Source organism: Chiloscyllium plagiosum, unplaced genomic scaffold (assembly GCF_037043375.1).
Source record: "Chiloscyllium plagiosum isolate Xiang-an unplaced genomic scaffold, Cpla_swu_hap1 HiC_scaffold_17, whole genome shotgun sequence".
NCBI classification, from domain to species: Eukaryota; Metazoa; Chordata; class Chondrichthyes; order Orectolobiformes; family Hemiscylliidae; genus Chiloscyllium; species Chiloscyllium plagiosum.
The window spans coordinates 36,555,714-36,699,892 of NW_028270155.1; the positions used below are offsets into that span (position 1 = coordinate 36,555,714).

Sequence of the window (144,179 nt, forward strand, 5' to 3'; positions counted from 1 at the left end):
TTTTCCATGTATCTTGTGTCAAAGTCGACCCTACTATATCGCAATATAAACCTCTTACAAAGGAAACTACATGTTCCCATTAACTCATTAAACAAAATCGTATTCATACATTCATGCCGATAACTCTACTCATCACTCTTTGTTTACTATATTGCGTCTCTATTCAGTCATTCATAACTCTACTTAGTCCACTTGGTTTACTACAGCATGTTTTGATTCATTCAGACCGGTACTAAGTCTATTGGCACTGCGTTCGCTATACATCCAAAAGTGCATTTTCATTAATGTCTCGCGTAGTTGCAGCAACAGTTTTCCCTACATTTATACTGTCTTCCTTTATCAACAAATGCAAAAAAACCATTTGTCTTTCTCGTTACCTGCCATACCTACAAACTAGTTTTCTGTGAATCATGCACGAATACCTAGATCCCTCTGCACAGAAGTACTCTGCAGTTCATTCATTTAGATAATGAGTTGCCTTTCTACTCTTCCAACCAAAATGGATAACCTCTCAGTTATCCATGTTAAACTTCATCTGCCAAAACTTAGCCCATTCATCTGAACTATCCATATCCATTTGTCAATTTCTTCATTGCAGCTTACTTTCCTACCTAGTTTCGTGTCATCTGATTCAGACAGATATAGGTAAGTTGAATGAGTGAGCAAGAATCTGGTGGATTGAATATGATGTGGAAAAATCTGAAATAGTTCACTCTGGCAGGAAGGATTAACAAAGGTATTAATTAAATGGAATGCAACTGCAGAATTCCAAGATGCAGATGGCTGAAAGTGGCAACACAAGTAAACAAGATGGTAAAGATGGCATACGGCATGCCTGCCTTCATCAGCTGAGGTACTGAGTATAAAAGTTGGTAAATCACGTTGCAGATGTATAAAACTTTTAGTTAGGTCACATTTGGAGTTTGTGTACAGTTATGGCCCCCACACTATGGGAAGGAAATGAAGGCTTTGGAGAGAGTGCGAAAGATATTGACTGGTGCAGGGTTGGGGGGGGGGGGGATGGTTGGCATAGGTTTAAGGTGAGAGGGGTAAAGTTTAAAGGAGTTGTGCAAGGCAGCTTTTTGAAAGGTGGCAGATGCCTGGAACCCACCGCTTGGGGTGGGGGATGGGGTGTATGATAGTAGCATTTAAGAGACATTTAGACAGACACATGAATGGGCAGGGAATAGAAGGAAACAGACCATGTGCAGGCAGTTAGGTTAGTTTGGATTGGCATTGTGGTTGGCACAGATATGGTGGGTTGAAGGGCCTGTTTCTGAGCTGTACTGTTCTGTGTTCTTCAATTTTTAAACAGTGTCTAGATTTAGTCTTTATATAATAAACCAGTAACAACAGAAGTGTTATTATGGACAAACTCATGGAGAAATGGATAGGGATTGGATTTTGGATACTGCAAAGTTTCTAACAATAGAAACTTGCTCATGAGGGGTGAAAGTATGAACATTATGTCATGAATAGTGCAGCTGAAACTTCTTTCACCAATGTACTCAAAAGAATCATGTCATAGAATCATAGAGACATAGAATTGTACAGCATGGAAACAGACCCTTCTGTCCAACTCTAGTCCCATTTGCCAGCACTTTTGGCCCATATCCCTCTAAACCCTTCCTATTCATGTACCTATCCAGATACCTTTTAAATGTTGTAATTGTATTAGCCTCCACCACTTCCTCGGGCAGCTCATTCCTTACACGCACGACTCTGTTTGAAAAGGTCCCCCCCATAGGCCCTTTTATATCTTTCCCATCTCATTCTTAAACCTATGCCATCTAGTTTTGTACTCCCCACTTTAGGGAAAAGAACTTGGCTATTCACCCTATCTATGCCTCTCATGATTTTATAAACCTCTATAAGGTCACCCCTCAGCCTCGACAGTCCAGGGAAAATAGCCCCAGCCTACTCAGCATCTCCCTAAAACTCGAACAGTCCAACCCTGGCAACATGTTCCTAAATCTTTTCTGAACTCTTTCAAGTTTAACAACATTCTTCTTATAGCAATGAGATCTGAACTGAACACAATATTCCAAAAGCGGCCTATCTAATGTTCTGTACAGACACAACATAACCTCCCAACTCCTATACTCAATGCACCGACCAATAAAGGCAAGCATACCAACTGCCTTTTTCACTCCCCTGTCTACCTGCAACTCCACTTTCAAGGAACTATAAACCTGCACCATTCAGCAACACTCCCCAGGACCTTACCATTAAGTGTATAACTCCTCCCCTGATTTGCCTCACCAAAATGCAACACCTCACATTTATTTAAATTAAACCTATTCTCTCCCTAATCACTTTTTGCCCTTAATGTATTTGTACATTCTCTTTGGATTCTCCTCAACCCTATTTGCTAAAGCTGTCTCATATCTTTTTACCCTTCTGATTTCCCTCTTGACATATACTCCTATTGCCCTTATACTCTGAGGGATTCATTCTATCCCAGCTGTCTATACCTGCCATATGCCACCTCATTTTTCTTGATCAGAGACCCAATTTCTCGATTCATCCAGCAATTCCTACAACCACCAACTTTGTTCTTCACACTAATAGGAACATACTGCCTCTGAATTCTTGTTATCTCATTTTTTGAAAGCCTCCCACTTTCCAACTTTCCCCTTATCTGCAAATAACCTCTCCCAATCAACTTGTGAAAGTTCTTGCCTATACCATCAAAACTGGCCTTACTCCAATTTAGAACTTTAACTTTTAGATCAGGTTGATCCTTTTCCATAATGATTTCAATACTAACAAAATTCTGATCAGTGGCTGCAAAGTGCCCTCCCACTGACATTTCAGTCATTTGCCCTGCTTTATTTCTCAAAAGAAGGTCAAGCTTTGCTCCTTCTCTGATAGGTTCATCTACATACCGAATAAGAAAATGTGCTGATTGATGAAATGTTGCATAAAATTTTAATTAACCAAACTGTAAGTTAACAACTGCCCTGGCATAGATGGCTCAAGCAAAATATAAATGTAATGATTGGATATTCAAATTAATTTGTTCCTTGACCAAAGATCAGTCCTTGGTTCACCGTTTGTTGTTTTATCTTCTTGGCATTTTTTTTGTCAGCAGTGGGTTGCCACTGCTTTCCACTCTCAGGAACAGGGTAAGGAAGTAGGTCCCAATTCTACCTCAGCTAGAAGGGGAATCAGACTGTTGCTGTTGGCATCATCTTGAGCCATATGCTAGCCAAAGAGCTCACTGAGCTAACCAGTACCTCATTTTAGCTCAAAAATTATTCAATGATTAAAATCGTGAATTGCTGTATGAAAGTTGTCCTGCTCCAGAAGGTACTACAACTTTTTCTGCACATGTGAATTTTTTTACACACATAAGAATAGGCCTTTGTTCAGTTGAGAAGTTGGAAATCAAAATGTTAAATCTGAAAAGACTAGCAGTTTCAGATAGACGTAGCTTCAGTTAAATTAAATGTAAGCAGAACAGACAATGAGCAGGTGCACTCTCTAGACTGGATGAGGAACTAAACAAGCACAAAGAATGAGTGATCCAAACAAGGACACAGCCTAGACTTCATAATAGCATTGGTGTACACAAGCAGTGCCTGATGTACATATTGTGAGAAATAAGTAGCATAGAGTTATAGAGATGTATGGCACGAAAACCAACCCTTCGGTCCAACTTGTCCATGCCGACCAGATAGTGGGCGGCACGGTGGCACAGTGGTTAGCACTGCTGCCTCACAGGGCCAGAGACCCAGGTTCAATTCCTGCCTCAGGCGACTTACTGTGTGGAGTTTGCACGTTCTCCCCGTGTCTGCGTGGGTTTCCTCCGGGTGCTCCGGTTTCCTCCCACCATCCAAAAAGATGTGCAGGGTCAGGTGAATTGGCCATACTAAATTGCCTGTAGTGTTAGGTAAGGGTAAATGTAGGGGTATGGGTGGGTTTCGCTTCGGCCGGTCGGTGTGGACTTGTTGGGCCGAAGGGCCTGTTTCCACACTGTAATCTAATCTAATCTAATCATATCTTAAATTAATCTAGTCCCATTTGCCAGCACTTAGCCCATATCGCTCTATACTCTTCCTATTCATATACCCATCTAGATGTCTTTTAAATACTATAATTGTACCAGCTTCCACCATTTCTTCTGGCAGCTCATTCCATACACAGACAATCTTCTGCGTGAATAAATTGCACCTTAGGTCCCTCTTAAACCTTTCCCTTCTCACCCTAAACCTATGCCCTCTAGTTCTGGACTCCCCCACCCCAGGGAAAACACCTTGTCTATTTACCCTCTCCATGATCCTCATGATTTTATAAACCACTATAAGCTTACCCCTCAGTCTCCGACACTCTAGGGAAAACAGCCCCTAATTAGCCCGTCCCTCTAGCTCAATCCCTCCAACCCTGACAACATCTGGTTAACATACTGTTGTAAATTGGCCAGATTAGAAATTGAGTATGTGATTTAAGGAGTTCAAAAGATGAGAATTTCTGGGTTTTGCCATAGTTCAGTCTTGGAATAGTGAAGACTGGTTCTCCTTGTATATGCAGGAATAAAATATTATAATCTGTACCAGAGTCTCCAGGTGGTTTTGTAAAGTTAAACCACAGCAAAAAAATTTATGTGAGCATGCAGATGTTGTAAAATGCCATTTGCGGTAGAATTTAATACATGAGATTTGTTATATCAAAAGAAAGGTCCTTTTTAATTTAATAGGTTGTGACAGTTAGGTAATACGTATTACTGTTACGGTTCAATTCTCATGCTGGTACAAACAAACAAACCATCTTATACAGCAAATATTTGTGTGTTTTGCAATGAACAACCTGAGGGACAGAATAAAATAAATCGAAGACTGAATCAGTTCTGATGTGAATTAAGTGAAAGAGCTGTCATATCCACAAGTCAAGAGTGTGGTGCTGGAAAGCACAGCAGGTCAGGCAGCATCCGAGGAACAGGAGAATCGACGTTTCAGGCCGAAGTCCTTCATTAGGAAAGCTATCCACAAGTCAGCTTGGCCAGTGTGCCAAAAATGTCAGTTGTCTGGTGTACTTTGTCATTCTGAACCAATACATCACATTTGTTTAAAAACCGTTCTTTTTCTTTATCCTGGTTTTATTCCTACTTGTGAAGAAGTATTGCTAAATTGACAAACTGGAGGAACACCATATTCTTGCAGGTGCTTTATGAAAATTGATCAAACCACCAGTGATTGAAAAATTATTCTCCAAGCCAACAATCAGAAACACCCTGTCTATTACCCAATTCAGATATGGTTTGTCAAAACATGAACATTACGCTAACAGTTTTCACTTGCTCCTATCTCTTGATTGTAATTGGACGACAGTACATCATAGATCAAGATCCTCTGACCTTCAACCGAGACACGTGACCGAACTCACCTTCAACCTGGGACACGTGATTCAGAACCACGTGAGCCTGAGTGCGCCGGACCCGTCATGACGTCATCAGTCATTGCCACGAGTAAATCCGCGTCACTCCTTCACTGTTTCAACCACGTCCGCGGTTTACACAACAAATAAACCCCCTGCATGGGGCCAACTCAGTACATAGGCCGTCAAAATGAAACGGGATTTGTCCTGAGTTGTTAACTTACACCATTGCGTTTCTCCTCCTCAAGCTATTAAAAGTACACGTATGGTTCATGTTTCGGCAAGAGTCCTTTTTTGTTCTCCTGAAGAAAAAGGTCAGTGTGATGTTCCGCGCCGGGTGGAAGGTGCTGAGGCTGGAGTCACCGCCATTTTGAAGTGACCAGGTTTCCCCCCCCTCCCCTCCACTCTTTGCGTGTGGAGAGCTCCGATCGGCTGGTAGGTGGCTGGAAATCATTCGAGCTTTTGTCCGTGTCTGAAATCTCCTGTCTTTGTTCCAGTATTGGGATTTAGGCTATTCCCATGTACTTCCCTTTCCCCCGTTGTATTTCGCTCTGTCCCCTCCCCGCTGTGGAAGTTATTTTCTCACCGGGAGACCGGGGCCGGTGTGTGCTACCCTGATGCTTGCTGTCCTTGCCGCCTACCTCCACTCTTTCCCTCTGACCCCCCCCCCCCCCCCCCCTTTCCCCAGCTGTTGTGGTCTCATTTAGTCTTTCTTTGTGTCTCAGTTGGCGTTAGCCAGCTGTTTCGCCAGAGCAGTGTTCGTTCTTTACTAATAACGTGATAGTAGTTTTACATAGACATGCTCTTCACTGATTCCTCTCTGGGTCATTGCGATTTTTTTTTTCTGATTGTGTCACTAAGGAATGGGAGCAGAATTGTTTAGGAACTTGTTGAGAATTAGCCTAGTAATAATTTCTAATAATATTGAGTTATTCATCCGATAATTTAATTAATCTTTTATTTTGTAACTTTTCCACACTTTTTTGTTATCTCTGACGTTTCACTCAGGGCAGGGTTGTTTCATAAATCAGATTGCCATAACTGGTGTTGGAGGAAGTTGCTCTGAGGTGATTGCATTATTGCAATTGGAATATCGAGATTGAAATGAATACGGTGTTAACAATCGCCTTGAATGTTAGTGTATTGAATACTTATAGGTCTTTGCAGTTTGCTCAACAATGATTTTCATAGTGATGCTTGTGGTAAAGCTGCTGACTGGTTGTGATAATATTGGCTTTCCAAAAAGTAAACGTACTGATATTCTGAGACCAGGAAATAGCTTAAAATCAGAACTATTTATCGTTAAGTGTTTTGAAATAAAACCATTCTCAGGCAATGTATAATATGAGGAGAAAGTGAGGTCTGCAGATGCTGGAGATCAGAGCTGGAAATGTGTTGCTGGAAAAGCGCAGCAGGTCAGGCAGCATCCAGGGAACAGGAGAATCGACGTTTCGGGCATAAGCCCTTCTTCAGGAATGTGGCCTAGTAACATTTTATGCTAATATTGTGCAGCTTAACATTAAACTATTCTCCTTAGTTTGACAGATTTTGCATTTTCCATTCCAGTTATTTTAGCCGAATGTGTGTGTATATGCAGGTCCAGAATTTGCACAAATGTTAAAAATAGCAACATGTGCATTTATAAACTGTCAAATGCTGATTTTATGTACAAGTATACTCAATTAGTTCATTCATTTGGGATTGGGTCATGTTTGTGGAGCTCAACTGATTTCTTTCACTCCAAAAACATGTTTTGATTTTTTTTTAAAAAAGTGAAATGTGATTGTGTTACAGGTACAGTTTTAAAGCATTGGATTATCTGATTTAAATATTAGTTGTATAAGCATGTAGTTTAATGTTTGTATTGAGCAGACTTCCGTAGAACTCGATCAGTTTTCAGAAAAAGGCAGTGTGATGTTGGTAAGGCAATTGATCATTTATGATCTGGCTTTATAAAGGGTGATTCTGAAAAATGCATCCAGAATTGTGGAATAACCCAGAAATTGTCATTACTGTATATAGGGACTTAACAAACATGGTTAAAATTATGAGGAGAAAGTGAGGTCTGCAGATGCTGGAGATCAGAAATGGAAATGTGTTGCTGGAAAAGCGCAGCAGGTCAGGCAGCATCTAGGGAACAGGAGAATCGACGTTTCGGGCATTAGCCCTTAGTCACCTTGTCTTATATTTGATCAAGAATCATATTCTTACGTTTTGAGAAAACTTTGGACAATGATTCTCTTTATACCTTTAAAGAAGCTGTAAGTCATTTTAAAACATTATTTTCACTGCAATAGCTTTAGTCATATTTTAATTGATTTCCTAAAGAAAAACTTGAACAATGCACATACTTCTGTACCATATGTATGTACAGAAGTGTGTTTTTTAAACTTATGAGCTTTGACAGTAAACATTGGTTGAGGACAGCAACAACTAATGTTTATATAGTGCCTTTAACACAGTAAAATATCCCACGTGCATTGCAGGTGTATAATCAGACAAAATTTGACACCAAACCTTAAAAAGAGATGGTCTGGCAGATTGCTCAAAAAATAGGTGGAGTGTTGGAAGGAAACCAAAATTTAGGGTCTATACATGATGGAGTAGTGGAAATTGGGAATGCTCGAGACCAATAGCCAAAAACTGTTCAGAGAACTAAAAAATGTTCTGAAGGGTCATTTCAGACTCAAAATGTTAACTGTTTCTCTTACCAATGCTGCCAGATTTGCTCAGTTTCTCCAGTGTTCTGTGTTTACTTTAGATTTTCATAAAAGGCAAAATATTGCACATTCTGGAAGTGAAAAATTTACTTGGCTGATTTATAGGACTGGTGAACTATAGTTTTGGGATTGTTGAGGGCATGGAGAGATTTCAGCACAAGTGCTAATTTTAAATTTGAGGCACTTATTGACCAGGAATGACTTTTTATTCATTCCCTTTGTAATCCCTTTTAGAGTAAATATAAATGGACAATATAGACAATAGGTGCAGGAGTAGGCCATTCTGCCCTTCGAGCCTGCACCACCATTCAATATGATCATGGCTGATCATCCTTAATCAGCGTCCTGTTCCTGCCTTATCTCCATAACCCTTGATTCCACAATCCTTGAGAGCTCTATCCAACTCTTTCTTAAATGAATCCAGAGAGTGGGCCTCCACTGCCCTATGGGGCAGAGCATTCCACACAGCCACCACTCTCTGGGTGAAGAAGTTTCTCCTCATCTGTCCTAAATGGTCTACCTCTTATTTTTAAGCTGTGTCCTCTGGTTCGGCACTCGCCCATCAGCGGAAACATGTTTCCTGCCTCCAGAGTGTCCAATCCTTTAATAATCTTACATGTCTCAATCAGATCCCCTCTCAGTCTTCTAAACTCAAGGGTATACAAGCCCAGTCGCTCCAGTCTTTCACCCGCCATTCCAGGAATTGATCTCGTGAACCTACGCTGCACTCCCTCAATAGCCAGAATGTCTTTCCTCAAATTTGGAGACCAGAACTGCACATAGTACTCCTGGTGTGGTCTCACCAGGGCCCTGTACAGCTGCAGAAGCACCTCTTTGCTTCTATACACAATCCCTCTTGTTATGAAGGTCAGCATGCTATTGGCCTTCTTCACTACCTGCTGTACCTGCATGCTTACCTTCATTTGACTGGTGTGCAAGAACACCCAGATCTCTCTGTACTGCCCCTTTACCTAAATTGATTCCATTTAGATAGTAATCTGCCTTCCTGTTTTTGCCACCAAAGTGGATAACCATACATTTATCCACATTAAACTGCATCTGCCATGCATCTGACCACTCACCTAACTTGTCCAGGTCACCCTGTAATCTCCTAACATCCTCATCACATTTCACCCTGCCACCCAGCTTTGTATCATCAGCAAATTTGCTAATGTTATTGCTAATACCATCTTCTATATCATTAACATATATTGTAAAAAGTTGCGGTCCCAGTACTGATCCCTGCGGTACCCCACTGGTCACTGCCTGCCATTCTGAAATGGAGCCATTTATCACTACTTTGTTTCCTGTCAGCCAACCAATTTTCAATTCAAGTTAGTACTCTGCCCCCAATACCATGCGCCCTAATTTTGCTCACTAGCCTCCTATGTGGGACTTTATCAAAAGCTTTCTGAAAGTCTAGGTACACTACATCTACTGGATCTCCCTCGTCCATCTTCAGAGTTACATCCTCAGAAAATTCCAAAAGATTAGTCAAGCATGATTTCCCCTTCATAAACTCTGACCTATCCTGTTACTACTATCCAGATGTGTCGTAATTTCATCCTTTATAATAGACTCCAGCATCTTTCCCACCACTGAGGTCAGACTAACTGGTCTATAATTTCCTGTTTTTTCTCTCTCTCTCACCTTTCTTAAAAAGTGGTACAACATTAGTCATCCTCCAATCCGCAGGAACTGATCCCGAATCCATCGAACTCTGGAAAATAATCACCAATGCATCCACGATTTCTAGAGCCACCTCCTTCAGTACCCTGGGATGTAGACCATAGGCCCCGGGGACTTATCAACCTTCAGACCTAACAGTCTCTCCAACACCAATTCCTGGCAAATATAAATTCCCTTCAGTTCAGGTCCTTCAGCCACTGTTACCTCAGGGAGATTGCTTGTGTTTTCCCCAGTGAACACCGATCTGAAGTACCAATTCAATTCTTCTGCCATTTCTTTATTCCCCATAATATATTCCCCTGTTTCTGTCTTCAATGGACACAAGATTTGTCAGGTACTTTAAGGCCAAACTTCAGAAGTTGTTTTTAATATAAATCCTGACTCCGGATTTAAGTTGTTGCAATAGCATTTCTTTATAAATTACTGTAGTTGATAACAAACTTAGAAATATCTTGACAAAAACGCAATCATGGTTCTAAAGTCATCTTCAAAGCTGGCTTAGTATATCGTGCTTCAAAATAATTTATCATAAAATACTGTTTTGAAAAATGTTTACCTGCTTTAGATTTGAATAAATTAAAGACTAATTGCTTTCAGCATCACTTTGAAGTCTGTTCTGTGGATTGACTGTCTGAAATATTGTCTATTGTATACCTCTAGCACTTGGGTGGTTGATTTGAGCTGTAAATTTCATTTACATATTGCTTATATTAACTCATTCTTTAACTACCAACATTAAATGATTGATACAAGTATAGAGAGTGGACAACAATATGTGGGAATATACAAATATCACTACTATAATTAGACAATTGCATCCAAGATTAAAATTATTTTCTAAGATTAAAATTATTTATTGCTAATTCGTTATTACCTTACTCAAGATGGTGGTCAGCTGGAATGGGAGAACTGCTGTTAGGATAGCAACTCCAAGATTTTAACCCACTGACCATGAAGGAATAACATTGAAGTCCAAGGTAAGGATGGTATGTGGCTTGGAGAGGAACTTGCAGGTAGTGATGTTCCAATATGATTGCTGCCCATGTCCTCCTAAACGGTGGGGGTAACAGGTTTGGAAGGTGCTACAAGAGGGCTCTTGGTCAGTTACTGAAGTGAATCTTATGAATGATTCACATTACTGCCACTGAGCTTTGGGATAAAGGGAGTGAATGTTGAAAGACGTGGATGGGGTGCCGGTCAAGAGAGTTGCTTTGCTGTCGATGGCAACAAGCTCCTTGAGTGTTAGTGGGGAGTATTCCATCAGACTCTTCACTTGCATGTTGCAGGTGGTGGGCTGATTTTGGGGAGTCAGATTGCTACAGGATTCTTAGCCTGTAACCCGTTGTAGCTACTGAATTTGTATGGCTGTTCTGTTTCTGCTTAATGGAAACCACCATGATGATGTTAGTGAGGATTTGCTGAATTAATGTCATAGTCATACAGGTGTACAGTACAGAAACAGACCCATCGGTCCAACTCGTCCATGCCGACCAGATATGTTGTTGAATGTCAAGGTCAGTGGTTAAGTTTTGCCCTTGTCGGAGATGGTTGGTGTCTGGCATTTGTATATCATGAATGTTGCTTGGAACCTGTTAGCCCAAGCCTGGATATTGTATGGGTTTCGCTGCAATTTTAAATATGGATTGCTTCAGTGAAAACCCACAAAAGGTGTTGAATATTGTGGCATATCCCCACTTTTCACTTTTTTTAAAGTTATGGAGCGAAGTTCATTAATAAAGATAATTGGGTCTAGGGCACAACCCTAAGAAACCCCTGCATGGATTTCATGGAGGTGAGATGATTGGCCTCCAAAGCCATGAGCTTTTGTTTTATAGTGATTTTTGAAGGAAAACTGAATTATCATGGGAAGATTTTGTGGGCACTAACGTTAAATTTTCCATCTTAACCCCAGATCATGATAGTAACCAGTCCTGATTATGCCACTTTCAGCTGTAAATCTTTGTTTCTACCTTCATTAAATTTTGTAGAAGCACTGTCATTATCACTTCATCTTCCAAAGTTTTTCAGGTCTAACTTCTTGATGTATTTGATCTAGCTGTCATCCTCACCCACTAATTTTCTGCACTACTTGCTCATTGTCCATCTCCATAGAAAGCAAACAAAGCTATTGTTTATGGAACTATAATGTGGATGGAACTTGCTGTTGTAATTGTGCAGGATATCAAGGGTTTTTAAACAGGATAAATGTGTTGCATGAATAATTTGTCTTGATCATAAAATTTAGATGTCATCAAATTGTGTACATGTGCAAATTTAAAATTTGTGTTAAAATTTTAAAACGGAAGCAAAAGACAGGCTTTGGAACTGTTTTAGTTTGAAAGATCTTTGCTTTCCCTAAAAGAGGGCAAATACTTGAGGAATTTCTAAGCATTTCTATACTAGATACTGGTTTGCTCAAAAGAGCGCAAACAAGGCTGTTCATTAATTACAAATATCTCTGTTAAAGTGAAAATACGTTTTTAATCTTCCAAAGTCATTTCAATTATCTTTTTGTCGCTCTTATTGCATCCATTGTTGAGTCCCGATCAATGTGAGATGCCTGCGCAGAAGATGAGGTACCTCCAGCCTGCATTGATTTGGGAGCATTGCAAAAGGCCTGAAACATGGTATGGGAACATGGTGATATGTTGAATTGGTAGGCAATTGGAAGCTGAGGTCATCTTTATGGACTGAACATAGTGATCACTCAGCAGAACACCTGTGCTTCATCTCCCCAGTACAGAAGAGTCTACAGTATTCAGTGTTCACAATGAAGACTAGACTGAATGAAGTGCAGGTAAATTGCTGCTTCACCTCAAAGATGTCTGGGACCGTGGATGCTGAGAAGGGAGGCAAGAGGGTGTGGGGTGGTGTTAGGAATGGAAGAAAAGTATCCAAGAGGGAGTGGTCCCTGTGGAATGCTGACATACAAATGGAGGGGAATGTTTGATGGCATCTGCTGGAGATGGCAAAAAATGATGGCTTTATGATTCGTTGGATGCGAGGTTGGTAGATGGAAAGTAAAGTCAAGGGGGAATGCCATCATTATTGTGGGAGGGGGGAGAAAGGATGAGGGTAAGACTGCAAGATATTGGTCAAACATGGCTGCAGGCTATCAACCATGGTAGCAGGGAGTCTTCAATTGAGAAGAAAGACATTGTCTGAGGACATTCTGTGGAAGGTTACATCTGTTCAGGGTGCCACCGAGAAACTCGGAAAATGTGACACTGTTTGCCTCTGGCTGCTGCGGTGTTATAGCAAAGCTCAATGCAAGCTGGAGGGACAACACCTCATCTTCCACTTGAGTACATTTTATAGCTCTTAGGACTCAGCATGGAGTTTACCAATTTCAGAACCTGACCACCCTCCCATGTTTGTTACTCCAGATTCAGTCCTGAAATGGGTTGCATTCAGCACAGCTAACCTGTTTTTAATTACAGGTAGTCCCCATTATCGCCTGTCTAACTTCTCTTCTTCCCAGGCTTACTATCAACAATACCTCTATCTCACGTGTGCTGAGTCACTGGTCTTGAAACGTTAAAGTTGTTTCCTGTCCACAGATGCTGTCAGACTGTGATTCTTCAACAGTTTCTGTTTTTGTCTGTTTACCATAGTTGTTTTGAGACTGGTTGCATTTAATTATCCAGATGCTGGAAGGCAATTCAGCAATGTTCGTGCTGTTAGTGGGCAACACGGTGGCACAGTGGTTAGCACTGCTGTCTCACAGCGCCAGAGACCCGGGTTCAATTCTCACCTCAGGCGACTGCTGTGTGGAGTTTGCACATTCTCCCTGTGTCTGCGTGGGTTTCCTATGGGTGCTCCGGTTTCCTCCCACTGTCCAAAAATGTGCAGGTTAGGTGAATTGGCCATGCTAAATTGCCCATAGTGTTAGGTGCAGGGGTAAATGTAGCAGAATGGGTCTGGGTGGGTGCGCTTCAGCGGGTCGGTGTGGACTTGTTGGGCCGAAGGGCCTGTTTCCAAACTGTAAGTAATCTAATCTAATCTAAACATTTGAGGGGAGTTGGGGGATTCTTGGGAAATGGTCATTGTCTGGCATGAATTATATGTGCTATCTGTGAATACAAGCTTGAGTGTCTAAGTTCTGACAAGGTTTTGTTGCATTAGGGTATGATCTGCTTACTACTGAACTATGGATAACTTTGAAAACTGCATTAACAAATATCTCAATTTCTGACCTTGTGATTTAATGAAGGTCATTAATACGACTCAAGCTTTGTGTGCATAGGGCACTAATTTGAGGACCTCCTTCCTCAAAGGCCTGGACTGGATCTAAAGCCATGTAAACATCATGTCTGTGCTGGCTCTTTGCCACTCACCCCACCTTTATCCTTGTAACTGCAGTTTTTAAATCTAGGTGTATACAATTCTGTTTTCAAAGCTTTGAATCTGCCTTAACTACACCAGCACTGCAGTTTAGATCCTGATCATTGATTACATCAACCTTTTCCTGCTGTTACCATTACTTTTAAGTCTGACACCTTTAAATCCATGCTATCTAGTTCTCAGACTTTGTTCAGACCTTTTAGATTTTGAACATAAAGGATAAACAAAACCTTGTTTCTACTTATAATTGAAAATCCCAATCCTTGGAACCATTCTTCTAAAAAAGAAGTTTCTGCACTCAGTCTAGTATCTTCAGATTGTACTGAAAGTGTGGTGTCTAGGTTAGATACTACATTTGACCTTAGATTTAAGCATGCGCTGGTTAAGGCCAACTGTTTTATGAAGGATCATCACCCAGCTACTTTTAGACATTTCTTTTGGACATGCCTTTAGACACATAATTTCTGCAATCCATCTGCTACCCCTTTCAGATTTGAATTTGTGATTTTTCTATTGCCTTCCCTCATTGTCCCCACTTAATGTGTCTCTGCCCATTAAATTTAATCTGTATATCTGCTGATTACACTAGTTGTGTCCTCTTGAGGTTTATAACTACCCTTCTCCCTCTGTTTACAATACTTTAAGTTTACTGTCATTTGCAACCTTTTTAAATCAAACAACCAAGCTTAATTCATTAATATAGATGAAGGACAGAGGTAGCGTCTTTCCTTTAGTCCAAAAAGCAGCTGTTATCCCTTGCTCTTTTTCTTTTATCTTGCTATTCAAGCTTGTCTTGTGGCCCTTCATCAAATACCTCTTGGGTTTCCTATATTCAACACATTAACTGCAATTCTTTTGTGAATCATCTATTACCTCATTAAATAATACCTTAAGCAAGTTTTTAACAAAACAAATGTTTTCCTTTAAATCCATGCTACTGGCATTGATAACCCGTCAACTTCAGATAGAGATGATACCCTTGTACCTTTAGTCAGTTTCAGGATAAAATAGCAAGGAAAGAAAAATCTGAGCCTAGGTCAGCAACCTATCTAAATAAAGGGCAACGCCTGAGTCCATTGAGATCTTGCTATAGTTCACTCGGCCAAGACATGAGCTGTAGGCCTGAGGGTGGTGTCAGTTGCAAAACTGTGTTCCACCTCAAAGCTTCCTTGTGTGGACAGGAGTGAGACAAATTCCATTTTAGCTGCAACATGAAAAGACCAATAGCAGTGGGAAAGCGGCAAAAACAGCAGGTGTAAGATGGCACTTTTCTAGTGTCTAGTTCTAGTCCATGCAGGTAGCTCAGGATATTAATAATTTTAATGACCTAAAGACAATGTCACCCGGTCAACACAGAGTGAACAAGTTCTTTTGAAGAACTTTTGAAGCAGAAGTCTGTTGCTTGCTTCTTGGTAGGAGAGAGACATAGAGAAAGTGGCCTGAACAAATGCTTATCTTCCCACCCACCTGGTCTGCAGTGGTTAATGCAGTTATGGGTGGCACAGTGGTTAGCACTGCTGCCTCACAGTGCCAGAGACCCAGGTTCAATTCCCACCTCAGGCGACTGCGTGTGTGCGCGTGCGTGCGCGTAGTTTGCATATTCTTCCCGTGTCTGCGGGGGTTTCCTCCCACAGTCCAAAAATGTGCAGGTTAGGTGAATTGGCCATGTTAAATTGCCTGTAGTGTTAGGGGTAAATGTAGGGGAATGGGTCTGGGTGGGTTGCGCTTCGGCAGGTCGGTGTGGACTTGTTGGGCCGAAGGGCCTGTTTCCACGCTGTATGTAATCTAATCAAACTGACAAAAAAGTAACTCTGCTTCAGAAGGTGAGAAAAGAGACATTCTGAAGCTTGCTTATTGTAATGTGAAAAAACTAGTTGATTTTGGCAGTCCAACTCCCCTAGCAGTGCCCTGACCTTGTGGCCCATGAGTTAGTCAGACCCAACATTGATCTGTTAGCCTTGAGTGATGTTTACTTCTTGGACAAAGGCAGTCTGATAACTCAACACTGGCTACAATGTTTACTTATCAATTAGACCTACAGGTGAATAGTGTCTTGAACGATTGCCACCAAACTTTCAAGCTACTGATTGGCCATCCTGAATGCATGATTAAGGCTAACCCTGCTGATGTGGGTACACTTTAAATCGATCTCAATTCATTCAAAATTACTATCCCAAAAGCGCAATTGTCATATTTGGTGATTTTCAACACCAGAATCGTCTATAGCTGTCTGGCATTGAAGGGAGCACTCAGAAAACTTGGAAACTGAATCAAAAACAAAGGTCTATGCTTGGAGCTCTGTTTGCAGAATAGCTGGCCGTAATCAACACATCACAACAATATCGTTTCTTCAAGATGACTAGGATACATCCCTGCCTCTAAACACTGGCACCCAAGACTCTTTTGTTGCACCACTGTGACAAATGATTGTCTGCGTACTCCATTTCAAGCCTAGGTGCAAGCTGCGCGCCAGCTCAACCAAGAAATGAAGTCCAGAAAAAGACTAAGTACACAGTTGTTATACTGGATGCTTTCATTGAGATCATCAGATTCCGCAGTGTCCTCAAGGGTCTAAGACCATACGACACTCGGCCCATCAAGTTTGCTTCGCCAATCAGTAAAATTATAGCTGATCTGATTATCCTCAACTCCCTTTCCTGCCTTTTTCTCCATAACCATTGATTCTCTTACTGAAATCTGTCTATCTCAACCTTAATTATAAATGCACAGGCGCAACAGCCCTCAGGGAAAAAAAATCTTCCTTATTGCTGTTAAATGGATGACTTGTACTCTGACATTATGCTCTCTTTTGCTAGACTTTCGCACAAAGGGCAGCAACCTCTTTGCAGGTACCCGTGATGCCTCTTAAGAACGTGTTATGCTTCAGTGATCTGCCCAGTTGTTCCCTAAATGCCAATGTGTATAAGCTCAATCTACTTTTCTCAGAGAAAATTGCCCCACACAGCCACATAGTGAACCTTCTCTGGACTGCCTTCAATGCCACTCTCCCCTTCCTTGGATAAGGGGACCAATAGTATTGTAGCTGTGGTGTGTCTGGTGCCATGTATAGTTTTAGCAAGACTAGCAGGACCTCCTCCTAGTGGTTGACGTCCAGCAAACACTATATCATTGAGGCCACATTCTACAAATCCAGTTGCGTTTGGCTGTTTACATTGTCTGGATGGACTGCCACTTTTTCTTGTCTGTGTGTGCAGATCTGACCAGTAGTAAATGGAGCAGAAGTGGCCTATGCAAACCTTTTGAGGGACTACGATTTAAAGTCCTTTGACTACACTAGTGGAAAGCCATAGATAATGACGCCTGAAGAGGCTAAATCAAGAGTACTGTAAAGATTATTGACTGAGTGAAGGTTTAGCATAGTAGAGAAGAGAAAAAACCCACTTGTATTCATTGTGGGAAAATTTATTGGTCACCAGACCTGACCAGCCACCAGTGGACTTGCAACCACTAAGTATGGGAGAAAGTAAGGACTGCAGATTCTGGAGATCGGTTGAAAGGTATGGCTCTGGAAAAGCACAACAGGTCTAGCAGCATCTTTGGGCATAAGGCTTTCATCAGGAATATTGGAAGGGGGCTGAGAGATAAATAGGAGGAGGGTGTGGGGGTGATAGTGATAGATGGGAAAGATGATGGGCAGTTCGAGGGTGGTGCCCAGTTGGAGGGTTGGATCTGGGATGGGGTGTGGGGTGCGGAGGGGAGATGAGGAAACGAGTGAAATTTGTTGATGCCATGTGGTTGGAGGGTTCCCAGGCAGAAGATGAGGCGTTCTTCTTCCAGGCATTGGGTAGCTAGGATTTGGTGGTGAGGCAGCCCAGGACTTGCATTTCTTTGGCAGAGTGGGAGGGGGAGTTAAGTGCATATTCAAACACCTCCTCTACAGTCTCCGTTGTTCTTGACGTGGTCTCCTCTACATTGGGGAGACAGGACCCCAACTTGCAGAACATTTCAGCAAACATCGTTGGAACACACTCACCAACAACCCGCCCTGTGGCTGACCACTTCAACTCCCCCTCCCATTCCACCAAGGACGTGCAAGTCCTGGGCTGCCTCCACCGCCAAATCCTAGCCACCTGATGCCTAGTGAGGTTCGTTTTCTTGAGATTCTTATACACTTGATGTGACTGTAATATGCCAACTTCTGTGAATAGCCAAAATTTATCAAGCAAGCACAAGCTTTGGAGGAACCTTTAACACTGTTCACAGTGCTCGCAAAGCCATGTCAAGAGAGTGCTGAACATAAGGACCAGTTCTTCCTTTTTACAAAATTTTACATCTGTCAAGGATGCCCATAAGACCCCCCCCGCCAGCCACTCGCCTATAATCATATGCCGCTTTAGATAATACAGTGACTTGACCATTTGTAGGAACAGTGTAATTTAGAGTATTCATTAATGGCAAGATCTGGTGTAAATTTGTTTTTTAACTGGAGGGTGTACTCAGAATTCTAAGTGCAATGTTCTTAGTGATTCTGAATAGCAGATGATAATGTAAACTTGCTCTGAATAGTAGGAGATGGCAATATAAATCTTTTTTTACCCACAAGACAGAGAAACCCTACCCCCAGGTCATCCAATTTCTTGCAGGTCAGCAGAACAAATTCACCCTTCAAAATCTCAGAAAAAAATCTCCTGTTTTACTTGGGGACCCTCCAACCACACGATATCAACGTCGATTTTCGCCAGTTTTCTCATATTCCACTCCACCTCATGCCAGATCCAACGCTCCAACGCTCCAACTCGGCACTCTCCTACTGTCGCCCCGTTCCCCCTTCAGTCGAAGCAAAATGCTCACAGTGTAGTTTTACCTCCTTCATCGTTATTCTGGGCCCTGGAGGGAGAGAGAACAATTACCCATGTGCGTGGGAACGTGAGTTCTCTGTCTTCTCTCTTGAACGGCGGTTTCTTAATGAATTATGTAGTCATTTTATAGGGAGGAACATCCAGATAAGGCAACATACGTATTGATTGAATGACCATTACAATCAGCAAGTATCAATAGTAAAGATTAAGCCATCTGCTGTTGCACAATGAATAACTAGCTTCACATAATAAATACTTTTCACCTTGCTAAACTAACCTCTCAAACTGAATGCTACCTCATCTTGTTTAAATGGCTGTACACAATGAATGTTTTTCCACCTTGTTAACCCATTACCCTTGCCTCCAGCACTCCATTGTTAATGGCAAGTTCTTATCTGATCTAAATCATGCTCAGCTGAACCTCTTGTTTCACAAAATTCAAAACTTAGATTTCCCTCCCTGCTCATACCCATACACATTCTCACTATCTGTCCATCTTCCTTCCCACCTATCTGCTCTGAGCTATCTACATATCGTCGTCCCCCCTGCCCACCACCTATTTATCTCTCGGCCCCCTCTTTTCCCCCCTCCTTTACCCCAGGCAATCATGAAAATGAGGTGTCAACCAAGGGAAGCTTCAAAGTATTGCAGCAAGTGATAGAGCTAAGCAATCCTACAATCAGCAGATCACATCTAAGCTCTGTAGTCTGATGATATGGAATGGTGCACAATAAACCAGCTCACAGGAGGAGGCTCCACAAATCTCCCCATTCTTAATGATGAGCAAACCCAACACGGTGCAAAAAATTAGTCTGAATAATTTGCAACAGTTTCCAGCCAGAACTGCTAAGTGGATGATTCAACATGGCCTATTCCAGAGGGTCCCAGCATCACTGCCAGTCTTCAGCCAATTCGATTCGCTCCATGTGACATTAAGAAATGGTTGGAGGCACTGCGTACTGAAAAACTCTGGGATCTGATAGTATTTCAGCATTAGAACAGAAGACTGGTGCTCCAGATCGTACCACACTCTAGCCAAGCTATTTCAATAGTCAAAAACCTGGATCAGTACTTGGGGCTACGATGTTGTGGCCATAACGGAGATGTGGGTTTCACGGGGGCAGGAATGGTTGCTTGAGGTTCCAGGGTTTAGAACATTTAAAAAGAACAGGGAGGGTGGAAAAAGAAGAGTGGGTGTGGCATTGCTAATCAGAGTGCATCACAGCTACAGAAACGGAAGACGTTTTGGTGACAGTGACAACTGCCTCACATTTACCATCCCCGCAGAGGGAAAGGAGCAGTTACCAAGGGAAAATATTTAATTGGGGTAAAGGAAATTATGACTCTATCAGACAGGAGTTGGGAAGTACAGATTGGGAGCAATTCTACAGCAAAGGCACAGCAGACATGTGGAGACTATTTAAGGAGCAGTTATTGCGAATTTGTTCCTCCTGAGGCATGTTAGAAGGAGTAAGATTAAGGAACCTTGGATGACGAGAACAGAGGAGCTTGTTGAAAAGGAAGAACGCAGCTAACGTAAGATGGAGGAAGCAAGGATCTCGCACAGCTTTAGAGGATTACAGGCTTGCTAGAAAGGAGCTCAGAAATGGACTGAGGAGAGCCAGGAGGGGGCACGAGAAAGGCTTGGTAAGAAGGATTAGGGAGAACCCAAAGGCATTTTACGTGAGGAATATGAGAATGATCAGGGAGAAGGTAGGGCCACTCGGGGATAGTGTAGGGAACCCTGTGTGTGGATTCTGAGCAGATAGGGGAAGCCGTAAATGGGTTTTTTCCTTTGGTTTTCACCCAAGGAAAAGGACCTTATGAATGAGAACTTCGAGGAGCCTGGATGCAGGCTTGACCAGATCAAATTTGATGAAGTGGAGGTGCTCGAAATCTTGGAAAACATTAAGATTGATAAGTACCCAGGGCCAGACCAGATTTATCCTAGGCTGGTCTGGGAAGCAAGAAAGGAGGTTGCTACGCCGATCTTTGCTTCCTCACTCTCCATGGGAGTCTTGCTGGAAGGTTAGAAGGAGGCAAATGTTGCTCCCTTTTTTCAAAAAGCGTAATCAGGAAATCCCTGGCAATTACAGACCAGTCAGTCTTACGTCTGTGGTCAGCAAATCTTTGGAAAGAATTGAGGGATAGGATTTATGACTTTTTGGCAAAGCGTAGCATGATTAAAGGCAGTCAGCATGGCTTTGTGAGGGGCAGGTCATGCCTCACAAATCTGATTGAGTTCTTTGAGGAGGTGTCAAGACAAGTCGGCGGTCGAGCAGTAGATGAGGTGTATATCAACTACATCAACAGATTCCTAAGGGAAAGACAACGGAACAAGGACATGCTGCAACCCAAAGGACTAGCCACACTACCCATACATCAAGAACATTTCCGAACTGACAGCCAGACTACCGCGACCACTAGGACTCATAACATCACACAAACCAACAGCCACTCTCAGACAACAACTCACCAGAACGAAGGATCCCATACCCAGCATGAGCAAAACCAATGTAGTGTACAAAATCCCATGCAAGGACTGCACAAAACACTATATAGGACAAACAGGAAGACAGCTAACGATCCGCGTCCATGAACACCAACTAGCCACTAAACGACATGATCAGCTATCCTTAGTAGCCACACACTCCGATGACAAGCAACATGAGTTCGACTGGGACAACACTACTATTATAGGACAAGCCAAACAGAGAACAGCCAGGGAATTCCTAGCGGCATGGCACTCATCCACAAATTCAATCAATAAGCACATCGACCTGGACCCAATATACTGACCACTGCAACGGACAGCTGGAACTGACAACCGGAAGAGGCAGAGACAAACCACTATAAATGCTGGAGGAAACATCACAGAAGTGCTTCACAGGAGGCTCCCAAGCACTGAAAACGTAACCTAGACAGGGAACAAAACGTCTGCAACACAAATTCTCAGCTCGGCAAACAGGACCACAACATTCACCTGTATCATTCGGATGCAGTGTTTCACAGGAGCAACATTTTAAAGCAAAAATAGAAATTGCACATTTAGAACTGATGGGCCACTGGACCCAAAACATTAACTCTGCTTTGGAGCTGTGAGGCAGCAGTGCTAACCACTGTGCCACCCTGCCGCCCAGAGACCCGGGTTCAATTCCCGCCTCAGGCGACTGACTGTGTGGAGTTTGCACATTCTCCCCGTGTCTGCGTGGGTTTCCTTCGGGTGCTCCGGTTTACTCCTACAGTCCAAAGATGTGCAGGTCAGGTGAATTGGCCATGCTAAATTGCCTGTAGTGTTAGGTAAGGGGTAAATGTAGGGGTATGGGTGGGTTGCGCTTCGGTGGATCGGTGTGGACTTGTTGGGCTGAAGGGCCTGTTTCCATACTGTAAGTAATCTAATCTAATCTTTCTGTCCACAGATGCCACCAGACCTGCTAAGTTTCTCCAGCATTTTGTTTCAGATTTCCAGTATCTGCAGCTCTGTCTTTTAACTAATGCTATATTTGTATTGTTTTGCATTAATTACTTAAGCTACTGGGATCAAACAAATGAAAAGGTGCTATTTCTTGATTTGTCCTCAATTTATAAAATTCTCCATCTTTGAAGCTCCTCTGTTATATTGAGCTACCTTGGCATTGCAACAATATTTGTCTTTAAGCTGAACAAAGTGTGTGGCATATGGGTATACTGCACTGTTAGAAATAATATAATCTATTCATCTGTCTGGAATTGAGTTTTTTAAAAAAGCCACGAAGGCGATCAGGGTCTTCTTTGCTGAGGCTGTTTTTGATTTTTTTTCTTATCTCTAGAGGATGCCAGCCCCTATCAGACTGAGGGAGCTAATCCGGACTATCCGGACAGCCAGGACTCAAGCTGAGGAGCGAGAGATGATACAGAAGGAATGTGCTTCAATTCGATCTTCATTCAGGGAAGAAGATAATACTTACCGCTGTCGAAACGTGGCAAAACTACTGTACATGCACATGTTAGGATATCCTGCACACTTCGGTCAGGTAAACTGCAAATATTATCTTTTCCTTTTATTTTGTGAAACCTTTAGAAGAAAACGTCACTATGCTTTAAATTAGTTCTCAAGTAGATGAGCAGCCCAGACCAAAGATGCTTCACATTCAATATCCGGCATATATTAACTAATTTTGACTGGGGAACTTTGGGGCTGTTATAATTATTTATATTCCCGTGTGTTTGTGGAAGCAAAAATACCCATAATTCTTATTTGCTGCTTAACAGATTGGTGGAGTGGGCCGATTATATAGCAAATTAAATTCAGTGCAGGAGTGAGTTGATGCATTTGGGAAGAAGAGGAAACAATCCAACCTAACTAGTACTACTTGAAAGGGGGTTCCAGAGCAGCAAAACCCGATGGTGTTTATGCACAAGTGTATGAATGGTCAGTGGGCACTTACTAAGACGGTTAATAAAGATTTGATAGAAATCTTGAAAATTTATCAAGGGTAGACAGGTGAAGTGAAGCTGCTTCCACTGGCAGGATGGTTGATAATTAAAGATTTAAGTTGATTTTGCAAAAATAAACTAAAAGTAATGGTGCTGTACTAGTTTATGAAAACTGCCTTCAGATGTGAATATAAGTTACAGACCGAATGTTTTAACACATTGAAAATGTACATTATTTGTGCAAAGAGGAATATTGGCATTTAGGTTTTGCAGTAAGCAGTAATATATCCTGAAATTGGTGCGATGTGAGCTTTATGTATGAGGCATTGCCCCTTAAATTTATTCTTTTTGAATTATTTGTAATTTTTTTTTAGCTGAGTGGATTTAACACTTCAATAGATTTTTGACACTATCCAAGTACTCTAGAAGTGATTGAAACTCATCATTGTAGTATTCATGATTTAACCTTTGTTATTTTAAACCTCTTTGTTTTTGAAATGATTTATTGATTTTCCAGGCAGCCCCTCATGCAAGTTAGAAATAGCAATACCTGTGTAAATTTAACTGGTGCAGATTTACCTGCATGGTATTATATATCAGCCCGCAGAATTGACTTCCAAGTAAAACCAAACGTAAATCTAATCAGGAGGGCATCAACTCCCCTTCCTAAGATTTCTCTCAAGTGGTCTATTTTACCTTAACAAAAGAATGAATGTAACACATAAATTTGGATTGTGAGGTCACAGTCATAAAGGTAGCAAAGAAAAATGTGCTTTTCAGGCAGTGCGTTCCAGATTCCCATCAACCTCTGGGTCAAAAATCATTTTTTTGCAACCTTTTAAACCTCCTGCCCCTTCTTTTGAATCTATGCCCTCTGGCCATTGATAGTTACACCCCAGTGGAAAAATCTCCTCTTGTCTTTCCTAACTATTCCACCCCCTGTATACATCTCAATCATGTCCACTCTGCCTCGTCTATCCGATCCCTCTTAAATTCTCCGGCTCGGGCAACGTTCTGATAAATCTTCTCTGCATCTCCTCTCGTGCAATCGCATCCGTAGCGAACATATTATACAGTTTCAGCATAACCTCCCTGCTCTTAAACTCTGTGCCTTGGCTAATAAAGGCAAGTATCCCATACTTCTCCTTAACCACTTTATCTACCTGTCTCACTCCCTTAAGATTTGATGATCCCTCTAATCCTTAGTGTTCCCCAGGTTCCTACTGTTATCTCTTTTTGTTTTGTCCTGAAGAAGTTCATTGCCTCTGACTTATCTAGATTGAATTTTATTTGCCATCGATCAGCTCACCCAACTAGCCCATATGCATCCTTCTGTAATGTAAGGCTTTTCTCCTCGCTATTTACCACATTTAGCTCCCCTACATTCAAGTCTATCATTATGCATACCATAAACAGCAAGGTCTGCAGCACTTGCACAGGCTTCTAGTCACACAAACACTTCCTCCATCATCACTACTTTCCTGCTACTCAGCCAATTAGCCAAATGTTCTTGGCTCCCATGAGCTGTTATCTTCAATATCAGTCTCCCATGTGAGACCTTGTAAAATTCTTAGTAAAGTCCAAACAGACTCTGTCAAATGCATTGTCCTCATCTACTTACTTGGTCACCTCCTGAAAAATTCAATCAAATTTGCCAGACATGACCTCCCCTTAAAATCATGTTGACTTTATTGATTAATCTGTGTCCCTCCAAATGCAGATTAATTATGTCACTCAAAATTAATTCCAGTAGAGTTCCCATCTCTGACATTAGACTGGCCTGTTAACAAACTACTTTGAGCTTGAATTTGCTTTGCTCCTCCTTAGTCTTTAATGTCAAAATTGTCTTTGTAAAATATTTTGTCTTTCTTCGCTGCAGTTGGAGTGCCTAAAGTTGATTGCCTCTCAGAAATTTACAGACAAACGGATTGGTTATCTTGGTGCTATGTTGTTGCTTGATGAAAGGCAAGATGTACACTTGCTCATGACAAACTGTATTAAAAAGTAAGTACTATTCTGAAATAGTAAATTAATTTAATATTGTGGTTAGCAGCCAGTTGTATATATTTTATTTCAATAAATGGTTGAACACTGAAGTTCTGAATGCAGCTTTAAAAGCAAATTGAAACTTAGTGTTATTGAGAATGTGTATGAACAGATAGAGAAAGAGTTAAGTTGAGGGTTGCGGGACAAAGGCTCAGCTAACATGACTTTGACCAGATATGAACTTGCAGTAAATAATGAGGTGCTGGAGGTGAAGAACATCCAAAGTGTAATGCCAGTTAACGAGGTGAAGAACATCTATTGTATAATGCCAGGTGGCTTAATCTTTACTGTTGATACTGTTGTAACGGTCACCCAATCAATATAGATGTTGCCTTATTTGGATGCTGCTCCCTGTCTGCGTGGGTTTCCTCCAGGTGCTCCGGTTTCCTCCTACAGTCCAAAGATGTGCAGGTCAGGTGAATTGGCCATGCTAAATTGCCCGTAGTGTTAGGTAAGGGGTAAATGTAGGGGTATGGGTGGGTTGCGCTTCGGCGGGTCGGTGTGGACTTGTTGGGCCGAAGGGCCTGTTTCCGCACTGTAATGTAATCTAATCTAATTTCAACAAATATGTAGCATTATAGCAATATTCTCATCGGATCCCAGTTCTACATCGGAGTTTAGCCTTCTCCACCCTTTCACTAGGTCAAAACTTAGTTTTGTGTGAAATGATACTATATCCTTAAACCAAACAATAACTTTCCTTTGAAAACTGCCACCCTGCCTGCTATGGATTTCCATTTGAGTTTCTCTCCCTATGGCACCAGATCCTGTGAGCACCTCTTTACTTTAACAATGTATTTCAACTCTTGTATTCATGACAACATGAAGACGAGATAAATGGGTCAGCGGAATGCATGGACACATGGTAGACAATTCTATGCAGAGAAATGTGAAGTGATAGGGGAAGGTTATAGCCTAGTGGTATTATCACTAGACTTAATTGGGAAACTCAGCTTATATTTTGGGGATTAAGGTTCAAATCTCATCATGACGGATGGTGGAATTTAAATTTTAATGAGTTTTGAGAATATTTAAGGTTGAGTTTCTGGATTAGGTTTGCTCACTGAGCTAGGAGGTTCATTTCCAGATGCTTTGTCATCCTACTAGGTAACATCTTCAGTGGGCCTTAGGGGAAGCAGTGTACATGATTCCTGTTTTCTATTTATGTACACTGCTTCGCTGGAGGCCCACTGAAAATGTTACATAGGAGGGTGAGGAAACATCTGGATTTGAATTTAATTTTAAAAATATAGAACTAAAGAATATACTGATAACCATGAAACCATTGTTGATTGATGGAAAATCCATCTGGTTCAGTAATATTATTCACTGAAGAAAATCTAACATCTGGCTTATGTGGGACTCTTAACTACTCTCTGGGCACTTTAGGAATGGGTAGTGAATGCCTAGTCAGTTGTACCCACATTGTGTGAATGAATTAAAAACATTTTTATTCGTAAGGACAAGGAGAAATGTAAAGAATACAATTCGAAACAGTGGGATAGGTGTGGTGCAATGGTAGTCCCCTATTCTCGTTCACGAGACCTGGGTTTGCTCTACTTGCTCTAGAGGTGTGTAATAACGTCTCTGAACAGTTGGTTAGAAAACATGTGCATTTCTAAAGGAGTCGCAGAGACCTAGGAGTGTCTTTGCACAAATCATTGAAAGGTTTAGAAAGCAATTCAGTAAGTCATAGATCCCGTACTTTATAAAGAGACAGGAAGAAAAAATGCAAGGAAGGTTTTTCACCTTTTTATAAAAAGTTTTGACCAAACTCAAGTATTAAGTCCAATTTTGCGCATCACACTATAGGAGTGTATAACACATTTGAGAGGGTGCAAAAGTAGTTCGTGATGTTCCAGGAATGAGGAGCTTCAGTTACATGGATTGTAAAAGCTGAGGTTTATCTGAGAGTGTGGGAGGTTAAGACTGAAAAAAATCCTCAGATTCAGGAGAGGTTTACATGGAGTAGTTAGGAGAAACTGTTCCTGTTAATAAAAGTTGAAGAGGGTGGTGCTGAAAAAACAGCAACTGAGGAGTAGGTGAATCAATGTTTTGGGCCTTCATCGGCCCTTCCTGATGAGGGGCTAATGTCCGAAACGTCAATTCTCTTGCTCGGCTGCTGCCTGTCTGGCTGTGCTTTTCCAGCACCATACTCTGATTTCCAGCTTCTACAATCCTCACTTTCCCCCTGTTAACAAGCGTCAAGAACCAGATTGTACCAACGTAAGATTTTAGCAAAAGAACCAAAAGTGACACAAGGTTAAAAGCAAATTACTACGGATGCTGGAATCTGAAACCAAAAGAGAAAATGCTGGAAAATCTCAGCAGATCTGGCAACATCTGTAAGGAGAGAAAAGAGCTGACGTCTAGAGTCTAACTGACCCTTTGTCAATGCTTTGACAAAGAGTCAGTTAGACTCACCGTGACACACGGTTAAGCTTTTCACCCACAAGTGATTTAGATCTGGAATCCATTACATGTATGTATGGCAGAGACTTGTGACTTCAAAGCAGATTTTGATATATATCTTGTGAAATTTGCAAGGCAACAAGAGGTGAAGTGGAACGATTTGCTCTTGCGGCGGGTATGCACAGACGTGCTGGGATAATTGTCTTGTCTTGTCGCGTGTTTACCTAACCAACTTATTGGCCTCTGATTACTGGGTTTGCATCCTCTTTTTTTTTTGAAAGCAGTGGTGTAACCATTACACTTCTCCAGTCCTTGGACACTTCCATAATGACTAAGCAGGACTGATAGATTGTACCCAACAAATATCAAAATATGTATTTTGTTCTTTAGCTTTTCCAGCAATTTTCTTTCAAGGGCTCTTCATTTCTCATTTTTATTGTTAGATAATGCAGTCATGTAGTAGGATTACCTTCTGCCTTTGTGTTGACATATGGGACCTGAGCAGAATTAAAGGAATTCATCAATATCCTCAATTAATACTGCTCCATTAAACTTAACACTTTCCTAGTGTATCATAGTTTTAATTGTCTTGGCGCCACAGTTAAAACTGGTGTGAGATAGCAAGCATAAGTTAGTGGCAAATACTCTTTGAAAAGAGTAAATGGTACACTTATAGAGGAAAAAAAAACAAACATGCTTCACATAGACAAGTGATTGCATATTTATTTCTAAAGTACTGCAAGTAATTCACGAGTGAGCTATTTTTGAGATCTGATAGTTAAGTGCACTACTGAATGAGATAAAATTGTGATAAATGGACAATGTTCATTTCAATAGCATCCTCTCTTCCCTTGTTTAAAAGGTTCAAAATTACCCTCTCCACCCTGACCACCCCTGCCCCAACCTCCTGGGATGTCTTGGCACCCCCACTCGATAGCCGTGGTCTTATCCCATACCCATGATACCTTCACTCTCAGCCACTCCCCACCCACCTGTGCCCCTCAGCTGCTTGCTGTTCTTTCAGCTGTAGGCTGGATTGATTGATTTTGATGCCTTGATTTAATGTATCATCCAAAGGGCAGCATCTTCAATGCAGCACTTCCTTCAGATTGTGCTCAACTTTCTAGAGTTTACTTGAATTCACAATCTGGTACTCAAGTGAGAGGTTATCCTATACCTGAAGGCTTTCTGTGCCTTACTATGTGTATAGGCAGTTGCATGTTTAAAAAAAAAAGTTCTTTCAGCAAATACTATATGAGCTTATAGCAACATGATCTAGTGCAGATCATTTTTTAAGCATCTTGGTGGTTTCGTATTCTGTGCTGGGGCATCATGAGAGGAATGAGCATGTAACCACAATTCCCCCTCAATGTCTCCATCGCACTACAATAGAATTGCGGTGACATGGGTGTAGTTTTATGACCCAAGAGACTGTTGTGAACTCTGCTTCTTCGTGATAGGATTTTAGCTTATAGTAATGAAGGAAAAGGGAAGAGACGGTTGAAGCTAAACTGAAAGTAAGCCAGGTTTTAATTCTAGTTTCAAAGTATGGCACTGGAAAAGCTCAGCAGGTCAGGAAGCATCCAAGGAGCAGGAGAGTCAACATTTTGGATATAAGCCTTTTATCAGGAATGTCATTTTAGTTTTAATTTTAATTGATATTGACAGAAATGTTTTTCATCAAATGTCTTTCCATTTTAACTTGTGTTTTTGATTTTGCCAAAAATGTTAAACTCCAATTATAGCTGAGAATATATTTTGACAATAAGCAATTGTTGGGAAGTCCTGTTGAGGTTGAACAGAACGTTAGTGGGGCCTTCTCTGGAATGTTGTGACCGGTCCTGGTCGCACATTTGTAGCAAGGGTATTATCAAGCTGGAGAGAGTTCAGAAGAGATTTACCAGGATGTTGCTAGGTATGGAAGGTTTGAGTTATACAGAAAAGTTGGGACTTTTTTCACTGGAGCATAGGAGGTTGAGAGGCGACCTGATAGAAGTTTATCAAATAATGAGAGTATAGATAGAGTTAATGGTAGTTGGCTTCCCTGGGGGTGGGGGGGGAGGTTTTCAAGACTGGGGTCACATCCTGAAAGTGAGAAGAGAGAAATTTTTAAAAAGACACGAGCCAATTTTTTTTTATATAAAGAGGGTGGTTTGCATGTGGAATGAATTTCCTGAGAGTGGTGGATGTGGGTACAATTCTGGGTAGATGCATGATAGCAAGGGTATGGAGGGATGTGGGCTACAAGCAGGAAGTTGAGACTAATTTAGTTTGGGATTATGTTTCGGCATGAACTGTTTGGACTTAAGAGTCTGTTTCCATTCTGAATAGCTCTATGTCCATTATTGTAAAACTGCATCATGTCTCAAAAATCCATGTCTTTTTCAAACTACTTGCAGTGACCTGAACCACAATACTCAGTATGTGCAGGGCTTGGCACTCTGCACTCTTGGCTGTATGGGATCATCAGAAATGTGTAGAGATCTTGCAGGTGAAGTGGAAAAGCTACTGAAGACGTCAAACTCTTACTTGAGGAAGAAGGTAAACAAATTTTATATTAGTTTTACTGATGCCTTTTCAAATACATGTGCTATTGTATCAGTTGCAGATTTGAATTGTTGCAGGTAGGCAGACTAAAATTGAAGTCAGGCCCAGAACAACAAGGATTAAAGTGGCAATTGTTTTCCAGGAGAATGCAACTATGATTCCCCTTTTGGAATTGTCTTTCAATTTAACCTGACGCATACTGCTGACCTTTCGAATGAAAGTTCTTCATTTAAATGTAAATCAATTTTTTTGCCTCGATTTAAATGTATGTATTTATCACCCCTTTTTAAGAGAATTTACACCACCAGTCTTCTAATTAATCATCTGTTTAGAAAAAAAAACCTGATAAAAACAGGTTTGTAGGTTCAGGATAAACTGTTTCAATTATCTCTCTCAAACTGCAGAGGCAACTGGAAAGTAACAGAATAAATTGACAAGGAAAGAGTCGTGAATTCTATATTGAGAAAATTATTGAATGCAGTGGAAACTCGATTATCCGAATGAGATGGACGGGCATTATTTCGTTTGGATAATCGATTATTTGGAAAATCGATTTAAATGCCTTTATTCTGGGGCTCGGAGTTTTAAAGTCTGCTCCCCGTTCAGGAGACTAGTAGCAGCAGCATACATTTGCGCAACAACCTGCCCCGAACTCTGTCCAGTTCCGCCGCCAGCACCCCAAACCTGTCCAACCCAGCACAAAGTGCGCGAGTCCCCTTCCCAACACAGCCCCCCCCCACCCCCCCAAAAAAATTTGGTAAGTCTATAAATGGCGCACAGACACACACAATCACGGACACAACTTCATTCTGCAACTTTTTGACCGGTTCCAAGTTTTCCCTGTACAGGATAAAGTGATGTAATATCCATGAAGTAGATGGAATCATTTAAGTGAATACTGTAAAGGAGATCATGGAAGCTTAGCAGGATGTTGTCAAACTGGATAACTAATTAGATTGGCTCAAATGTACTCCAGTTTCTTAGTTGCAAATAGCTAGTGGTGCTCTAGACTTTTTAGCTTAACTGAGTATCAATCCTTTCGCTACCAGGCAAGAATGGTTTGAAATTGAGAGAAGGTACTAATAAAGGGTGGTGTAGTTAATTTTTTTGAGACCAAGGGTATTGATAAATTTAAAATTGGGAGATGGGAAAACGAATAGAATTCCAAGTCTGTCGGTGAGATTTTATGTTTAAATTTTTAAAAAGTTCATTATGCTCTGAAAGTATTTAGTGGTGTGCAAGACTCTAGGGATTTGGGATTACAGATTCCCTGAATCTTAAAGGCAGCACTTTGGTTAATATGGTTACCAACATACAATCAGGTGGAATTGTAGCTTTTGTGATGAATTATTGAATATAAAAATTGAGGTAATTATGAACCTTAAGGCCTTAGACTGTTGTGTAGTATTGGACTCAAAGCTTTAGAATGGATATTTCGACTTTAAAAAGTGTACAATGCTTCATTAAGAGGTTACATGGAATAAAGGAATGCAGATGTCAAAAAACTTGATTTGTATGCCTTTGCTATGTTATGGATTAATTTTATGTATTCTCGTGATTTTAACTGTTTAGTTTGAATGAGGAATGCCTGATTTAAAGATTTGTGGTTTTGATTTTTTTTTGAATGATCATATTTCACATTCAACTTTCCCACTGTTTGTCCTTTTGATCTTTCCCTGGCCAAGGCTACTGGACCTCTTGTTTGCTTGCTTTTAATAAATCTGCTTCCACCTTTTCATTAAACCTGACTTGTGACCAGATTTTTGTTCTTGACTGCATAGGAGATAAAAATGGTTAAAAGATGATCATCCGATGGTGCTTATGTGGCAGTTTTTAGTGGTGTTCTAGAGCCAGATCAATAATTTCTCTAGACTGCGCAGTCACCTGCTTCCTTTGTCAGTGAGCAGTAGTCAAGATGTCCAGCATATAAACAGACTCTTCGGTCCAACCCGTTCATGCTGACCAGATATCCTAACTTGATCTAGTCCCGTTTGTCAGCACTTAGTCCATATCCCTCTACGCCCTTCCTATTCATATACCTATCCAGATGCCTTTTAAATGCTGCAATTGTATGAGCCTCCACCACTTCCTCTGGCAGCTCATTCCATACACCTGTCACCCTCTACATGAAAACGTTGCCCCTTAGGTCCCTTTTTATATCTTTCCCCTCTCATTCTAAACCTATGCCCTCTAGTTCTGGACTCCCCCAGCCCAGGGAAAAGACCTTGTCTATTTATCCTATCCATGCACCTCATAATTTTGTAAACCCCAATAGGTCACCTCTCAGCCTCCAACGCTCCAGGGAAAACAGCCCCAGCCTATTCAGCCTCTCCCTATAGCTCAAATCCTCAATCCTAGCAACATTCTTGTAAAACTTTCCTGAACCCTTTCAAGTTTTACTGCATTCTTCCGATAGGAAAGAAACCAGAATTGCATACAATAGTCCAAAAGTGACCGAACCAATGCCCTGTACAGCCACAACATGACTTCCCAACTCCTATATTCCATGCTCTGACCAATAAAGGAAAGCATACCAAATGCCTAATGTGCTTTCCTACGTTAGTTGTCAGTAAAGCAGAAAACTCAGTTGCACGGTATTGTTGTAGAGAAACTAAGTAAAATTTCAAAGCACCATTAAAATATTTAGCATAGACAATGCTAACATCAATCGATTGCTCTATCTTGAGTGAAATAATGACACTAAAGAAAAACCCTTCAAGTTTTGGAAGGCACTTTCCAATAACTAAATCATTATCTAAAATTCTGTTTTATGTAATTCTATACATACATTTCAACAAAGTTATGGACTTGTTCAAATTTATGTTTAAAATGGTTACAACATTTCTTTTGCATTATTGACTTTGATCTCAATGGAAATTGTCTGAGTTTACGTATATCGTTTTTCAGGCAGCATTGTGTGCAGTTCACGTAATCAGAAAAGTGCCTGAGCTGATGGAAATGTTCCTACCAGCGACTAAAAACCTGCTGAATGAGAAAAATCATGGTAATGTTCCCATTATAACTCTGACCTCGTTGCCTTTCTGTAATACAAGTTGATTTAATAGTATTTTCTCGTATTAATAAATAGAACAATTTGATGTCATTTAGTAACTTTGTATTATTTTCTAATGAGTTGAATTTGTAGTTTAGCATTATCCAGTTTGGTGAGTACCATGTCAACCAGCTTGCAAATGACCTGTAATTCAGGGTATTAACCTTCGTTACAAAGCTATAGAACTGTTTGTATCTATAAACCAACAGCCACTATCCTTATCTTCTGGAACCAGTTAGATAATGTTTTTCTTTTTAATAAAATTAGATCTTTAAAGAGGTGAATGATTGTCTTTCGGAATAGGCAGGTAGTGAGGAAAGTCTCTTTTGTGTAGAACAGCAGCAGCTAGGCCTGTGGCAACACAACTGGCTCTACTATAGAGCAGGGTCAAGCAAAGTCCAAGCAAGTGATAATGATAGGAGACTTGCTTATTAGGGGCACAGGCAGGCATCGCTGTGGCAGTGTTCAAAACTCTGGAATGTTATGTTGCTACCCTTATGCCAGGGTCAAGGATGTCTGAGCGATTGCATGAAATTCTTAAGGGAGTGGGTGATCAGCCAGAGGTGGTTGTGCACATGGGTACCAATGACATAGGTAGAGAGAGGGATGAGATCTTGCAGAGAGTACAGGGTGTTAGGAAAGAGGCTGAAAAGCAGGGTCTCGAGGGTAGTAATTTCTGGATTGCTCCTAGTGCTATGTACGAGTGAGGCAAGGAACAGAGAAAGCTCAGATGAATGCATGGCTAAGGAGCTGCTGCAGGTGGCAGTGTTTCAGGTTCTTGAAACATTGAGACCTCTTCAGGGGTAGTGGTGACCTGTAAGGAGGGACTGGTTACATCTAAACTGGAGGAAAACCCATATCCTAACAGGAAGATTTGCTAGTGCTAATCATGTATGTTTAAACTAGGGAGGCAGAGGGTTGGGCACCAGAGCAGTGGGTCGCTAGTGGAGGCATTGAAAGGAAGGTGGATGTGAGGATTAGTAAGTCTGAAAGGAAGGACCAGCAGAGACAGGTAAACCAACATAATGGGACTGATGTGTTGAAATAAACACACTTAAGCACAAGGGATATTATGAATAAGGCAGATGAGCTTCAAGCCTTGATCAGTACATGGGGCTATGATGTGGCCATTAGAGACTTGTTTGAGAGAAGGACAGGACTGGCTGCTCAATGTTCTAGGGTTTCATCATTTTAGATGAGATAGAGAGGGACATAAGAGGCGGAGGAGTTGTATTACTAATTAGGGAGAATGTCACACCTGAGAGGACATACTGGAGGGCTCATCCACTGAGGCAATATAGGAGAACTCAAAAAATGAAGGGTGATGGAATTATACTTTAGGTTCCCCCACCAGTCACTAAAGAACAATCCTGAGACATTGAAGAACAAATATGTAAGCAGATTATGGAAAGATGCACTAATACAGTTGTCATAATGGGTGACATTTCAGTGGCAGAGCATTTGTGGAACAGTGATCACAAGTCCTTAAGTTTTAAGATAGTTATGAATAAGGTTAAGTCAAGACCTTTGTAAGAAGATATTAAATTGAAGGATAACATATTATGTCAGTATTAAGCAGGAGTTTAGGGAGAGTTAATTGGAACAGCTGTTATCAGACAAGTCCACATTCAACATGAGTTGTTTAAAGACCTGATGATCAGAGTTCACCATTGGCATGTTCTAGTAAGGAGGAAGAACAAGGATGGGTAAGGGACCCTTTGAAAACAAGGAAGTTGTGAATGTAGTCAAAAGGAGTAAAAGCATCTGTAAGTTAGTAAGGAAGGGCCATGAAATAACTTTGGCAAATACAGTTAAAGAGAATCTCAAGGCATTCTACACATGCGTTTAAAAACAAGAGAGAAGTAGGGAGAAGGTAGCACCACTCAAGGATAAATGTGGGCACTTGGGCTTGGAGACAGACAGTGTGGGCGCGATTCTAAATTTGTACTTTGTATTGGTATTCACCCATGAGAACAACATGGAGGATAGTGAGATTAATGTGGAAGATGCTAAAATGCTAGGGTGTTTTGAGATAAGAAAGAAGTGATGATAGGGTGTCTTGAAGAGCATTAAGGTAGGTAAGGTCCCCAGAGTCCAATGGTATCTATACCAGGATATTGAGACAAGCAAGAGACAAGATTGTTTGGATCTTGACTATGATTTTTGCATCCTCACTAGCCAATGAGAGGTCCTGGAGGACCGACCAATAAGTAACATTTTCCTTTTCTTCAAGAAGGGAAATAGGAATAATCCAGGAAACTACAGACTGGTGAGTCATAGAGATGCCCAGCACGGAAACAGACCCTTCAGTCCAACTCATCCATGCTGACCAGATATCCAAAATGAATCTAGTCCCATTTGCCAGCACTTGGCCCATATCCCTTTAACCCCTTCCTATTCATCTATCCATCCAGAGGCCTTTTAAATGTTGTAATTGTTCTATCCTCCACCACTTTCTCTTGCAGCTCATTCCAAACACTCGCCACCTTTTGCGTGAAAAAGTTGCCCACTTACGTCCCTTTTAAAGCTTCCCTGCTCATCCAAAACCAATGACCTGTAGTTCTTGACTCCTTCATTTTTCATCAGTGGATGGGAAGCAGTTAGAGAATTCCTAGGATTTACGTGCATTTAGAAAAGCATGGTCTAATTAGGGACAGTGAGCACAGCTTTGTGCAGGGCAGGTCACATCTTACTAATTGTTAATTGAATTTTTTGAGGAGGTGATAAAGGAGATCGATGAGAATAGAGCAGTGCATGTTGTCTACATGGATTTTAGTAAGGCTTTCAACAAGGTCCCTCATGGTAGGCTCATCCAGAGATTAAAGGTGTGTAGGGTCCGTGGTGACTTGGCTGCTTGGATTCTGGATTGACTTGCCCGTAGAGGGCAGAGGATAGTGGTGGAAGGATGTTTCTTATGTCTGGAGGTCAGTGTCTAGTGGTGTTCTGCAGGGGTCTGTACTGGCACCACTACTGTTTGTGATGCATTTAAATGATTTGGATGAAAACTTAGATGGATGGATTAGTAAGTTTGCAGATGTCACAAAAATTGGTAGAGTTGTGAATAATACAACAGGTTGTCAAAGGATACAGCAGTATGTAGGTCAGTTGCAAGTGGAAATAGTTTAGTTTGGGACCATGGTTGGTGTGGCCTATAGACATTGACTCTATACGGGCGGAGCAATGGCAGATGGTGTTTAATCTGCACAAGTGAGGTGTTACATTTTGTGAGATCAAATGTTAAGGAGAAGTATACAGTTAATGGTAGGACCCTGAACAGCACTGATGTACAGAACGACCTTGGCAATCAAGTCCATACCTCGCGGAAAGCAGCCACATGAGTAGATGGATGTTAAAGGTGGTGTATGGCATGCTTGCTTTTATTCGTTGAAGCATTGAATGCAAGAGTTAGGATGTCATGTTGCAGCTTTATATGACTTTGTTTAGGTCACACTTGGAGTATTGCATTCACTTCTGATTTGCCACATTACAAGAAGGACATGGATTTAAAGAGGGTGCAGAAGAGGTTTATCAGCATGCTGCCTAGATTAGAGGACATGAGCTATGAAGAGGGGCTAGAAAAACTGGGATTCTTTTTTCTGGAACGGAAGAGGCTGAGGGGGGACTTGATCGATGTTTGTAAAATTGAGATGCATGCATAGGGTTGACAGTCAGTCTTTTTCCCTGAGTTGAAATGTGTAATTATCAGGGGCGTGCATTGAAGGTGAGAGGTGGACAGTTGAAAAGAGATGAGCAGCAAGTTGCTTGTTTGTTTTAGAGTGTCGGTATCCGGAACATGCTGTCAGGGATGGTGGTGGTGGCGGCAGTTACGATAGGGCCGTTAAAGGGGCTTTTAGATAGCACATGAATATGCAAGGAACAGGGAACTGGACAAGGGTGGGCAGAAAGGATAAGTTTCATTTGGCATTTTATGCAGCACAACATCGTGGGCTGAAAGGCCTGTTTGGTACTGTCCTGTTCTGGGTCCTATTATCTAAATTGTTATTCTCCTGAGTGGTTTTAGTAGCAGGGATGGATGTTATGTTCTTTAGTATGTTGGAATTGGTTAGTGATTCTTGGTTTCATTTACTTCTTGGAAGGAACTGCTTGCCTTCACTTGTTGCTCAGATATTGTAAAATTCTCGACTGTAATTATTTTCTTGAAATGTGTTATGTCCACCATCATTATTCCTAATCAATCCTTTTGCTACTAAAGTTTGTTTTTTTTCTAAATGGTTGGACTTTTAGCAAGATTCTCTTGATTTGAAATATCAATACTTTTAATTGACAATAGTTCACATCCTGTTGTCTACATTTAGTCCAAGCATTTTTTTGTGGTTAATTTGAATTTTCCAAATATGCAGTTAATTACATAAATGTAGTAAGTCCTACTGTTGGTTTCTCATGATGCCTTAGAAAGAGTTTACTAAACTTTTCAATAGAAAATGTTTTGTTGAAAGCAATTAACACTGTTTGATTACAAAAGAGATTTTAATGGTTGTGTTTTACTATCTTACTATTGCTCTTTTGAAATTCTGTTTGATCCCACTGGATCTGAATTTCACTGTCCAATATTAAATGATTTTGGATTCTCATGGAAAATGACTCCCTTATCAGTGGTAATTCATCTAGAAAATATTGACTGGAATGGAGGGAGGCATGGTGTTGGAGGTTTCTCTTTGAATTCAAGAATAAGACAGATTTGTCTTTTTTTTTAAATGTGGATCTTAACTTTATGTAACTATAAGGCCTGAATGTGTTTCCTGGTTTAGGTATCTTTAATGAAAAGTTGTTCTTTTTCGGATTGCTGTCTTCATTCGCACAGACTTGAAGGTACTGGTGTTGGACTGGGTTGGAGTCGCATGACACCAGGTTATGGGTTCATTGGAGAAAACTAGTTTTCAGGGCACTGCTCCTTCATCAGGTGCTGGTGAGAGAGAAAGACCTTAGAAACAGAATTTATAAGGATATGATCAAAGGCTCATACAACTCATGGACGAATTGAACACACCTCAGATGGCTCTTAAAACTTTAATCAGTTGGAATGGAGGTGCAGGTTTTGATATGCACATCCAGAATTTCTTTCAAATCACTACCACACGATAACTTATGTTATCAATAAAAAGGGGGGTGGTATCTCCAGTCAGACAATGTACTTCAGGCATGAGGTTTTATTTGGAGTCTCTGTGTCTTGACCTGGAGACAGACTGGTTTATTTCCAGTGTAGAAGTTATAAAATGCCACATTGACTCAGTGTCTATAAATTGTGTGCCTTTTGAACAAAATATAAATGCAAATGCAAATACAAATTCACCCCACAGATTTAGATGTGGAGGATTGGTGATAGCGTTTGAAGTGTATAGTGTGGTGTAGTCACCTGTAGTGCGACATGAACCTGAGATCCGAGTTGAATCCATCCTCATGGGTACTGAACTTGGCTATCACCCTCTGCTCAGCAACTCTGTATTGCTGTGTATCCTGAAGTCCACCTTGGATGTTTACCTAAACATCAGAGGCAGAATATTCTTGACTGCTGAAGTGTTTACCCACTGGGAGGGAACATTCCTGTCTGGTGATATCAAAAGGTTTCACCCCACCAGACCTTTCATGGACTACTCTTTGAAATCAGTCTCATTCTTGGGCACACCTCTCTGTCAAGGACAGATACCTCAATACCTCACTCTACTGCAAGCCTACAGATCACCTTACAATACTGCACACCCTAAACATATTAAAAAGGCCATCCCTTATGGGCAAACCCTACACATACATACACAGGATCTGTTCAGATGAGGAGGAAGGGTGACAGACACCTGAAAGTGTTGAGGTATGCCCTCATAAGAGCAGGATACAATGCTCAATTCATTGAACACCAGTTCCGACATGTCACTAGTGATTTCATTGATTCCTTGCTATGAGTTCAAAGGGAGAAAATGTCAATTCTGCCTGGTGCACAGCATTGGTCAGAGGTCCGGTGCACCAAAGAAGTTTTGTTCAAACTTGTGCATGAAAATATTGGCGCATTGGGGTGCAAATGTGGTCCCCATGGCTGTTCAGTATGTCTGGATGAAGAACTGGTTGCCAAAGGTGAAGATATTGTGGTTGAGTTGTAGGATGGTGCCTGGAAATTGACAGTTGTCGGTATTGAATACTGAGGCTGTTGCAGCAATGTTGTTGTAATTGTACTGACACATTCATTGTGAGAAGGAATGTCCCTGATTCAACTGGTCTTTGGGTGTTGAGTTTCTGTGTCTCAACAGAAGCTGGGGGTTCCCTGTACAGTGGGTTTCAAGATGCCCTTGACACAGTCAGAGAGATTCTCACATGGTTCCATTGCCTGATATGAAGGGATGTCTAGGTGTGTTGGCTTTGTGGATCTTCTGGAGGCGCACAATTTGTAGACCGGTCAGTCAACGTAGTATTTTAATAAACTTCTACATTGGAAATAAAACCAGTATGACTCCAGTTTAAGAGACAGACTCCAAACAAGACCTCATACCTCAAATACATTGTCTGACTGGAGATGTCACTCCTTTCTGTTGATAACATCTTAAGTTATCTTGGGGCAGTGACTTGAAAGAAGTTTTGGGATTTGCATATTAATCATTTAAAGTCTGCACCTCCATTCTAACTGATTAAAGATTTAAGAGCCATCTTAGGTGTGTTCAATTCGTTCACATGAGTTGTATGACCCTTTGATCTTTTCCTTAAATTGTGTCTAAGGTCTTCCTCTTTCAGCAGCACCTGATGAAGGAGAAGCACTCCGAAAACTAGTGTTTTCCGGTGAACCCGTTGGATTAAACCTAGTGTCGTGTGATTTTTGACATGCATTAACACAAGGTAAGGCTTGAGAAACTTGGGAGATTTGGTGCATCTGTGAAAAGTAAGTTTTAACATTTCATGTGCAGAATAACACTTCAGAACTGAAACTTGTTGGAAATTTTAATACATTTGGTGGAGATAGTGAAGGGATGATGTGGAGGCCCATTGGAAAAGATAGAGGCTATTGATGGTGAAAGAGAAAATGATGTAAAATGGGTGTAGATTAATCTGTAGAAGGGAGAGAATAGGTTCTCTGTACTGACGACAAACAAGATAAGGTTGGGGGTGGGAGGAGAGAGTAGTATCTGGTTTCAACTTTTCTTTCTTCATGTAGTCAGGCTTTGAAGTTATGGAATTCAGTATTGAGTCCGAGAGACTGTATTTAAGAAGAAATAAAGTTGTTTCTTGAGCGAGCTTTGTGCTTTGGAATGAAGTCATAGGCCAAGGCCAGAAATGTTAGTGTGAAAACAGTGATTTATTGAAATGGCAAGCTCCTGGAAGTTCAGGGTCATTCCAAGGGACTAAGGAATTGCCTGCCTTTTTTAATAAACCATCTTCAAATCCCTACAGTGTGGATATAGGCCATTTGGCCCAACTAGTCCACACCAACCCTCTGAAAAACATTCCACCCACACCCAGCCTCCATATCCTATCCCTGTAATTGTTGCATTTCTCATGGCTAATGCACCTAGCCTACACATTCCGAACTACTATGGGCAATTTAATGTGGCCAGTCCACCTAACCTTTGGACTGTGGAAGGAAATCCACGCAGACACTGGGAGAATGTGCCAACTCCACACAGTTGCCTGAGTGGAATCAAAACCGGGTCTCTGGCACTGATGTAGGACTGCTAGCCACTGAGCCAACGTGCCGCTTCTGTCGTAACCTCATGTTAGTTTTTCTATCCTGGGCCCACTTTATGTTCCAGTGAAGCACAACCAAGTTTGAATGACAAAGACACTGCCTTGCACCTGTGCTGTTCATAGCCTTCCAGGCTCCATTGAATTCCATAACTTCAGACCTTGACCATATGATCTGTTCTCCTCCATTTTTCTTGGATCCCTCCCTAAACCTTTCTTGTTTGTCATGTTTATTTTGCACTCAGTAGAGCAGACCCATTCTGTCCTTTTCACACTATTTCCATCCTTTTTATATTCCTTTTTCTCTTTTGCTACCATTAACAACTTTTGCACTAAAACTCCACACTCCGTTCCCTTCATCCCTCTTCAGACTCCGTCAAATGTTTTTAAAGTTACCAACCCCTTTTCAGTTCTGAGGATGAATCATACAAGGCAAGAATTTTGAACTCTGCATCTATCACGAGAATATTCCAGACCTGCTGAATTCTACAGAATTCTGTTTTACGTTTCCAGTATCAGCAGTATTTTGCTTTTCAGTTCCAACTTCAGTCACCACCTCAAACACTAAAAATAACATTAATTTAATGTAAGAAAGAAACAAATTGTTCAACATAAGTAAAATATCTTTAGGCTGTGATGATATTTAATCTAATGTACAAATAACTGCTTATGCATAGATTTTGAAATATGAATTTCCAAGTGTGATGTTTTCCATCTTCCCTATCCCTCAATCCTAGGTGTCCTTCACACATCTGTTGTTCTACTCACAGAAATGTGTGAACGAAGTCCTGACATGTTAGCACACTTCAGGAAAGTGAGTGGCTATATTTTCTTGTTTGTCATCTTTAATTGTGCATAATATGGTTTACATTTGTGCTTAAGGATTAGACTGAACATTTTGTCACAACTTTCATTATTGTGCAAGTATGCAATCTTACACATGCACTCGAACATTACACTCTTTTTGAACTATGTTTGTAACTAGGTTAATGGAAAGCAAATGTATTGCACTCTTGAATTGCATGGGCAAAAAAATCCAAGTGGTAATTCTGGTTGAAATGAAGGAGCTTATTGCTATATTACATAATTGATTAAATTTAAATTTCATCCAAAATTGCAGGCAAACATCACTTTTGTTATCTAACAATGTAAACCCATGGTTTGATTCTGTCATTTGATTTGAAATGATATGGGTTCTGCATTTTAATTCGTTAGAAAAAGTAGGTTTAAGGTGGCCACGACTGTTCTTAAATCATGCTGTTTCGTCTCATTAAAGAAATTGAGTATATAGGTGTTATCTCTGTTTCTCCATGGTGCAGTGGAGCACATGAAAAACTACTTTACTTTGCTTATGGAGGAAAAGTGTAGAGTTTTGTTAGAATGCAGAATTTTTCATTTCCTTTTTTGGATATGTCTGATCTTTTTTAATGGCACCTTAAGAATGGTAAGAAACCTCTTTAAGGAATAATATTTATAAAACAGATCTCCCTAATTAGCTTCATTGTTGGTTAATACTGCTAGAGATCACCTATAGAAAGGAAACAAGGGATGCAAAGAAAGATGGAAAAAGGTATATAAAACCTTATGGATCTCAAAGCTAACAACAAAATATTTTGCTAACTACGTGGAGTTATTGATGTTGAATGGGGAAATTTGAAATCATGATTAAAAAAATTCCAGACGAGTTAAATGAGCACGGTATACCTGTACCAGTAGCGCAAAGGAACCTTAAAAGAATTTGAGGGGTCTCTGATAACATTGGATTTTTCAGTTGTGATTAAGCAGATCTCCAAAACCTGATGTTTCCATTTTTGGGGTTTTGAAATCTGAAACATTTACAGAACAACCTCAATTGTTTGAACGAGATGGGCAGGGAATATATTCGGATGACTGACCGACTGACCATTTGGATGACCGATCCACCCACAGATTTCCAGCCTCATTTGAGGGAGAAGGCACATGACGACTAATATGGCAGTTTAACATCAGTGGTTGAAAAAGGTCTTATTCAGGCAATAGCATTTTTCTAAATGCTGGAAGAAGAACAAATTGGATCTGGGGGTCAGTTTAGCTCAGTTTGCAGGATGGTTAGATTACGAAGCAGTGTGATGCTAACAGCATGGGTTCAATTCTCATTACCAGCTGAGGTTAGATGAAAGACTGTCCTTCTCAACCTCTCCTTACCTAAGGTATGGTGGCCCCCGTATTACAACCAGTCATCTATCTGGTCTGGTAAGAGTATAGTGACTTACTCAAGTGTGGATTTGTGAATGGTAGGTCATGTATTGCTTATCTAGCTGAATTTTCTTTGAGGAAGCTTGTGTATGTATAGCAGTTGGCCACATGGACTTTCAGAAGGTCCTGCATGCAATTAATTTTTGAGGTAAAGATGCATAGATGAATAGCAATTTGTGACTTGTTGATACAATGATGAGAACTAGGGCTAGACTTCTGATGTACCTAACTTTGGATGCTGCACCTCTAGAGGATTGTTTTTGGGGGCAGCACAGGTTTGCGATATCAAATGTAGCCTATAGGTTTAAATGTTCTGAAGGAAAATTGTAAAAACTTGCTTCTTTAAATCACTCCTTAATCTTTTAAATTAATCAGTTATCAAGTAGATATAGAGCAACTGTAATCTAGCAACATTAAGCTTAGCTTTGGAAACTTATGTACATTTTGAAGTATAGTTGTGATTGAACTGAGGGAAACAACAACCATAGTGCACAGGTAAGTGTTCTAAAATCAGTGTCACGATGACCAGGTTTCCTTTTTTTTTGGTGACAGAGGACTGACTATCAGTGAGGTTGCATTTTTAATGCCTTTTCTTTACATATTGCCGTGGGATCTTTTATGCTAAATAGAGAAGGCAGATCGGGTCTCAGTCTTCACATAGTGGAAAAATTGGTTACCAACTTAGTTAGTTTGATGGAATCTGAACTTGCAGCCTTCAGACTCTGGCAATAATTCAACTAAGAATCCAAAAGAATAGCTTATGATGAAATCGGCAGCATTTTTCTCCTCCCAAATCTAGTGGAAATTAGGGATATCCTTCCTCCTAATTGCAATTTTTAATTTTGAGATCAGTAGCTTTTATTCAATATTGAAAGTGCAACGGAAATGCCATTTGTTGTAATTGCATTTACCAGCCTTGTACTCCCTTTAATTCAACAAATTTGGATGACTGAACAAAATGAATTATAGCATCTGAAAGATGATCTTCAATTTTTAGCAGTTATGATCTGTGCTCCAAATTACAACCTAAATTCAGATTAACCAAAATATTTCACAACTGTTGCTGAGAGTTTGATGCATGTTTCTGATTGACATCTGCCTTCAGAATCTCAAGATTTTTGATGGAAAATTTCTGATCAACTCAATATGCAGTCATTTAAAGTGACAGTTATCAAGAGAATTATTTATGTCAAATGAAAATAAATGCATATTTCAGATATATTCAAATTTCCGTCACTAAAGACCTTTGTGGATAAAGGACGGACAGAATTTATGGAAGATTTGAGTAGTTATTTGGTAGAACAGAACTTGAGTATTACAGAAAAAATTACACTTTGTTCTTTTTCAAATGTTTCTCAGTTTTCTAACAAGTACTTAATTTTCTTATTCATATCCTCTTGTTGCAAATGCTGCATGGTTTTAGAATGAAAAGGTAAGATAACCTCCTAATTTAAAGAAAATTGCAACTGCATGTTGGATTGATTTTTACAAATTACCTGTCAATAAAGGGAAGAACATTCCAAATCTGAGATGCATGATTTTTTTTAATGTACTCTTTAAGAATATTAGACATTGCATTCCAAATGGCAACAGTGGTGAGGGGAGCGGAGAGACATCCTTAGTGTCATACAACTGACTATTAGAAACTAACAGAATATACTTGTCAATTGTACATCAGAATTTTTTTTAAAAGAGAACACTGGTTTTTATGTTCATTTGTTATATTCCTTGTTTACAAAAGACATTGCTTAATGTGAAATGTTTCAGTATCAGAAGCTTGTTAGCTTTTGGACTCTTAAGATGTATCTTCTTTTGCAGCTTGTTCCTCAGCTTGTTCGAATCCTGAAAAACCTTATTATGTCTGGTTACTCACCAGAACATGATGTCTCTGGCATTAGTGATCCCTTTCTTCAGGTTAGATTTTTTTTGTACCTAACAATGTTAACCTAATGGGATAGTTCATACAGAAGGGAAGTGCCAGTTCAGAATATTTTGGCATTGTCGTGGTATTTAGCCAGATTTTTACAATGTTGTTCACAAAATGAATTTTCAATGGCAGATCTGATCTAAGCTATTGAAATGTTGCTTTTCAATACACCAGGCACACAAGCTAAAAATTGCTGAAGTGTAACTTTGTCTACTGGATGATTTTGCATTTAGCTAAATAAATGAGTAAATAACAAATCGGTCTAATTTGACCTTGCAGGGAGTGCGACTTGACAAGTTAGTAGGTGATTATCCATTCCACTTGGAAGAGGAAGTGGGAAAGATAGTGTGCTGTTTGTTTGAAATTGTAGACTCTTTAAAAACACATTCAGGAAAGAGTACATCAGCAATTTCAATAATTTTGGAGAAGGTGTTCTATACTAATGCAGAGTACAGTGGTTGGTGAAAGATGTAGTAAAATTCAGGAACAATAAGAGGGAATCCCATTGTTAGGAACAGGCAGGTGCCTTTGAGCCTGAAATGGTGGGTTTTGTAGATTCCAGAGTAGGGTTTGTTGTAGCCAAGGTTGGAGGGGTGAACTGATTCCTTTCCTAGTTCCCTCTTCCACTGATTGTTCTTTTTGAATTCCAACTTTTTTTTTAACAATGATAACTATTTAGATGTCAGACTTTTTATTTTAATATCAAAAACAAGTCAGCTATAATTCTTTAACAAATAACCAGTTTATTACAAATGAATCTGCATTAAGCAAAGAAACAAAGATGATTGACAAAAGGTTTACATATCTTACATGAGTTTGTGTATGTGAGGGTAAATATGCATAAATTATATTCCTTCATCAAGAGTTAACATTAGACCAACATAACAGTCAAACTGGGGTCAAACATTCGACTGAGCACGTTCAAATAACATGCAGTCTAAGATACATCTTGTGGATTTTTGTGCACTCACCCATATGGTTAGTGTGACTGAGTCATCATCACTCATGAGATCTTTACAAAGGATTTCAGTTTTTCTCTCTAAGATATAGTTTCAAAACCCCCACCCCCGCTCCAAAAGGCAGCTCTGTCATGGATTGTCTCAACAACAGTAGTTCACAGTAGTCTGTTCTTTCCTGAGATTGCATTCTTTGGGGGGATTCTGGCAACTACACTCTAGTGCTTCCACATGGGTATGATTCTGGCTGGATTCCTCTGAATTCTAATTATGCTCATTGCGCTAATAATGCTCATAGGTTTTCTTTACTTTGCCACAATGGCTCACAGGATTCTTCTGATTTCCCCTAAAGCTCCCAAGAGTTCTAAGCCCTCACAGACCAAACCTTTAATCTCTAATGACTAGAAGAATCAGGGCAACAGTTGCATAAGATAATTGTCTCCAAGCTCCCACCAAACAATGTACAATCCTGATATGAAGCTGTATTGCTGTTCCTTTTATTGTCACCATGTATAATTTCTGGAGCTCTGTCTCTAACAGCATTGGAGAAATGGCTACACTAGTTCAAGAGGGCACCACATTATCAAAGGCAATAAGTCATCAACATAACCCAAAAATCAATGTTGTTTTAAAGCAAGACTTGCTGGTGAAATTGAAGTGTGTGTGTGTGTGTGTGTGTGTGTGTGTGTATATCTTTATATACAAACTTTACACACCATGATAGAAGCTTTGCTTTATTGTTCTAAATGGAATTTTAACTTCCATTGGAAGAAATGTTAAGTTTAGCTAGCAATAATACCCCTCATCTGAGTACAAAAAAGTTTGTTTTCAGACTAATTTTCTTCTGTATAATTCTAGGTTCGAATACTGCGTTTACTACGAATGTTGGGTAGAAATGATGACGACTCAAGTGAAGCCATGAATGACATTCTTGCACAGGTGACGACAGTATCTGAACTTGTTAATGTAATCAGTAGTACCTATAACAATCAGCAATCCCATCTGCTGTCAATATGTGATTGCTACACTTGCCTGCTTGGTCCTCATCCTGTAGTCTTCCAAATCGGCAATTGAAGATCAGACTTATTCATAGGTACTTTTTTGCTTCATAAATCATTGAAAACATTCTTGTCAGTTGTCTGTGGCTTTTGGGTGGCATATGATTAATATTGACTAGAAATTTTACTTTCACTGTTCAAAGAAAACAAAATTATTATTGAATGGTCCTGGAGTGTTGCTCTTCTCAAGACTGTCAGCAATGTTGAAACTGGATCAAATCGAGGAAGCCGCAAAAATGTACTATTGGGGCCAGTCCAGATTTTAAAGTTGTGCGCACCAATTTTACCAATATTGTTTGAGTAAAAAAACAATGAACATTGCTGGTATTGATTGGTCTGAACTTTGATTTATTTTTAGGTTGCAACAAACACAGAAACCAGCAAAAATGTGGGTAATGCAATTTTATATGAAACAGTTTTGACAATTATGGACATCAAATCGGAGAGTGGATTGAGGGTATGTAGATCCACATAAACAGACCTTTGTAATCTGTACAAGTTAGTTATGTTTTGAAATTAATATAGTTAATTTGACTAGGTAACACATTTGACTAGGGACAATGAGAGTTCTGCAACTCTGCCTTAAAAATGAATTGGGAAAGGCTAAAATCCTTCACTTGGAAAGGGCTGAAAGTAATGGTGCTGTGATCCTACCATGTCCAATGATGAAGCTGATGGACAATTCAACATCGATGCTTAGAAGGGAACACATGCACATACCGGTCACCTTTGGAGTCCAGTACATCCCTTGAAAAGACAAAGCTAAAATGTTTGCAAAGTTTTTAAAATTCACTTGTGGCTGTGTGTATCGCTGGCTGGTCAGCATTTATTGTCTGTCCTTTGTTGAACTTGTGAATGTGGTGGTGAGCTGCTGCTTTGAACTGCTGCAGTCCATGTGCTGTAACTAGGCCCAAAACGATGTTGGGGAGGGAATTCCAGGATTTTGACCCAGCAACGTTGAAAGAATGGCAACAAAATTTCAAATCAGGGTGGTGAATGGCTTGGGAGAAACTTGCAGGTGGTGGTGTACAGGGGAATTTCAGTTATCCAAACGTGATGGGCAGGCACAATTTTGTTTGGATAATTGAATATTCGGTTACCCCCCCCCCACCTCCAAACCCGCCCCCAAATCCGTGTAACACTCTTTTTTTCCCCCCCCCCACCCAGCTCCGTGCAACACTGCCCCTGCCCCAACTCAGTGCAACACCTCCCCTACCCCCCATCCTGCCCTCAACTCAGTGCAGCACCACCCCTGCCCCCAAATCCACGATACCTCTCCCGCCCCCAATTCCGTGTGACACCTCCCCCTCTCTGGGGCAGCTGGATTGGACACCAACAAGATTGCTGCTGCAGCTGCCTTTGTGTGGTAAGTCTCCAAATCGCACAAGCACACACACACTCACACCCACAGTCACGCGCGCAACGTTTTACTGCAACATTTTGACAGGTTCCCCCTTTGCCCTGTACAGGACAATGTTGGGGAGTTTGTGGGGAAGGAGGGTTTAGGGTACACCTCTGTGTAGAACTCCAGAGAAAGAGAGGGCAGGCCGTCAGTCATTTGGAGACTGTCTGTTTAATCACTGTAAACAAAAGTCACAATCACTGTTGGAAACTTCTTTGTAATGTTTCCATCGAGACCTCTGTCTCCTTCGGATAATCTGATTTTTGGATAATTGGTATTCGGATAATCGAGGTTCCTCTGTACTTCAAACATCTTCAAACAATCTTCAGGCAGTTACACACAACATATTTAACCCAAAACTGTATGAATCTCAAAGACCAGATTTTTTAAAAAGTACAGTACATTCTGTTGTAGTTATGATCTAAACAATGAACACTCAGATCTACTTTATTGCAGAAATACTGTAATATTTTAAAATTGGAGCTGCCCTACCTGGAATTGTCAGATGATTATGATCGCTGGTAGATTTTAAATAATTTTGCTATTAGCAACCATCTAAGATAATTAGAACATGGATAAAAGCATTTATATTTTGATAGCAGTCCTAAAACTGAACAATCTGAAATTATGAAGTCAAGTTCCTTTGGCATGTTATTAAAATAATTTATGGCAACCTATGTACATAGCATCCAAACTTTTCTCTTTCATGAAGAGGACATTTGACTCGACCTGATTTTCACAACAACTAAACAAGTTTCATGTTATGGTTAACTTTGATAATTTAGCTTATTCAGATTTAGCTCTCCTTTCAAAAAGTGCTTTACTCTGTTTTACTTGGTTCCATCTTAATTTTCTGCACTCGTGTAGAAATAAATATCATTAGGAAAGGCAATTAATTAAAAGCTTTTTTATTACGGCTTTATTTTGGAAAAGTGAGATGTGCTAATACCACAAGATTTGGTGATATTTAGCTCCAGCTGTTACACAGCTAAAACTGCCAATCATTATCACCAAGTCCTCAGGAACTAAATTTGGAACTCTTTTTTTTTTCAATCTTTAAACCGAGTAACTTGTATCCACCATTTGCCAAATGACTACTGGAGTATTTCAGCTTGTGTGTCTGCAACTGTAACAGTGTCAAAAGTTAATCATGTGCATTTGTTTTGTTTCTTGGTACATTTCTATTACAGCACACTCAGTTTGTTTGGTTAGTTGATAACTTTCTTTATGCAACCACAGCCTTAGTACTTCCAAATCAGTGTCACAATATATGTGAGCGATCCTGAACAGTCATAGGGTTTTCAGGTTTACCACTATTTAAGGGACAGAATCTGTAAAAGGATAGTCTTGTTGATTTCAGACTTTTAAGACCGTCAAGAAGGTGGTGACTGTTGTCATACATCTCAAAAAGAGAGTTTCGTCTTCAATGTTCAATGCAACAAATAATATTAAAATCTCTAAAATTGTAGTTAATTTTGTGATTAACTTTTAAATGCAAATTAAATTGATTGTACATAACTAACCTTAAATTTCACATTTTAATTTATTGCAGGTTTTAGCCATAAATATCTTGGGACGATTCTTGCTTAATAATGACAAAAATATAAGGTATGTTCATTAATTTAAACTTGTGTAAACAGCATTTGCAATAGCTAAATCAGGATAGTTTTCTTTCTATCTTTTTTTTATAAAAGAGGTAGAGATTGACCTAAAGTGCAACTCAAGTTTAAAACAATGAATTTGGGTCTATTAGATTTTTAATATGCTTTCTATTGAGCTAATTATATAAATTCTTACAAAAAAAGTGATTCCAATTGAAAAACATTCACTTGATATGAAATGCTTTGGGATTCCCTCAGTGAGTTGAGTGGCAAATTATTTCTCTAGCACCATACAACTTCTCTCAACCTATTCTAATGCTTCTGATTTGCCATGTTACATATTCAGCGTCTAGTGCTAGATAGAAATTTCTTCCAGCTAAATATTGCGTGCATACAAGCTATTGTTTTCAGTTTCTGCCTTGACCATTAAGTCCATACCTCCACTTGAGCCAGATCGTTTGCGGTCTTGACGCAGCGATGAACTTCTTGCTCTGTATCCAGAGGTGGTGGTATAGTGCTAATTTTCCTGGATTACTAATTCAGATCCCCAAGCTAATTTTGTAGAGAAATTGGTTCCAATCCCATCATGGCGGATGGCGACATTTGAATTCCGTTTTCCAAAAAAAATGTTGAACAACCATCTAATCCATTTTGATAGGTTTTTACAACAGTCTGTGTTGCTCATTCCCGTTAGGGAAGGAAATCAGTCTATATGTGACTCCAGACCAACAGCAATGTGGTTGACTCGCAGCTGGTTTTACCCATCATTCCTGATGTTCACCTGCATAGGCACTCTGTCCAGCAATGCCTTGATTTTAAAATTTGTTTTGAAATCCCTGTACAAGCTTACTTATCTCATCTGTATGTTCTTGTAATCCTTCCAACTCTTGCTAGTTAAATGTCGGCCTTTTGTTGATCCTAGCTTTGAATTGCTGTACCATCAGTAGCTGAGTCCTTTGTCACTTAAGGCATAAGGTTTGAATTACCTTTGCTTCTTTCTATATCGCTTCCCTTAATCCAGTCTTTAAATCCTTTCTTTTTGACTAACCTTTCAGTCACTTGTCCTCCTATTCTAATACACTTGGCTCAGTGCAAAATGTCCTGTAAAGTGCCTTGCAATGCACATTTAAAGGCATTATGTAAATCCAAGTCTTAGATTTATAATGGAGTGTAGTTTGAATATCTGAGAAAGTTCAGTAGGAGGGGAATCATTTTGAACTCTGTCTACTCAAATGAAAAGCTTTGCTTTTGCAGCAAGTCTTGTAGACAAGAATTATTTCATTAATTTATAGCTTCAGTTATCATGAGATGATATATCCTTTCTTGTGATTGTTGAATCATTCACCTCTGGTTTAGTTTGTGTTCAGATCAGTTTTGTAAATACTTGCATAGTTCGCAGCTAAATTTGTATAACTTTGCTTCACTGTTTGAAGGTATGTAGCACTGACGTCGCTGCTTAAAACAGTCCAAACAGATCATAATGCAGTCCAAAGACATAGAAGTACAATCGTGGATTGTTTGAAGGACTTGGATGTATCTATTAAAAGGTAAAGATTTCAAATTCAAAACTTTAGATTATTTATACAGTTACGTTTGCATAGCAGATAATACAATTATGCATAGGTTATGATATGAGAATCTCATTGGCTCAAAGGTTGGAAACTATCTCAGCAGCATGTAGGGGTCATAGATGTGTGGTTATTTAATATTTGGTTTTAATATGTTGCTGCAATCCCTATGGATTCTATTCTTGTCATGCTGTTAATGAATCAGTCCTGGTATTGTGTGGATAATGCTGAAGAAAGGTATTAACTGCTTGGTAATAAGATGTTGCAAACATTATAGTAGACAAATTTGAAATCAGCAACACGTTATTTTTTTTTAATCGCCTGAATGAAAAAACACAGAACTGCGGATGCTGCACAATCAGACAGAAACAGAAATTGTTGGATAGCCTCAGCCGGTCTAGCAGCATCTGTGAAGAGGGATCGTTTGATCTTAAACGTTAACTTTGATTTCTCACAGCTAATGTTTCTGGTTTGGACGCTATACAGAGCAACCTCGATTATCCAAACAAGATGGGCGGGCACTATTTCGTTCGGATAATTGATTATTTGGTTAATTGATTCAATGCCTCTCCTTTGGGACTCAATTTTCTGTTAAGTCTGCTCCCTGTTCAGGAGAGGAGACTGCAGCATACCGCATGTGAGCCCCCGCCCGCCCCCAACCCCATCCAACTCCACTGTCTGCACGCCCCCAACCACTGTGCGACCCCCATCTGCGCCCCTGGCTGCCATGCGCACCTGCCCCTGTCACACCAATATCCCCGTCCTGCCTTTGTGGGTACGTCTCCAAATAACGCACGGACACACAACTTTTTGACAAGTTCCACCTCTGTCCTGTACAGGACAATGTTAAAGAGAATATCTGGGGAAGGGTGGTTTAGGGTTCTCCTCTATGTAGAATTTCAGAGGAAGTGTGGGAACAGGGGGAATGGGTGGGAGGTCAGCTATTTGGGGATGGTACCTGGGCTCCCATCGATGTCCAGGACTATTCTCGGCAGCATTTCAGTGAGCCGAGATCGTTTTTAATCATTGTAAACAAAAGATGCAATCAGGGTTGAAACAGCTCTTTCATGTAATGTTTCTATCAGGACCTCGCGATCTCCTTCGGATAATTGATATTTGGATAATCGAGGTTTCTCTGTATTTTGCAAAATTGGGCAGCACAGTGGCTCAGTGTTTAGCACTGCTATCTCATAGGACCACGGACCTGGGCTAGAGTCCAGCTTTGTGCAACTGTCTATCTGGGTGGAGTTTGCATATTGTCCCCGTGTCTGCATGGGTTTCCTCTCATAGTCCGGAGATGTGCAGGTTAGGTGAATTGGCTGGGCTAAATTGCCCACTGTGTTCAGGGATGTGTAGGTTAGGTGCATTAGTCAGGTGTAAATATAAGGTAAGCGAATGGGTCTGGGTGGATTACTCTTTTGAGGATCGGTGTGGATTTGTTGGGTCAAAGGGTCTGTTTGCACACCAAGGTCCTGTGATATAATATTGGAAAGAATTTGTGCGATCTCTTTCAATGTGTTAATGAGTTCAAAATTTAACTTGTTCTTCAACAAAAGTATTGAATTTGTTTTGCAGACATATGGCTTGCAAATGAAATTAAATATGTCAATTTCCACAAAAATTGTTGAAAATTTGGTGGGTGGTTCTCATTCTGGTAAAGCACAAACTTATTTCACCTTTTTATTTGCCTTTTCAGGCGTGCAATGGAACTGAGCTTTGCTCTAGTAAATGGAAATAATGTTAGAGGAATGATGAAGGAATTGCTCTATTTCCTGGATTTGTGTGATCCTGAATTCAAAGCTGATTGTGCCTCTGGCATCTTTCTTGCAGCAGAGAAGTACGGGTTTATATTTCAAGTTATTTCAATGTTTCATAAAGTTGTAAATAAATAACAATAAAATTTGACGTTCACAGGTTTGGTTGAAACAACACATCCTGCATCTACTATACGTGCATAAAATGCCAAATAAGAGTAAGGGGACACATTCTAACCTTTGCACCGTTCAGTAAGATTTAGGTTGATCTGATTATGGCCTTAATTACACTTCTGCCTTTCCCCTATTGTTCAAAAATCTATCTAATTTGGCCACATGTATATTTAGTGACCCAGCTTCCACTAAAATCGGGAGTTCAGCCTTCCAAAGACTAATGAGCCTGAAGGAAAACCCTCACTCCATTTTAAATGGGGAAACTTTTTATTTTTAAACTGAGATTCCTAGTTCTGGATTCAAGTGAGTGGAAACATACTTTCAGCATCTATCCTTTCATGCTACATCAGAATTTTCTTCAATTAGATCACCCCTCAATCTTCTAAACTCCAATGAGTACAGGCCCAATTTGCTCTGCCTCATGTAAAATGCAACCTAGTGAACCTTTTGTGGACTACCTTCTATGTAGATGCATCCCTTCTTGAGTAAGGAAACTGAGATATTGTGCATACTCTAGATCTCATCGTTGTTCTGTACAGTTGTAGCAAACATTTATTTTATATTTCTTGTAGTAAAGGCTAAGTTTTAATTTGCCTTCCTAGTGACTTGTTGTATTTGCATACTAATTATTTTGATTTATGTAGAAGGATACCAAGATCCCTCTGCATTTTGGCAGTGTCTCACAATTTTAATGGTCTGCTTTTTATTCCTCAAGTGTACATTTTCACATTTTTCTTAAATTAGACTCCATCTCTGAATTTTTGTCTGAAAATGTGTTGCTGGAAAAACGCAGCAGGTCAGGCAGCATCCAAGGAACAGGAATTCTCCCTTTGCAGTCCTCTGCAGTCCTCCCTTTCTCCTCTAATTTTTGTCCACTTGTCTAACATTTTCAAATACCTTTGTACACTAAGTCCTGCTCAACTTGCTTTCCTACTATCTTTGTTTTGTCAGCAAATGTTGCTACACTAAATTGTCCTTTCATCCAAGTTATTGATACTATTTGTAAATGGTTGAGGCCTCAACACCAATTCCTGTGGCACTCCAAAAGTGATGGTTTGCTCACCGAGAAATGACCCATTTATCCCAATTCTGTCCCTTTTTCATTAGCCAGTTCTCTATCCATACTACTATATTGCTGCAGGACCATGCGTTAATATCTTGCATAGTGACCTTTTATGTCGCCTTGTAGAATGCCTTTTTAACATCCAAATCAACCACAATTATTGATTTTTCCCTTTATCCACCATGTTTCCTTTTGTCAGTTACCTACTCAGTTCTCTCTATTTATCCACCCATCAGACATTAGAAACAGTGAATAAAGAGAAAACTATCTAAACCCTTGAATTGCGTTACTGCTATCCAACCTGTCTTTTGTCCACCTATTCTGATAATTGTTATCTATATCCTCACCAGCTTTTGCATCCTTACTAAAATATTGTGTGCAGTCTTGAGCATAGTACAACCTCTCTAAGGTTGAACTAGTGTTTTATGAAGATTTGTCACAAATTTGTGGCTTCCATACTCTCTCTTTGATAATGCTTGTGTTCTTGGATTGTACAATTTGTTCTTGCCACCTTCAAAAACTTGTGCAAAAACTGTTCTTGCACTCTGTTTAAAATTGTATATCTAGCATGTGTTGTCTTGCCCCATTCTTCTTACTAAAAACAACCATCACAGTTGTCTGCTTGTCAGTTATGTATTACTGATCTGTAACCGCATTAGAGGAATTCTGTCAGCAATGCCTCTGTCACATCCTCTGAATTCAGTGGGAGAACTACCTAGTGAATGCTGCTGTCCTTTTTGTAGCCAGTTCCATAAGGATCAGGCAAACCTTCTGAAAAATTGACTACAGTGGACTAAATCCTGCATCTGGGTGGCCAAAAAGTGTGTTCCCTGCCTGGTCCTGGTTATTCATTATCAAATATCTAGTATTCTGGAGAGGACAAAAAAAATACTTTGAAGACCATCAGAAATTTAGCAACATTGATATTAATGAGAAGAGCTTGTCACCGTCATTCAAAATGGTAATAATTAGACCATCAAGCCGCAGCATGTTTTTGCACACAAGTCCCTTAAAGATGAAGTAGAGTGATGGCAGAGAATGATTAAAAGGAAGGATTTCCTGCAATCTGAATCCCACAACCTTCTCAAATTTAAAGATCGCCGAGTTGAAAGGTAAGTAGCGACCTTTGAGAAGATTTGTAGCTCAGGTTCTGGATGTAGGTTCGCTCGCTGAGCTGGAAGGTTCATTTTCAGACGCTTCACCACCATACTAGGTAACATCTTCAGTGAGCCTCTGGCCGAAGCACTGCTGATGTTTCCTGTTTTCTATTTATATGCTTGGGTTTCTTTGGGTTGGTGATATCATTTCCTGTTCTTTTCCTCATTGGGGTGGGTGGGGGAAGAGCGTGGAGGTGGTAAGTTGGGTCCAAGTCAATGTGTGTGTTGATTTCCGGTTGGAATGCCATGCTTCCAGGAATTCTTGTGCATGTTTGTTTGGCTTGTCCTGGGATGGATGTATTGTCCCAGTCGAAGTGTGTGTCCTTCCTTTCCGTATGTAAAGGGTACTAGTGAGAGAGGGTCATGTCGTTTTGTGGCTAGTTGATATTCATGTATCCTAGTGGCTAGTTTTCTGCCTGTTTGTCCAATGTAGTGTTTGTTACAGTTCTTACACGGTATTTTGTGAATGACATTAGTTTTGCTTGTTGTCTGTACAGGGTCTTTCAAGTTGATTAGCTGCTGTTTTAGTGCATTAGTGGTTTTGTGGGATACCATGATGCCAAGGGATCTCAGTAGTGTGGCAGTCATTTCTGAGATATCTTTGGTGTAGGGGAGAGTGGCTAGGGTTTCTGGACGCGTTTTCTCTGCTTGTTTGGGTTTGTTGCTGTGAAATCAGCGGACTGTGTTCATTGGATACCTATTCTTCTTGAATACACTGCATATGTGATTTTCCTCTGCTCTGTGCAGTTCCTCCGTGCTGCAGAGTGTGATGGCTCATTGAAATAATGTTCTGATGCAGCTTCGTTTGTGGATGTTGGGATGATTGCACAAGAATTTCTAGAAGCATAGCAATCCAACTGGAACTCATTCAACAAACACATTGACTTGGGCACGGTCTACCTGAAATGGCATCACCACAGAAAATGGCATCAACAACTCAAGAAACCTAAATATCTAAATAGAAAGCAGGAAACATCACCAGTGCTTCATCTGGAGGCTCACAGATGTTACCCAGCATGGTGACGAAATGTCTGAAAATGAACCTTCCAGCTCAGCGAGCAAACCTACATCCATGTCATTTATTTTTGTAAGTGCTTTCTGGAAAGCAATAGTAAACCAGATTTCAGGCTTTTTTAGTATGATCATTACGTTTTTAAAAAAACGTTTGCCATTTGACTATCAGAGTATTAAGAAATACAAAACATTTGGGGCAAATATCTTCTCATAATGTTTATTTTTCTAAACAGGTATGCACCATCCAAAAGATGGCACATAGACACAATAATGAAAGTGTTAACAACGGTAAGAGGTCTCATCTTAAAGCTGCAGCTTTTCTCTTTAATTTTACACATTTCAGCTTGAGTGGGTTAGATATTGGACTATTAACTTGGGCCTCTAATTTCCCAAACTACTGATGTAAGATCTCCTTAACTTTGAAATATGGAAAGCCTACAGTTTCAATTCCATTTTAACAAAAATGAGCTGGGATGCATTGTCACAGGATGCAGTTAAGATATGGCAATGCATTTTTTTAAGCAAAGAAGATAAACGCCTTTTTTTTTACAGCCGAGAGGCGTGGGAGCTGGGTGGAAGTGAGGTTGGAGCAGGGAGGCTGTTGGGAAGGCAAGTGATTGCTATTTAAGTAGGTGTGTTCTAGATAGGGCATGCCAGAAAGGCAAGGTCACAGTGATCATGGGGGACTTCAGTATGCAAGTGGACTGGGTGAATAATGTTGCCAGTGGATCCAAAGAAAGGGAATTCATGGAATGCTTACGAGCTGGCTTTTGGAACAGCTTGTGATTGAGCCCACAAGGGAGCAGGCTATTCTGGACTTAGTGCTATGTAACGAGCCAGACTTCATAAAAGAGCTCGAAGTAGGGGAACGCTTAGGAAGCACCAATCATGATATGGTAGAGTTCAGTCTGTAGTTTGAAAGAGAGAAGGCAAAATCGAATGTAATGGTGTTACAGGTAAATAAAGGTAATTACAGGGGCATGAGAGAGGAACTGACTAAAATTGACTGGAAGCAGAGCCTAGTGGGGAAGATAGTAGAGCAACGAAGGCAGGAGTTTCTGGATGTAATTGAGGACACCGTACAGAGGTTCATCCCAAAGAAAAGAAAGATTTATCCAGGGTGGGGGGAATTAGACAGCCATGGCTGACAAAGGAAGTCAGGAAATATATCAAAGAAAAAGAAAGAGAGCCTATAAAGTGGCCAAGAGCACTGGGAAGTCAGAAGAATGGGAAAGCTACAAAACCAACCGGATAACAAAGAGAAATCGGGAAGGAGAGGATCAAATATGAAGATAGGCTAGCCAGTAATATTAGAAATGATAGTAAAAGTTTCTTTCAATACATAAGAAACAAATGAGTGGCAAAGGTATACATTGTGCTGTCCAAATTGATGCAGGAAGGTTAGTGATGGGAGATAAGGAAATAGCTGAAGAACTTAATAAGTACTTTGTGTCAGTCTTCACAGTGGAAGACATGAGTAATATCCCAACAATTAGGAGAGTCATGGGCAGAGTTGAGTATGGTAGCCATTACAAAAGAGAAAGTACTAGAAAAACTAAAAGATCTAAAAATTGATAACTCTCCTGGCCCCGATGGGCTACATCCTCGAGTTCTGAGGGGGATGGCTGAGGAATTAGTGGAGGCGTTAGTTATAATCTTTCAAAAGTCACTGGAGTCAGGGAAAGTCCCAGATGATTGGAAAATTGCTATTGTAACCCCTTTGTTCAAGAAAGAATCAAGACAAAAGGTGGAAAATTATTGGCTGATTAACCTAACCTCGGTTGTTGGTAAAATTCTAGAAACCATCGTTAAGGATGAGATTTCTAAATTCTTGGAAGTGCAGGGTTGGATTAGAATGAGTCGTCATGGATTTATTAAGGGGAGGTCGTGCCTGACAAACCTGTTAGAATTTTTTGAACAGGTAACAAGTAGGTTACACCAGGGAAACCCAGTGGATGTTATCTAGCTAGACTTCCAAAAGACCTTTTGATAAGGTGCCTCACAAGAGGCTGCTGAGTAAGGTGAGGGGCCCATGGTGTTTTAGGTGAGCTACTGGCATGGATTGAGGATTGGCCGTCTGACAGAAGGCAGAGATTTGTGATAAAAGGTTCTTTTTTGGAATGGTAGTTGGTGACGAGTGGTGTCCCGCAGGGTTCAGTGTTGGGGCTGCAGCTGTTCACTGTATATATTAATGATCTGGATGAAGGGACTTGCGGGCATTCTGGCAAAGTTTGCCGATGATACAAAGTTAGATGGACAGGCGGGTAGTACTGAGGAGGTGGAGAGGCTGCAGAAAGATTTTCAGTTGAGGAGAGTGGTCCAGGAAATGGCTGATGAAATTCACTGTGAGCAAATGCGAGGTTTTGCACTTTGGGGGAAAGAAGAATACAGGCATGGAGTATTTTCTAAACTGAGGAAATTCATAAAACCGAAGCAGAAAGGGATCTGGGAGTGCTAGTCCAGGATTTTCTCAAGGTTAACTTGGAGGTTGAATCCGTGATTAAGAAAGACGAATGTAATGTTGTCATTTATCTAAGCGTTAGAATATAAAAGCAGCGGTGTGCTTCTGAGACTTTATAAAGCTCTAGTTAGGCCCCATTTGGAATACTAGATTCACGCGGATGATCCTTGGAATGGTGGCCCTAATCTATGAACGGTTGAGGATCCTGGGATTGTATTCTTTTGAGGCTAGAAGATTGAGGGGAAATCTAATAGAAACTTACAAGATAATGCATAGCTTAGAAAGGGTGGATGCTAGGAATATGATTCCATTAGGCGAGGAGACTAGGACCTGTGGGCACAGCCTTGGAATTAAAGGGGGCCAGTTTAGAATGGAAGTATTTCTTTAGCCCGAGAATGGTGAGCCTGTGGAATTCATTGGCATGGAGCGCAGTGGAGGCCGAGATATTAAATGTCTTCATAGCAGAGATTGACAATTCCTTGCGAGATCAAGAATTTAAGGGCTACAGGGAGAGTGTGGATAAGTGGAATTGCAATGCCCTGTCAGCCATGATTAAATGATTGAGTGGATTCAATGGGCTGAATGGCCTTGCTTCCACTCCAATGTCTTATGGTCTTATGTCTTATAAGGCAGGCATTAGAAATAGAATCTTGGGGAGACAGTAGTGTAGCAAGGTAAGTTTGGCCTTTTTTTAATATGGCATAGATCCACTAAAGACTTGAGTTGAATGACTACCATGTCTTAGGCTTCTAGAAGTAAGGTAATTTGAATCTAGTATCTGAGGTGTAAAGATTGTTTCACAGACAAAGTTAAAGTTCCATTTTTGTAAATTGTCATACCATAAATCAGGACAAATGAAATGATAAAATGCAAAATATCAAACTGTTTTAACATACTGTTTTCAGAAGAGTCAATTATATAAAAATGTGCAAGATGCAACACATAAATAATTACTTGTAAATGTCTGAAAATAACTTTGACAGCACGTTTGAATTTTTAAAAAATAAACAAGCTCCACGTTGCTATACTGAGCAAGATAAAGTGAATCATAGCTGAGAGTTGATGCTATTACAGCACTTGAGTGTGAAGGGGTCAATTGTATATTCAACCTTATAACTAAGCTAGTATGCATTTTGTTTTGATAATAACAGTCCATAAGATGTAATTACTAAGTTTTGGATATTGAACAAAATTTGGTCCAGTAGAAAAGTTTCTGACAACTGGAAGGTTCATTTTTGATCTTTGAAGCTCAAATGTACAATTATGTGCATGATGATTATACAAATTCAACATTCCTGAATTCTGTTGAGCATTAATGGGTAAAGTATAAAGACATTTAACCACATTTAATGTGTTTGCAGTATAATGTTTAAGAGCTGTTCTTATCTATATAACATTTTATTTCATGCAAATCTCAGACTTGGGTTACTAAAATCAGTCACCAATCTCAGCAATTTCTCATAGAAGTCAATGTCAAGTTTCTTAGAGATATTTTACCATAGGGATGACTTTGAAATGCAAACTTCCCTAGTTAGAAAAAGACTTAGTATGAAAAACAATGTACAATTTGGTTCACTGAATAAAATGCAAGATTGAGAACTAGGTTGATGTGCGTAGAAAACATTTACCTTCAAACCGCACCAGTAAATGGCATTTAAGTTTTCATTAAGTTTTCAAAGTCTTGACGCATTGAGGGTGATTTTAAACTCCAAAGTGTTTTTGGCCGGATGGGTGTTTAAAATTTTAGATCTCAAACCTGAACCAATTGTCTTGAATCTATCCACTGAGGACAGGGGGAAGAGATGGTCAACTCGTTCCCCTGAGATGGGTGGCTGGTTTGAGTTCTAAACATTTTAGTGCTCATCGATTTTACCACTGCCATTGGGTGTTGTAGGACTCCAGTAATTTAGCAGCTGAAAGGAAATGAGAACTACTGTGTAGAAGAAGTAAGTAGTTTTTCAGCATTGATTATGGATCAGACAGAGCACGAGTGCTTCCCCTCAATCTCCATTCCAGCAAATTTCTAGTTAGCCCTCTTAATTAATGGACACAAGTACACTTGTAAAGTTTTGAAATTAATTTCCTTGCTCTCTTATATTATTGAAAGTTAATTTGATACTGAGTGATCAAAATTTGTTTGACCATATTTTGGCAAATACTAATTTAACAATGGCAACATGACTTTTTTTTGTGGAAACCAAACTAAGTTACATGTCAGATTGTTACCAGGACTTGATTCTATTGATTTGTGATCTCTGCTATTAAATTCTTTTCAATTGCGATAGGATAAAGTGCTAATAGAAAATTACTATTGTTTTATTTTGCCATGATGTGTGCAGGATAGAACAGATGGAGGCAGCTGAATCTCAGATTGCTGCAGGAGTTTATCCACCGGCCAGAACTAGTGCCTACCTTTGTGTGCCTCTTTCTTTTTGTTCATACCTTGTAAGCAAAATTTCATTTTGTTTAAAGCAGAATTTTTGCAATCCAGTCCCTGGCTATTGTAGGTTTTAACAATAACATTTGGATTGCATGTATATAACTTACGCAAAAATTCCAAGACCCTTCTGAATCATAATCAGACAAAAATTGGCACTAAGCTAAACAAGTCCAACGTTAGGATGCGTGACCTGGCCAAAGACACAGTATCTTGATTCTAAGGGGCAGAGGCTCAGTGGTTAGCACTGCTGCCTTACAGCGTCACGGACTGGGGTTTGATTCTCTCTGTATGGATTTTACACATTCTCCCCGTGCCTCCATGAGATTCCTCCCACAGTCCAGAGATGTGCAGATTAGGTGGATTGGCCATGCTAAATTGCCCATGATATTCATGGATGTGCAGGCTAGGTGGATTAACCATGAGAAATTTGGGATTGCAGGGCTGGGAGAATCTGAATGGGCTGCTCTTTAGAGAGTTGGACTTGATCAGCCAAATGGCCCACTGTAGGGGTTCTATGTTAGGAAAGAATTTCTGATCTGGTTACCTGAAGGCATGACTAACGATGGTGATGCAAAGATAGAATGAACAAGGTCAGATTTCAGAAACTTTTTTGTTCTTCGATTTTTATGGCTGGAAATTAATAGAGATAGGGAGATCATGAAGGGACTTGTCTATGTTGTTGAAAATTTGTAGGCTTTGGAAAACCAGAAGGCAAAGTTTGTTCATTCCTCTGTAGGTAAAAGGGTTTGGCATGGGATAGAATAGCTTCTGTCTGAAACTTTCATGGTGTTCCACTTTTCTTTTTTGTGTTGTGGCTTTCACTGGCTTGGCCAATTTATCACCCATTTTTGATTCCCCTTGAAAAGGTGGTAATAAGCTGCTGTCTTGAACCACTGCAGTCCTTTGTCAGTAGGTCATACACAGTACTGTTGGGGAATGGCTCCCCTAATTTTGACCCAGCAACATGGAAGGAATAGACATTAAAGTTCTGAATCAGAATGGTGTGTGGCTTGGTTGGGAGCTTTGAAAACAGTAACTTCCCTGTGAATCTGCTACCCTTGTGACTTCTGTTACCGAGAAGGGCAGGTTTGCAAGGTACTATCGAGGGAGGAATGAAGAATTGCCTTACTGCAGACCTGTATATGGTGCACACTGCTGCTATTGTGCATCAGTGGTGGAAGGAGTGACTGCAATAGATGTCAGTCATGTGATTTGCTTTCTCCTCTATAGTGTTGAGATTCTTGAATATTGGAGCTTCACTAATCCCTGCAAATGGAGAGTATTTCAACCTACCCCTGACTTATACCTTTCGATAGTGTACAGACATTGGGGCTACTGTAAAGTATGTAGTTTTGTCTGAAAATCTTAAGTTAGAACTTTGTGTGGAGTTTGGGATCCCAAGTGAATGGCAAAGAGAAATCTTAGGAAACCAAGCTCTGTGATTGCAATGGGCACAGATTTCCAGCTGAATTTTAACAGGTGTGCTCTCACTCCAAGAGGTGCCTTCTCTCTCAGCCTCACTACTTCACTCTTCTAATTCTCACTCAGAGGCAATGATTTTTCAAACTTGATAGGTGGGAAACAGCCTTAAGTTGTTGTGTTTGCCGACTGAATTTTCTTTTTCTATAATCACTATTGTTACAATGGTCCGTAATTTTTCTATTTTTCCATTTTAGGCTGGCAGTTATGTAAGAGATGATGCAGTGCCCAACTTGATCCAGTTGATCACCAATAGTGTTGAAATGCATGCCTACACAGTACAGAAACTTTACAAAGCTGTCCTGGAAGATACGTCTCAGGTACAACATTTAAAATAGCAACACAATGTAGAAGTGCTAATTTCAAGCTTAAGTGTTTGAAAGCTGGTTTACAAATTAATTATCTGTATTAATTTTATCGTGTTTTTTGTTCCTTGCATTGATTTCAAGATGATAAAGCTGAACAATTGTCTTGTAAAAATCCAATTGCATATATTTTGCTTTGAGTTTGGATTTTGTGATGTGTTCAAAGAAAAGTGTCTGTGTTTATTGTATTACCGATTTAAAGGTATTGTATGAAGAGATGGTGACTGACTTTTTTTGTCTGCTGTTTGTCATTTCAAATGTTTGCGTTTTCATCCATAATGGTTAACTTCAAAAGATTTTGACTTTTGGGTCAGTATGCGGGACGTGTAGTTTAATGTGGCCAGTGTGGAGTTATTGAAGTGACATTTTTATAAATTAATGTGAGTGAAACCAAATAACAAAAAACTGCAGGTACTGACAATCTGAAACAAACACAAATTGCTGGAGAAATTTAGCAAGTGAGGCAGCATCTGTGGAGAGAAAACAGAATCAATGTTTCAGACCCAGCGACCCTCCTTCAGTCTGGAAGAAAGCTATTTGGCCCATCTCAACTAATTCTTTTAACAACAATTTTTTTTCTTGTATCTATTTGGAATCTAAAGAATGAGACTTTGCTATCTTGTCTGATAGATTATTCTGGCCATTTACCAATACCTATTTCCAACTTATTTCCACTCACTTCCAGTTATACCTCCGGCTTCACTACTTTTATATAACATTTGATCTACAGGCCATTCTGCTATAACATACGTTTTGATAATTCATTGTAATGTGATTGACAAATTGATGACAGTGTTTCTAAAGCACATATTTGTTATAACTCTTCCGGCCCTATGGTGTGGCTATTGCACAATTTTCTTATAATGTGTGATTGCACAAGAATGCGACTATTGCGTTCTAGCAGAATCTACTGTACTTAATCTCCTGCATTCCCAATTGCCTACGTCTGGACTACTTATCTTAATTTAAACCATTGAATTGTTTCTCAACACATCCCATTTCAGTTTTTTTTTTGTTTCTTTTCTACTGTATTATCTTTATCTAGAAATTGTTGACTGGAGTTGAAGTTGCACAAGCAGTACTCCCAATGTGACCAGATCAATGGATTATAATATGTCATCTTGTATTCACTTGGTCATAGAGCCATAGAGATGTACAGCATGCAAACAGACCCTTCGGTCCAACCCGTCCATGCCGACCAGATATCCCAACCCAATCTAGTCCCACCTGCCAGCACCCAGCCCATATCCCTCCAAACCCTTCCTATTCATATACCTATCCAGATGCCTCTTAAATGTTGCAATTGTGCCAGCCTCCTCCACTACTTCTGGCAGTTTATTCCATACACGCACCACCCTCTGCGTGAAAAAGTTGCCCCGTAGGTCTTTTCTATGTATTTCCCCTCACACCCTAAACCTATACCTTCTAGTATTGGACTCCCCCATCCCAGGGAAAAGACTTTGTCTATTTACCCTATCCGTGCACCTCATAATTTTGTCACCCCTTAGCCTCTGACGCTCCAGGGAAAACAGCCCCAGCCTGTTCAGCCTCTCCCTGTAAGCTCAACCCCTGGCAACATCCTTGTAATTCTTTTCTGAACCCTTTCAAGTTTCACAAGATCTTTCCGATAGGAAGGAGACCAGAATTGCATGCAATATTCCAACAGTGGCCTAACCAGTGTCCTTTACAGCCGCAACATGATCTCCCAACTCCTTTACTCAATACTCTGACCAATAAAGGAAAGCATACCAAACGCTGCCTTCACTATCCTATCTACCCGTGACTCCACTTTCAAGGAGCTAATGACCTGCACTCCAAGGTCTTTGTTCAGCAACACTCCCTAGGACCTTACCATTAAGTGTATAAGTCCTTCTTGCTATATTTCATGGCTTTCAGCTCACTTTAATCACCTGCCCACATTTGTATGCATGTCAAAAGTTAAGCTCCCTGATGTTGTTTATATAGTTAAAACAAGTTTTTATTGGTCATAACTCTGACCATTTAAATGCTGCTTTGTTTTACTGATTTTTATCCTATTTTTGATGCTGATTCTGTTTTTAATAGTCAGCAAATTTGACCATACATATACTACAAGTGGGTTTTAGATCCAGTATATTGTACAGATTAGAAATATTGGCATGATTGATGCTACTGTGAAATGAGTTGTTGCTATCCAGTCTGACAATACACTTTCTAATTCATTCCCTCTTTTCTAGATCCTGTTCTTTCTGTTTGAGTTTCATTTTAACATGTAGGTGTTTGGCAAAGCTTGCTGGAAATCCAGAGCAATATGTCATTTTATTGTGGCCAGAAAAATCACAGTAACCCCTCGGGCTTCCTCTTCTAAAGCAATACTTGTCTATTCCATTGTATGTTATCTTTCAGGATATTTTGTTTCATTATGGGCCTGTGTTTAACAAAGGACACGCTTGAATTACGACTAACCAATGTGTTCCTCTATAAGTAGACTTTGTTGCTGTTACACAGACAAACATGACAGCCAATTTGTGCTCAGTAAATTTATAAATGACGAGTGGATATTTTGGTGGCCTAGTGCTACCTTGCTCCTTGAGTAATGCATCATGATTCTTGTCATTTTAAACAAGACTGCAGTGATTTAAAGATTATTTTTGTGCCAATGTAATGTTTCCTTAGTGTCATTCTGAATCATTGGCTTAGGAATCTACAGTGGAATTGATTATCCATAATTTTATGACTGAATTTAGAATATTTCAAAATAGCAAACAAATTTGGGATTTCTTTCTCTGAAAATTCATGCTGATTGTAGGGGCATTAGTACTCCAATACTGATGGCTTCTTTTCAAAACACAAACTGTTGAATTTCTGATATTATAAGTGTCAGTTTTCATCCTTTTCATTGGGATGGTCACGCAGCTTCATATCTACAATCAATGGTTAGGGTGGATAAATGTTTGGAGTGGTCAACTCCATGTGCGGCTGCATTATTTAAAAACAAAAATTACCATTGTCTAATAACTCAAAATAAACCAAAGTTGAGACTCCTAGTGAGGGTTTAGTATTGTCAAACTTAACGTGTTAGAGTTGATCAATATGGCTTGAAAACAAGTAGCTGCGAATGAGACTTAACACCCCAGTCCCATTTGGACTATTCCCTTTTCAGTATTTCTCTCCAATAAAGAAGAAAATTTAGATGAGCTATTTTTCATACTTTTCTGGAAATCTGTAATCAAAATAAAAATCTAGAAATACTCAGAATTTGACTGCATCAGTGGAGAGAGAAACCGTCAGAACTGGATGCGCTTAGCATTGTAACTGTTCTTTAGCCATGCAAATGAAAGGGTTTAGGAAGAAAGAGAAAATAAAGATATGAGATGGAGGACAGGGCAGATTCACTGATGAAAGTTGAAAGTGAAGGGAAAAAGATATAGTAAGAACAAAATTGGAGATGTAGAATAAGGCAATCGTGGCTCTTCAGAAATTAGACAAAATTTAAAATAGATGCATTGCTTAGTTTGCAATTGGTTTAAGTCAGAGCACAATGGGATTTGATAGTTAAGACAGGTAGCAGAGTTTTGGATTATCTGCATGCTTATAGAAGACTAAACATTGGAAGCTGGCTAGAAGTGGGTCAGGATAGTCAAGTTTAGATCTTTGAGGTGCAATTGAATGATATTTAATCAGAAGATGTTACAGATGTGGAAATAGGCAGTCTTAAGAAATTATATCATTTTGTGATTGTGAATTTATCTTTTGATACCAGAGTGTAAGCAGTTTTTATTCCCCCTCAGTTGTCAGTGAGAGGAATGAAGTAGGTGGCAGGGCAACCTGAGTTTGTAATACAGACCAAAGGCAATAGTTTTGTTCTGAACAATACTTGTAGGAAATTTACTCTCATCTACTACAGTGCTAACCTATGGTTTTGGACTTTAATAGCACACCAGCTTTATAAAAGAACACACTGTAATGAAAATTAATTGTATTATTTGTTTATGAAGCTATTTAAGACTGACTGACTGGTCATCTTTCAACAGCAACCTCTCGTGCAGGTTGGTGCTTGGTGTATGGGAGAGTACGGTGACCTTTTAGTTTCTGGACAATGTGAAGAGGAGGAACCTATTCAGGTAATGTTTCTTTTCCAAAATAAAGCTATTAACTTTTATATAAGCTGTTAAATATAGCAAGTGCATACAGTTCAGCATATTAAATCAGCATAAGCATTCCTTGACAAAAATGTGGCTTGTTGCATTCCAGCTACAGAACCTGATTTACAATTGAGGTAGAAATACATTTATTTGAAGTCATCCTGCAACCTGAATATGTTGGAATGTTTCAAAATTGAATTGCAAAGTATATAGTTCTATACAGAAATATTGCCATTGTTCAAGCATTCTCATGTTCTCATGCGTTTTGGTAGTATCCTGAATATAATGCATCATTGCACATGGATGGGCAGAGAGCAATGCATTGGAGGCCGAATGAGTTTTGTCATTGTTATGATGCAAATATATTGACTTTGAAATTTGTTGCTGTCAGTGTTAAATGGGGAAAAGCCACATTAGAATAATATCATTGTACCATTGAGCAGGTCATTGCAAAACATGAAAGGAAAAAAATGTCCTTGAAACAGATCAGTCATCTGAATACCCCGGGGGAAAAACTAAATTAAATATATTTTAATGTTTATTTCAGTACAGTATTGAGAAGTTACATAGATTTGAGATTTTACTTGCTGCTTGAGTAATGTATTTTACATTCTATGTTGAACAGTGGACCACTGGGATGTTGTAAACTTGCTCTGACGGAAATTAACTTTCAGGAACTGTTTTTTTTGACCAGCTTTACGAAGTAAATGCACACTCACAAGTGGTTAACTATGTCCCCTTTCCCATTCATGTTCTGACATGTGTTCCTTTACTTCCATGGCCTGCATTCACTGATTATTTAACTATCAGTTAGCAAGTTGTCATTTTTTTGATAAGTAAAAGTAAGTACTCTTTGTATCAAAGCTTTGTTTGTCAGGACATTGTTTCATTCAAATGCTTTTTTTGTGTAGTAATTTGACAGTTAAAAGACCAATGTGCAGGTGTTACTAGTATTCTTTTAGAAAATAATGTGATAGAGATGTGTTACTCAACAAAAATCTAAACAATAATTTTATTACACCATGTATCTGGTATAAACCTATTATTTTGGTTGTGCAGATGAGGATATATCTTAGGATAAATATTGTTTCCAAAAAAAAAGGCAACAGATAAGCAGCAGAAGTATACAGAATTGGGATTTCAAAATGCTGAGCTAGAAATTGAAATAGATACTAACTACAGGATATTCAGCACAACCAGTTTGTGTTCATCCCTCTTTTAAACAAACAGTTCCAGTAAAATTGCCATATTCTTCCATCCAGCGATCAAATCAAATTTTGAATGTTAGTGTAAAATCTGACTTGTTGCTAATCCTAAATGTGAATTCCACATGTTCTTTTTGTGAAACTGTTCCTTTTGTCTTAATTTTTTGTTCCCATCCAATCTTGAGACAAAGATTAGGGTTAATTGTTCCAAATCCAATGTTTTAATATAGGTTGAGCATTGGTTAATTTGGCAAGAAAGTAATTTGCAAGCCGCAACTGATTCTAAGTCATAAAAGATTGTTCCAAATCCAATTAACCCTAATCTTTGTCTCAAGATTTGATGGGAACATGAAATTAAGACAAAAGGAACGGGTTCACAAAAAAAAATGTGGAGTTCACTTTTAGGATTAGCAACCAAGTCAGATTTTACCCTAATATTCAAAATTTGATTTGATAGCTGGATGGAAGAATATGGCAATTGCGTTCTTTTGTTCCAATTAAGTTCTTGCATTCTATCTATTACACCACATTCTTGACCTTCGGTCAAGTATATCTTTTGCTATTTCATTCAGTATATATAACCTGTGCATGTTGCAAATTAGCAAACCTTGACATGAACTTTTAACCAAGGCTTGTAACTTCTAACAAAGGCTGTTACTAAGAGATAAAAACCTGACCGACTGTCCTTTCCAGGCTATTTCATAATTTGTTTCAAAGTAAATTGTCATTCTCCTGTTCAGGAGCCAGTATGCTCAAAGGTAAGTAATATTTGAGTTGTAACGTAGTGAATTTCTTAGCACAGAGTTCGCTAATTGTTTCTTTCCTGTATATTTTCCCCTCCTGATTCCAAAGAATGATAACTGATCTATTTTATATTGAAATAGGTTTGAGAAAATGTGTTCTATGCTCAAATTGCCAGTTTAATCCTGTGGTAAATAATCAGGTGTGTGAAGTCTTTGCTATCAGTGATTTTTTTTTTTAACTGGAACATCACAATGCTTCATACAGAACCTATCGCTATTGCCATCCACTTTGCACAGAAAAAATCCAGGACTACTAATATGATTGAAAAGTTCTAAGATTATTCTCAAGTGGCAATCTTAAATTGATTATTCTAATGCTTCAATCAGCCCCTCATCTTGCATTTGTAGGCAACTTATCCATATTGTACTATTCCGTATTAAGTTCTCATCAAACTTGATGAATCTGTGCTTTAACTTCAAAATTTAATTCTCCTATCGAAATTCCTTCATGACCGCTTCAAACCCCTTGTCACCTAAGCTACCCCACTCGTATTACCTTCCTGGTCTCTATTATCTTATACAATCCTCATTTAGATTGTATTCCTTACATTTAGCCTACCATTTCTCTCTGCCATTCCCTGCTTGAATTTCTTCCTCTCAACTCTCTTGATATTCCTTTTAAAACAGCAGTTTGGCCAAACATTTTGATAATTTCTTTCAAGTTGATGTTTCTGTTTTTAAAATTGATATTTTTGCACTTGTTCCTTTTAAAGGTGATGTATATAAAGGCACGTTTATAGTTTATTCGTAAATGTTTTGATGGCAATCTTTCCTACCACTTTTTTATTTGGATTTTCCTATCCTCATGTACAAAACATGCTTCAGAACCCAGTTCCTATTTGTAAAACACGCTTCAGATTTTTGGCATTATAATTTCAATCTTACAAAAATTGAAAAATAAAATGTGCTTTACTTTGAAAGTGTTTTCTTCCATTTTCATGTGAACTTGTCTTGCTAATTTAAAAAAAATGTGGTTGCTCTTCTGTTCCAACTTCTAGGCTGATAGGATAGCAGGCATGTAACTTGACACACAGGAATTAAGCTTAAAATTTAAAAAGGCTTTCATTCTGACTAAAATATAGAACAGCATATGTATAGAAAGAGATTATTGGAATACCTCTAATCTGACTTCTTAGTGCCAAACCAGCCAGAAATTGTGTGTTCTGATAGGCAGGAATTGAACTCTAGACCTGTAGATCAGGTATTAATTTGATCATTCCTTAAGCTAATTTTATTGTGCTGAAATTTTCATATTTTACAGGTCATGCTGTAGAGTTGGCACTTGCAACATAAAGTTCAAGCTTCACATTGTTAAGAGACTCTGTACAGAGATTATGTTCAAAATAGTTCCTACTGATCATTAGTACCTTTTACCCCAAAAGGTGACAGAAGATGAAGTTATGGATGTATTAGAAACTGTACTACAGTCAAACATATCGACATCTGTAACAAGAGGATATGCTCTCACTGCAATTATGAAGCTTAGCACAAGGTTTACCATAAATGTAAAGTAAGTACTTTTGCAATTCTATTGCAAAGCAATAAGTTACCTTGTCTTAGAAAACTGATATAATTTAATGTGACAATATCTTTGTGATGATGTTACTGGTCTCTTAATCTTGGCCCCTTGTTCATTGGAACTCAGCATTTATCACCCAGCCCTATTCTTGAGAAAGTTAGTTGCCTTTTGGAACCATTTGAGGTCTTTGTATAGAGGTATTCCTGACCAGAAATACTTGCTGCAGTACTCTATCTTCTGATATGCTGTAACTCCAGTAATTGTATAGCTGGCACAGCTCAGTTCCTGGTCAACTAGGAAAGGAGTTTTGTTATTTTGACACTGGCAATAAAACAGCAGCAATATGTTTCCAAGTCAGGGTGGTATTTGTTTGAAAGGAATGTGCAGGTGATGTTCCTATGCATCTGCTGCCTTTTGCTCTTTTAGGTCTTAAAGTTTGCAGGTTTTAGAAGATGTAGATGCACACTTGCTGTTATTCTGTGTTATTGGTAAAGAAAATGAATGTTGAGGGTAGAGGATAGCCAATCAAATGGGCTGCTTTGTCCTGGATGGGAGTATCTAATCTGCTGAGTGGACCTACACACATTTCAGCAAGTGGAAAGTGTTCCATTACAGTCTTGCCTTGTTACTTGTAGATGAGGAGGCATCAGGGAGATATGAATTTTGTAGCAAGTATTTCCTAACTTCTGATCTGCCCTGTTTTTCTGTGGCTCACCAAGATGAATTTCTGATCAGTAGCAGCCCCTAGGATGTTAATAGTGGGAGAATTCAGTAATGGCAATGCCATTGAATGTCAACAAGAGATGGTTTGAGTATTTGTTATGGTCATTGTTCTTCACTTCTGTGTCATGAAAATTACTTGCTGCTTATTAGCCCAAACTTGGATGTTGTTTTGGGTCTTGCTTCATACGTACCCTGGTGGCTTCAGTTATCTGAAGCATCACAAATGGTGTTTGAGCACTGTGCAGTGATCATTGAATAGTGCCACTTCTGATCCTCTAATGAAGGGAACATCTTTGCATCAGCTGAAGATAGTTTTGCCTAGATTGATACTCTGAGGAACTTGGGATTCTTGTGGCCCTGTGGTAACATCCCTACCCCCAAGCCAAGAGTCCTGAGTTTAAGTCTCACATGCTCCATCTCTGATCAGGATGATTACAAAATAATATACCCTGAGGAACTCCTATAATGGTATTCATAAAATCTGGCAAAACTGACAATAGTTATAAAAAGTAAAAAAAAATCCAATGTTAACCTTAGGCCCTTCATCCCAGTCATTTACGTAAGTTATAAAAATTTGAGGTTCTCAGCACCAATCTGAAGCGCACTACTTATTACAGCTTGCCAGCTCGAAAAGCACTTATTTATGCTTACTGTTTCCTATTAGCTAGCCAATTTCCAATTCATGCGATTATTTTAGCCACCGAAATATGAGCCTTTATCTTCTGCCTTTATCAAGTGCTTTCTGTAAATCCAAATGTAATGCATGCATTGGTTCCCCCTTTGCTAACAGCATATTTCAACTAACAGTTCATGTAAAGCTATGCTCTCTCTTGTGTGCTGTCTTGCTTGCATGCTCCCTCCCACCACCTGAGTGTTTGGTAATGTAACTATTAAATGAAAACCTCCTCAAATCTAAGCATTCTTCTGAAAATTACAATCAATGCATCAGCTGTCTCACTAATCATCTTTTCAGACCACAGGATGAAATCTGTCAGAAAACTGAATTATTAGAGCATAGTCCTAACTATTTGCTCATTATCACTTTGTTGAAATGTAATTTTCTGGGGTTATTCCTTTTCTTTTCATTTAGTTATTTCTGAGATGTTACTTTCATCCTCTAGAATGAAAACTGATGCAAAATACCTGTTCAATTCACCTTTTGTCTCCTTTTTCCCAACTCCCTTTCTGCAACACTTGCTAATTTTTTTTCAAACTTTAAATACTTTTAGAATTTTACAAAGTATTTTTTTTTACAAACGGTTACTCTGGGTTTACATTTCTATCTAGTTTTCTCTTATACTCTAACTTAACCTTCCTCCATTCTTTTTTAAGCATGTTTTTTGCGAGTTTCCATATTCTGTCCAGTCTTCTGACTTGCCTCCCATCTTTACTCAATATGCTTTTGCTTTTTTATACTATCTTCATTACAGTTATGCTTTCTGGTTAGAATACTCTGAAATATCCCACTGCATCTTTTGTTGACTTCTCCTTTAACCTAATTTACCAGTTCACAATAGCTGGATCTGCTTTTATTCCATGATAATTATCCGTAAGTTTAAAATCTTTCTTCCTCCCTCTTCTCTTACCCCCCCCCCAAATTGAATGTAAAATTCAAGCATATGATTGCTGCAGACTAGGGTGCCTTTTATGATAACACTCCTATTTTGTTGTATAGTTGCAGTTCTCATTGCTGGCTTTCTGGTCAGAATGTGCTATTATGAGACAAACTGAAAACATTCCATGAATTCCTCCCCTCTCCTACCTTTGTCCATTTCATTTTCCCAATGGGCGGCACGGTGGCACAGTGGTTGGCACTGCTGCCTCGCAGCGCCAGAGACCCGGGTTCAATTCCCGACTCAGGCGACTGACTGTGTGGAGTTTGCACGTTCTCCCCGTGTCTGCGTGGGTTTCCTCCGGGGGCTCCGGTTTCCTCCCACAGTCCAAAGATGTGCAAGTCAGGTGAATTGGCCTTGCTAAATTACCCGTAGTGTTAGGTAAAGGGGTAAATGTAGGGGTATGGGTGGGTTACGCTTCGGCGGGTCGGTGTGGACTTGTTGGGCCGAAGGGCCTGTTTCCACACTGAAAGTAATCTAATCTAATCTAATCTAATCTAATTTCTATATGGGTTAAAATCCCCATGATTGCCGTACCTTGCTCACAAACACTCATTATTTTTCCCTTTATCTAGTTTTACTGTTAAGGGGCCTGCACAATATTCACACAAGTGACTTTCTTTTATTTCTCATCTACCCAACTTCTTCCTGGTTTCCTGCCTTGGGTCACCCTCTCTTAATTAACAGAGCCAGCTTTCTACATTTGCCAAGTTCCTTGACCTTTTTAAATGTGTTGTATTCTTCAGTATTCATGTCCTTTCTGAGACAGCAATCAGAATGTACTTATTTCTATTTGCAGTTAGTTTCTTGGTTTTCTCAATGCTGCATTCAAATAGAGAACATTTACTTTTACCAGTATATTATTTTTGTAACTGTTAAACTTAGCTGTTGATATACTATTACGCATGCACACACTATTCCTCTGAGAGTTTGTCATTTCTGATATCAATACTATTCTTTATAATCATGACTGTTATTTGGGTTGCACATTTAATAGATTTGATACCTTGCCATTAAATTGTTAATGTCCTCTCTACTTCTCTAATCGTATAGCTTACAAGTACACTGGTCCCATCGTGATATGAAGTGTAGATCATCCCAACAGAACAGATTCCATTTTTCCTAGTGCTAATGTCAGTGTAACACAAACTGGAACTTCTCTCCCACCACACTTTTTAAACCTCATTTTATGCTCTAATCATCTTTAACCTAGACCATTGGATTTTTATGAGCTATGAAAACAGAGATTATTACCTTTTTTTTAAGGTTCTGTTTTTTTAAATTGATGCTCTGGAGTCAGCAGCTAGTGAAATTTAAACTTTAATTTAGAATTAAAAGCTAGTCTGAGTAATAACTGTGAAACTATTAAATTGTCGTTAAAACTAATCTCGTTCACTAATCCCTTATTAGGGAAGAAAATCTGACTTTGCCTTTTCTGATCCACATTTGACTTCAGACTCTCAGTACATGATTAATTCCTCACTCCTTTCTGAAATTAGCAAGCGATTCATATTCTAACAGTGTAGAAAAGTCAAAAAGAAACAAACCTGGATAGGCCACCAGCATTGACCTAGACATTGGAAGTAAAAAGGACATTTAATCCAGTTAGATTAGATTCCCTACAGTATGGAAACATGCCCCTTGGCCCAACCCTATGGGCAATTTGACATGGCCAGTTCACCTGACCTTCACATCTTTGGGAGGAAACCAGAGCACCCAGAGGAAACCCACGCAGACATGGGGAGAATGTGCAAACTCCACACAGACAGTCACCCAAGGCTGGAATCGAATTTGGGTCCCTGGCGCTGAGAGGCAGCAGTGCTAACTGCTGAGCCATTATTTAACCCCACAAAGTAGTCCTTTACTAACATCTGGTGGCTTGTGACAAAATCAGAAGAGCTATCTCTCACTCATCTAGCAACAGTCTGACACAGTTCTGCTTACCTAATACTTTACGGTCAATGACCCAGGCACCATCTTGACTATGTTTAGATCAATGATGTCAGTGATTTATCTGGTATTATTTAATTTTAGCTTTATTCTGTACTTTGATTCAGTGGACTGTCTTTCAATTTAAGCAGATCAGTGAACCAGATATGTTTATATGATCTGATAGCTAAATTGGATAGATTCAGAAGATGTCTAACAGCTCAAAATGGAGCAGCCATAAGACAATGAGCTGTCAGCAGCAGAATTATATTTATCCACAATTATAACTGTTGCCTAGCAAAAATCCCCCACTCTACCATTAAAGCTATATGATCAATCCTAAATCAATGCAGAGTGTAGAAGAGTGAGCCAGGACCAATACAAAGCTTGCTTAAAACTAAGCTGCCGACTTGGTGAATCTACAACCCGCCAGAAACAGAAGGTATTGATAAATCTAAGTGATCCTACAATCCATGAAGCAGTTTGAAGCTTTGCAATTCTGCCACAGCCTAATCGTGAAAGGTGGTGTGCAACATAACAGTAAACAGGAAGTGAAGCCTCAAAATCCAAATGCACTGCAGCATCTTACCAAATGTCCTTCAACAGCACCTTCTAAATCAGCAGCATTATACCATCTAATAGGACAACATGGAAACAACACCCCTGCAACTTCCCGTCCCCCTCCCAATCCCACATCTCCTTGTCTTGGGAGAATATCACTGTTCTTTCACCGTTGCTGGGTCAAAATTCTGGAACTCCAGCCTAACAGCACTCTGGGTGTAGGTACATCAGATGAATTGCAGACGGTCATGAAGATGCTTGCCAGCATCTTTTAAAATGTATTTGGGGGTGAGCAACAAATTCTGTCCTAGCAAGCAACAGTTGCATCTTCAGAAAAAAACAAAAATTAAATTATGATTCAAATTCCTTTGTGCTTCTGCAATGTTTACTAAAAATAATGCTGTTTTTCTTTTAAGGTAGATCTAATAGAATAGGAATTATATTGTTGGTTCTTTCTTTCAGTCGAATTAAGAAGATAATATCTGTGTATGGAAGCAGTATAGATGTGGAACTTCAGCAGAGGGCTGTTGAATATAATGCGCTTTTCAAAAAATTTGATCACATGAGGTATGTTGAAATCTGTTAAGGTGGCCTGTGGAATTCAAGTGGTTTCAATTTGCCATGCTGTTAGTTATTCGAAGTTTTATTTTAGAACCAATATAAATTGCATGCTAGAACTAGAAAATTGATACGAGCAACGATACAAATCAATAATTTCTTGGTATATCCAGATGCTCAACACCTTTTCTGTTTGTCAAACCTAATCTGTGTACAAAATACTGTGTTAATGGAGATGTCACAATTGTTTCCATTCTAGTACCATTCTTGCAGCTGGAACTTTATCTTTTCTTATAGACGTTTCTTAAGAAATTAAAGAGTAATGATTTTGCATTTGATTGAATCGTTAAATAGTAAAGATTTGATGCTGGGAAATTAAGTCAACCTGTGTAATTCAGTTTCAAACAATTGATGAAAGGAACCTGCATGATAGCAAAATTGGAAGAGTGAGTGACTTCAGGATCTCATAACTGATTAACTGGAGAGGTATGATAAAAATGAATCGAATATCATGCTTCACTCAAATAGAATTAAGTTTTTGCATGTTCTGTGTCTAATAAGAACTTGGAAGAATGAAAAACGGTTAGTTCATAAAAAGTTCCTTTTTCTTGCGTATGCTTCTTTTCAAGCTTTAGTTTGTTCATGAATTGGAACTGAAAGGAGATAAAAATGAATTAATCTCAATATAAACTTTGCAAAACCTTTCCTTCCCACGTGAAACTCTTGAGTAGCTTGATTGCTCCTAATTGAGAAAATAAATAACTTTGTGCTGCAATGGGGTTTTTGACGTGAAGAAGTTTCTGCTTCAGGGCAAATTCTAGAGATGGCTGGAACATGACTTTTCATTGAGTAGATTTCTAAGCTGATGAGCATAGAATAATTCAAAGGAGGTAATTCATTTCCATTATCTTTGAGCTCACTCTTTGGAACTGTGCAACTAATCCCACTCAGCTCATTAAGGAAAAAAATGTATAGGCAATTTGGCAAGAGCAATATAGTTTCAGCAGTAAGTTTAAAAATCTCACAACACCAGGTTATAGTCCAGCAGGTTTAATTGGAAGCACTGGCTTTCGGAGTGCTGCTCCTTCAGGTGGCTAAATCATACTTTAAGCATGTGTACTTATAGTGCAGTTTTATATAATTGAATGCTCTGTATGTCTTTAACTGTCCATGTGAAGCAATTCAGTACTGCTTCATCCTTGTATTGGTTCACCAATCCAAAATATTAATTAGAAGTTGATGTAGGTAAGTTCAATCACAAGTTATTCTGCTATAACAAGTGTTTACTTTATGCAAATTTGCTATAACACCATTAACAAATTGGGGACATTGTTTCTAAAGCATGAACTTTTAAAGCGTATATTGGTTATAATGTGATTCTGGCCCCATTAGTTTAAATTGTGCTGCCATTACACAATTTTCTTAACACTGGATTGTGTTATAGCAGAAACAACTGTGATTTAAACAAACCTTAAAGCTTTCAGCTGAAGATGAGAAAAGGGCATTTGGCCGATCGCACTCAGATTTACGAACTTCCATTATAACGTTTATGTACTTGTAAGAATTTGACAATACTTATAACTTCATATTTCATATTCTGCTTTATGTCTGCCCTGTAAACCTGAGTTCTGGATCTGTCCTAGTATTCCATGTACTATAATTTGTTTTTCCAATATTCAATCTATTATTGTTTCCATGTTTCTTTTTTGTAAATCCCTCTTAGCCTTTTTTTTAAAATGTAGGTTTGTGACTATTGTGCAAGGTTTACACTTGTGTTTTGTTAGTTATCATAGAGTCATAGAAACAGTCCATCAGTCCATGCTGAACATAATCCCAAACTAGACTAGTCCCACCTGCTTGCTCCTGGTCCATATGCCTCCAAACCTTTCCTGTTCATGTATCTATCCCAATATTTTTGAAACGTTGTAATTGTACCCATATCTGCCACTTCCTCGGAGTTCATTCTACACACAAACCACCCTCTGTTTAAAAAAAAGTTGCCTTTGTCTTTTTTTAAAAATCTCTCTTCTCACTTTAAAAATGTGCCCCCAGTCTTGAAATCCCCCATTCCAGGGAAAAGACAATACCATTAATTCTATTTATACCTCTCAGTATTTTGAAGGCTTCTATCACATCACTTCACAAATTTCTACGCTGCAGTGCAAAAAAAGTCCCAGCCTTTCTTTATAACTCAACTTCCATACCCAGCAACATCCTGGTAAATCTGTTCTGAACCCTCACCAGCATAATAATATCTTTCCTGTATTTGTGAGACCAGAACTGGATGCATTATTCTAGAAGAGGCCTCACCAATGTCCTGTACAACCTCAACATGACTTCCTGACTCCAAAACTCAAAAGGACTGAGCACTGAAGGCAAGTGTGCCAAATGCCTTTTCAACAACCCTGTCTATATGTGATGCAAATTTCAAAGAATTATGGACTTGTACCCTAGGTTCCTCTGTTCTACAACACCACCCAAGGCCCTACCACTAATTGTGCCCTACTCTTGTTTGTTGTACGAATATGTAATAACTTGCATTTATCCAGATTGAATCTCATCAGGCATTTTTGAGCCCATTAACCATCATCTATCATCCTAGTGCTCAACGAATCCATGTTGTCTTGGAAATATTTTGCTGTATTTGCTGTCTGCTGCATTTGCATTGTCAGCAAATTTAAGGTGCTTTCCATCTGCCTTGAATTCAAACTTCTTTTGTTCAGAAGTTTGGCACTGTTTCAGCATTATCACTTCTACTGGAGTAGAAGGGACCTGTTTTAGTGGGACAAGCTTCACTTGAACTGTGCTTGGATTAAAGTCCTGGCAAATTGAACGTGTATAGTTTCCGAAATGGCTTTAAGCTGAATAGAGGTGTGGTAATGGAGGATATCTGGAAAAGAGATGTGTAGATTTACGAAGTGAAAGGATAGGGTAATGTGTACATAATGGTGCAGAGTGATACAGGAAGCAATGTACAAAAGTTTATTTTAAGAAAATAAAGTGTCAAAACTGGTTGGGAAATATAATAAGACAGGAGATTGAAGTTTACAAATCCAATAAAAGATTACCCAAAACATTGAATGTAAATTAGCAAGCAAGACAAAGCAGACAGTGAGAGCTTGTTTGAATATATAAAAGTGAAGAGAGGAGCCAAAGTGAATATAAACCTGTTTAAAAAGAGGCTGGAACCATCGTAATGAGGAACCAGAAAATGGCAGAAGAATTGAATAAATACTTTGTCAGTCCTCTCAGTAGAGGGCACTAATTACTTTCCAAAAATACAGAATAATCTGAATGAGGGAAAAGATTGAGGAGGAAATGAGTACAGCAGCTATCATTAGAGAAAAAGTACAGGGCAACTGATAAGGTTTAGGCCAGTAAGTCTCTTGGACTTAATAAGTTCCATCCTGGGCTATTAAAGAAAGTAGCTGCAGAGATTGTGAATGTGCTAGTACTAATCTTCTAAGAATCCTTAGATTTCTGGAAAGTGTCAGGACTGGAAAACTGCCAATGTAACACCTTATTCAAAAAAGGGAGAAATGAAATTCAGGTAACTACTTAACAGCAGTCACTGGAAAAATGTTGAGAGTTTATTATGTACGATATAATAGCATTTTGCAATGCAGCAACATCAGCATTGCTTTACAAAGGAGAAAGTATGTCTGACAAATTTATCAGTTCTTTTGAGGAAGCAACAAGCTGGATAGATGGGGAATCAAGATATACTTTTGGATTTCCAAAACCTTTTCCACTCAAGCCTATTTGAAACAAATCTGCGATGTTAGGTGCAGTATATTAGTATTGATATAGTATTGGCTGCTTAATAGAAGATGGAAAGTTGAAAGAGGGAATTTCTGCTGGAGCTATAGTTATTTAAAGTACATGTTAATGACTTGGGTGACAGATGTGAATGTATGATCAAGTTTGCAGATGATGCAAAAGTAGTTGGGAAGGCAAGTAGTGAGAATTTAGTGTCTGCTGAGGGATACAAACAAATTGAGTGAAAATTGGGCAGATGAAACGTATGAAGTTATGCACTTCGGCAGGAAGAACAGAAAAGCATGATATTTTAAATGGAAAGACTGCAGAAGGAAATGCAGTATAAAAATAAGGAAGCTATCCTAAAACTCTGCAAGGCACTAGTTAAACCACACCTGGAATACTGTAACAATTATGGTTCCTTTTATCCAAGGGAAAATGTACTGCCATCCAGAAAGAGTTCCCTGGGTTGATATGTCTATGAAATGATTTACTTATGAGGAGAGATTGAATAGGTTGGGCCATTGGAGTTCAGAAAAATGAGAAGTCACCTTATTGGAAAACGCAAGATTCTAATGGGGCTTGACAGGGTAGATGCCGCGAGATTATTTCACCTTGTGGGAATTCCAGAACCAGAGAGTAATCTCTTCTAGACAGAGATGAGGAGGAATTTCTTCTGACTGAGTACTAGTGAATCTGTGGAATTCTTCACAAAGGGCTGTTGAGGCTGGGTCATTAAGGGATATTCAAGGCTGAACTAACCAGATTTCTAATCTGATTCAAGGGTTATGGAAAAAGGTGAGAAAATGGAGTTGAGGATTGCGATGTCAGACATGATCTTATTTAATGGTGGAGCAGGGATGGACTGAAAGGCCTACTTCTACGTCTTGTGTTTCTCACACAATTGTACGTTTATTTACTTTGATCCAACTCGTTGGATAATTCATTTGTGATGGTCCACCTTCCTGACTTTGCTACCAAAGTGAATAACCTCACATTTATCCACATTATGCTTCATCTGCCATGCATTTGTCCATTCGCTCAACCTGTCCAAGTCACAATGGAGCATTGCTACATCCTCCCTCCTAGCTCACCCTCCCACCCAGTTTTGTATTATCTCCAAGTTTGCAAAAGTTACATTTGATTCTCCATCTAAATCATTTACATATATTGTGAATAACTGGGGTCCAAGCACTGTGGTACCCCACAGTCACTCCCTGCCACTTGAAAAAAAGACCCATTTATTCCCACTGTTTGTTTCCTGTCTGCCAACCGGTTCTGTCCATGTCAGTACACTATCCCCTGATAGCATGCATTTTAATTTTACATGCTAACCTCTTTAATGTTGGGCTTCTTCACACCTATCCTGACCATATATCTCAAAATGCATCCCATCTAAACAGTATTTTAGCACCTTTGCTAACCTCCTTGATGTCTTACTAACCATTAATATTCTAACATGCTGAACCATTTTGAACATTTCAAGCAAATATATTTTGAATGCTATTTTAACTGATGAGAATGAATATGGAAATTTGTGCATATTGGCAAAAATGCCAAATTATTTGAATTTAATGTTCTCATAGTTACAGAAATGATTATCTGCACATAACGTGTAAGCATGTGAAAATATCAAATAATCGTTTGTAGACATTTTTACTTTTGAGGTTAAAAAATTTCGGCTAGAATGAATAAAACTTTTATTTCAAGAATCATCACTCTAGAATTATAAATGATTTTAAATGTTGACATTTTTACCTAATAGATCTGCACTGTTGGAACGAATGCCTATAATGGAGAAGGTAACTAATGGACCTACAGAAACTGCACAAACTAATGGAGAGGCAGAGCCTACAATAGTGGAACCAAAATTGGCACCCAGTGCTACTCAACCTAGTAATCAGGTAACTTCAATTGGTATATTTCCACAAATACTAAGAATCATGAGTTGAATGATTGATTGATTGAATTTTTGGCTCATATTGATTTATTATCGGGCTCGTACTGAAGGGATTCAAATCTCTAGATCCACATATTTTTGTGCCTTATCTACCCTGAAATAGATGTACTTCTTGGGACATTTTTTAAATTGTGGGTGTCATCAGCAGGACCAACATTTATTCCCAAACTGTCCTTGAAGGTAGTATTGAGAGCCACCATCTGGAATCACTGCAGTCTGTCTGGTGTAGATAGTGTTCCAGGATTTTGGCCCAGTTGGGTTGTGTGTAATTTGAGAAATATAATAGTGTCCCTGTGCACCTGAAGCCTTCATTCAACTGTGTTAGAGAAGGTAGGTTTGGAAGGTCCTGTTGAAGATTGGTGTGATGTGCATTGGTATCAATGGTACAGGTAGGAAAGGGGTTGTGGAATTCTGTGAAAGTTGGGGGTACAAAGAGGAAAATTAACAAGCAGCACCTCAAATGTCATAATCTCTAAGAGTTCTCCTGGTGTCATGTACAAGTGAGTACAAAAAGAGGGCAATACTGATGAATGTATGGCTGGAAAGATAGTGCAGGAGGGAATACTTTAAATTCTTGGAAAACTAGAGCTGGCTGAGGGGGAGGAGCTGCACTTATACAAACTGGCTAGGTTGCAGTTGAACAGAGCAGGACTAAGTTCCTACAGGCTATTCTGCTAGTAATTTTTGTGCATTTTTCTAAAATTCCCTCTATCAAAAATTGAGAGATGCTGGGACATTACAGAGAGAGACAGCATTAAAATAGAGAATAGCATGTTAATGGGTGAAGTTGAAGGAAGGGAGAATTTAAAACATGTAAATCAGGATTGGGTTGCATGTATGCAACTGCTCGGACTACAATAAATAGGATCGGTGAGTTATGGGCTCAGATAATCTTGTGGAGTTGCAGCAATAACAGGCCTGCCTGAAACAAATGCAGGTTACATGGTTATAGGGTGTGCAGGAAAAGAAAAGGAGAGGTGGTCTTGATAAAATAAAGCTTTGGGAAAGAGGATGTCTGAGGGTTGAAGGACAAGATCAATTTCGCTTAACCTAAAAGAGAGAGATGCAATTACGTTGTCCATTATAGTCTGTGGACCACTAAACTAGTGTGAAGGATGTAGGGGGAAAATTCTGCAAGAAAGTTTGACAAGTCCCAGCATTCTAGAATAAGACCAATTTTGTATTGTTTGAAAAAGAATGGAAAAATAATTAGCAGTTATTATGAATATACTCCGCCATTTAAGTAGGTAATTTAAACATAGATGGGTAGGCTTAAATAGCCTCTGAATGCCGAGACATGACCGGTCATACTTAAAAATGCAGTAAGGCTTCAAAATTTCCTTTGTTCAGACCAGGGTTGTGGAAGAAATACTATGGATTCCTTTTATTGATTGTACTTGAATCTGATCATTACCTCCCCTAAAATCTCTGCTTGACTGTTTGACCATATGTATTTTAGTCATTCTATGCAAGAAGTTTCTATGTTCATTCTTATGTCTTGCAAAGTAAAGTGTTTTCAATCTTTGCACTGTTTGGGAAAAATTCAAACTAGAAATGTACAATTATGGAAGCCTTGGAGGTGGCATCTGGCTTCTTGTGGTACCCACTAATTCCAATGACTTAACAACTTTTATAAAAATGCTGGAGAAATTGCAATTTTGACCAAGTGCTTGAGTATCTAATGGGCACAGAACTTCTTTCAATCTTCAGCATTGACAGAGGAGTAAAATTGTGCAGAAAAGACAGCAAAATATAGTGTTTAGAAGTTGCTTTGAGTTCTTCCCATTTTTTGTGAACTGGCTTTCAGTATTATTCAAGTTTATTTCCAGTCTTAAAATCCCATTAATAGGACTTCACAGAACTTATAGAGATACAACTTCATGAATGGTAGTTTACATCTTTCAATGACACTGACGCTTCAGTACATCAATTATGCTTTTGAAATTCTTCTCCTCCTTTAAAACTAATGATGCTAACTCACTTGGATTACTACTAAATTGAGAAATATATTGGTGCAATTCAATAAAAAATATTTTAAGCTAGCAGAGAGATGCTGAGTAATAAATTTGACAATTGAAGTGGATGTCAAGACTGGATCGCTGATATGCATATAGATAAAACGTGTCCACATCAATTTGGATTAGCGATGGATTTATTTAGAAATACATTCCAATTAAATAGAGAGTCGAGGAATAGGGAGAGAGAACAGTTAAATGCGTGGCTACAGGGATGGTGCAGGAGGGAGGGATTCCGGTATTTGGATAACTGGGATTCTTTCTGGGGAAGGTGGGACCTCTATAAACAGGATGGTCTGCACCTGAACCTGCGGGGCACCAGTATCCTTGGTGGGAGGTTTGCTAGTGCTCTTGGGGGGGGGGTTTAAACTAACTCTGCAGGAGCATGGGAAATCACTCTGTAGCTTTAGAGTGCAGGACCTGGAGTGGAGAGAGGTTAGGAACATGGCATCAATTTCAAAGGAGGGTGCCCGTAAACAGGAAAGTGGCTTGAAGTGTGTATACTTCAATGCAAGAAGTATACGAAATAAGGTAGATGAACTTGCAGCGTGGGTTAGTACCTGGGACTTCGATGTTGTGGCTATTACGGAGACATGGATAGAACAGGGACAGGATTGGCTGTTGCAGGTTCCAGGGTTTAAATGTTTTAGTAGGGTCAGAGGTGGGGGTAAAAGAGGGGGAGGTGTGGCATTGCTTGTCAAAGATAGTATTACAGCTGTGGAAAGGACGATGGATGAAGACTCGCCATCTGAGGTAGTTTGGGCTGAGGTTAGGAATAGGAAAGGTGAGGTCACCCTGTTAGGAGTTTTTTACAGGCCTCCTAATAGTCCTAGATACGTAGAAGAAAGGATTGCGAGGATGATTCAAGAGAAGAGTGAAAGTAATAGGGTGGTTGTTATGGGGGACTTTAACTTTAACTTTCCTGATATTGATTGGGAAAGCTATAGCTCAAGTCCGTTAGATGGGTCAGTGTTTGTCCAATGTGTGCAGGAGGGTTTCCTGACACAATATGTAGATAGGCCAACAAGAGGTGAGGCCATACTGGATTTGGTTCTGGGTAATGAACCAGGCCAGGTGTTAGAATTAGAGGTAGGTGAGCACTTTGGGGACAGTGACCACAATTCGGTGACTTTTACTCTAGTGATGGAGAGGGATAAGTGTGCACTACAGGGCAAGAGTTATAGCTGGGGGCAGGGAAATTATGATGCGGTGAGGCATGACTTAGGATGTGTGGCTTGGAAAAGTAAGCTTCAAGGCAAGGGCGTAATTGATATGTGGAGCTTGTTCAAGGAGCAACTATTGAGTGTCCTTGATAAGTATGTACCCGTCAGGCAGGGAGGAAAGGGTCGTGTGAGGGAGCCGTGGTTTAATAAGGAATTGGAATCCCTTGTTAAATGGAAGAGGGCGGCCTATGTAAAGATGAGGCGTGAAGGTTCATTTGGGGCGATTGAGAGTTATAAGGTAGCCAGGAAGGACCTGAAGAGAGAGCTAAGAGCAGCAAGGAGGGGACATGAAAGGTCCTTAGTTGGTAGGGTGAAAATAGATAAGTCCCCTGGGCCTGATGGCATTTATCCTAGGATTCTCTGGGAAGCAAGGGAGGAGATTGCAGAACCATTGGCCTTGATTTTTATGTCCTCGTTGTCTACAGGAGTAGTGCCAGAAGATTGGGGGCTAGCAAATGTGGTTCCCTTGTTCAAGAGGGGGAGTAGGGATAACCCTAGTAACTATAGGCCGGTGAGTCTCACTTCTGTTGTGGGCAAAATCTTAGAGAGAATTGTAAGGGATAGGATTTATGAACATCTGGATAGGAATAATGTGATCAAGGATAGTCAGCATGGTTTTGTGAAGGGCAGGTCGTGCCTCACAAACCTTATTGAATTCTTTGAGAAGGTGACTAAGGAGGTGGACGAGGGGAAAGCAGTAGATGTGGTGTATATGGATTTTAGTAAGGCGTTTGATAAGGTTCCCCATGGTAGACTACTGCAAAAAATACGGAGGTATGGCATTGAGGGTGAGTTGGAGGTTTGGATTAGGAGTTGGCTGGCTGGAAGAAGACAGAGGGTAGTAGTTGATGGTACAGGTTCATCTTGGAGTGCAGTCACTAGCGGTGTACCGCAAGGATCTGTTTTGGGACCATTGCTGTTTGTCATTTTTATAAATGACCTGGAGGAGGGGTTAGAAGGTTGGGTGAGCAAGTTTGCGGATGATACGAAAGTCGGAGGAGTTGTAGACAGTGAGGAAGGATGTGGCAGGTTACAGCGGGATATAGATAAGCTGCAGAACTAGGCAGAAAGGTGGCAAATGGAGTTCAATGTAGCTAAGTGTGAGGTGATTCACTTTGGTAAGAGTAATAAAAAGATGGGGTACTGGGCTAATGGTCGGATACTTGATAGTGTGGATGAGCAGAGGGATCTTGGTGTCCATGTACACAGATCTTTGAAAGTTGCCACCCAGGTAAATAGTGCGGTGAAGAAGGCATATGGCGCACTGGCTTTTATTGGTAGAGGAATTGAGTTCCAGAGTACTGAGGTCATGATGCAGTTGTATAAGACTCTGGTGTGGCCGCATCTGGAGTATTGTGTGCAGTTTTGGTCGCCATACTATAGGAAGGATGTGGAGGCACTGGAACGGGTGCAGAGGAGGTTTACCAGGATGTTGCCTGGTATGGTAGAAAGATCGTATGAGGAAAGGCTGAAGCACTTGGTGTTGTTTTCATTGGAGAAAAGAAGGTTTAGGGGTGACTTGATAGAGGTGTACAAGATGATTAGGGGTTTAGATAGGGTCGACAGTGAGAATCTTTTTCCACGAATGGAGTCAGCTATTACAAGGGGGCATAGCTTTAAATTAAAGGGGGGGTAGGTATAGGACAGATGTTAGGGGTAGGTTCTTTACTCAGCCAGTCGTGAGTTCATGGAATGCCCTGCCAGTAGCAGTGGTGGATTCTCCCTCATGGGCATTTAAGTGGGCATTGGATAGGCATATGGAGGATAGTGGGCTAATGTAGGTTAGGTGGGCTAGGATCGACGCAACATCGAGGGCCGAAGGGCATGTACTGTGCTGTATTCTTCTATGTTCTATGTTAAAGTGATTTTTTTTTGCTAAAATTTGAATGCTTGAGTTGTGTGTATAAAATTTAGCCTTCTCTTTTTCAGGCTAATGACTTGTTAGACTTGCTTGGAGGAAGTGATGTGACACCAGCGATTCAGACTGCACCACCCAGTAAATCAAACACAGCTGGTGGAGAGCTTCTGGATCTGTTAGGAGGGCTGGATCTAACAGGTAAGCTTAATGCAAACGTGTTGATGTGCAGTCAAAGAAGTAAAAGAACTTTGACTCTCCCAGAGCTGGATTTTGTCATATCCGTGGTGGCCTCCACAATGGGCTGGAAAGCCAAAACCAGGTTGTTTTGGCTGTTTTGTGGGAGCTCCGACTGCTTTATTCCGACCGAGCAGCTAATGTTTGCCCCTCAGCAGCCACCAGCCAATTGTTGAAAAGGTCAGAAGTCACATGACACCAAGTTACAGTCCAACTTGGTGTCATGTGAAAGCTTGATTTTAAATGAACCTGGTGGGCATTTAACCTGCTGTCATGTGACTTCTGACTGTCCACTCCAGTCCAACACCGGCATCTTCACATAATAGAAAATTGTTGGATCTGAGAATATTGCTGTGGACTTGGCCATTGTGCCTTGTGAAGGGAGATGCCTCACTGGGCTACAGAGTGCCAAAATGGGACATTCCTTGGTTCAAACCTGCAGGGTTACCTTCAGGGTTTACTAGGCTTTCCATACATGATGGGGGCCTTTGCACAGCTGGTCAAGTTAGTGGAGTGAAGAGGCCACTTAAGTGATACTGTGGCCTCCTGATGGGGTATTTCTATGTTCTGTACTGTTGGCAGAATGCAAAGGTGGCCAGCACTCCATTAACTTCCCTCCCTCCCTTGTGTTTTTATTCTTCTCCCATCCTCCTACCTAGCTTCAGGTTTGAACTATGCAACTAGTACAAATTTTTCTCTTGAAAAATAAAACAAATAGAACCTGCAAATCTGGGGAAGAAAAATATGGGAACACTACAAACTGTTATGTTAAGAATTACTGTGATAACAGTTAAATTCAGGAAAGGATTATTGAGATTGCCTAAATGTTCTGTAGCTTTTTGCACTAAAGCTGTTTGCATAAGTTTGACTTCCAGTGAGAGCTCTGACTAACTGAACTTGCTTTTCTGAAGATGGTGGTGTCTATTTTAAATTTTCTATCTGAACTTTCCACCTATTATTTTTTCAATTAGTTTACTAGTCTCAGCAAGGTAGTGAATTGATTGTATTCTGAAGCAATATATAGTCTGGAACCATCAAGTGGGCAAGTGACAATGAGCCAGACTTAGTCATACAGCATGGATGCAGACCCTTCGGCCCAACCAATCCATGCCGAACTTAATCCCAATCTAAACTAGTCCCACCTGCTTGCTCCTGGCCATACCCCTCCAAAACCTTCCTATTCATGTATCTAGGAGAAAGTGAGGACTGCAGATGCTGGAGATCAGAGCTTAAAAATGTGTTGCTGGAAAAGTGCAGCAGGTCAGGCAGCATCAAAGGAACAGGAGAATCGACGTTTCGGGCATAAGCCCTTCTTCAGGAATGAGGAGGGTGTGCCAAGCAGGCTAAGATAAAAGGTAGGAAGGAGGGACTTGGGGGAGGGGCGTTGGGAATATAATAGGTGGAGGGAGGTTAAGGTGAGGGTGATAGGCTGGAGAGGGGATGGGGGTGGTGAAGTTGGGAAGAAGATTGCAGGTCAAGAAGGCGGTGCTGAGTCTGAGGGTTGGGACTGAGAAAAGGTGGGAGGGGAAATGAGAAAGCTGGAGAAATCTGCATTCATCCCTTGTGGTTGGAGGGTTCCTAGGCGGAAGATGAGGCGCTCCACGACGCCTGGAGAAAGAGTACCTCATCTTCTGCCTAGGAACCCTCCAACCACAAGAGATGAATGCAGATTTCTCCAGCTTTCTCATTTCCCCTCCCCCCACCTTTTCTCAGTCCCAACCCTCAGACTCAGCACCCCCTTCTTGACCCGCAATCATCTTCTCAACTTCACCGCCCCGACCCCCTCTCCAGCCTATCACCCTCATCTTAACCTCCTTCCACCTATCGTATTCCCAACGCCCCTCCCCCAAGTCCCTCCTTCCTACCTTTTATCTTAGCCTGCTTGGCACACCCTCCTCATTCCTGAAGAAGGGCTTATGCCCAAAACATCGCTTCTCCTGCTCCTTTTATGCTGCCTGACCTGCGCTATTCATGTATCTATCCAAATGTCTTTGAAACATTGTAATTGTACCCACATCTACCACTTCCTTGGAGTTCATTCCACACCAGAACCACCCACTGTGTTTAAAAAAAAAACCAAAAAGCCTTGTCTTTTTTTTAAAAATCTTCAGTGAAAAACATCCCAGCCTTTCTTTATAACTCAAACCTTCCATATCTGACAACATCCTGGTAAATCTGTTCTGAACTCTCTCCAGCTTAATATTGTCTCTCCTATAGCTGGGTGACCAGAACTGGACACAGTATTCCAGAAGAAGCCTCAGCAATGTCCTGTACAACCTCAACATGACTTCCCAACTCCTATACTCAAAGGACTGAGCAATGAAGGCAAGTGTGCCAAATGCCGCCTTAACTACTGTCCATATGTAATGCAAACTTATGTACCTGCACCCTAAGTCCCTCTGTTCTATCATAGTACCCAGCGCACTACCATTAATTGTAAAAGCTCTGCCCTCTTTTGTTGGAATGAAATGCAATATCCCCAGATTGAACTCGATCTGCCAATTTTCAGCCCATTGATCCATTTGATCGTGATTCCTTTGTAATCTTAGAAAATCTTCTTCACCATCTACTATGCCACCAATTTTGGTGTCATCCGCAAACTTAGTAATATGCCTTCTATATCCTCATCCAAAATATTTACATAAATGACAGACAAAAGAGGACCTAGAACTGATTCCCACAGAACACTGCTGGTGATAGGCCTCCAGTCCAAAAAGCAACTATCCTCCACCACTGTCCCCTGCCGTTAAGCCAATTATGTATCCAATTGGCAAGCTCACCCTGAATTCCATTTGGGCTAACTTTACCAATTAGTCTACTATGCAAAACCTTGTCAAAGGCTTTGCTAAAATCCAAATAAACAATGTCTACTGCTCTGCCATCATTAATCTTTTCTGGTAACTTCCACAAAAAACTTAATCAATTTTGTGAGGCACGATTTTCCTCACATAAAACCATGCTGACTATCCCGAATCTGTTTGCTTCTCAATCTGTAAATCCTATATTTTATTAACACCTATTAGCAATTTGCCCACAACCAAAGTCAGACTCCCAGATCTATAGTTACCTGGTTTCTCCTTACAAGCTTTCTTAAACAAAGATACACCTCCAGTCATCAGGCATCTCACCCATAGTTCTAGATGCACATTTTCTGCAAGGGATCTTGCAATTTCCTCCCTTATTTCCTATAACATTCTAGGATATGTTAGATCAGGTCATGGAGATTTATCCACTTTTATATTCTTTTAAGACCTCCTGAACGTCCTCTTCTGTAATGTGAACAGTTTTTAAAACATCAAAGTTTATTTCTTTGCATTCTCTAGACTCCATTTCTTTCTCCACAGTAAAAACTGACATGAAATATTCATTTAGTATCTCTCCCATCTGCTGGTGTTCAACACACACAACCTCCTTGAACTTTTGAGGCCCTACATGCTCTTTAATTATCCTCTTGCTCTTCTGTTTGTAGAATCTCTGGATTATCCTTAACCTTATCTTCCAATACTATCTCATATCCCCTCTTTGCCTTCTGATTTCTTAAGAATACCCCTACAATGTTTATTGATTGAGATTCAATTGAACCAGGTTATCGATATCGAAAATAGATTCTCTTTTTGTCCTGACTGGAGCCTCTATCTTTATTCATCCATTGTTCCTTCATCTTTCACTCTAGTAGGAGCATAATGTCTCTGAACGTCCGTCATCTCACACTCTTGAAAGTTTCCCATTTGTCAGAACTCCTGCCTGCTAACAATCTACTCAAATCAACTTTTGAAAGTTCTTGTCTCATACTAATTTAAAAACCTGAACTTTTATGGAAGGCTTACCCTTTTCCGTAACAATTTCGAAACTAATAAAATTAATAGACAAAGTCTTTTCCCTGGGGTCGGGGAGTCCAGAACTAGAGGGCATAGGTTTAGGGTGAGAGGAGAAAGATATAAAAGAGACCGACAGGGCAACTTTATCATGCAGAGTGTGGTACTTGTATGAAAAGAGCTGCCAGAGGAAGTGGTGGAGGCTGGTACAATTGCAACATTTAAAAGGCATCTGGATGGGTATATGAATAGGAAGGGTTTGGAGGGTTATGGGCCGAGTGCTGGCAGGTGGAACTTGATTGGGTTGGGATATCTGGTCGGTGTGGACTCGTTGAACCGAAGGGTCTGTTTTCATGCTGTACATCTGACTCTATAGCCTGAAATGTTCCTCCACCTTTACTTCAGTCACCTGCCATAGAGTCACCGAGCTGTACAGCATGGAAACACACCCTTCAGTCCAACTTATCCATGCCTACTAAGTATCCTAAACTGATCTAGTCCCATTTGCCAGCATTTGGCCCATATCCCTCTAAGCCCTTCCTGTTCAGGTACCCATCCAGATGTCTTTTAAATGTTGTAATCATGCCTGTCTTAGTACCCAAAAGAATGTCTAGCTTTGCTCCTCTAGTAGGAGCATCCACTTTTTTTTTAATAGAATCCCTACAGTGTGGAAACAGGCCCTTCAGCCCACCAAGTCCACACCAACCCTCTGAAGAGTGACACACACCCAGACCCATTCCCCTACCCTATGCATCCCTGAACACTCTGGCCAAATTAGCATGGCCGATTCACCTAACCTGCACATCTTTTGTATTGTGGGAGGAAATCTGAGCACCCGGAGGAAACCTACGCAGACAGTCACTCGAGGCTGGAATCGAACCCGGGTCCCTGGCGCTGTGAGGCAGCAGTATTAACCACTATTAATAAAGAAAAGTTTCTTGAAAACATTTGACAAATTCCTCACCATTTGAAGTGGGCTCTTTAAAGTAGGTGCAGGTAATATTCAAGTGAAAATAAAGAACAGATTGAATCAATAGTTACTTTGTATGTGTATTCATAAAAGATGTTGTTGTTGGCCCAGATCTTCTGATAACCTAATAGTCTGGGACAGAGCATACCCTGAAAGATCCTAATCAGTGTCTCAGAAGTCCCAATGCATTGATACTACAGTAATTGCTCAGGGACTTTTATATTTCTGGTGGTTGATTAGCTGGAATCTGGAACTCTCAAATATGTCCCGAGTTTGGTCAGAGTTTGAAGGGATCTGACTCCAGGTGATATGTTAAGCAAGGAGAAAGTACAGGGCTAACTATAAAACTGATCTCCGTATCACTCATGCATTTACCCTACACTCCTCCCATCACTGTCGCTGACCTCCCTGTGCTCCCTGACCTCTCTGTTGCAGATGACACCAAAGTTGGAGGTGTAGTGTACAGCGAAGAAGGTTACCTCAGATTGCAACAGGATCTTGACCAGATGGGCCAGTGGGCTGAGAAGTAGCAGATGGAGTTTAATTCAGATGAATATGAGGTGCTGCGATTTGGGAAAGCAAATTTTAGCAGGACTTATACACTTAATGGTAAGGTCCGAGGGAGTGTTGCTGAACAAAGAGACCTTGGAGTGCAGGTTCATAGCTCCTTGAAAGTGGAGTCACAGGTAGATAGGATAGTGAAGAAGACCTTTGGTATGCTTTCCTTTATTGGTCAGACTATTGAGTACAGGAGTTGGGAGGTCATGTTGCGGCTGTGCAGGTCATTGGGTAGGCCACTGTTGGAATATTGCGTGCAATTCTGGTCTCCATCCTATCGGAAAGATGTTGTGAAACTTGAAAGAGTTCAGAAAAGATTTACAAGGATGTTGCCAGGGCTGGAGGATTTGAGCTATAGGGAGAGGCTGAACAGGCTGGGTCTGTTTTCCCTGGAGCATCGGATAGGATAAATAGACAAAGTCTTTACTCTGGGGTCGGGGAGTCCAGAAATGAGGGCATAGGTTTAGTGTGAGAGGGGAAATATATAGAGGAGACCTAAGGAGCAACTTTTTCATGCAGAGGGTGGTACGTGTATGGAATGAGCTGCCAGAGGAAGTGGTGGAGGCTAGTACAATTGCAACATTTAAGGGGCATTTGGATGGGTATATGAATAGGAAGGGTTTGGGGGGATATGGGCCGTGTGCTGGCAGGTGGGACTAGATTGGGTTGAGATATCTGGTTGGCATGGACGAGTTGGACCGAAGGGTCTGTTTCCATGCTGTACATCTCTATGACTCTCTAGTACTACAATCTTAACTGTTATTTTTGTTCTTTTTGGCCAATATATCCTTCCTAAGGCATAGTCACCAGATCTGTTGTCAGTACTCCAAGTGGAGGCTAACCAAGATTTTGTTAAGCTGCAAAATAAGTTCTGCATACTTGTACTCCAGTCCTCCAGATATAAAGGCCATCTTTCCATCAGCCTGGATTATTATTTTCTGCACCAGTTAATGGTATTTTTAAAAACCATGCACTTGAACCCCTAAGTCTCTTTGGACGTCCGAAGTGGATAACCTCTCACTTAGATTGAAATCCATCTGCCACAGTTCTTGCCTGTTCACCTAGTCTATTAATATTCCTTTATGATTTTATGCTATCATCTACAATGTCACCGAACTTTGTGTCATCAGTACATTTAGGTATAATTTTCTGTGCAATTATCCAGGTTTTTAAATTAATTTATCTTTATTAAATACTCATAAAGACTATTTTCTCTATATTTCGTATAGAAGATCAAAATAGGAAAAGGATATTGCTTTAAAACAAAACTTTGGAAGGCGATTTTGCAGTTTTAAACAAGTTGCTGGAAATCTGTCATATTTACATTATTGCCCTGTTGGGGGTCAGTTGGCTGGGTGACCAGTTTGTAATGCAAGTCGATGCCAACAGCAAAGCTTCAGTTTCTGAAGTTGCCATGAAGGATTCTCCTCAATCTCTTGCCTTGACTCACTTGAGGCATGGTGATCCCCCAAGTTAAACCAGCTGTCTTTCTAATTAGAGAGCAAACCTATGGCCTGGGTAGGACTGTAGTGACTGTGTCTTTTGTGTTCTTCAAGTGTTGGGAGCAGTTACTGGATTCATTGCCATGGGTGTTCAGGGTATTTTGCCCAGAAACACTGATTAGTTTTCAATTGGGGCCGTTTATGCTTAGTATGACAACAATTCCGACTCTTGGGCAAGTGGACCACCTTTGAACAATACAATAGAAAATCTCCAGCTTCTCCAAAAAAGAACTCTTGTTCTCTTGTAAAGAATCAACAATTAATTGAAAGACAACTGGCTATTTACACTAGCTATTTACTTATAAGTTGCTGAGACACTGAACAATTAGCATGCAAACTGCGCTGTGTCTGCATTAAATAACTGAAAGTAGTTAGAAATAGGATGACTGGGACTCTGAAGAAGCAACAGGACACCTCTGACTCCGGTGGACTGGTGCTGTTGACTTGTTTCTTAACATTTTTTTTTCCACTCATAACATTGTTTTGATTTGTCTGTGTACATGTATGGTACTAAGAACAGGTAAAATTCACGTTAGTTATAAATTGATAACTCCCAGTTTGTTTGCTAGTAGTTGGAATTCAATTATCTGTTATAAACAGTAATTAATTACAGTTTACAGTTAACTAGAGTGCATCAGGGATGAAAATTAGGGTTTTTGAATAATTTGATTAAGTCTAACTTCTGTGCCAACCTGGGAGTAATGGGACTTGGGTATCAGCATGGATTGTGATATATTTCAGACTGTCGTTTTGCATATCAGTGCTACCTGAAGAATATTTCATCATAAGTCATTCTAACTTTAAACATTTTGCCTTTATGGAATGAACATATGAATTTGATTTTTCCCCCATTAGTTTGGTTGTGTTTGTGGTCAAATTTTCTTTCTGAATACATGGTTTAAAAATACTAGCCAGGAAGTAGAAACAAATGCAAATAAACTTTATAAAAGTGCTATTGTACACCTGTTTCATGTGCCGCCACCTTTATATTTTCAAATTAAAACTTGTGCACAATTTAAAAATGTGCACAATTCAAAAGTAATTGCTTTCGTTTGGTTGAGCTAAAGTAAATTTCAGCATTGTTGAATTTAACCTTGGAAAAGTAGCTTAATGGTTAAGCAATACCTTTTTAATTTTCAGGTATTTGAATTTTTTAAAAAACTATAAATGGCCAGGCCCTTCCTTATCTCTGTAATTGGCGCCAAACTTTCAAAATATCTATACTCCAATTCTCACCCAATGAGCATTTCCAATTTTAATTACTGCATATACTTGAGTAATAAAGTCGATCTCATGTAAAACTTGACCCCTTATTTTTGGCCAGAAAATCTAGATTTTCCATATCTCATGTAAAAGTTGACCCTAGTTCTTCACAGATAGCAGATGAACATTTGGGAGAAGATTTGTAGCTCGTTGTTGTGGTTCTGTTCGCCGAGCTGGGAATTTGTGCTGCAGACGTTTCGTCCCCTGACAAAGTAGAGTACATCCAAAAAGTGCAACAACAACTTGCAGATACCAACACCTACCAAAAGAGGGAGTTTGACCCCACCCCACAGCTCACCAATAGGATAAACAACACACGAAGGAACCTACAAAAAAACTGACAGATAACCAGGTTTGACCTACAGAGAATGAAACCTGAATGAAACCTGAAACAACACCCCCAGATTCTATGGACTACCTAAAGTGCACAAACCAGACATCCCACTCAGACCCATAGTATCACTACCAGGGACACCATCACACAAACTGGCTAAAGAACCACAGCAGAAACTGAAACACCTGATCAGTAGATCCAGGCACTCTATACAGTCAACACAGGAATTCTTGGACATCATCAGAAATATGCACATCGACAAGGAAGAAACTATGGTCTCATTCAATGTAACGGCACTGTTCACCTCTATCGACAAAACCCTAGCCAGAGAAACAATAGCCAACCTGCTGGACATAAAGAACAGACAACAAGACGGGGAACCTATCAACAAAGACTGCATACTCAAACTCCTGGACCTGTGCCTCACAACACACTTCACATTCAACAATCAAATATATGAACAAATCAACAGCACACCCATGGGCTCACCATCTCTGACTCATAGCAGAAGCGGTAATGCAAAGGTTAGAACAAACAGTCTTACTGCAAATTTAGCCCAAACTCTGGGTCAGATATGTAGATACCTTTTGTAATAATTAAAAACACAGAAATAGAGAACACAAACGGATCATCAACGCCACACTCTCAGGAATCCGATTCACGAGAGAGGAAGAAAAGGACATCCAACTCCCATTCCTAGACGTGATGGTACAGAGAACACCGAACGGAGAATTCACCACAAAGGTGTACAGGAAAGCCACACACACAGACCAAGTCCTAAACTACGAAAGCAACCACCCAACACTCTTCAAAAGGGCCACAACACACTGCAGCACGCCAGAACTGCAAAAAGAGGAAGAAGAACACCTATACAATGTATTCGCCAAAACCCCGCAATTTCATCAACAGATGCCTAAGGGAAAGACAACGGAATGAGGGCATGCCACAACCCAAAGGACTAGCCACACTACCATACATCAAAAACATTTCTGAACTGACAGCCAGACTACTGCGACCACTAGGACTCATAACAGCACACAAACCAACAGCCACTCTCAGACAACAACTCACCAGAACGAAGGACCCGATACCCAGCATGAGCAAAACCAATGTAGTGTACAAAGTCCCACGCAAGTACTGCACAAAACACTACATAGGACAAGCAGGAAGACTGCTAACGATCCGCATCCTTGAACACCATCTAGCCACTAAACGACATGATCAGCTATCCTCAGTAGCCACACACCCAGATGACAAGCAACTTGAATTCGACTGGGACAATACTACTATTATAGGACAAGCCAAACAGAGAACAGCCAGGGAATTCCTAGAGGCATGGCACTCATCCACAAATTCAATCAATAAGCACATCGACCTGGACCCAATATACCGGCCACTGCAGCTGACAGCTGGAACTGACAACCGGAAGCGGCAGATACAAATCACTATAAATGCCAGAGGAAACATCACAGAAGCGCTTCACAGGAGGCTCCCAAGCACGGAGGATGTCACCTAGACAGGGGACGAAACGTCTGCAATTCCCAGCTCGGTGAACAGAACCACAACAACAGATCAACATTTATGAGACAGTGTGCCGGCCATCATGCTGTGCTCTGGGTCTTCTATTCTGCCAGCTGTCATGCTCCACTCCAGGTTTTCAGATTTACTTGAATTTGTGTATTTTTTAATTTGTTTAGAGATCAGTTGGGCTTTTGCTAATGATACTATATGAATCTTGATGGGCTTGAACTTCAGTCACTCAAAAGTTGTATCCATGTAATAGTCAACCCCATAAATTTAACCTTAAAAAGTAGTCAGAAATATTCCATTCGATACGGTATGGCTTCATTTTAGCTGATCGTGCCTTTAACTACTGAGATAACAACATGTTCTGTCATTTCCTCTCTACACCTTGCTGCCTCTACATCTCCTCTTGTTCATGCTTTAAGATGTTCCTTAAAATGACTGGTGACACACTTTGACTGAAGTGTTTGGTTAAGAAATCGTAGAATTTGACAGTGTAGGAGGCCATTCAACCATCGGGTCCATACCAACTCCTGAAAGAGCTACCTGGCAGTTAAGGTATCCATCTTTGCACCTTGCAAAATTTTATCAGGTCTCAAAGTACCTGTAATGTCAAGTTGACATCATAACTTCATCCAATACAATCTATTGGAAGGGCTGGGCGGTCTACTCCTGTTCCTAGTTCTTGTGTTCTAACATCGCAAATCCAACTAACCTGCACATCTTTGGATTGTGGGAGGAAACTAGAAACTGGGTAGAAACCAGTGCAGGTGTAGGGAGAATATGCAAACCCCACATAGTCAGCCAAGTCCAGCATTGAACACTGGCAGCAGTGCTGATTACCGTGCCAAGCTGCCACCAGTAAACCTAAAAGGGGAGTCTGGCTGTTTTATGTATCTCTAGATAGTATTATCAAGCACATTTTATAGAAGCTTGAAACCAAGGGATGCTCAAGCCTTCAGACAGGAAATGTCATACTTTACTGTAGTAAATGGCCTGACTGGCAGGAGTTGAAAAGAAGTCCAAAATATCTCCTCCCTGTCCCAACCACATCAAAGAAGGTTAAATTCCAATAAAGTTTGCTGCTTGTATTGTTCAAAATAAAGGTTTTAAAATCCAGGCTGTTCTTGGGGAAATGTTGCATTCAGAAATTGCTTTTTATTTTATTCACTAAATGAGTGTACACATTGCTGGCCAGGCCAGCATTTGTTGGCCATCCTAATTACTCTGGAGAAGGAGGTGATGAGCTTCTACTTCAAAGAACTGCAGTCCTTGGGATGTAGGGACATCCACAGTTTTTAGGAGGGGGGCTCCAGCATTTTGATTATGATGGTGGAGGAAAGAGAATGGTGTACAACTTGGGAACTTGCAGATATTGTTGTTCCTATATGATTGCTGCCTCTGTCCTTCTAGATGGCAATGGTTTCAGGTAGGATAGTACTGCCAAAGGTGTGTTAGTGTGTTACTGCATTTTATAGACTGTACATACTGTTACAACTTTGGATTGGATAGTTTCTGGACACGAGTAACCTACAGGTTACTGGTAGTGGGGGGTACAGCAATTGTAATTACCACTAAATATCAAGGTGCAGTGGTTAGATTGTCTCTTGTCAAAGATGACATGTTACTTGTCACTATCACTTGTCATTCCAAGCATGGTTTTTGTCCAGGTCTTGCTGTGCATGGGCACTGACTGCTTCATATCTGAGGATTCATTAATTATGTTGAACATTGCGCAACTATCAGTGACCATCCTTCACCTTTTGACTTTTATGTAGGGAATATCACTGAACCAATGATGTTGAATGCAGCTTCAGCAATAAAAAATAGAATGATCTTAAACTGCTCATCACAATCCCACCTGTTACAATTTCTGCAGTAATCTGTATGCCTTTATCACAACTCCTTGTCTTGTCTGACTGTGTTTAGTTGGGCCGGATAATGAACAACTTCCTCCTCTAAAATTAGACCTCTTTAGATCAAAGCCCACTAATACAGATGCTAGAACTCTGCAGTAAGGACAAAGTTCTGAAAAATCACAGGTAGGTATGAAACATTAACTCCACAGATGCTGTCAAACTTGAGTATTCTCATTATTTTCTGTTTTTAACTTGACAGTTTTGGTTTTGTACATGGCAAGTTGTGCTGGGTAGGTTTCGTTAATAAAAATTGTTTCATATTGAGAGCAAGTAACTAGTCATGACAGACTGTAAAGTTAATGTTCTGTTCCAGAAGGCAGTTCTTTCAGTGCAAAAGCAAACTACTCTGGATGCTGAAAATCTGTAAGAGAAACAAAATGCTGAATTGGTTCAGGTTGGCTAGTTAATGACACAATTAATATTCTAGGTTAAATACGTATTATCACCTTTCTTAACTTTATCAATGTCTTTCTGTTAAAAACTTCATTCTGTGAGGGTTCATACCTCAAAAGAGTTTAGGATTTTAGGCAGTGAAGGTTGCTCCTTGAACCCCAATTTCTATTCTAAATAGTGAACCCCTTATCCTGATATTATGCCCCTCCAGATCTAAACCTCCAGCCAGGGTGTAAAGCCTTTCAACATTCACCCTGTCAAGTCCTTTTGAAACGTTTCAAGGAGCCACCCCCCTCTCTTCTAACCTTGTACAGCCCATCTTTCTCTACCTGTCCTCTTTAAAAGCAGCCTTTGTTGCCTCCCTGCCCCTACCCAAAACACATATATTCTTTATTCATTTAAGACACCAGAACTTTACCCAGTGAAATACTGCAGATTCTAGAAATCAAGTACAAAAACAGAAAATGTTAACTACGTTCAGCAGGCCAGTGTGTCTGTAGAAAAAGTGTGAACATAGTTTGATCACCATTCCAACTTTGCCTTTGAAGTTTTGGTTTCAAATCAATCTGTGAGCACACAGTGACACTTTACACTAGCAGTTTGTATCCATACTGTATGAAGAAAACTGTTTTGAAAAGAATGCATCTAGTGATAAGTCACTTAATGTTTGTTTAGAATTGTTACACAAAGCCTGCATTTGTACTTGTAATACCTTATGGAATGCCTTTTTAAGAAAAACTCTTCTTTAGGGACAAAACATTCTGATAAAATTTCTAAAACCAGTTACATTGGAATGGTTTGTGCTGAAATATGGCAATTTCATGGCTGCTATTTCAAAGTATTTTTGATAAATCCTGTAAGTTGTGGTTTTGATTTGCAGGTGGAGCCATGCCAATAAATACTCAAGCGCCACAAGTTTCGCAGCCTCCCTTTCTATTGGATGGTCTAGCATCACAACAAGTCTTCAATGATTTGGCTTCAGGTAGATTTTTTTTCTCCCACTTGGAATGGTTAAATTGTATCACACGAAAGCATCATTGAATAGTTCCATGTGTGCCAGTTATTTAATGCTCTGATCCAAGTCATCCTTGAATTTATTTTTGGGAATTGCTTGTCAGTGGCATGACCAACATTTATTGACTATCCTATTTGCCCTTGAGAAGATGGGACTAAGTTGCTACGTTGATCCACAACCCAAATCCTTTTAATATGTGTAAATGTAATCCACCTAGACCAGGGGATTAGCATTGGTTTTCATGACAATGCCTGTCAGAATACCGCAAGATATAGAGACACTACGGATGCTAGAAATATGAAATAAAAAACAAAATACTGGAAAATTTATCAGCCAGCATCCATGGACCAAGAGGATTCTGTTTCAGGTAAATAACCTTGTATCAGAACTGGAAAATGTGGAAGAAAATGGCTTTTCCAAGTACAAAACCAGGGAATGGGAAGAGGAGTTTCTCCAATACATCATGAGCTTAGCAGCCATGATCGAATGGAGGAGCAGACTGTGGGCTGAATTGCCTAATTTTGCTCCTATATCTTATTGGTCAGAGTCTAGGGAGTTTGGAAGGAGACTCCAAGTAGAATCTCCAAAAATATTAATCACCAGACTATTACCAATACCAGGAACTAATGTCTATAAAAATAGGACGTTAGAGCAGATGCATGTGCAGCTAAAGGCATGGTGCAGCCAGAGGCAAATTTTGGATTCTTGGGGCATTATGACAGTTTCTGGACGAAAAGAGGCTTGTACAAGCAAATTGCCTTTTAGTAAAGGAGCCGATGTTGGACTGGGGTGGACAAAGCTAGAAATCACCAAGTTATAGTCCAACAGGTTTATTTGGAAGCACTAGCTTTCTGAGCACTGTTCCTTCATCTGGTGGTTGTGGAATATCAGATCATAAAACACAATTTATAGTAGAAGATCAGTGTCATACAGTGATATATCAAACAAACCTGGATTGTTAAGTCTTTCAACTTTTAGAGTGCAGGTTTTAGTTTATTAATGTGTAAATTCAAGAAGTTCTTTTGAGTCACCTTGAAATAACTTAAGGTTTTATAACAAAAGGTGACATCTCAACTCAGGCAATGCATTAAAGGTGTGGGGTCTGTCTGTAGAGGTAGAGTCTGTCTGTATCCCAATCTTGGGTAAGACTAGTTCTATCCAGCCTTTCATTATAACTCAAACCTTCCATACCTGACAACATCCTGGTAAATCTCTTCTGAGCCCTCTCTAGCTTAGAATCCTTCCTGTAACCGGGTGAACAGAACTGGACACCGTAGTCCAGAAGAAGCCTCACCAATATCCTGTAACGTCAACATGACTTTCCAGCTCCTATACTCAGAACTGAGCAATGAAGGCAAACATGTTAAATGCATTTTTAAGCATCCTGTTACCTGTGATGCAAACTTCAAAGAATTATGTACTTGAACCCCCTAGGTTCCTCTGTTCTTCAACACTACCAAGACTCCTCCATTAATTGTTTAAGTGGTGCCCCTCTTTGTTGTACCAAAATGCAATACCTCAAATTTATCCAAATTGAACTCTATCTGCCATTTCAGCTGTTATATCAAAGACCTTGCCTCCATCATAAAGTCAGAAGTGGGCATGTTCTCCCCCTCTAATTGTACAGCATTCAACACTATTTGTGACTCATCAGATACTGAAGCAATCGGTGTACAAATGCAGCAAGGCTTGGACGTTATTCGAGCTTTGGCTACTAAGTGGCAAATAATTGTGTTCCCTCCCAGAGAATTCGTCTAATGCCCCTTGACATTCAAAATTATTACCATTGCTGAATCCACCTTTATCAACTTCCAGAAGTTGATCAGAAACTGAACTGTACCAGCCGTATAATCACTGACTAAGAACTGGTCAGAGGCTGGGAATTCTACAGTAAACTACTCCCCTCCTGATGACTAAGCCTGTCCGCTATTTGTAGGGCCCAAATGAGGAGTATGATGGAATACTCTTCACTTGTCTAGAAGTTTATACACAATCTCAACATATTCAGGATTAAAAAAACTACTTTATTTACATCCCATCTGAAACTTTCAACTTTCATTTCCTGAACCATGGCAGCAGTGTGCGCCATCCACACTATGCACTGACTCAACTCACTAAGCCAGCTTTTGCCAGCACCTTCCAAACTTTAAACCTTTACTGCCTTGAAGGACAAGAGCAGCCAATACATGGGTCAACACCACCTGCAGGTTTCCATGCAAACCACGCACCATCATCCTGACTTGGAACTTGTGTTCCTTCACTATCATTAGATCAAAATCTCTCCCTAACAGCACTGCGAGCATACCTACACTTCAAGGACTGTAGCAGTTCAAAAACATAGCTCACCAGCACCTTGAGCATATTTAGGAATGGATAATAAATGCTGGTGCTACCAACATCTTGTGGGTACGTTAAAAGATAGTGAAAGAAATGAAATGGGCTTAGTTAGCTACCCTGTAAACCACATGAAGGTGGAATAATAAAAGCAGTTCAGAATTTCTGATTTGGATGGTGGCATTGCCAGAACAGACATGATAGAGATTGCAAAATTGGATGATGTGAAATGGAATTCCCTCAAGTCTGGGTGAGGAAGCAATAGGAAATGATGGGTAAATGGAATTGGAGAAATTGAGGAAAGGAAGAACAAAACAATGGAGATAGATCATGTCTGGGAGGGCTAGAAGCTGGGAACAGCTGATGATCTTTTCTTTTCGATGTGAAAGGTGGAAGTGGCGATTATGCTCTGTACAAGTAAAAGAGATCAACAGGGACCTAGGGAGAAGTGGAACAATGAGAATTCCTTGTAGACCTAATTAGAGCCAGGACAAATTCTCTCACCAGCACCTCTTTGGAGTATATGAGTAAAGTTTAAAGGGAGTGGTGCTCAGTGTTTGGTGTGGTGTTGAACCAATCAGGCCAATGGTCAAGAAAAATACCTTTTAATGAACAGTTGAGCAGCAGACAAATTTGACCTCCATATTATCAGTGGAAATGCTATGTTGTCACGAATTGCAATTTTTTACTCCATAGGCATTCCTCCTGTCACAGCATACTGTAAAGGTGGCTTAAAAATAGAATTCAACTTCGAGCGTTCCAACACAAATCCCAATGTAACTGTTGTTACAATTAGTGCTACCAACTCCACAGAAGGAGACATGACTGACTTTGTATTTCAAGCTGCAGTACCAAAGGTATGTATTTACTTGGTTTATCGTACTGTTAGGCCAAGGTGTATCTATCTTTTAATAAAATAGCTTAGAAACGCAGGAAATAGGCCATTCAGCCTTTAAGTCTGTGCTCTACCTTTTATTATAATGGTCGATCATCCAACTCAATATCCTGTTCCTTAAGTGCTGTATCCACCTTCTTGAACTTATTCGATGCTTTGACCTTGATTGCTTTCTGCGGTTGCAAATTTCACAAGCTAACCACCTTCTGGGTTTAAAAAAAGTGCTGTTTCTCAATCCTAAATGGCTTACCCCATATCCTTGCGCGCACACGTGCACCCATGCATACTCAGATCTGTCACTCCTACATGCGCACACGTATTGGCTTATGGGGTGTATTTGTTTTTGCAGAATAACATTCTATTTTGATGAAAAACTGCGTGAATCCATGTAAACTCTAAAACTGTACAGCGGGTTTGTCAGTCTGACATCGTATTGGGGCACAGACTTCTTACCTATTGTTTAAAAACCAGAGCTATCTTGAGAATGTAATTTAGTAGTAGTCCTGGGATTTACATGTCCAAGAACAGAAGCCAGCATATCCCATTATAAAATATGAAAGTTTTAATCTGTTTATTGTATCACATCTCAATCACACTGGACTCCTTTGTCTATTAATTCTGTAAGCATGATCTCCAAACCATATCCTTAAACTGTGTGCCAGTTCTGAACTCACCTGCCATCAGGAGCATCCTTCCTGCATCTACCCTACATCCAGTCCTACAAGAATTCTATAAGTTTCTATTCAATCTAGTAAACCTTCACTGTACACAATCTATGCAAGAACTGTAGCAAGCTTGAGCCCTCCACTATCACCTGATGAAGGAGCGTCGCTCCGAAAGCTAGTGTGCTTCCAATTAAACCTATTGGACTATAACCTGGTGTTGTGATTTTTAACTTTATAGCAAGAACAACCTCCGATAGATAAGACAAAAACTGTATACAGTATTCCAGGTGTAGTTACACCAAGTCACAGTATAATTTGCTACAAGGCATCAATGCTCCTGTACTGGAATCCTTTCACTGTGCATGCCAATATGCCGTTTGTTGACTTTACCTCCTGCTGTACCTACATGCTTACCTTCAGTGACTGGTGCATGAGAATACCTATATCTTGCTGTGCATTCCCTTATCTAAATTTATGGTTATTCAGATAATCTGCCTTCCTGCAATCATTCAGTTGACATTAAGCAAATAGTTTGTTTTCATGCTTGAACATTGACTTATGAAGACAGCAAAGTGATAACCTTTGTGCACCTAACAGTTCTCTTACAATGTGAGGAAAGGGTCATCACAGTGTTCATTTGAATTTGTGTTATCCACATATTCAGTTAACTGTTCAAATTGTACATTTCAAGTAAAGCAAAGATATTTCTAAGTATTAGTTAACATTGTGATTTGTTGTCTGTTTTGAATGCTAATATTCATGTTATCTATTTCTTAAATACTGCAGACATTTCAGCTGCAGCTTCTTTCTCCAAGTAATAACATAATTCCAGCACGAAATGCAGGAGCTGTTACACAGGTTATTAAAGTGCTTAATCCACAGAAGGTATGTCCTAGATTTCAAATTCATTTCAGTTTGTGTGAGGTTCTTGACAACGCTTGAGAGAATCTTTAGGTGTTGTCTTTCTAGTCCTGATTGACTTTCTTCACATGAAGAGGCTTTTTCAAAACCGCTTTTACCTAAAATAAGTATTGGAAATTGCATGACAAAAATTCCACATTTCTAAGCCAAATTGTCAAGTTTCACACTCCGAATGAATAATTTGCATTTAATTTCATTACGCCTATTTATTAGAAAAAAATGAAATTCAAATAGATCTAACTGAATTTTTGACGCTTTGTAAATTAATTTTATCAGTGAAATTCTCTTTAAAATTTAAGTTGTAATGTGTGAAATTAAAACAGGTTTTTCTGGTTATCGATTCTCATAAATTATTTTGAATGTACCATTAAAAGTTATTATCTTAGCTGTATTAGAAACTATAATAGTCGCAATCATAAAACTCATTTCTTGAGCGAAAGGCATTATTTATAAGTATTGTTTATCTTTGTCACTTGAGCAAGTTTATTTAAGTGCAGTGTTGTTTGTTAATCATTGTTACACTTCTTGGTTTCAAATGTAGGGTTAGCTTTTTAATGACTGCAATTTATAAGGCTGTTACTTCCCTGGGTTTTTGGTGTTTTTGCATGCTGGTATGCTTGAATTAGATGCATTTGAGTAACAAATGAGATGTTAAGGAGTCATATGCAACTTCAATACTGCAAGTCCCAGACCCTTTTACCTAGCCTAACTTGGATTGTGTCCTTCAGACAGCATCTGACAATGTTGTTTTGCAGGCATGCACTTGTTAAAAAGTATTGTGAATAAAGTGTACGTATTAATTTTACATTTTAAAATGTCTCATTCACCAACATCTTATTCTGATATTGCCACCAGTGCCAATTCTATACATTAAAAAAACTTGTGTATTTGCAGTGTGGAAATATATGTCGTTTCTGTCAACTCCCCTCTGTGGAAGAGCAGAAATGGACTTTCTACAAATTTGTACTAGTTTTTGGAAGCGAGCCACCCACATCTACTCTAGTTCCCATTCAGGCTAATTTTTACATAATGTCAAATTCTCAATGAGCCAGTAAGAATTAGCAGTGGTCTTAGAATGTTTTGCGTTAAAAATTATTCTTGATGATATGCAGCTTTACTAATACAGTTAAGATGGGTTTATCAAATAATTAACACTTTTTTAATCTATGTTTAGTGCAGCATTTGGTTTTAAATAAAAATTATGCAGTTTCATTGGTTCACATTGGTTTGTTGAATAGTAATTTTTGTTTTTAATGTTTGTCTATTGGTGTCTGTGCGTTTTAAGAAAAAACCTTGCTTCTAAGAGTTTCTTTATAGGCCAACAGATGGCTGCAATTAGCAAAAATCTTCAGTGATTTATTTTTGATCTGGGACATAGCCATTTTCCAGGGAGTTATTTAACTTGAGGTCGAGCTGCTTAACAATTTGGAGAATGTGGATTCATTCATTTCCTTGGTACTGTGGCACAGTAACCTGGAAAGAACTTCTTTGAAAACTGATTACAAAGAAAAAGAAAGGCAAAATAATCTGGATACTGCTTGTAGTTGATTTTTGTTTTGCTGGAGGAATGTAAAACGTGGGAGGTTTTGGCTCCTTAACACATCCAGGACACACACATCTGATTGTGCACATGTAGCTGAATTGAAGCTGAATTGGGTGTGGAATTTTAGATGCCTATTTAGTGAGCAGCATGACACAGCTGTTGGTGGATGATTTGAGGGAAAACACAGTACTATAGTACCTCAGGCTACTTTGTGAAAAGCGAGAGGCTGGTAGGTAGATTAGTAGTAATGGGTGGCTCAATAGTTTGAGGAATAGACCGTCTAGTTTGTGGCCAAGATTGTGATTTCTTGTATGTTCTGCCTCCTGAGTACAAAAGTTCAGAACTTAACCAAATGACTGGATAAACTTCTGGAAAGGGAGAGTGAACAGCCACTGGAAGTGGTACATGTGGGAACCAACAACATTGTGAGGGACAGCTTTGAGGTCTTGCAGGATCAATTTCAGGAGTTGCCAAGTAGGTTGAAATGCAGGACCTAAAAGGCAGTAATCTCAATACTACCTGTGCCATGAATTTCACCATTTAGGCAAAGGCAGGTGAAGAAGGTAAATGCATGGCATGACTGGTGGTGTAAAAGGGAGTGGTTTTAATTTTTGGGACATTGGAGTCATTTTTGGAAAAGAGAATGCTGCTCAGAAGAGATGGGGTTTACCTGAACAGAAAAGGAACTAATCTAGTTGAGAAGTAAATAGTGTAGTCGGGGTGGGAATGGACCTAGTTTGGAACTCCCAGAGAAGGCAAAAGAGAAGACAGAGAATGGGGAAAAGGAAGTGAGGGAAGACTTAATATTGTCAGTGAGCAAAGAAATGATCACTTTCCAATGGGCAAAAGAGAGAAAGCAGGGTTAAATTGCATGTATGTAAAACTATGGAGAATAGTGAGCAAAATTGGGGAAACTGGAGGCCTAAATTGCTTTAGGGGGATATGACATACTAGCATTGACAGAAACATGACTCCAGCCAGAACAGAACTGAATACTTAACATCCTGGTTTGCAAGTAGAAACAGGCTGGGTAAAAAGAGAAATATTTAGCAGTCTTTGTGAAAGACTGTATCTCAAGGGCGATGATACTATGCCCAGATTAGAATTTATATGGTTTGATTGAGGAATAGGAACCTTGTGACCTTGTTGGGTATTTATTATACACCTCCAAATAGTGAGGAGGAAGTGGAAGAGAGCATTTGTACGCAGATTATGGAAATCTTCAGGATAAGTAGTGTTGTGGTTGGTGGTTTCAGTTACTCTAGGGTAGACTGGGAAAAGGGTAGAGTGTGGGGCATAGAAGGGAACAATGCTCCTGCAATGTGTGCAGGAGAACTTTCTGGAACAGTACATTTCCACACCTCCCAAGGAGGGGGCTGTTGGATCTGGTCCTAGGAAATGAGGCAGCCCAAGCAGAATATCAGAGTGGGTGAGCTTGTGGGAAATAGCAATTATAACATAATATGGTTCAATTTTAAGTTTGAAAAGGATACCAATGATTAAGACCCCAAACTGGAAAAGGGCAGATTTTAGGGGTCTAAAAGTTGAACTGGAACACATTGATTGGAAATGCATTTTGTTGAGATAAGTCAATGAAAAATAGGAGAATTTTGAAATGAAGATGAATAACCAAGAAAAAGAATAGCCAAGAAAAAGAAATACAGGTACCCTAAGCTGGATACATTGGATGACTGAGGATCGTATGCATCCTATATTGCTGAGAGATTCAGGCAGAAAATTGAGCCATTGACAGAAATTTTCCAGGCCCCTCTGGACATAGGATTAGTCTCTGGGGATTGCAAATGTGACCCTGTTGTTAACAAAAGGGACAAAAGATGATCCAGGAAACTACAGACCTGTCAGCTTGACACCAGTAGTGGCTTAACAGATGGAGACCATAATCTAGGAGAAGGTAAATATACACTTGGAGAAAAAGTTAATAGTAGACGGTCAACATGGTTTTGTCAAGGGCAGGTCATGTCTGACAAATTGAGTTCTTTGAGTTGACACAGGCAGTGGATGAGAATAGTGCTGTGGGTGTTGTATATTTGGACTTTCATTTGATATAGTGCCTCATGGCAGGTTGGTTATCAAATTGGAATGCTTGGGATTGACTAATCTTTGGCAGCATGTTTTAGAAGTGGCTAAAAGATGGCAAACAGAGGGTAGGTATTCAAGGTTTGCATAAAGATTTGTAGCTCGAGTGCTGGTTGATGTAGTTGTGGGTGTGTTCACCGAGTTGGGAAGTTGATTTGCAGACGTTTTGTGGCCTGTCTCGGTGACCTGTTCACTGCTTTGGAGCCTCCTGTGAAGCGCTGCTGTAGTGTCTTCTGAAATTTATTTGGTTCCCTTCCTGATGCTTTTGAGATCAAGAACACACACCAGGTTATCAATGCTATGTTCACAAGGATCACATTTATGAGAAAGGAGGAAGCCAACGATCAGCTCCCATTCCTGGTTGTGATGGTAAAGAACACAATGCTGAATGCACCACAAGTGTACAGAAAAGCCACATTCGTGGACCAGATCCTGAATTACAACAGCAACCACCCGAACATACAGGGTTTGCAATACGCTGCAGCACTCCTGGCCTACGAAGAGAACATCTCTAAAGAGTCTGTGCTAAGAACGCATATCCCTGCAACTTCATCTGCAAATGCCTAACAGATAGACAATGCGACAAAAAGATGCCATGACTTAACTCACTAGCCACGCTACCTTATATAAAAAAACTCTCTGAACTAACAGCCAGACTTCCCCGACCACTCAGATTCACGACAGCACTAACAGGCATGCTCGGACAAAGATCCTATATCCATGTGCAAAACTAATGTAATTTACAGAATTCCATGCAAAGACATACAGGCAGACAACTAGCAATCTGCATTCATGAACACCAACTAGTCACAAAACTCCACGACCGGCTTTTCCTAGTAGTCAAACACACAGGTGACAAGAACCACAAATTCAACTGGGGACAGCGCAGCGATCACAGGACAAACAAAACCGAGGACAGCTAGACAATTACTAGAAACATGGCACTCATCCATGGACTCCATCAAACACACAGACTTAGACCCAATATACCAGCCACTACCGAACAACCAGAAGCAGGAAGGGAACCAAATAAATTCCAAAAGAGACCGTACAGCAGCACTTCACAGGCTCCAAAGTGCTGAAGAGGTCACCTAGACAGGGGAAAAAAAATCTGCAAATCAACTTCCAAGCTCGGCGTATGTACCCACAACTACAATAGAGGGTAGGTATAAATGAACATTTCTCTTATTGGAGCAAGTTAAAAGTGGTGATCCTCAGGGATCGGTATTGGGACCTTTTTGCTTTTTCTGATTTTTATATTAATGGTTGGAGATGGGTGTTAAGGGCAAAATCTCTAAACTTGTAGATACCAATCTAGGGAGAATCGTGAATTGAGAGGATGATGCTGTGTGACTTCAGAGACACTGCCAAGTTAGCCAAATGGGCAGACACCTGGCAAATGAATTTGTGTGGAAAGTGAGAGGAAATGCATTTTGGTACAAGAAAAATGGAGAGTCAATATAGTCTCAACTTTGAGAGGCATCTAGGTTCAGAGGGACCCTGGGGTTCACCTGATTTTCTGAAAGTAGCCAGGCAAGTTGACACAGCTGTTAAAATGGCTTATACAATCTTTGGGTTTGTAAATAGAGGCATAGAGTATAAAATCATTAGAATAGCTTCTATCTTCACCTCTACAAGTTATTGGTCAGATCATGTTTGGAATATCACATTCCGTTTTGGGCACTTTATTTAAATATATACATGTTAAAGTCCTGGAGAGTTCAAAGGAGGTTTGCTAGAATTTACCAGAAATGAAGGATTTTAGATACAAGGAAAGACATGAGAGATTGGAGTCAGTCTCCTTGTAGCAGAGACTGAGGAAGTACCATTACTGAGGTATTCAAAATTATGAACAGTTCATTAGGGTAAAGAAGGATATTCTGTTTCCACTAGTTGGTTATGTCAGTAACATGAGGTCACAATTTCAAGTTTGCCAACAAGGGAGCTGGAGTGAGATGAGGAAAAACTTGTTCACACAGTTGTTAGGATTTGGGATGTGCTGTCTGGGAGACTGGTGGAGGATGATTCCAAAGGATGTTTCAAAAGAGTATATGTTTGCTGCACAGATAAGGTTAGAGAGGAGTGCTCTTTCGGGAGCTCGTACCAACAAAATAGGTTGAATTGCAGCCTCCTGTATTGCAAAACTCTGATTCTATTCCGTAGGGATCAAATACACAAATACACTCAATTGGTTTGCGTGCAATATTATTCGGATGTTTCTGGAATGCAGCATTTTTTTTTTAATTGTTAGTTATAAAAAGGATCTGATGATGTAAAGAAGCACACAAATTTATACCAGGATAATACCAGAGGTGTCAGATCCAATTAATGAAGAATGGCTGGAGGGTAATCTGATCAGGTTTGACTGGTAATTCAGAAAAGAACATCAAATCCCACTGTAGCGCTTCTTGAGAATTTGAACTGAATTTGAAAAAGCCAGGAAACTAGTGGATACTATAAACACCAACTTTGTTAACATTACTAGCAACATCCATTCCCTGGGAGTCATTACTTTTTAAAAACAAAATATATGCCATGAAATTGCAAAGATTAGATAAGAGACAGTGGACAGATAATCTCCAATGATATTTTTCTTTATTCATTAATGGCACATGGACATCATTAGCTCAGCCAGCATTTATTGTCCATCCTTGATTACCCAGTTAAGAGTCAACCGCATTGCTGTGGGTCTGGAGTCACATGTCGGCCAGGCCAGGATAGCAACTTTCTTCCCTAAAGGACATTAATGAACCAGATGGATTTTTGCTGACAATTGGCAATGGTTTCATCGTTAGATTTTTTAATTCCAGATTTTTATTAGATTCCAATTCCACTATCTGCATGGTGGGATTTGAACCCATGTCCCCAGAACATTACTTGTGTCTGCTGGATTAACAGTCCAGCAATATTACCACGAGTTCATTGCCTCTCCCAAATTGGTAAATTGAAGACCAGAAATAGGTAGAGAATGAATGGGACCCATACTGCAATGGTATTGTTGCAGAATGTGATAGCTTTGTTGGAAAATCGAGAAAATTAAAATGAGCTGAAAGATACAACTGTAAAACAGTTTGCATGGATGAAATAGCACATCTCCTATGCTGTAATCTCTTCTTCTGTAGAATGGACAATAATTAATTGTGTTACGTAGCGTAAATAAAAGTGCTGTTGCGTAGATAAATTTTAAGTAACAATATAAAATGTAATGGTTAAGGTTCCAACTTTAAAGAAAGTCATCATGAACTTAATGCATTTCCCTTTTGTAGATTTGTTTAAAACCTTTCTATTCTCCCTAATAATAGAACATAGACCATTACAGCACAATATAGGCCCTTTGGCCCTCTATGTTGCACCAACTTGTAAAACCAATCTGAATCCCATCTAACCTACACTATTCCATTCTCATCCATATGTTTGTCCAATGACCATTTAATGCCCTTAAAGTTGGTGAGTCTATTACTGTTGCAGTCAGTGCATTCCACGCCCCTACTACTGAGTAAAGAAACTATCTCTGACATCTGTGCTATATCTATTACCCCTAATTTAAATCTATTACCATGGCCTTTAAATTGAATGATATCCCGATTAATAGTCGTCTTATAGCTAAATCTATTATTTTCATTTATTCACATGCTTTGGACCACATTAAGTCATATTTATTGCCCATGTCTAGTTTTGTGAGTATAGTGTAATGTTTTTACAGTTGAATAACTTGCTCAGCCACTTAATGCAAACCAATCACACAGATTGCCATTGGTTGGGTTAGCAAAATTACATAATTTTTACAAATACCAATAATTTCATGACCATTTCTGCTGGCTATAGTCTGCAACTTACTGACTGGCTTTAAGTTTATAACTGAGACAGTGTGATTTTTGAAGTTGTAGCTTCTAGGTTTCTGGTCCAATACCTTGCATGACTATTTAATTTTTACTTTAATATTGATAAGTTTTGTCTTTTTTCTTTTTTTTTAAAGCAACAACTTCGCATGAGGATAAAGGTCACATATAACCTCAATGGATCACCAGTGCAAGATTTAGCAGAAGTAAATAACTTTCCCCCTCAGTCGTGGCAGTGATGTTTGGGTGGCAACGACCTCTTTTCCACAAGTGGATTTTGGTAAATCTTTGGGAAGGTCATATCCTAAGAGTGCCCTTACGCACAACATCATAACATGTATCTCAGCCCTCAGTGCGGGAGGCAAAATTAATGAACAAAGTCTGAGGAATATCATGCCTACAAATGCTAATCACTTTTCAAAACACATCCATATTAGTCTCATCAGCATCATGTTCATCGTTGGAGTATCTGCTTGTGGTACGCACTACACATCTTCCTGCTTTTATCCCACAGATCTTTGCAGAACTTGGAACATTTGCACAGAATAGTGAACCAGTTGTCAGTATGTGCCCAGCAGCTTTGCAAGATTTCAGAGCACATAAGAAGCTATTGTTTTCGATTACTCACCAATCACATTTACTAGGAACTTGAGGGGAGACCATTATAAATTGGTTGCAGTAGGTTCTATACTGTAATGATTATCAAACCATTCAACAAAGGATCTCAATAAAATGTACAACAGTCTTAAAAAGCCCTCTCTTGGCATTTAACCTGTGAACAATACAAGTATTTAATTGGATGATGACCTTCAGCATTTTCTCATCTTTAATCTATTTCTAATGGGTGAGGATTGCTGATGTTTACTCAGTCAGAAAAGTGCCAGTCAGTTCACTTACTGAATTTTGATAGAGGTCTTAAGTGCCCGTGACAATCTGATTTTTGCAGCAAAGAATCTTTAGTCACATCATTGTTCTCTTGAGCAATATGACTTCCTGCCTTGATTCTTTTCAAAAGCATAATTTTTTAAATAACCTTAACAATCTCAAAAGTTTGAATCACATTTTTATACAAGTCCTTAAAACTAGTACTTTGATACAATTCCATCTGCACTGTGACTAGTTTAGGAAATGTTACTTTTTCACTTCTCTAGAATGGAAAGAGTTAGATTCTTGGTCCCCTCTGTTTTCCTATTGTAAGATTAATTTCCATAAAACATAACTGCAAAATATTGGCAGTCAAACATTTCAGCCTCCTCTCAAAGTCTAATGCATTAAAGGTCAATGATAAAATTTGTTTCTCTTAACTTCATGTATATTGTGATATACATTTGTACAGTTATTAAATTATGTAATTACTTCTGGAGGTTTTGACTTCAAATTTGGTTCAATATAAGTTTTGCACCAGATGATTAGCATTTTGTCAGTTGATAGAGTCCACTTGAATGTTTGGAAGTTCCTTTTTGGAAAAAATATGATTAAAACAGACTGATAGTCTACTCGATTTTATTAACTTAAAATTACAGAACTTCTCATGTAAGTAAATCGGTGCACTAATTTGCTGTCTTAAAGGCAATTAGGGTTAAATTAACAACAAATACTTTGGGCAGTTTATGATTCTATTTTTGGATGAATTAAAAGGGATACTGCAATTTAAATCTTGAGATTTACCTAACTAAAACTGAGAATTGATGAAAAATGACTCCTAAACAAAAATGACTCCCCTTTCAGTGTGATGTTTAAAAGTAGCTTATAACATTGGAATTTTTTGGAAATGATAGAGTTTTCCAATGCAAAGAAAAACTGCTCGCCTCGCCTTTTATGGGTATGGTTTCCAACTGCCATCTTAGTTGAGCTTTTAAATAGTGGGTGAAGAAAAGAGAAATTCTATTTAATTTTATCAGAATAAAATATGTTGGACAGGTTGAGAAGTCCAGAATGTATAGGGCAATTGATGGTGTGTATACTTGATGCTCTTAATGTATGTAACTGCAAAAGTGCTGCTGTTTCAATAAATGTGTAGGGAGGAGCAGAAGTTGCATTTTTAAATTGAGGCTACTGCAAAACATGGCAAACTGTTCTGATCTTTGAGGGGAGTTAGATTTAACTGTATATGCTAATTTGTATGCACAGTATACAAGTTGGAGTGTGTTTGCAAGATCACATGAAATTAACATTCATCAAATCAGTTGAATTGTATTGGGAAATGTGAGACTAGTTTCTTTGTTTAATATGAAACCAATTAATACAATGGACAAAAGTTGGTTTTCTATTGTGTTGAAAGAACGAACTTATAGGATTAAAAATATTTTCATAATGTAGTCTCTGATAAATGAAATTATTGCCATATTTAAACGGAGGATCTGTGCTTTACACTGATTTATCTTGATCCTATGGATGGAGGTAAAGTGGGTATTTCTGTGTATCTGATGTCCATGTTGAGCATTCTTGCTTAGTTATGTATGTAACAGCACTGACTGCAAGAAAACACTCACCTCATCAAGAATGTGAATTACAGTAATTGTCACCTTTCATCATTGCAAAAGTTATTCAGTGATAATTGATGCATTTCATTTAATGGTTCGTCTGATCTGATCACATCACTATCTTAATGGATTTCATTTATTTTGGATAACTTTTTAAAAGAAAAGCTGTAGTCAAAGTTTAATTTTGAGTTGATGGCAATAGTAAATTGATCTAATCTAATGACTTCCCATACCATTTAAAACTAAATGTGAGCCAATTTTCTCATTCAGTGGAATGCTCTTTTGTAATTTTAATTTATTTTGAAAAGTGAAACTATCTATGTGAAAACTTCCAAATAAACTGGTTAAGAAAGTGACAGTAGTTACAGTCGTACTCTCTTCACCAGTAACTTTGAATCATAATACATGCAAAGTTACTTTTAGGTTCTAATAGACTTTTAATGAATAGAATCCTAGAAAATAGGCAATAAATTTTTGCTCCTAGAAAAATTTAAGTGCATTACTATAGTGTCCCCCCCGTTGGAGTTATTAATTGATGGTATGGTTACTTAAGCCTCTAAGAGGTTGAAAAGAAATTTCCATTAAGATACCAGCAGTGACCATATTATGTATATTTATTGCATGTTGGCAGTTACGTTACTGCATGTTTGATGACAAATACCTAACCACTCTTAGAAATGTTTTCTTTTCATTTTATTGTTGGGTGTGTATGTCAGTTTAGAGTATCTTTTCAGTTATAACTTCTGAAATTGAATCACGACCTGTCATTTAATAACTTCCTGTTGAACAGGGGTACAATGATTTTTGAGAAAGCGGAGATTGAGATTTCCTACCTGTGATAGTGATCATGACCTCAATTTGTATCCTTTTGTGACTTTAAGCTTTTCTACAACTGTCAGCTCTCATTATCTGTGGCCCTCAATTGTAATGGATTAGCAAACAATCAGATTGGGGAGGGGAGGGGGGCAAGAAATAAATCTTGATTTTGGCTGTTTTGATCATAAATATGCTTTTTATTCACTTGTTTTACCTTTGGGTTTTCTACTTCGGTCCTGATCAGTTAGTTTAATCAACCGGAAATTGAATTCTCCAGTATGAGACATTGTTCCACATCATTCAAAATAATTATACATCTTTATCAATATCGGTGAAATAAACCAGTTTTCTTCAAAAAAGAAATTGAATTCACCTCTGTTAGAAAGGTTGAAAGGAATTCTATATATTTTTTAATTGGTTTTGAAAAATTTAGCTACTGTATAAGATTGTCTTTTAAGTATTCTTGATAAAAATTGTTATCCAAAATATAGCAACTCCACCTACCTGTTAGCTCTTTCAAATGGCCAAGTTACAAATATTTGCTGTGTTGACTATTGTTCAAATCCATTATAACACGATTTTTTAAACTTTGATTATTTAAGCAGCAAATCACAGACAGGGGTCAATATTAAAATGAGTGAAAAGCAGATCCAAGAACTCTATACTGTTGGATAGAGACTTCAGTATGAAAGGAAAAATAAGGTTGGAGCCTTAAATCCGAAAGGAAACATTGTAATTAAATATTTGATTTGCGCACCTCCTGCAGACTGGGAAGAATATATAAACACCTTAAGAAATTGAGAAGTGGATAGGTAAGCTTCAGAAATAAGGCAGACGTTTTAACTACTGATTAAATTCCTTTTATTTGCTGTGCAATAGCATTGAAGAAATGTGGATCAGCTTGTTTTCAGGTTCCATGTTGATCTGTCAACCAATCTCTGCTTTGGATTTTTGTGCTGTAAACTGGCTTTTTCTGCACTAGCACCTTTACCATTCTATATAGACTCCAAATTTGAACCTGTTGTTTTGTCACATGGCTTCAAAGTTCCATATCAGTCCTGCCTCCATTTCTTTCACTGGACCATGTGTAGCAAGACATATGTGCATTAATCCTGGAGAAATTGTTTTCATTGATTCTGTTCGTATAGGGTGTAAATTAATCTTTGTGGGACTATTTCCTAAACTTTATGCATGTCTCCAAGAGTCTTAAATGGCATTAGTTATAATCTAACATCTATGATTAAACAGAGTTCTGTTAGTTAGTTTCACCTCAGCACCTTAATGCCAGACTGGTACATTTACTTCAGTAATAGATATGAGTGAGTTAAGGTCGAAAATAGCTATTCAGATGATTCCATTATAGCAAGATACATATTGTAATTGGCATGTTATAATTTTTCTTTTGAAGTTCACAGCCAGCATAGCTGTGAGACGTGAAGGGGTTGTGATGTCATAGATAATATATACCTGAGGAAGCCTGATAGCAGTTGGGTTAATCCATATCCCTTCAGGTGAGTGTCTATCTAGGCATATGCAAGTATGGTTGTAGGATTTGAGGAGGAGTCTATTTCCACTTGCCTTTTTACTAGAGCCAGTTTTCAGAAGCTTTTCCTACCAAGGTAAATACTTATGGAAGCTGAGCTTGAAATAAAAGATTTAATTGATCTGAAACATGGTCTGATCCAGGGTGTAAAATGGAGGTTGGAGTTGTCAAATTTTGAACTATTGCAGTCTAATGTGTACCTCTGAAAATTGTTTAAAACTCTGTTCAGAATGCATGACTTAAAAATAAAACCTGTGTAAATAGTCTGATTTGTACTTGATTTCCACTACCAAACATGTTAAGAGCAGATTTGACTGGTGAAACTGAGCCTGTAGTTTTTGAAAACTGAATGTATCATTCCATTGTTTTTACTGCAAGACTGCATTGTTATAGTACCTCATGGTACTAAAAAAGAATTAAACCTTTGGTTGCATCACCTTTTTCTTCCCCGTGGTTTTCCTCCATTTCATAAGGTGTGCTGCCTGTGCTATTTTATCTTCATCTATGTTTCAAAGTTTTATGGAGTAAATTTATCATTGGGAAATTAAACAATTACTACAAACTTATTTTTGAGATATTGTACAAAATAAAGTCCATTAATCTCCTAAGTGGATGGGACATAAAGGTTGTAAACGCTTACTGGGGACATTTTAGAATTCTATGTATTGTCTTTTGGGTTGGAAGAATTATCATTATTGACTAATAAAAATGGAAAGGTCCATAACTAACATTTTCAGTGTTTTATTACTAGCATGTTGAAGGTTAAATAAGATTGTTACGAAAGACTGTTATTCACTACTTAAAATAATTGTGCTGCAGAAATAAAGCATCAACTTCCCTGTCCAAATCCATACCTCTTATTGACAATCTCCTGTGCCTTTAAATATTTCTCATTTTATCCCTAATGGGTGTCTTTAGTTTTTATCCAAAACTGAAAACTAACTGGCTTGTAAATGTTGTGCATACAGTCATTTCGCTATAATGCTTTAGTTCCATTCTTGTGCACGGTGTTATAAGAAAATTGTGTAATAGCAGCACTGTTTAAACTAATGGGGCTGGAATCTCGTTATAACCAAAATATCCTTTAAAACGTGCTTTAGAAAATGCCCCTAATTCGTCAATCATGTTATAGCGAATTTGCATTAATGAAACATGTTATAGCAGAATGACCTGTATCTCAGATCTACCTTGAACTGTTTGGGTGAAGTTTTCTTCTGAAATGTTGATTTCATGTGAAATCCGTATCCTCTCCAGAGAAGATGCTTTAAACAAAACAAATATCATCCAAGGAAGATGTAAAAGATTTTCCAAAAAAACAAACAAAATGCTTGAGCACTTCTACAATTGCAAGTTGGTTTAATTTCTTTGGTCCACAGTCTGTTTTTATTGTACTTCAGACCAAAAACTACAGAAGAGCAGGAGAGGAAGCACACCCCAATGGTGTCAACTTCCTTGTACACTGGTTTCAAGATGATTAAAATTCATAAACTGCAGACAATTATATCTGCTGGTGGAAAGCCTGCACAGTGACTGTCATTGGAAAGATTTCAAGGTGATTAATTGACATTTCTGGGGGAGAAAGTAGGCAGAAAGATACTTGGTGTGATGAGTTGAATAGAATGCAACCATTCCTAACAGAATAGTGCAGTTTCTAAGGAGTGTATGAAATAGTGTTTTCTTTCTAGAATCTATTTATTTTATGGTGTCTCAATAGCATTCCTAAGCACTCTTTCTTCTTATCTCCTCTCCTTCTGCTCCAAGCATTTTTTTTCCCCACATTGGCATTTGCATCGCTGGCATTGAACTGCTGCCCATTGTGTGGATAGACCTCATATGTGACTTTCCAGAATTTTGATCAAATACCAATGAGGGACCAGTGCTTTATTTACATAAAATGGTCTGTGACCTGGAGGAGAACTTAAAAGTATTGATGTTTTCATGTCACTGCTGTCCTAGTCCTTCTGGTCACAGGTTTAGAAAGTGACTTACCTGACTTACGTGTAACAATGCATTTTGTCACTGCCCTCTGGTTTATAGAGGTTCGTTTTTTTTTAATCCTTGGTGTCTCCTTTATGGTTTACCTTAGGATATTGCCTTTGTTTTGCTCCAATCCTTGTCCCATGGAGCTATCTCATCTGCAGTAATATTTTCTGACACAATGATCACTTAAGTGTGCTATATAAAAGATACTATAGTTCTACTGGACTGTAGGCTGCACACTCAGTACAGAGAGAAAGCTGGTGTTTTAACCTGAGGATTACAAAGTCTTGGGCAAGGGAAGAAGTTCATGGGGAGAATTCATCATGGTAACCACAGTCAGTTGAGTGTGCTATATAGATCATTGGCATCCATTTTGCTTGTCTATTTGCCCATCAGTGAGTATGTCTGAAGGCTTAAGTTTTAGTTTGCAAGTGAATGCTGAGAACACTATTTCTGTCATTACCTTCAACACTTTACACCAATGTGCCTTCTCACTAATTGGCTGATGTTAAACTTGTTGAGCATGAGCTGAATAAAGCAAGACAACAGAGATTCTGTTCATATTTCGCGACAACTTCACATGATTCCATCATGCCATTCAACAATTTGCTCAGATGTCACCAAAACTAATTATTTCAATACCCAACTAATGGGCACTATTTGCATCCATAGCTGAACTGCATACAAGTTTTTTAGTCACCTACAAGATCACATGTACCCCATCCACCTAAGTGCGTCATGTTCTTGTTCTTCACCCTTTTAAAATTTGGCTCCCTATTCCCAAGGTTAAAATTATAGTCTATAAGTTTCCCTCCGGCTCTAACCCTTTCCGTACCTTTAACTTCATTCTGCCTTCCTTTTTGTTGTGTGCATCTCCACCCCATTAATATGTCTCCTTTTCTCTTCATGCCCTCATCTTTTGAAGAGTTTGCAAGGTTTCATCCCAGAACATTTCAGTACCCTTCCTGACCCAGCAAACTGCACCCCCCCCCCCCCCCCCCGCCACTGCGCAACCTTGTCTTGTTACTTTCCGTACTTATCAAAAGATTTCCTTTTTAGCATGTCCTTCAGTCACCATCCCTACCTGATTTGTCTAAATTTTGCCTCTTTGAAGATCTTTGGACCTTGTTAAAGTAATTATATTAAAGGGTATGTTTTTGTTATTTCAGTTTTAAGTTAAGAAAAATTGTATCCAGCTTGCTTACCTATTACTCATCCATGTGCTAATTCTAAGGATCTCTCAAGTGATGACAGTTGTAAAGATCATGTTTTTTTTCTGTATTTATAATTGTGAACTGAAATGAGAAAGCAGGCGTTTTAAACTAAGGATTGCTGAAAGATTATTGAAGTTTTTAAAAGCAAGTAACACTCAGGGCCATTTACACAGCTACTTGTTCAAGCAGTAGGTGGTGTAGTTTGCAGATGAACTGAAGCCAAGGATTGTAACAAATGAAAATTCAGCCAGTAACGAGTAGCTGACTTGTGGAGTAATGATCAGTTACTTAAAAAGGTCTCTGCTTATCTACAACTATGGTTCTGCTAACTGAACAGCATGGGGCTGTGAACAACTCAATAGGGCAACAGAGCTCCATCAGCTCAGGAGCTTCCTGTTCTCTAGTAAAAAGCTGTTTTAAGACTTGACAGACTTAAGTACTTGACTATTTTTGATAAATCAAATAGAAAATGGTGATCACTTATTGTCGCATGTACAGGCAGATCAAAGTGCATAAGGGTAATAGAATAGCATGTAATACAACAGGGTGTGGAATGCAATATTATGGCTGCAGACAAGGTGCACTAAGAGCAAGATCAGAAGTCTAAACAGAAGCTGTTCTTGAATCTGTTGATGTTTTTAAGGTTTTCTATTTTCTGCCTAATAGAAGAGGTTATAATTTTGGTTGGGGGGGGGGGGGGGCAGTGTTGGCTTTGATGGTTAAAATAGTGGCAGTGAGAAGTATAGATGAGAATAGATGGATGGAAGTTTGGCTTGTGAGAGGGACTAGGCTGTGTTCACAACTCTTAGAGTGCTGGATGGAGCAGTTGCCATACTAAGCTGTGGTGCAGCCGGATGGAATGTTTTCTATGGTGCATCTATAAAAATTGGTAAGAGTCCTTATGGACATGCTGAATTTCCTTAGCCTCCTGAGGAAATATAGGTGTTATGTTTTCTTGACTGTTGTATCAATGTGGGTGGACCAGGACAGATTATTGGTGATTGTCACTCCTAGGAACGACAGTCGATCACCTCCACCTCTGCTTCATTGATGTAGATATGGATGTGCTCTCCATTTTGCTTCCTGAAGTCAATGACTCGGTCTTTCCCTGACATTGAGGGAGAGATTGTTACCTTTTGCACCATGCCACCAAGCACTCTATCTCTTTCCTGTATTCAGTCTTGTCATTGTTTGAGATCCAGTCTACAAAGATGGTGTTGTCAGTGAACGTGTAGATGAAGTTAGGGTGAAATTTGGTCTCTCAGTCATGTGTATGGGGAGTATAGTAAGGAGCTGAGTATGCAGCCTTGTGTGGTACTGGTGTTAAGGATTTTTGTCATGGTGCTGTTGCCTCTTCTCACTGATTGCGGTCTGTGTGAAAGGAAGTCGAGAATCTGGGTGCAGAAGTCAGAGCAGAGACCAAAATATGGGAGTTTAGAGATTAATTTGGTTGGAATTAGTGTTAAAGGTAGAGCTGTCGCCAATAAGTAAAAGCCCGCCATAGATATTCTTCTTCTTATCAAGATTTTTCAGGGATGAGTGCAGGGCTAGGGAGATGGCATCCGCTGTGGACCTGTTGCAACGGTAGGCAATTTTCAAGGTGCAGATTGGGAGGCTACAGTCAATGTAAGCCATGACCAATCTCTCAAAGCACTTCATAATTATGGAGATCTGAGCCACCATGTGGTAGTCATTGAGGCACGCATGAGTTTTCTTTGGTGCTTGGATGATGACTGTGTACTTGAAACAGGTTGAGATTTCAGATTGTGGGAAGGAGAGGTTAAAGATGTTTGAGGCCTGAGCACACAGCCAGGCACTCAATCTGGGCCAGTCCCTTTCTATGGATTCACATTCAAGAAGGCTGATCTGATATCTGCAACAGCAACTGAAGAAATGGGTGCATCCAAAGCTGTTGGAACAGGTCAGACCATTTCACTGACCTTGTGTTTGAAATGAGTGTAAAATGCATGGAGCACATCAGGAGGGGATATATTTTTGTCTGCTATTCTGATCTTAGTTTTGTAGCCTATTATGGTCGTAGGCCTTGCCACAGATGGTCCATGTGGTTAATTTGGGTCTCTAGTATTGCCTCTGGTATTTTGCGCATGATTGAGCATTTGTTTCCCATGTATTGGTGTTAATAGAGTAGATCTTCATAGAGGCATTAGGGTTGTCTTTGCAGGGTTTTTGGCTTCTGTGTGAATGGGCTATCCTTTAAGATTTAGGGGGTTTGAGGTATAAAACTTTTTTTTTTGCTTAATAATTCAGAACTCTTTATAACCATGAAGTCCTCAGTTGTGCATGACCTGATGAGGTAACAAACAACCAGTATTTATGAATCAAGTAGAATTTGTTCAGCAAGATCTTTCAAATAATTTGCACAAACAGTTTGTGAACACAATCTGCAACTTTCTTATCCTTCAAGGCCTAGGATTCCTTGAATATTATCAGTGGGGAGGCAATACCCAGGTACCTAGTGGTATTATCATTAGTAATCCAGAAAGTCAGCAAATGGCCTGGGGACCAGGGTTCAAATCCTACCATGGCAGATGGTGAAATTCAATAAATATCTGGAATTAAAAATCTAATCATGAAATGACTACCAATTGCCAGAAAAAAACATCACTCGCTATAAAGTCTAAACAAAGAAATAAGCCATTCTGATCACCTGTGATTGACCCAGGTACCGGAAATTACAATGACAAATCCAGCCTTGTTAACCCTGCAAACTCCCCTTAATAGCTGGGGACTAGTGTGAAAATTGAGAGTTGTCTTTCAGACCAGTCAAGCCAAAGGCCTGATAGTCATACTCCTAGTATCGTACCTTCCTGCTTGCTTGGTACCACATCCTCAAACAGTAGCATTGTGTACTACCTGCAAGATGCACTGCAGAAATTGACCAAAAATCTAAAGACAGCCTCTTCGAAACCCATGACCACTTCTATCTAGAAGGACATGTGCAAGTTCTCCTCCAAGCTACTCACCATTCTGTCTTGAAAATATGTTACACTTGTTCACTCACTGGTTCAAAAATCATGAAATTCCCTCCCTCACAACATTGTGGGTTGACCTGCAGCACATGAGCTGCAGCAGTTCAAGAAAGCTGTTCACCTTCACCTTCTCAAGGGCCAAGTCCCATGTAAGAGATTGTGTAAAATATAAAGTGTATGTGACTGGTTAGAAAATTGGTTAGCAGACAGGAAACAGTTGAACTAAATGGCTCTTTTTCTGAACGGCAGGCAGTGGCAAGTGGGGTGCCGCATGGATAGGTATGAAGACCCCAGCCAGTCATAACAGGTGTTAATGATTTAGATGTGGGAATTTAAATGTAATATCTCAAAATTTGAAGATGAGACAAAGCTGTGAGAAGAATGCAGAAATGTTGCAATGTGATTTAGACAGGCTGAGTAAGTGGGAAAATGCACAGCAGATGCAGTACAATCTGGATAAATGTATTGTTCTCCACTTTAGCAAAAATAAGAAGACATTTGGCTGTATATTGAGGGGGAAATGTTTGAGACCTGGGTGTCTGTGTGCACCTGTCTCTGAAAATAAATGTGCAGGTGCAGCAATTAGTCTGAAGTCGATCTGTATGTTGGCATTCATAGTAAAAGGATTCAAGTACAGGAGCAGGGATGTCTTGCTGCAGTTATACAGGGTATTGGTGAGGTCACACCTGGAATATTGTGTGCAGTTTTGGCCTCCTTATCAGAGGAAGGAGCTGTTGCTGTAGAGGGAGTGCAGTGAAGGTTCACTAAATTGATTCCTAAAATGGCCTGACTTATGAGGAGCGATTGAGTTGGTCAGGATTGTATTCACTGGAGTTTAGACAATTGAGGGATGGACCTCAAATCAGTACAACTTTAACAGGAGCCTTAACAGAGTTAGATGCAGGAAAGCTGTTCCTGATGGTGGGAAGTCCAGAACCCGGGGTCACAGATTAAGGGGTAAATCTTTCAGCACTGAAATGAGAAGGAATTTCTTCATCGACAGAGTTGTGAGCCTGTGGAATTCTCTGCCACAGAAGTGGTTCAAGCCAAAACCCTCATGTTTACAAGGAGGTAGTTAGATATTGTAGCTAAAGGGATCAAGGATATTGGACCATATAGGGGAATATGAAATTTGGAAACTGGAGTCTTTGCACATTTTACTATGGTTTCTGAGGTGTAATTATTCTGAAAGAGTTCAGCATAGCATCTCTCCAGATACAGACAAAGAAAGGCATCACCAATGCTGGCAATATTCAAAGAATCTTAGTCTATGAAGAATAAGAAACTTCCATGACGTCATCACTGCTGGTTTGTAAGTATTTATAAAATTGTCCTTAAACTTGGCCTGATTTGTAACTGCCTTATTAGGTGGTGCAAAATAGAGGCCTCATTATTATAAAATAAGAATGTGCCACTTCGAACTTTTATCTGGAAGAATTTTAAACTTCCGGCTGCAGTAGTAATTGAGATGAAGGTGGTACTCCTGTGCTGTTAAGGTGTTCCAAAATATTGATGTGAATATGAATAAAGAGATATTTCCAAATGACGCTGATGCATACCTTTTAAGATGGTGGTGTTTCTTTGTGCATGCTGACCTGTTCCTTCTAGGTAAATTATGGATTTGAAATGTGTTGTCAAAGAAGCATTGGGATGGTGGGATTGTCAAGAGAAGAAAATTGAGAAAAATAGGTTTGTATTGTCAGGAAATGCTATGAAAAACATTTCCCATTACAGGAAGTGATAGAGATGTAGATTGGATGTTTCTTCTGGCTGCTGAGTCTCGATCCGTGGGACAAGGGATAAGGGTTAGTCCATTTAAAACTGAGATAAGGAGCAGGTTCTTCACTCAATGATGAATCATCAGAATCCTCTTCAAGGGGCTTAGAAATTCAATTGAGCATGATCAAGCCCTAAACTAATAGATTTCTGTGTGCAAATTGATCAAGTGACAAGGTACTGAATAGTTATTTTCAGTAATTAATCATTGACTTGATGTAAGCAAGTGAAGAATTAAATTTGGTTGTGGTTCATTGTAAAACCCTTTCTGTAAGGAATTAAGCCATATGACCAATTCAAAAGTAAGATCATGGGTTATACTTTTGTAGTTACTTTTATAGTTCAAGCTTAGTTTGAGCGGAGAAGTTTTTTTTTACTCAAAGATACAGCAATGTTTTAAATGGTTTAGTTCTGTAACATAAAGTATGTAACAGGGCTATGTATATAGTTTTGTATAGTTAATATAGGCTTTAATTTGTTTTGGATGTCAGTAGTTTGGGGAGTAGCATCTAGCTTTTCTTAAAGGCCATTGATAAATTTTGGAAAAAAATCAAAATCACAGCACCAGGTTATTGTCCAACAGGTTTATTTGGAAGCACTAGCTTTCGAAGAGCTGAGTGCTTCAGGTGGTTGTGGAGCCGAATCATAAGACACAGAATTTTTGGAACCGGATTGCAATGTCATGGAATGTAATAAGCAAATTTAGTTTGTCTTTCGTCTTTTAGAATGATCATGTTAGTTTCGGTTCCCAAACTTTAATCCCAAACTTTTTTAAAGTTACATTCTCGAGATAGCTTTTCACAATAGGTGCTAAAACTCAGCGCATTGAAGGTGTGTAGTTAGTCTGTGTCCCAATGTTAGGTCAGACTGATTCTATTTCTAAATTGGGATTTACAGAATCTTAGGTGCAGTCTTTGAGCAAAATAAAATGTAATTCTGCATTTCACCCCACAAACTTTTGTCTGCGCATGTAGGGGAGACTGTGTGTGCGTGTGTGTGTGTGTTTTTTTTGTGGGTGTGGGGGGGGGGGGTTGAGTGCCTGTGTCTTATGATTCTGCTCCACAAATACCTGATGAAGAAGCAGTGCTTCAAAAGCTACTGATTCCAAATAAACCTGTTGGACTCTAACCTGATGTGTGATTTTTAACTTTGTACACCCCAGTCCAACACCGGCACCTCCAAATCATCGAAAAAAATTCAATGTCTCATTTGGGATATTTAGGATGTGAGTTAATCACTGGGCAATGACACTACAGACTCTAAGCATGTGCCTACATTGTTCTATGATGCACCATTTTATGGTAGAGATCTATGATATTTGTAAGTTTGCCTTTTTTTAAATAAAAAGGACAATTTTTATTAAAATAATTGGCATGTTAAAGAATGAACAAGGTGATATTACCAAGGTGCCTTTTTAAAAAAAAAACTAATCAGGAATTAGGCAAGCATTACCATTGCATTCATGTATTAGTAAGTCTTAAGGAGGAAGACAGGAGAACTTCAGACAACAAAACAGAACAAGAGACCAATGCTAAGTCAACCAGTGTTATAAACTGGTATTGCAGAGTGCATCATCTGAAAACTACTACTTATTAATAGTGCCATAGTGCTTTGTAGCACACCAAGTCAGCACCTGTCAAAAACAACCACCTGACTACGTTCTAATCACATTTTATGCATCTCATTCATGTCTCCTCAGCTCCAGAAATGTATTGAATAGAATGGATCTCGCTTCATAACCAAAACACTTAGCCCAAGCAACATCTTGATAAGTCTCCTCTGCACCCTTTCCAGTGCTATCATATTCTTCCTATTATGTAAATTCTTGAGCAGTATACAAAACCCTAGCTGTAGTCTAATCAACACTTTGTATAGTTCGAGCATCATCTCCCTGTTCTTAAACTGCATGCCTCAGTTAATAATAGCAAGTATCCCATATGCCACATTAATTCCTTTACCTGGCAATCCTACTACCTTGAGGGCTTGATGGATGTGAAGTCCAGTCGCTCTGATCCTGCTTCACAGGATCTTAGTGTTCATCATTTATCCCCTTGCCTTTTTTTGTCCTGCCCAAGTGCATTGCTTTGTACTGAACTGAATTGAATTCTATTTGCCAATGATCAGTCTGTATACAACCAGCTGTAACGAAGGGCTGTCCACAGCGTTTACCAATCTACCAATTTCTGTACTCTCTGCTAAATTACTGATCAACCCTGCTATGTTAAAGTCTAAATCATTTATGTGCCACAAACAGCAAGGGCCACAGCACTGATCTCTGTGGAACCCCACCCCACGCAGGTTTCCAGTACAAAAATGCACCTCTGTGATCACCTCTACTTCCTGCCACTCAGCAAATCTGAATCCAATTAACTTAATTTTCCTTGGATCCTATAGCCTCTTACCACCACGATCAGTTTCTCATGGGACCTTAGCAAATGCTTTGTTGAAATCTATGAATTTCTTCGGCATCTGATACGTTTTCACAAGTTTTACAGAATTTAAGTTTATTTGTCACTGCTATGGGCCTTATAACTAGTCAAGATTACTGAACTTTGAGCTTGTCTGCCTGAAACATTTGTGATTATTATTATGCCTTTAACAGATGTGCTCTATTTTGTTTCTCTTGCAGAGGGTATTGTCATAGTGCTGCTGAAATGTCTCCTTCAAACAGGCAGTGGGTAAACAGCTTGGAGTTATCCCTGAGTGTTTTCTTTAAAGAAGATGAAAGACTCCTGAGTGGGCAGGTCAGGGCTCAGAGACCAGGAAGGTTTTTAGTTTTACTTTCAGTTAGTTGAGTAGGTTTTTGCTGACTGCCGGAGCTAAAAGCTTAAGTTCTCTGTTGTTAGAGAAAAGGTTTTGGACAACAAGGCTTCCTCTTAAAAGTCAAAAGGGGAAAATTGCTTGTTTCTTCTGGACTGGAGAGAGCCAGCAAATAAGAACTATAGCTGTTCTGCCGAATCGCATTTTTGCCAAAGGGTGTCCTTATAGGATGTCACCTATATTGGAACAGCTGATTAAAGTCAGAGTCATAAAGATGTACAGCATGGAAACAGACCCTTCAGTCCAACTCATCCAGGCCAACCAGATGTCTCAACATAATCTACTCCCAATTTGCCAGCACTTGGCCCATATCCCTCTAAACCCTTTGTATACATATACCCATCCAGATGCCTTTTTAAATGTTGCAATTGTACCAGCCTCCACCACTTCCTCTGGCAGCTCATTCCATGCACACACCAACCTCTGCATGAAAAAGTTGCCCCTTAGGTCCCTTTTATATCTTCCCCCCCTCACCCTAAACCTATGGCCTCTAGTTCTGGACTCTCTCTCTCTCTCTCTCCCCCCCCCCCCCCCCCCCCACCCCAAGCCCAGGGAAAATACTTTATCTAGTTATCCAATCCATGTCCCTCATAATTTTATAAACCTAAGGTCACCCCTCAGCCTTCAAAATACATTATCTTGTTAAATATTTCAATAAAGATATGCCCATTCTTTTTGTGTTTGTAAGAATAAAGTGTATTTTGATTACTGCTTGCTGGTGGACCAATTGAATGATAGCTAGAAGACAGCACCTTACACTTACCTTTTTTAAAAAAAAATCTAAGTTAGATTCTAGGCTATCTCCATAATATACTTTTGGAGGTCTGGTCTCATCCATAACTCATTGTAATTATCTAAGTAAACCCAAAATCTTAGAATGCACAGAGGTTGCATTGAGGCAGGTGTTCATCCCATGATACAATTGAATGGCAGCGCAGGGTCGAGGAGCTGAATAGTCTGCTTTTTTTAATTGGCTATGTGCAATATGTCATGTTTAACCTTTGCAGAAGGTGTGAATGTTGAAGATGTGGGAGGGCCATCAAACGAATGGGCTGCTTTATCCTGGATGTGTCAAGCAGCCCCCTCTCTTCCCCACCCCCCTTTCCCCAAAGTGATGGTGATTCTGCACTCAAATCAGGCAACTGGAGAGCATTCCTTTGTACCAGACTTGTCTTGTATATTGTGAATAAACTTTCAGGATGTAAGCAGCTGGTCCTTACCTAAAACCTAAGAGTTCTAGATGCTGGAAATCAGAAACAAAATCTGAAATTGCTGTTCGAACTTGGTAGGAGTCTGGCAGCATCTGTGAAGATAAAACAATTAATGTTTCGAATCCATTGACCCGAATGTGTTCTGGAGGAGGATCACTGGACCTGAAACATTAACATTCGCTCCACAGATGCTGTCAGACCTGCTGAGGTTTTCCAGCAATTTACAGTTTCATTCAGTCACTTAACTACTCAATGGCACAGTATTTACTTAGCTGGTCAGGTTAAGTTTCTGGTCAGTGATAATGCCTAGGATTTTAGGTGATATTTTCAAAGTTGGTATTGCTATTGAGTGGGAGAAAGTGAGGACTGTAGGTGCGGGAGGTCAGAGTCACGAATGTGGTGCTGGAAAAGCACAGCAGGTCAGGCAGCATCTGAGGAGCAGGAGAATCGATGTTTCAAGCACTCCTAATGAAGGGCTCATTCCCGAAATGTCGATTCTCCTCCATGGATGCTGCCTGACCAGTGCTTTTCCAGCACTACCCTCTATTGCTATTGAATGTCAATAATTGTTGTTAAATTCTGTTTGTTTGTAATGTTTATTCACCCAGCTCTTGAGTGGCACATCAGACCAGGCTCAGGGTGTAAATTAGTGCATGTTGCAGAAGCAGTGCAGAATTTATTTTCATGGGTGTGAAACTACTTTTTCACTTAACAGAAGTCATAAAGAAACTCAAAACTAGACCAACATTGGTCTTCAGCTTCTGCTTTGTTCAAATCATTGGAGGAATCCAGTCGAGAACAAAGAAAATTTACAGACCAGGAACAGGCCCTTCGGCCCTCCAATCCTGAGTCGATCCAAATGTACTATCTAAACCTGTCGGTCAATTCCTAAGCATCTGTATCCCTCTGCTCCCCACCTACTCAGGCAGGCACAGTAGATTCATTTAAGATGCATCTGGACTGCCTCTACCACTTATGCTGGCAACGCGTTCCAGACACCCACCACCTCTGTGTGAAGTACTTGCTGCATGTATCCCCCTTAAACCTTCCTCTCACCTTGAAAGCATGACCTCTTGTTATGGAATCCTTCACCCTGGGGAAAAAACTTGTCTCTAGCCACCCTGTCTGTACCCTTCATGATTTTGTAAACCTCAATCAGGTCCCCCCTCAATCTCCTTTTTTCTAATGAAAATAAACCTAACCTACTCAACCTATCTTCATAGCTAGCACCTTCCATACCAGGCAATGTCCTCATAAGCTTTCTCTGCACCCTCTCCAAAGCGTCCACATCCTTTTGGTAATGTGGTGACCAGAACCTGTACACCGTATTCTAAATGCGGCCGAACCAATGTCTTGTACAATTTTAACATGACCTGCCAGCTCTTATACTCAATACCCCGTCCAATGAAGGCAAGCATACTATATGCCGCCTTGACCACTCTATCCAGCTGTGCAGCAACCTTCAGGGTAAAATGGACCTGCACTCCCAGATCTCTCTGCCCATCAACTTTTCCCAAGGTTCTTCCGTTCATTGTATAATTCGCTCTACAATTAGTCTTGCCAAAATGCATCACCTCACATTTGTCTAGTTTGAAATCCATCTGCCACTTTTCCGCCCAACTCTCCAGTCTATGTATATCCTCCTGTATTCTTTGACAGTCCCTTATGCTTTCTGCTACTCCACCAATCTTCGTGTCATCTGCAAACTTGCTGATCATACCAACAGTGACCTCTTTCAGATCATTTGGGTATATTACAAACAACAATGGCCCCAATACTGACCCTTGCAGAACACCACTGGTCATCTTTCTCCATTTCGAGAAACTCCCTTCAACTACTACTCTCTGTCTCCTGTTGCTCAACCAGTTCATTATCCACCTCGCTAGAACACCGTGCACACCATGTGACTTCACTTTCTTCATTAGTTTACCATGGGGAAGCTTATCAAACACTTTACTAAAGTCCATGTATATGACATCAACAGTCCTTCCTTCATCAATCAACTTGGTCACTTCCTCGAAGACCGCCATTAAGTTGGTTAAGGCACAATCCCTCCCGCACAAAACAATGTTGCCTATCACTGATAAGGCCATTCTTTTCTAAATATAAATAGATCCTATCCCTCAGTACCCTCTCCAGCGACTTTCCCACCACCGACATCCGGCTCACTGGTCTGTAGTTACCTGGAATATCCCTACTACCCTCCTTGTACAGGAGAACAACATGAGCAACCTTCCAGTCCTCTGGCACCTCACCTGTATTTAAAGATGCCACAAAGATATTTGTCAGGGCCCCAGCTGTTTCCTCTCTCGCCTCCCTCAGCAACCTGGGATAGATCCCATCCAGTCCTGGGGATTTATCCACCTTAATAACCTCTCGCCTACCCAACACATCTTCCTCCTTTATGTCAGCTTGATCCAGACTAATCAAACTTCTATCTCTAATCTCAAGATTCATCATGTTCCTCTCCTCAATAAATACTGATGCAAAGTAATCATTCAGAATCTCACCCATTTTCTCAGGTTCAACACACAGCCTTCCTTCATTATCCTTTAGAGGACCAATCCTTTCTCTAGTTACCCACTTGCTGCTTATATAAGAATAAAATGCATTGGGATTCTTCTTAGTTCTGCTTGCTAAAGCTACTTCATGACCCCTTTTAGCCCGCTTGACTCCTCATTTGAGACTTGTCCTACTCTTCTGATATTCCTCCAGGGCCCATTCTGTTCTTAGCTGCCTCGCCCTTATGTATGCTTCCCTTTTCCTCTTGGCTAGTCATACAATTTCTCCTGTCATCCACGGTTCATGAATTTTGCCTGTCCTATCCTTTGCGTTCAATGGGACATGCCTATCCTGCACTATCTTTAACCTATCTTTGAAAGCCTCCCACATATCAAATGTGGACTTCCCTTCAAATAGCTGTGTCCAATCCACATTTCCGAGCTCCTGCCTAATTTTGATATAATTGACCTTGGCCCAGTTTAGTACTCTTCCCTTAGGACCACACTCACCTCTATCTACGAGTATTCTAAAACTTACAGAATTGTAGTCACTGTTCCCAAAGAAATCCCCCACTGCAACTTCTACCACCTGTCCTGGCTCGTTCCCCAGTACCAGGTCCAATATGGCCCCTTCTCTTGTCGGACTGTTGACATACTGCTCTCGGAAACTCTTCTTACAAATTCTACCCCTCCAAACCTTTCCTGTTTTGCTTTTGTAATGATCAAAGTATTTCTTAAATCAATGATTGAATTGGAATGTTTGTAAAGAGAAGGACATCACACCACTATGACCTGGTGAGGAGAGGTGATTTGGTTCTGTTGTTGAGCCTCTCTCTAGTTGTGGCTCTCGCATTTCGGTTATAAAGGCATAATTAACTAGAACAAAGTTGAGCCAGTTACCATGATTTCATTGTGTGAAAAAGAGTGAACGTTATTACCTGCTAAACCTTTGGGGGGGTGGGGGAATCAAACACGTGATAGGTAATAAATTTTTAAAAGGGTGAATGTTTAGTATAGATAGAAAAATAGAGGCTAGTTGGGGCTCTTGAACTGCAGTAGTGTCCCTCCCTCTGATCCAGGAGGCTGGAGTTAAAGTCCTATCTGCTCCAGAGGTATGTAATAACATCTCTGAAGGGATTGATTTCAAACAAATGGAAAGTCTTTGAAGTGTTCAATTTCTAATGAGTCCAGTTGTTTGTTTGTTGGCTTGGCAGTGGCTGAACCTGTCAATCTATGAAAAGAGTTCCCAGTGAATGGCTGGTGCCCCTGAAGGAAACTGGATTGAACTTTACATTGATTTACGTTGAGGGAGAGAGAGAACTGGGTCAGACTTATCTAATAAGGGCACTAATGCAGTTTGAAGTGAGTTGGCAAATCATGTGAAAATTTACAAAATAGACATTTAAGGGGATATTTTCAAATATGTAGAATAGATACTTTCTAATGAGTAAGAAATATTCCAAAGGCTGGACGATCTTTTCTAGAAATGTTAAAGATTGCATCCAACTTAAAATAAAAGTCTATCCTTGTCTAAAGGCAGGTGGCATATCAGAAGATTAGGCTGTTTTTTTTTCAAATGGTTAAAAAATTAATAATGGAAAAATTAGAGTAAGATTGAAAGTTAGCCAAACATGACAACAGTAAGAGTTTCTAAGAACAATTAAAGAGCTAACAAAGTGAGTACTGATCCTCTAGAAATTAAGTCCAGAACTAGAGGGCATAGGTTTAGGGTGAGAGGGGAAAGATCTAAAAGAGACCTCAGGGGCAACTTATTCACGCAGAGGGTGGTACGTCTGTGGAATGAGCTGCCAGAGGAAGTGGTGGTGGCTAGTACAATTGCAACATTTAAAAGACATCTGGATGGGTATATAAATAGGAAGGGTTTGGAGGGTTTTGGGGCAGGTGGCACTAGATTGGTTTAGGATATCTGGTCGGCATGGATGGGTTGGACCGAAGGGCCTATTTTCATGCTGTATATCTCTATGACTCTAATTAATAATGGAAATTAAGGTGGCCAATGAATCGAATAGGTGTTTTGGATCTTTGCCATATCACTGTGGAGGGTACAATTGACATCCCAGAAGCAGCATTGAATCAAGAAATGGAAGGGAGCAAAAGCAGAAGTACAACCACCGAAGTGGCACTGAATAAATTATTGAAGCTATAGGGGGCCAAGGACTATATTACAGAATCTTAGTGACTGGTGAGATTATTGATCCAGTGATTTTAATTTACAAAAACTCATTTGGTTCAGGGACGGTCCCAATAGATTGGAGAGTAGCAAATGTGATTGTCTTCAAAAAGAGAGGAAGACAAACTGGGAAACCATAGGGCAGTTATCTTTGCATCTGTCATAGAGAAAATCTTCAAAGTTATCATTGAAGAACTGAGAAATAAAGGGATGATCATCTTATTGGGATTGTATTATGGACTACCCTCCCCTCCCAAAAAAAAAGTCAGTGAGAAATTAAGAAACAAATTTGTAAGGAGATATCAGTTATCTAAGAATAATAGGATGGTTATGGTAGGGGATTTTAACTTTCCAAACATAGACTGGGGCTGGCATCGTGTTGAGGGTATAATCAGTGAGGAGTTTAAGTATGTATAAGAAAATGTTCTGATTCAGTATGTGGATGTACCTACCAGAAAAGGTGCAACATGTGAACTACTCTTGAGGAAATAAGGCAGGGCAGGTGACTGAGGTGTCAGTGGGGGAGCGCTTTGGGGCCAGCAACCATCATTCTATTAGTTTTAAATTAGTGTTGGGGAAATAATATATAAGATCTAAAAGTTGAAGTTCTAAATTGGAGGAAGGCCAATTTTTGTGGGCTGTACATTTCTATGACTAAGTTATAAGAGGGATTTTAAATAAATTCAAGGTAATCAGGTGGAGTCAACAGTGAATGGGCAATCGAATCTATTGAAATTCTTCAAGGGTGTAAGATGCTTTGGATAAACAGTAGATATATTGTATTCTAATCACCAGGAGACTGTTGATAAATTGTCATAAATGAAAGCTTATGGTGTGTGGAGTAGCATATTGGCACAGATAAAATATTAATTTGCTAATAGTGAGAATTGAAGTTAAAGTAGACTGGATATCCCCCCTCTTAGGTCTTCCAAATTTTGTCATCTTTAGACTGGTGTGAGAAGAAACTATTTAATATTCTTGCATACTGTGTATCGAAGAATATTCTGATGAATTGGGTGTCTGAGAACCTGCCAGGCTTGCTGGGATGGCAGAAATTAATTATGGAGCACTTTCCCTTGGACATTTTTTACAAACATGGTGCACCACAAAACAGACCATTTTTATCAGACATGGCAGCCCTACTTGAGTTATTTGGATATAGATTTGTCAGTTATCTTAACTAGGGCATTGTTTAACAGATGGTTAGGTTTGTCAAGCCATGGGCTCTGGAAGGGGTCTCCTGAGTTACTATGAGTATATATACAATGCTCCCGTTCCTTTGTTTGGGAACTTTGCACCAAGCATAGCTGTTCTATGTTCTATGTTTTTTTTGGGGTTTTTTTTTGATTTTATTAGTTATTGGTGTTGCTTTACACTTAGGGTTTTGTATTATAGGGTAGGTTAGTAGTTAGTAGACAGTAGTATTGTAATTTTTTTTATTATACTGATATTTTATTTTTCAATTTTATATTTGTAAAGTTTAAAAAAATTTGCTAATATATTTACAAAAAAAAACTTGCTAATAGCACAAAATAGGCATAAATCTTCTCAGGTTGGGAAGATGTGACTAGTGGCACATTATTGTGGGTATCACAGAGACATGGCTGCTAGGGGAACTAAATGTTCAAGGTTACACGTCAATCAGATGGGCAGAGGGGGTGGGATTGCCTTGTTTGTAAGAAATGAAATGAAGTCGATAGCGAGTAGTGATAGAGTCAAAAGGTATTGAATCTATGTGGGTAGAGTTGAACTGAAAAGGACAAAAGACCATGATCAGAGTTGTGCACCTGCACGTTCACCAATATTATTTATTGTATCCGTTGCTCCCGATTGAGGTCTTCTCTACACTGGGGAGACTGGAGCCTCTTAGTAGAGCACTTTAGGGAACATTTCCGGGACACCTACGCCAATCAACCCCACCACCCTGTGGCCCAACATTTCAACTCCCCCTCCCACTCTGCCGAGGACATGCAGGTCCTGGGCCGCCTCCACCGCCGCGTCTTCACCACCCGATGCCTGGAGGAAGAACGCCTTGTCTTCCGCCTCAGAATACTTCAACCCCATGGCATCAATGTGGATTTCACCAGTTTCCTCATTTTCCCCTTCCAGCTCAGCACCACCCTCATGACCTGTCCTACCTGCCAATCTTCCTTTCCACCTATCCACTCCACCCTCCTCTCTGACCTATCACCTTCATCCCCACCCCCATTCACCTATTGTACTCTTTGCTACCTTCCCCCACCCTCCTATCTGACCTATCCCCTCCATCTCCACCCTCATTCACCTATTGTACTCTATGCTACTTTCTCCCCACCCCCACCCTCCTCTCATTTATCTCTCCACTCTGCAGGCACTGCCTGTATTCCTGATGAAGGGTTTTTGACCGAAACATTGATTTTTCTGCTCTTCAGATGCTGCCTGACCTGCTGTGCTTTTCCAGCACTCTAATCCAGACTCTGGTTTCCAGCATTTGTAGTCCTTGTTTTTACCTTTCACGTAGAAAGATTCTTAAGTGATGAGGCGATAGGTTGTCAGCAGTATGCGGGCATGTTATTTTGAAGTCACAGTCAGGTTAGCTGTAATAAAAAGCAAGCAAAATTATCTGAATGGTAAGTGGGTGCAGAGCAGAGAGATCTGGCCATCCTAATGCGTGAGAAACACCAGGTTAGTGTGGAGGTCCAACAAATCATCAGGAAAGCAAGTGGAATCTTATTTTACTGTGGGGAATTGAATCCAAGAATAGGAAGGTTAAGCCTCCGTTGCGCAGGGCATTGGTGAGACCATATCTGGGGTACTGTACTGCTCGCCTTACAGGGTACTGAGGTATTGAAAGTGGTTCAGCAAGGTTTACTAGGCTAAATCTGGAATAGATGGATTTCATTGTCAGGAAGGGCTAGACCTATATCCTCTGGAGTTTACAAGTGTCAGAGGTAACGTAATTGAAACATAAGATCCTGTGGGAACTGGACCAGGTGGATGTTTCCTTTTGTGGGAGAGTCTTCAATTAGGGTTCATTGCTTTAAATGGATGGACTCTTACTTTGAAACTGAGGTGAGAAATTTTGAGGGTTGACCGTCTTTGGAATTCTCTTCTTCAAAAAGCAGTGAATGCAGAACTTATACTTTTTTTTTAAGCAGAGGTAAGTAGATTGTTGATTACCAAGGGAATGAGAGATTATCAGGGATATGTAGGAATGTAGCATTCCAGTTAAAATCGATCAGCCAGCATATTGAAAGGCAGAACAGCCTCAAAGGGTGGAATGGCCTACTCTTGTTCCTTGGTATGTAATCTTAATGTGTGGTGGACGCAAGGGCCAACCCTTCCTGCTTTTTTTTTGTAAGTTTGAATTTTCCCAATTTGTTATCTCTGGATGCTGTCTTTGGAAATAACGGAAGAAGGGCGAGGGGGAAGAGATCTTCAGTCCTGACTCTTGCAGTCTATTTTTATCTCTGCTGTGCTGCTCAAATGCAAATGGTGAAGAATAGTTCAGTGTATAAGACCATAAGACATAGGAGTGGAAGTAAGGCCATTCGGCCCATCGAGTCCACTCCGCCATTCAATCATGGCTGATGGGCATTTCAACTCCACTTACCCGCATTCTCCTCGTAGCCCTTAATTCCTTGTGACATCAAGAATTTATCAATCTGTGCCTTGAAGGCATTTAGCGTCCCGGCCTCCACAGCACTCCGCGGCAATGAATTCCACAGGCCCACCACTCTCTGGCTGAAGAAATGTTTCCGCATTTCTGTTCTGAATTTACCCCTTCTAATTCTAAGGCTGTGTCCACGGGTCCTAGTCTCCTAGCCTAACGGAAACCATTTCCTGGCATCCACCCTTTCCAAGCCATGTATTATCTTGTAAGTTTCTATTAGATCTCCCCTTAATCTTCTAAACTCCAATGAATACAATCCCAGGATCTTCAGCCGTTCCTCTTATGTTAGACCTACCATTCCAGGGATCATCTGTGTGAATCTCCGCTGGACACGCTCTAGTGCCTTTCTGAGGTGTGGGGACCAAAACTGGACACAGTACTCCAAATGGGGCCTAACCAGAGCTTTATAAAGTCTCAGTAGCACAACAGTGCTTTTATATTCCAACCCTCTTGAGATAATTGACAACATTGCATTCGCTTTCTTAATCACGGACTCAACCTGCATGTTTACCTTTAGAGAATCCTCAACTAGCACTCCCAGATCCCTCTGTACTTTGGCTTTATGAATTTTCTCACCGTTTAGAAAGTAATCCATGCTTCTATTCTTTTTCCCAAAGTGCAAGACCTCGCATTTGCTCACATTGAGTTCCATCAACCATTTCCTGGACCACTCCTCCAAACTGTCTAGATCCTTCTGCAGCCTCCCCACTTCCTCAGTTCTACCTGCCTGTCCACCTAACTTTGTATCGTCGGCAAACTTCGCTAGAATGCCCCCAATCCCTTCATCCAGATCATTAATATATAATGTGAACAGCTGCGGCCCCAACACTGAACCCTGCGGGACACCGCTTGTCACCGGCTGCCATTCCGAAAAAGAACCTTTTATCCCAACTCTCTGCCTTCTGTCAGACAGCCAATCCTCAATCCATACCAGTAGCTCACCTCGAACACCATGGGCCCTCACCTTGCTCAGCAGCCTCCCATGTGGCACCTTATCAAAGGCCTTTTGGAAGTCTAGATAGACCACATCCACTGGGTTTCCCCGGTCTAACCTACTTGTCACCTCTTCAAAGAACTCCAACAGGTTTGTCAGGCACGACCTCCCCTTACTAAATCCATGTTGACTTGTTCTAATCCGACCCTGCTCTTCCAAGAATTTAGAAACCTCATCCTTAATGATGGATTCTAGAATTTTACCAACAACCAAGGTTAAGCTAATTGGCCTATGATTTTCCAACTTTTGCCTTGATCCTTTCTTGAACAAGGGGGTTACAACAGCGATCTTCCAATCATCCGGGACTTTCCCTGACTCCAGTGACTTTTGAAAGATCTCAACCAACGCCTCCGCTATTTCCTCAGCCACCTCCCTCAAAACTCTAGCATGTACCCCATCAGGGCCAGGAGATTTATCAATTTTAAGACCTTTTTAGCTTTTCTAGCATTTTCGCTTTTGTAATGGCAACCATACTCAACTCAGCCCCCTGACTCCCTTTAATTGTTGGGATATTACTCATATCTTCCACTATGAAGACTGACGCAAAGTACTTATTAAGTTCTCCTGCTATTTCCTTATCTCCCATCACCAGGCTTCCAGCATCAGTTTGAAGTGGCCCAATGTCGACTCTTGCCTGTCGTTTGTTTCTTATGAATTGGAAGAAACTTTTACTATCATTTCTAATATTACTGGCTAGCCTACCTTCATATTTGATCCTCTCCTTCCTTATTTCTCTTTGTTATCCTCTGTTTGACTTTGTAGCCTTCCCAATCTTCTGATTTCCCAGTGCTCTTGGCCACTTTATAGGCTCTCTCTTTTTCTTTGATAGATTTCCTGACTTCCTTTGTCAGCCATGGCTGTCTAATCCCTCCCTGGATAATCTTTCTCTTCTTGGGGATGAACCTCTGTGCAGTATCCTCAATTTTACCCACGAACTCCTGCCATTTTTGCTCTACTGTCTTCCCTGCTCGGCTCTGCTTCCAGTCTATTTTCGTCAGTTCCTCTCTCATGCCCTCATAATTACCTTTATTTAACTGTAACAGCATTACATCCGATTTTGCCTTCTCTCTTTCAAACTGCAGGCTGAACTCTACCATATTATGATTGCTGCTTCCTAAGTGTTCCCTTACTTTAAGATTTTTTATAAAGTCTGGTTCATTACATAGCACTAGGTCCAGAATAGCCTGTCCCTTGTGGGCTCCATAACAAGCTATTCCAAAAAGCCATCCTGTAAGCATTCCATGAATTCCCTTTCTTTGGATCCACTGGCAACATTATTTACCCAATCCACCTGCATATTGAAGTCTCCCATGATCACTGTGACCTTGCCTTTCTGACATGCCTTCTCTATTTCCCGGTACATGTTGCGCCTCTGGTCCTGACCACTGTTAGGAGGTCTGTACATAACTCCCATTATGGTTTTTTTGCCTTTGTGGTTCCTCAATTCCACCCACACAGACTCCACATCATCCGACGCTATGTCATTCAGCACCATAGATTTAATTTCATTCTTAACTAACAAGGCAACCCTGCCCCCTCTGCCCACCTCCCTGTCTTTTCGATAAGTTGAAAACCCTTGGATGTTTAACTGCCAGTCCTGACCGCCCTGTAACCACGTCTCTGTGATGCCTACCACATCATAATCATTCACGATGATCTGTGCCATTAGTTCGTCTGCTTTGTTACGAATGCTACGAGCATTCAGGTAAAGTGCCTTAATGTTAACTTTCTTATCATTAGAGATGTTGGAAGTCATAACATGTCCTAAGTTATCCTTCCTTTTTGCTGCATTCCCAGTCTGTCTCAAGTTTAAATCTGCCTGCACATATGCTATCCTGCCACTTATCTTTAGATTTAACTGCATACTCCATGTCGCTTTCACTTTCCCTCCCCCTCCCCCCCCCCAACTCAGAAGTTTAAAGTCCTACTGACCACCCTATTTATCCTCTTCGCTAGAACATTGGTACCTGATCGGTTCAGGTGGAGACCATCCCAACGGTACAGCCTTGGGTGACTGTGCAAACTCCACACAGACAGACATTCTCCCTGTGTCTGCATGGGTTTCCTCCCACGATCTAAAGATGTACAGGTTAGGTGAATTGGCCATGCTAAATTGTATTAGGTCCATTAGTCAGAGGGGGGTGGGTTACTCTTCGGAGGATTGGAGTGGACTTGTGGGGCCGAAGGGCCTGTTTCCACACTGTAGGGAATCTAATCAATGTAATCTAATATATTCATAGTTTTTTGGGGTCCCTTTAAAGAGATTCTTGGATGTTTGTGTCATATTCCTGAAAAATGCAATAATATTTGTATAAATGTTTCCTGTAATTAAGTTGTCTTGAAAATTTTGAGAACCAGGATGACCCCACAAGCAGGTTTTTTAAAAAATTGGTGAGGAAGACCGGACAATGAACATGAGGGAAGGAATGCAGAGGTGGAAGGAATTTTATTTACATTAGTAAATATTAGTAACCCATACTGATGATGATGAACAGCACTGGTAACAATCAGATGCCCCCAAAAACAATATTAATACAAGCATTCACACACTGAATTTATAACAATTCATTAGCCTGCTAAATTGCACCTTCTAACTGCAGGTAGAATTCCTTGAACTTGTGCTCAGGCTGTCCAGTTAGTATATCTTTTAATAAGCATTGAAAATTCTTTAATGTTTGAACACAAGTTGTATGTGAAGTAGCAACTCCAGTGGAAGCATCAGTCAGAACGAATTGGAATTCACATGTTAAGACAAGCCTGGACGCACCAACCTGAACTAAGCACTTTCACAAAGGTTTCTGAAATCTTTTCAGAATGCTCCCTGGATTCTGGCCTGATAAAGGTAAACTTGCAGAAGGTAATTAGAAGTTCTAGCACTTAAGGATGACATTGACAAGAGTTGTTAGTGCTGTCTCCTGTATCATCATCCCCTCTTACTTTGGTCATTTTACAGTAACTTTCATTTAAACCACTTCGTTGAAATGATCTTTTCCTTAATCTTTATTGTGAAGCATTCCACAACCTAATAACAATCAATTCAAAAAGTTTTCTTCTCTGAACCTCTTTGAATTTCCAGTTCAGATATTTAACCTTGTTTCTTTCTTCCTCATTTACCACTGAAAGAAGTAGACTTTCTCTACTTAGCCACAGTAACGACCCCAAGTAAAGTTCACTTTTTCAGTGTCTGCTTGGCACCCCTCTCATGTGGCACATGGCTGCTTCTGCTCTGACTCTGCAGGAAAACATTTTTTTTTTTAAAACTCCCCTCTCCCTGACACCACCAGATTCCCTTACCATGCTCCCTTTCCCTCCCTCAAAATTTCCTTGTTTCTCCTCTTGACCCCCCTCCCCCGCCCAACCAGATTTCCCAACTTTCTCACCATGCCCCCAACTGCAAGGTTTCTATATCTAATCACATTCGTCAGCACATTTCCTCCTCTCCATCCCACCCACATCTGTATCTCTCCTGAGCCCCGAACTGGTGTTGCATTCTTCCCAGCCATTCCCTACCCCACCCCAAACTGGCAGACTCCTAGATCATCCAGTAAGATTTCCGATCCTGCAATAAATTTCATTCATGTTAAAAATGGCCTATCTCCGGTTTATGCACAAACCTGTTGGTTACTATGAAATGACATCTGACTTTGGGATCCTGTTTTCCAACTGATTTGATTGGTTCACAAAAAATACCTAAACACACTGGGGAAACAAATTGCTTTGTATCCTTCTGAAGTGGTTCAACATTTATGAAGTACCATTTCAGATGCTTGAACTTTGCACACAAACTTCAGAAGTTGCAAATTTGATATGCCTTTGGGAGCAATTTCAAAATGATTTTGCGGCTATTTGTTATTGTACTCTACTATTTATTATTCGTTGTGGCTACTAACAGTAAAGTAGTGAATCATTAATTGTAACAATGAAACTAATATTTTGTACTATTAGCTAACATTTGAGTCATATCTCACAAGTGAGATTTTTTAAAGTCAGCAAGCGGAATGTTTATTTTTGGAAGTAATATTATTTAGTTAATCAGTTATTTTGTAAATTGAAATGTTCCTGCTCAGCAAACAAGCACAGAAGCAGTTCACCTTTGAACCAGCCATTTAATTTAACCAAGTTTATCATTTACAATGTAATGCCAATTCCTAACAGCTATGTTAATAAAAGGCCTAATATCACATTTGTGTGACAAGTCAGTAAAGACAGGTTTACAATTAGATAAATTATATCTAACAGTATCAGCAATCAGAGTGGTGGTTAGCATATTAAGCGCTTTCCCTTTTTTAGGACCAGTTCATATTTATATCACAGGGTGAAAGTCTACTCTCAAGCTAAAAGTGCCGAAAGAAAATCTGTTTGGGCAATATCAATCCAGTGCCATGTGAACTTGAGTCCAAAGGATAACAGTAATATTAAATTACTAAGCTAGATTTAATGCTGTAGCATACAAGTAATCTCAGAAATTGCACAGAAAACTAAATCAGTTTCCAATTTTGAGGTTTTTCTCGTTTGTAAAGCTGAAGTCTTAGTAAATGGAACATATCTGGTAGAGTTATTGCACAGAGACTTAATGTGGCT

General features: G+C 39.8%; 1 protein-coding gene across 2 annotated transcripts; it reads left to right on the forward strand.

Annotated features, from left to right (window-relative positions):
• The first annotated feature begins 5,674 nt into the window (after positions 1 to 5,674).
• On the forward strand, positions 5,675 to 118,993 carry ap1g1 (adaptor related protein complex 1 subunit gamma 1). Of its 2 annotated transcripts, none has more exons than XM_043706825.2 (23): positions 5,675 to 5,811; positions 22,759 to 22,962; positions 25,245 to 25,369; positions 30,223 to 30,364; positions 33,278 to 33,374; positions 41,840 to 41,916; positions 45,156 to 45,251; positions 47,079 to 47,159; positions 47,637 to 47,735; positions 50,233 to 50,288; positions 51,715 to 51,828; positions 53,546 to 53,686; positions 57,245 to 57,299; positions 63,589 to 63,711; positions 67,770 to 67,859; positions 71,271 to 71,398; positions 76,696 to 76,800; positions 82,316 to 82,454; positions 87,678 to 87,804; positions 100,999 to 101,100; positions 104,164 to 104,324; positions 105,814 to 105,912; positions 113,565 to 118,993. In XM_043706825.2, the coding sequence occupies exons 2-23, from the start codon at positions 22,762 to 22,764 to the stop codon at positions 113,664 to 113,666; spliced, it is 2,460 nt and encodes an 819-aa protein (XP_043562760.1). In that variant the 5' UTR covers positions 5,675 to 5,811; positions 22,759 to 22,761; the 3' UTR covers positions 113,667 to 118,993. The 2 variants fall into 2 exon arrangements, with proteins under 2 accessions (XP_043562760.1, XP_087851967.1); XM_087995841.1 differs by lacking the exon at positions 5,675 to 5,811 and adding an exon at positions 10,747 to 10,762.
• The last annotated feature ends 25,186 nt before the right edge of the window (positions 118,994 to 144,179 follow it).

Coding starts and splice junctions, on each gene's coding strand:
- ap1g1 (XM_043706825.2), top strand. CDS start 22,762: ATGCCAGCCCCTATCAGACTGAGGGAGCTAATCCGGACTATCCGGACA. Junction 41,917..45,155: donor TGTTAGCACACTTCAGGAAA/GTGAGTGGCTAT, acceptor CTTCTTTTGCAG/CTTGTTCCTCAGCTTGTTCG. Junction 105,913..113,564: donor AAGTGCTTAATCCACAGAAG/GTATGTCCTAGA, acceptor TTTTTTTTAAAG/CAACAACTTCGCATGAGGAT.